General features: G+C 51.4%; 1 protein-coding gene across 1 annotated transcript; it reads left to right on the forward strand.

Annotated features, from left to right (window-relative positions):
- The first annotated feature begins 10,141 nt into the window (after positions 1–10,141).
- Positions 10,142–109,672, forward strand: LOC147095448 (matrix metalloproteinase-17-like). The gene is made up of 10 exons (XM_085974593.1): positions 10,142–11,168; positions 72,970–73,102; positions 80,822–80,960; positions 86,428–86,714; positions 89,650–89,826; positions 93,994–94,081; positions 95,012–95,094; positions 98,480–98,632; positions 99,421–99,678; positions 104,967–109,672. Exons 1-10 carry the CDS (start codon positions 11,082–11,084, stop codon positions 105,239–105,241), a joined length of 1,680 nt encoding a protein of 559 aa, XP_085830719.1. The 5' UTR covers positions 10,142–11,081; the 3' UTR covers positions 105,242–109,672.
- Positions 109,673–125,561: the final 15,889 nt, after the last annotated feature.

The raw sequence follows: 125,561 nt of genomic DNA on the forward strand, positions 1-125,561 counted from the left end.
CAAGGCAGGGGCCATTAATGTACACAGTGGATGTCGGGGAGAACATTGTGAGACGCCACGTCGATCAGATCTTAGCGTCACAGGAACGTGTCAACCCCATGTCTCGAGTACCTGGGGATGAACCCGACATACCGGTAGCATCTACTTCAGACCCAGTAGCAGTGGAACCTGATGAACTACCCGATGAAAAGGGGTCAGAATCGCCTCTGCACCAAGAACAAGAACCTCCGGAAAGGCGCTATCCCGAAAGGGTCAGGAAGCCGCCCCAAAGACTGAATCTATAAATGGACTTCTGTTGTTTAATGTACATGTTGAAATGTTAATTGTTATTTGAATATTAGGGGTACTACGAATCTAAAAGGGGAGGAATTGTAGTGTATGTGCCTTTCAGTCAGAACTACTTTTACAGCTCCTGTATACTGTAGTACCGGCAGTGACCACACCGGTATATAAGCTTTGCGCATGCCTCTGTACCCCCAGTCTTGAGACTACCCTCCTCCAGTAAAGATCTGTTTATTGTTAATGTACAGCATCCGTGTGATTATTTTATAACAGCATATCCTCTGAATCATGGATCCAACAATACTCACTGGAGTTTAGAAGATTGAGAGGGGATCTCATCGAAACCTATAAAATTCTGTCAGGCCTGGACAGACTAGATGCAGGAAGGATGTTCCCGATGGTCGGGGAGTCCAGAACCAGGGGTCATAGTCTAAGGATAAGGGGTAGGACATTTCGGACAGAAATAAGGAGGAATTTCTTCACCCAGAGAGTGGTGAACCTGTGGAACTCTCTGCCACAGAGGGCGGTGGAGGCCAGTTCATTAAATATATTCAAGAAAGAGTTGGATATATTTCTTAAGGTTAAAGGGATCAAGGGATATGGGGAGAAGGCAGGGACAGGGTACTGAATTTGAATGGTCAGCCATGATCTCATTGAATGGCGGAGCGGGCTCCAGGGGCCGAATGGCCGACTCCTGCTCCTATCTTCCAAGTTTCTATGTTTCTGTGTGCTGTCCCTCCGACAGTGCGGCGCTACCTCAGTACTGCCCCTCTGACAGTGCAGCGCTCCCTCAGTATTGCCCCTCTGACAGTGCAGCGATCCCTCAGTACTGCCCCTCTGACAGTGCAGCGCTCCCTCAGTACTGCCCCTCTGACAGTGCAGCGCTCCCTCAGTACTACCCCTCTGACAGTGCAGCGATCCCTCAGTACTGCCCCTCTGACAGTGCAGCGCTCCCTCAGTACTGCCCCTCTGACAGTGCAGCGATCCCTCAGTACTGCCCCTCTGACAGTGCAGCGCTCCCTCAGTACTGCCCCTCTGACAGTGCAGCGATCCCTCAGTACTGCCCCTCCGACAGTGCAGCGCTCCCTCAGTACTGCCCCTCTGACAGTGCAGCGATCCCTCAGTACTGCCGCTCCGACAGTGCAGTGCTCCCTCAGTACTGCCCCTCCGACAGTGCAGCGTTCCCTCAGTACTGCCCCTCCGACAGTCCGGCTCTATCTCTGTACTAACCCTCCGACAGTGCGGCGCTCCCTCAGTACTGCCCCTCCAACTGGGCATCACTCCCTCAGTACTGCCCCTCTGACAGTGCGGCGCTCGCTCAGTGCTGCCTCCCCGACAGTGTAGCGCTCCCTCAGTACTACCCCTCCGACAGTGCGGTGTTAACTCAGCACTGCCCCTCCGACAGTGCTGTGCTCCCTCAGTACTGCCCCTCTGGCAGTGCAGCACTCCCTCAGCACCACCAATCCGACAGTGCAGCACTCCCTCAGTACTGCCCCTCCGACAGTGCGGCGCTCTCTCAGTACTGCCCCTCCGACAGTGCAGCGTCCATCAGTATTGCCCCTCTGACAGTGCAGCGCTCCCTCAGTACTGACCTTCTGACAGTGCAGCACTCCCTCAGTACTGCCTCTCTGACAGTGCGGCACTCCCTCAGTACCACCCCTCTGACACTGCGGCACTCACTCAGTACCTCGCCTCCAACAGTGCAGTTGTCCCTCACTACTGCCCCTCCGACAGTTCAGTGCTTCCTCAGTACTGACCCTCTGACAGTGCAGTGCTCCCTCAGAACTGCCCCACCGACAGTGCGGCGTTCACTCAGCACTGACCTTCCGACAGTGCAGTGCTCCCTCAGTACTGCACCTCTGACAGTGCAGCACTCCCTCAGTACCACCAATCCGACAGTGCAGCACTCTCTCTGTACTGCCCCTCTGACAGTGCGGCGCTCCCTCAGTACTGCCCCTCCGACAGTGCAGCGTCCATCAGTAGTGACCCTCCGGCAGTGCAGTGCTCCCTCAATACTGCCCCTCCGACCATCCGGCGCTATCTCTGTACTGACGCTCTGACAGTGCAGCGCTCCCTCAGTGCTGCCCTTCTGACAGTGTGTCACTCCCTCAGTACTGCCTCTCCAACAGTGCAGTACTCCCTCAGTACTGCCCCTCTGACAGTGCGGCGCTCCCTCAGTACTGCCTCTCCAACAGTGTAGCGCCCCCTCAGCACTGCCCCTCCGACAGTGCGGAGTTCACTCAGCACTGCCCCTCCGACAGAGCAGTGCTCCCTCATTACTGCCCCTCTGACAGTGCAGCACTCCCTCAGTGCCACCAATCCAACAGTGCAGCACTCCCTCAGTACTGCCCCTCCAACAGTGCGGTGCTCCCTCAGTACTGCCCCTCCGACAGTGCAGCGTCCATCAGATCTGCCTCTCTGAGACTGCAGCACTCCCTCAGTACTGCCCCTCTGACAGTGCAGCGCTCCCTCAGCACTGACGCTCTGACAGTGCAGTGCTCCCTCAGTACTGCCCCTCTGACAGCGCGGCACACCCTCAGTAACGCCACTCTGACAGTGCGGCGCTCCCTCAGTATCTCGCCTCCGACAGTGCAGTGCTCCCTCAGTACTGCCCCTCAGTCAGTGCAGTGCTCCCTCAGTACTGACCCGCTGACAGTGCAGTGCTCCCTCATAACCGCCCCTCCGACAGTGCAGCGCTCCCTCAGTACTGACCCTCTGACAGTGCAGTGCTCCCTCATAACCGCCCCTCCGACACTGCAGCGCTCGCTCAGTACTGCCCCTCTGACAGTGCAGCGCTCCCTCAGTACTGCCCCTCCGACAGTGCGGCACTCCCTCAGTACTGACACTCCGACAGTCCGGCGCTACCTCATTACTGCCCTTTCGACAGTGCAATGATCCCTCAGTGCTGTCCCTCTGACAGTCCGGCGCTACCTCAGTACTGCCCCTCCGACACTGCAGCGCTCCCTCATTACTGCCCCTCCGGCAGTGCAGCGTTCCCCCAGCACTGCCGCTCCTAGAGTGCATTGCTCCCTCAGTACTGGCCCTCCATCTGTGCAGTGCTCACTCAGTACTGCCCCTCCGACCGTCCGGCGCTACCTCTCCACTGACCCTCTGACAGTGCAGCGCTCGTTCAGTATGGGCCCTCTGACAGTGCGGCACACCCTCAGTACTGACCCTCCGACTGTCTGGCGCTACCTCTGTACTGACCCTCCAACAGTGCAGCTTTACCTCAGTACTGCCCCTCTGACAGTGCGGCGCTCCCTCAGTACTGCCCCTCCGACAGTCCGGCACTACCTCTGTACTGACCCTCCGACAGTGCAGCGCTCCCTCAATACTGCCCCTCCGACAGCGCAGCGCTCCCTCAGTACTGCCCCTCCGACTGTGCGTCGCTCCCTCAGTACTGTCTCTCCGAAAATGCTGTGCTCCCTCAGTACTGCCCCTCTGACAGTGCAGCGCTCACTCAGTACTGCCACTCTGACAGTGCAGTGCTCCCTCAGTACTGCCCCTCTGACAGTGCAGCACTCCCTCAGTACCACCAATCCGTCAGTGCAGCACCCCCTCAGTACTGGGGCTCCCTCAGTACTGCCCCTCCGACAGTGCAGCTTCCATCAGTACTGCCCCTCTGAGAGTGCAGCACTCCCTCACTACTGCCCCTCTGACAGTGTCGCGCTCCCTCAGTACTGACCCTCTGACAGTGCGGCACTCCCTCAGTACCGCCCCTCTGACACTGCAGCGCTCACTCAGTACCTCGCCTCTGACAGTGCAGTTATCCCTCAGTACTGCCCCTCAGAGAGTTCAGTGCTCCCTCAGTACTGACCCTTTGACAGTGCAGTACTCCCTCAGAACCGCCCCTCCGACAGTGCGGCGTTCACTCAGCACTGCCCCTCCGACAGTTCAGTGCTCCCTCAGTAATGACCCTCTGACAGTGCAGTACTCCCTCAGTACCACCAATCCGACAGTGCAGCACTCTCTCTGTACTGCCCCTCCGACAGTGCGGTGCTCCCTCAGTACTGCCCCTCCAACAGTGCAGCGTCCATCAGTACTGCCCCTCCGGCAGTGCAGTGCTCCCTCAGTACTGCCCCTCCGACCGTCCGGCGCTACCTCTGTACAGCCTCTCCGAATTTGCAGTGCTCCCTCAGTACTGCCCCTCAGACAGTGCGGCGCTCACTCAGTACTGCCACTCTGACCGTGCAGTGCTCCCTCAGTACTGTCGCTCTGACAGTGCAGCACTCCCTCAGTACCACCAATCCGACAGTGCAGCACTCCCTCAGTACTGCCCCTCTGAGTGCGGCACTCCCTCAGTACCGCCCCTCTGACAGTGCCGCACTCGCTCAGTACCTCGCCTCCGAGAGGGCAGTGCTCCCTCAGTACTGCCCCTCAGACAGTGCAGTGCTCCCTCAGTACTGACCCTCTGACAGTGCAGCGCTCCCTCAGAAACGCCCCTCCAACAGTGCGGCGTTCACTCAGCAGTGCCCCTCTGACAGTGCGGCACTCCCTCAGTACCGCCCCTCTGACAGTGCGGCACTCCCTCAGTACCACCAAACGACAGTGCAGCACTCCCTCAGTACTGGCGCTCCCTCAGTACTGCCCCTCCGACAGTGCAGCACCCATCAGTACTGCCCCTCTGAGAGTGCAGCACTCCCTCACTACTGCCCCTCTGACAGTGCCGCGCTCCCTCAGTACTGACCCTCTGACAGTGCAGTTATCCCTCAGTACTGCCCCTCAGAGAGTTCAGTTCTCCCTCAGTACTGACCCTCTGACAGTGCAGTACTCCCTCAGAACCGCCCCTCCGAAAGTGCGGCATTCACTCAGCACTGCCCCTCCGACAGTGCAGTGCTCCCTCAGTACTGCCCCTCTGACAGTGCAGGACTCCCTCAGTACCACCAATCCGACAGTGCAGCACTCCCTCAGTACTGGCCCTCCGACAGTGCGACGCTCCCTCAGTACTGCCCCTCCGACAGTGCAGCGCTCCCTCAGTACTGACGCTCTGACAGTGCAGCGCTCCCTCAGTACTGCCCCTCTGACAGTGCGGAGTTCACTCAGTACTGCCCCTCCGACAGTGCAGTGCTCCCTCAGTACTGACCCTGTGACAGTGCAGCGCTCCCTCAGAAACGCCCCTCCGACAGTGCGGCGTTCACTCAGCAGTGCCCCTCTGACAGTGCGGCACTCCTTCAGTACCGCCCCTCTGACAGTGCGGCACTCGCTCAGTACCTCGACTCCGAGAGGGCAGTGCTCCCTCAGTACTGCCCCTCAGACAGTGCAGTGCTCCCTCAGTACTGACCCTCTGACATTGCAGTGCTCCCTCATAACCGCCCCTCCGACAGTGCGGCGTTCACTCAGCAGTGCCCCTCCAACAGTGCAGTGCTCCCTCAGTACTGGCCGTCTGACAGTGCAGCACTCCCTCAGTACTACCAAACGACAGTGCAGCACTCCCTCAGTACTAGCGCTCCCTCAGTACTGCCCCTCCAACAGTGCAGCACCCATCAGTACTGCCCCTCTGAGAGTGCAGCACTCCCTCACTACTGCCCCTCTGACAGTGCCGCGCTCCCTCAGTACTGACCCTCTGACAGTGCAGTTATCCCTCAGTACTGCCCCTCAGAGAGTTCAGTGCTCCCTCAGTACTGACCCTCTGACAGTGCAGTACTCCCTCAGAACCGCCCCTCCGAAAGTGCGGCATTCACTCAGCACTGCCCCTCCGACAGTGCAGTGCTCCCTCAGTACTGCCCCTCTGACAGTGCAGGACTCCCTCAGTACCACCAATCCGACAGTGCAGCACTCCCTCAGCACTGCCCCTCCAACAGTGCAGTGCTCCCTCAGTACTGCCCCTCTGACAGTGCAGGACTCCCTCAGTACCACCAATCCGACAGTGCAGCGCTCCCTCAGTACTGCCCCTCCGACAGTGCGGCGCTCCCTCAGTACTGCCCCTCCGGCAGTGCAGCGCTCCCTCAGTACTGACGCTCTGACAGTGCAGCGCTCCCTCAGTACTGCCCCTCTGACAGTGCGGAGTTCACTCAGCACTGCCCCTCCGACAGTGCAGTGCTCCCTCATTACTGCCCCTCCGACAGTGCGGCGCTCCCTCAGTACTGCCGCTCCGACAGTGCGGCGCTCCCTCAGTACTGCCCCTCCGACAGTGCAGCGCTCCCTCAGTACTGACGCTCTGACAGTGCAGCGCTCCCTCAGTACTGCCCCTCTGACAGCGCGGCACTCCCTCAGTACCGCCACACTGACAGTGCGGCGCTCCCTCAGTACCTCGCTTCCGACAGTGCAGTGCTCCCTCAGTAATGCCCCTCAGTCAGTGCAGCACTCCCTCAGTACTGACCCTCTGACAGTGCAGTGCACCCTCAGAACCGCCCCTCCGACAGTGCAGCGCTCCCTCAGTACTGCCCCACCGGCAGTGCGGCACTCCCTCAGTACTGACCTTCCGACAGTCCGGCGCTACATCATTACTGCCCTTTCAACAGTGCGAAGATTCCTCAGTGCTGTCCCTCTGACAGTCTGGCGATACCTCTGTTCTGACCCTCCGACAGTCCGGCGCTACCTCAGTACTGACCCTCTGACAGTGCAGCGCTCCCCCAGTACTGCCCCTCCTAGAGTGCAGTGCTCCCTCAGTACTGACCCTCCGACAGTCCGGCGCTACCTCAGTACTGCCCCTCCGACAGTGCAGCGCTCCCTCAGTACTGCCCCTCCGACAGTGCAGCATGCCGTCAGTGCTGTCCCTCCGACAGTCCGGCTCTATCTCTGTACTAACCCTCCGACAGTGCGGCGCTCCCTCAGTACTGCCCCTGCGACAGTGCAGTGCTCCCTCAGTGCTACCCCTCTGACTGGGCGTCGCTCCATCAGTACTGCCCCTCTGACAGTGCGGCGCTCGCTCAGTACTGCCTCACCAACAGTGTAGCGCTCCCTCAGTACTACCTCTCCGACAGTGCGGCGCTCCCTCAGTACTGCCCCTCCGAGAGTGCAGCGTCCATCAGTACTGCCCCTCTGAGAGTGCAGCACTCCATAGGAACTGCCCCTCTGACAGTGCAGCGCTCCCTCAGTACTGACCTTCTGACAGTGCAGCACTCCCTCAGTACTGCCCCTCTGACAGTGCGGCACTCCCTCAGTAGCGCCCCTCTGACAATGCGGCGCTCACTCAGAACCTCGCCTCCGACAGTGCGGCGCTCCCTCAGTACTGCCCCTCAGACAGTGCAGTGCTCCCTCAGTACTGCCCCTCAGACAGTGCAGTGCTCCCTCAGTACTGACCCTCTGACAGTGCAGCACTCCATCAGTACCACCAATCCGACAGTGCAGCACTCCCTCAGAACTGCCCCTCCGACAGTACGGCGTTCACTCAGCACTGCCCCTCTGACAGTGCTGTGCTCCCTCAGTACTGCCCCTCTGACCGTGCAGCGCTCCCTCAGTACTGCCCCTCTGACAGTGCAGCACTCCATCAGTACCACCAATCCGACAGTGCAGCACTCCCTCAGTACTGCCCCTCCGACAGTGCGGCTCTCCCTCAGTTCTGCCCTTCAAACAGTGCAGTGAACACTCTGAACTGCCCCTCCGACAGTGCGGCGCTCCCTCAGAACTGCCTCTCCGACAGTCCGGCGCTACCTCAGTACTGGCCCTCTGACAGTGCAGCACTCCCTCAGTACTGCCCCTCTGATAGTGCAGCGTTCCCTCTGTACTGCCCCTCTGACAGTTCAGCGTTCCCTCAGTACTGACCCTCCGGCAGTGCAGTGCTCCCTTATTACTGCCCCTCCGACAGTGCGGCGCTCCCTCAGTACTGCCCCTGCGACAGTGCGGCGCTCCCTCAGTACTGCCCGTCTGACATTGCAGCGCTCACTCAGTACTTCCCCTCCGACAGTGTGGCACTCCTTCAGTACTGCCCCTCCGGCAGTGTGGCCCTCCTTCAGTACTGCCCCTCCAACAGTGCAGCGCTCCCTCAGTACTGCCGCACAAACAGTGCAGCTCTCCCTCAGTACTGCCCCTCCGATGGTGCAGCCCTCCCTCAGTACTGCCCCTCCGACCATGCGGCGCTCCCTCAGTACTGCCCCTCCGACAGTGCGGCGCTCCCTCAGTACTGCCCCTGCGACAGTGCAGCGCTCCCTCAGTACTGACCCTCCGACAGTGCAGCGCTCACTCATTACTGCCCCTGCGACAGTGCAGTGCACCCTCAGTACTGATCCTCCGTCAGTGCAGTGCTCCCTCAGTACTGCCCCTCCGACCATCCAGCGCTACCTCTCCACTGACCCTCTGACAGTGCAGCGCTCCCTCAGTACGGCCCCTCTGACAGTGCGGCGGTCCCTCAGCAATGCCCCTGCGACAGTCTGGCGCAACCTCTGTAGTGACCCTCCGACAGTCTGGCGCTACCTCTGTACTGACCCTCCGACAGTGCGGCTCTCCCTCAGTACTGCCCCTCCGATAGTCCGGCGCTACCTCTGTACTGACTCTCCAACAGTGCGGCGCTCCCTCATTACTGCCTCTCCGAAAATGCAGTTCTCCCTCAGTACTGCCCCTCTGACATGCGGCGCACACTCAGTACTGCCACTCTGACAGTGCAGTGCTCCCTCAGTACTGCCCCTCCGACAGTGCAGCTCTCCCTCAGTACTGCCCCTCCGACAGTGCAGCGTCCATCAGTACTGCCCCTCTGACAGTGCGGCACTCCCTCAGTACCGCCCCTCTGACAGTGCGGCACTCGCTCAGTACCTCGCCTCCGACAGGGCAGTGCTCCCTCAGTACTGCCTCTCAGGCAGTACAGTGCTCCCTCAGTACTGACCCTCTGACAGTGCAGTGCTCCCTGAGAACCGCCCCTCCGACAGTGCGTTGTTCACTCAGCAGTGCCCCTCCGACAGTGCAGTGCTCCCTCAGTACTGACCCTCTGACAGTGCAGCGCTCGCTCAGTACTGCCCTCCAACAGTGCAGTGCTACCTCAGTACTGCCCCTCCGACAGTGCGGCGCTACCTCTGTACTGACCCTCCGACAGTCCGTCGCTACCTCAGTACTGATCCTCCAACAGTGCAGCGCTCCCTCAATTCTGCCCCTCCGATCGTGCAGCATTCCCTCAGTACTGACCCTCTGGCAGTGCAGTTTTCCCTCATTACTGCCCCTCCGACAGTGCGGCACTCCCTCAGTACTGCCCCTGCGACAGTGCAGCGCTCCCTTGGTACTGCCCCTGCGACAGTGCAGCGCACCCTCAGTACTGACCCTCCGGCAGTTCAGTGCTCCCTCAGTACTGCCCCTCCGACTGTCCGGCGCTCCCTCAGTACTGCCCCTCCAACAGTCCGGCGCTCCCTCAGTACTGCCCCTCTGACAGTCCAGCGCTACCTCTGTACTGACCCTCCGACAGTCTGGCGCTAACTCTGTACTGCTCCTCCGATAGTGCAGCGATCCCTCAATACTGCCCCTCCGACAGTGCAGCGCTCCCTCAGCACTGCCCCTCCGACAGTGCAGCGCCACCTCTGTACTGACCCTCCGACAGTGCAGCGCTCCCTCAGTACTGACCCTCTGACAGTCCGGCGCTCCCGCAGTACTGCCCCTCTGACAGTGCAGCGCTCCCTCAGTACTGCCCCTCCGACAATGCAGCGCTCCATCAGTACTGCCCCTCTGACAGTGCAGCGCTCCCTCAGTACTGCCCCTCCGACAGTGCAGTGCTCCATCAGTACTGCCCCTCCAACAGTGCAGCAGTCCCTCAGTACTGACCCTCCGACAGTCGAGGTTTTGGGCGTGCAGGATAGAAGGGCTGCGTTGAAGTTTGCTGCAAAATGTGGCGAAGGATTTTAAAGCTGGGGAGGACATTCGATGGAGGTGATTTGAGCATGTTATGATGGGGCGAGGGGTGGCGCCCGTTGTGGGAGAGGATGTCAAGCGTAGAGACAGGAAACAGAAATAACGGGTGCTTGAGCAATCTCAGTTTGAGGAACTAGTGATCCCCTGCGCTGCCCTTCGGGCAACTCTTTTCAGGCTGAAGAGAGAAGGGAGTGTGTGTGAGACCTGTTATACTTCAACCCAGCTTCACTTGCAAGTGTACCGTGCTGATAAACAGAAGGAGCTGGGGCTGTTCCCTGTGTGAGTGTTCATATAACATTACACTCTCCCCCGGGGGCTGCTCACATCTATCTCACTCAATCCATTAGCAGGGAGGTAGAGAGAGAGAGAGAGAGACTGAGAGAGAGACAGAGAGAGAGAGAGAGAGAGAGACAGAGAGAGAAAGACTGAGAGAGAGAGACAGATAGAGAGGAAAGGGAGAGACAGAGAGAGACAGAGAGAGAGAAAAAGACAGAGAGAGGAAGACAGAGAGAGAGAGAGAGCGAGAGAGGACAGGGAGATACAGAGAGACACAGAGAGAGAGAAAAAGACAGAGAGAGAACGACAGAGACAGAGAGAGACAGAGAGAGAGCGAGCGAGAGAGAGAGAGATACAGAGAGAGAGACAGAGAGGACAGGGAGAGTCAGAGAGAGACAGAGAGAGAGAAAAAGAGAGAGAAAGACAGAGACAGAGAGAGACAGAGAGAGAGCGAGAGAGAGAGAGAGAGAGAAACAGAGAGAGAGAGAGAGAAGGAGAGAGAGAGAGCGAATGAGAGATAGTCAAGATGCAAACAACAGGAGATAGATAAGAGCGATACAGAGAGACAGAAAAACAGAGAGAGCGAGAGCGAGAGAGAAACAGATGAAAAGAGTTGCATCAAGAAACAAAGAGACGGAGTCTGAGTGACGAGCAACGATACAGAGACTCGGGACTGGAGTGCAGCACAGAAGTCTTCCATCGCTTGGAAATAACCTGGATAGAACTTTCCCCGGAGAGGTCCCTTAGCTGCAGAGATGCTGCCTGCATTTTGGATCTTGCTAATCTTCAACGACTTCACGAACTGCCAGCAGCCAGAAGCGCGAGAGATCAGCAAAGGAGTGGTGAGAAATTGCAAAACACAAATGGCGCTTTGTTTTTATTTGAAGTGTTGCGCGGAGAGACTGGGGAAGCTGGGCTTGTTCTCCTTAGAGCAGAGACGGTTAAGGGGAGATTCAATAGAGGTGTTTAAAATTGCGAGGGCTTTTGATCGAGTAATGAAGGAGAAACTGTTTCCACCGGCGCGAGGGTCGGTAACCAGAGGGCGCAGATTTAAGATAATCGGTAAAAGAACCCGGGGTGGGTGGGGTAGAAGCGGAAACATTTTTTTACGCAGCGAGTTTTGTGATCTGTAACGAGCTGCCTGGAAGGGCGGTGGAAGCAAAATCAATCGCAACTTTCAAAAGGGAATTGGATAAATATTTGAAGGGGAAAATTTGCAGGGCTACGGGGAAAGAGCAGAAGGGAGTGGGACAAATTGGAGAGCTTTTTCACAGAGCCGGCACAGGCACGGCGGGCCGAGTGGCCTCTTTCTGTGCTGTGAGATTCTGTGCTTCCATTTGTAAGTGATCTTCGTGCCCCCTGGCTTTAGGCCTCATCACCTCCTCTGTTCTGAATGTTTTAAACTCCCGGAGAGAGTTCCCTCAGGGGTTGCGACAGGCTGGGGGACGGGGGAAGGTTAAGGGTGGCGGGTCCGGCCCCTCGGTCAGAGAACAGCGACGCCAAATCCTGGGCGCCAGACCGCGGGCGGGGAGGGCGGGGCCGGCGTCACCTTGGCAAGCGATAACCCGGCCCCCCAACCCCTCACCCGCCACCCGCCCTAGGCTAGGGCCCAGATCGGCTGCTGCTGGGCACAGAGATGGCTAGTAGGAGATTCAATTGAGTTTCTTGCTTTTAAAAAAAAATCAAATGACACAGGGTTGAGGGGTCAGTTATGAGGGTTTCCGATGATCACTGCCTGGGGTATTTGCAGCTTGGTGCAATTGTGTAAAACAGGAGCGAGTGAGTCTCACCCGGTTTACATCTCACCCGGTTTTTATTCCCATTGACTCCCGTCCATTGATGCAAACTTGGCTGCCGACACACTGTTAACCCCATTATAGCAGCGATCACAATCTACACCAGAGAGTGAGGAGAGAGGCTCGGAGAGATTATTTTACACTGAGGGTTGTAACGGTTTAATGGTTTACCACAGGAAATGGTTCAGGCAGAAAATATTGCCGCCTTAAAGCAGGTATATGTCAAACAGAGAAAGATTATGGGGAGAGCGCGGAGCAGTGGGATATGTTTATGATTGATAAAGGGCTCTGGGGAGAGAGCGGGGCAGTGGGATTAGTTTGGCGATTGAGACAGGGCTATGGGGAGAGGGCGGGGCAGTGGGATTAGTTAGGAGATTGGAACAGGGCTATGGGGAGAGAGTGGGGCAGTGGGATTAGTTTGGGATTGATACAGGGCTGTGGGGAGAGAGCGGGGCAGTGGGATTAGTTTGGGGATTGATACAGGACTATGGGGAGAGAGTGGGGCAGTGGGATTAGTTTGGGATTGATAAGAACATAAGAACATAAGAAATAGGAGCAGGAGTAGGCCAATCGGCCCCTCGAGCCTGCCCCACCATTCAATAAGATCATGGCTGATCTGATCCTAACCTCAAATCTTCTATCACTCTGCATCCACCCGAACCCATGTGATCTCCCGGGAGAGGCGAAAAACCAGATAAAGACCCAATGGCCAATTTGGGAGAAAAAAATCTGGGAAATTCCTCTCCGACCCATCTAGGCGATCGAAATTCTTCCAGGCGATCACTCTGTCCCTATATTTTCTACAGTACTTACCTTCTGTAAAGGCGATCTCCACCCCAGCCAGGAACAGGAATAAAACCATCTCCTGAAATCTAACAGAATTAGAACACAGTAGGAGCAGAACAAGGCTACACGGCCCCTGGGCCCACTCCACTACCCACAGGGCCATGACCATTCCGAACCTAGACTCATGTCCAATTTCCTGCCCGCTCCCCGTAACCCTTAATTCCCTTTACTTCTAGGAAACTATCTATTTCTGTTTTAAATTTATTTAATGATGTAGCTTCCACAGCTTTCTGGGGCAGCAAATTCCACAAACCTACCACCCTCTGAGTGAAGAAGTTTCTCCTCATCTCAGTTTTGAATGAGCAGCCCCTTATTTTAAGATTATGCCCCCTAGTTCTAGTTTCACCCATCATTGGGAACATCCTCACTGCATCCACCCGATCAAGCCCCTTCACAATCTTATATGTTTCAATAAGATCGCCTCTCATTCTTCTGAACTCCAATGAGTAGAGTCCCAATCTACTCAACCTCTCCTCATATGACCACCCCCTCATCCCCGGGATTAACCGAGTGGACCTTCTTTGTACTGCCTCGAGAGCAAGTATGTCTTTTCTTAAGTATGGACACCAAAACTGTATTCAGTATTCCAGGTGTGGTCTCACCAATACCTTGTACAACTGCAGCAATACCTCCCTGTTTTTATATTCCAACCCCCTAGCAATAAAAGCCAACATTCCATTGGCCTTCTTAATCACTTGCTGCACCTGCATACTAACTTTTTGAGTTTCGTGCACCAGGACCCCCAGATCCCTTTGTACTACAGTACTTTCCAGTTTCTTGCCATTAAGATAATAACTTGCTCTATGATTTTTCCTGCCAAAGTGCATAACCTCACACTTTCCAGTATTGTATTCCATCTGCCAAATCTCTGCCCACTTACTTAGCCTGTCTATGTCCCTTTGCAGGTTTTTTATGTCCTCCTCACTCACTACTTTCCGTCCCATCTTTGTATCATCTGCAAACTTTGATATGTTACACTCGGTCCCCTCCTCCAAATCGTTAATATAGATTGTAAAGAGTTGGGGACCCAGCACTGACCCCTGCGGAACACCACTAGTTACTGGTTGCCAATCTGAGAATGAGCCATTTATCCCAACTCTCTGCTTTCTGTTAGAGAGCCAATCCTCCACCCACGCCAGAATATTACCCCCAATCCCGTGATTTTTTATCTTGAGCAATAATCTTTTGTGTGGCACCTTGTCAAATGCCTTTTGGAAGTCTAAATACACTACGTCCACTGGTTCCCCTTTATCCACCCTGTATGTTACTTCCTCAAAAAACTCAAGCAAATTTGTTAAACATGACTTCCCCTCCATGAAACCATGCTGAGTTTGCCCTATTAAATTATGTTTATCCAAATGTCCCGTTACTGTCTCCTTAATAATGGACTCTAACATTTTACCAACCACAGATGTTAGGCTAACAGGTCTATAGTTTCCAGCCTTCTGCCTACTACCCTTTTTAAATAATGGTGTTACATTAGCAGTTTTCCAATCTGCCGGGACCTTTGCTGAGTCCAGTGAGTTTTGGTAAATTATTACCAATGCATCCACAATCCCTACCGCTACTTCCCTCAAGACCCTAGGATGCAAGCCATCAGGTCCAGGGGATTTATCCGCCTTGAGTCCCATTATTTTACCAAGTACCACTTCCTTAGTGATTTTAATTGTATTTAGTTCCTCCCCCCCTAGAGCCCCCTGTTTGTCCAGTGTTGGGATATTCTTAGTGTCCTCTACTGTAAAGACTGATACAAAATAATTGTTCAGTGTTTTTGCCATCTCCATGTTTCCCACCATTAATTTCCCGGTCTCATCCTCTAAGGGACCAACATTTACTTTAGCCACCCTTTTTCTTTTTATATAACTATAGAAACTTTTACTGTCTGTTTTTATATTTTTTGCTAATTTACTTTCATAATCTATCTTCCCTTTCTTAATCAATCTTTTTGTTATTTTTTGCTGTCTTTTAAAGACTTCCCAATCTTCCATCCTCCCACTAGATTTGGCTACCTTATATGCCCTTGTTTTTAGCCGGATACTATCCTTAATTACTTTACTTAGCCACGGATGGCTATCTTTTCTTTTACACCCTTTTTTCCTCAGTGGAATATATTTTTTTTGGAAGTTGTAAAATAACTCCTTAAATGTACACCACTGGTCATGTACCATCTTACCCTTTAATCTATTTTCCCAGTCCACTCTAATTAATTCCGCTCTCATACCTTCATAGTCTCCTTTATTCAAGCTCAGCACGCTTGTTTGAGATCCAACCTTCTCACCCTCTAATTGAAAATGGAACTCAACCATGTTATGGTCACTCATTCCAAGGGGATCCTTTACTAGGACATTTTTAATTAATCCTGTCTCATTACACAGGACCAAATCTAAGGTTGCTTGCCCCCTGGTCGGTTCAGTTACATACTGCTCAAGAAACCCATCCCTAATACACTCAATGAACTCTTCCTCAAGGCTGCTCTGCCCAAGTTGATTTGTCCAGTTAATATGATAATTAAAATCCCCCATAATTATAGCTGTTCCCTTATTACAAGCCCCACTGGTGGGGCAGTGGGATTGGTTTGGGATTGATACAGGACTATGAGGAGAGGGAGTGGCAATGGGATTCATTGTGGTTTGATGCAGGGCTATGGGGAGTGAGTGGGACAGTGTGAGTAGTTTGGGGATTGATACAGGGCTATGGGAAGAGAGTGGGGCAGTAGGATTAGTTTGGCAATTGAAACAGGGCCATGGGGATAAAGCGGGGCAGTGGGATTAGTTTGTGATTGACACAGGGCAATGGGGGAGAGCAGGGCAGTGGGAATAATTTGGGATTGATACTGGTCTACGGGGAGAGGGTGGGGCAGCGGGATTAGTTTGGGGATTGATACAGGGCTATGGGGAGAGAGTGGGGCAGTGGGATTAGTTTGGGATTGATAAAGGGATATGGGGAGAGAGCAAAGCAGTGGGATTAGTTTAGGGTTGAAACAGGGCAAAGGGGAGAGAGCAGGGCAGTGGGATTAGTTGGGGATTGATACAAGGAGATGGGGAGAGTGTTGGGCAGTGGGATTAGTTTGGGATTAATCCAGGGCTACGGGGAGCGAGCGTGGCAGTGGGATTAGTTTGGGGACTGATACAGGGCAATGGGGAGAAAGCAGGGCAGTGGGATTAGTTTGGAGTTGATAAATAGCTATGAGGAGAGAGCGGGGCAGTGGGAAAAGTTTGGGATTGATAAAGGGCTATGGGGAGAGGGCGGGGCAGTGGGATTAGTTTGGGGATTGATACTTAGCTATGGGGAGAGAGCGGGGCAGTGGGAAAAGTTTGGAGATTGATACAAGGCTATGGGGCGAGAGCGGGGCAGTGGGATTAGTTTAGGATTGAAACAGGGCTATGGGGAGAGAGCGGGACAGTGGGATTAGTTTGGGATTGATACTAGGAGATGGGGAGATGGTGGGGCAGTGGGATTGGTTTGGGATTGATACAGGACTATGAGGAGAGGGAGTGGCAATGGGATTCATTGTGGTTTGATGCAGGGCTATGGGGAGTGAGTGGGACAGTGTGAGTAGTTTGGGGATTGATACAGGGCTATGGGAAGAGAGTGGGGCAGTAGGGTTAGTTTGGCAATTGAAACAGGGCCATGGGGATAAAGCGGGGCAGTGGGATTAGTTTGTGATTGACACAGGGCAATGGGGGAGAGCAGGGCAGTGGGAATAATTTGGGATTGATACTGGTCTACGGGGAGAGGGTGGGGCAGCGGGATTAGTTTGGGATTGATACAGGGCTATGGGGAGAGAGCAGGGTAGTCGGATTAGTTTGGGGATTGATACAGGGCTATGGTGAGATAGCGGGGCAATGGGATTAGTTTGGGATTGATACAGGACTCTGGGGAGAGAGCGGGGCAGTGGGATTAGTTTGGGGATTGATACAGGGCTATCGAGAGAGAGCGGGGCAGTGGGATTAGTTTGGGATTGATACAGGGCTATGGGAAGAGAGTGGGAAAGTGGGATTAGTTTGGGATTATACAGGGCTATGGGGAGGGAACGGGGCAGAGGATTTTGTTTGAGGATTAATTCTGGGATTTGGGATCAAAGTGGGGCATTGGGATTAGTTTGGGATTCCTACAGGGCTATGGGGATAGAGCGGGGCAGTGGGATTTGTTTCTGATTGACACAGGGCAATGGGGAGAGAGCAGGGCAGTGGGAATAATTTGGGATTGATACAGGGCTATGGGAAGAGGGCGGGGCAGTGGGATTAGGTGGGGATTGGTACTGGTCTACGGGGAGAGGGTGGGGCAGTGGGATTAGTTTGGGATTGATACAGTGCTATGAGGAGAGAGTGGGGCAGTGGGATTGTTTTTGATTGATACAGGGCGATGGGGAGTGAGTGGGGAAGTGGGATTAGTTTGGGATTGATATAGGGCTATGGGAAGAGGGCGGGGCAGTGGGATTATTTGGGATTGATACATTGCTATGGAGAGAGATTGGGGCATTGGAATTAGTTCGGGTTTGATACAGGACTATGAGGAGAGAGCAGGGCCGTGGGATTAGTTTGGGGATTCATACAGGGCTATGGGGAGAAGGCGGGGCAGTGAGATTAGTTGGGGATTGATACAGAGCTATGAGGAGAGCGCGGGGCAGTGGGATTAGTTTGGGATTGATACAGGGCTATCAGGAGGGGGCAGGGCAAAGGGATTTGTTTGGGATTCATACAGGACGATGGGGAGAGATAGGGCAGTGGGATTAATTTGGGGTTGGATACAGGGCTATGTGAAGAGAGTGGGGCAGTGGGATTAGTTGGGGATTGATACAGGGCTATGGGAAGAGAGCAGGGTAGTAGGATTAGTTTAGGGATTGATACAAATCTACGGGGAGAGGGCGGGGCAGTGGGAATAGTTTCGGATTGATACAGGGCTACGCTGAGAGAGCTGGGTAGTAGCATTGGTTTGGGGATTGATACAGGGCTATGGGGAGAGAGCGGGGCAGTGGGATTAGTTTGGGATTGATACAGGGCTCTGGGGAGAGACCGGGGCAGTGGGATTCATTTGGGATTGGTACAGAGCTATGAGGAGAGACCGGGGCCGTGGGATTACTTTGGGATTGATACAGAGCTATGAGGAGAGAGTGGGGCAGTGGGATTGTTTTCAATTGATACAGGGCGATGGGGAGTGAGTGGGGAAGTGGGATTAGTTTGGGATTGATATAGGGCTATGGGAAGAGGGCGGGGCAGTGGGATTGTTTGGGATTGATACAGTGCTATGGGGAGGGATTGGGGCATTGGGATTAGTTCGGGTTTGATACAGGACTATGAGGAGAGAGCAGAGCCGTGGGATTCCTTTGGGGATTCATACAGGGCTATGGGGAGAAGGCGGGGCAGTGAGATTAGTTGGGGATTGATACAGAGCTATGGGAAGAGAGCGGGGCAGTGGGATTAGTTTGGGATTGAAACAGGTCTGTGGGGAGAGAGTGGGGAAGTGGGATTAGTTTGCAATTGATACAAGGCTATGGGGAGTGAGCGGGTCAGCTGGATTAGTTCAGGATTGATACAGGGCTATGGGGAGAGAGCAGGGCAGTGGGATTAATTTGGGATTAATACAGGGCTATGAGGACAGAGAGGGCAGTGGGATTAATTTGCTGTTTGATACAGGTCTGTGGGGAGAGCGTGGGGAAGTGGGATTAGTTTGCGATTGATACAAGGCTATGGGGAGTGAGCGGGTCAGCTGGATTAGTTCAGGATTGATACAGGGCTATGGGGAGAGAGCAGGGCAGTGGGATTAGTTTGGGATCGATACAGAGTTATGAGGAGAGAGTGGGGCAGTGGGATTGTTTTCGATTGATACAGGGCGATGGGGAGTGAGTGGGGAAGTGGGATTAGTTTGGGATTGATATAGGGCTATGGGAAGAGGGCGGGGCAGTGGGATTGTTTGGGATTGATACAGTGCTATGGGGAGAGATTGGGGCATTGGGATTAGTTCGGGTTTGATACAGGACTATGAGGAGAGAGCAGGGCCGTGGGATTAGTTTGGGGACTGAGACAGGGCTATGGGGAGAGAGCAGGGCAGTGAGATTAGTTGGGGATTGATACAGAGCTATGGGAAGAGAGCGGGGCAGTGGGATTAGTTTGGGATTGGTACAGTGCCATGGGGAGAGAGCTGGGCAGTGGGATTCGTTTGGGATTGACACAGATCTATGAGGAGGGAGCAGGGCAGTGGGATTAGTTTGGGGATTGAAACAGGGCTATGGGGAGAGAGCGGGGCAGTGAGATTAGTTTGGGATTGATACAGGGCTATGGGAATAGAGCAGGGCAGTGGGGTTTGTTTCTGATTGACACAGGGCAATGGGGAGAGAGCAGGGCAGTGGGAATAATTTGGGATTGATACAGGGCTATGGGGATAGAGCGGGGCAGTGGGATTAGTTTGGGATTGATACAGGGTTCTGGGGAGAGACCGGGGCAGTGGGATTCCTTTGGGATTGATACAGAGCTATGAGGAGAGAGCGTGGCATTGGGATAGTTTTGGATTGATACAGGGCGATGGGGAGTGAGTGGGGCAGTGGGATTAGTTTGGGATTGATACAGGGCTATGGGAAGTAAGTGGGGAAGTGGGATTAGTTTGGGATTGATATAGGGCTATGGGGAGAGGGCGGGGCAGTGTGATTGTTTGGGATTGATACAGTGCTATGGGGAGAGAGCGGGGCATTGGGATTAGTTCGGGTTTGATACAGGACTATGGGGAGAGAGCAGGGCCGTGGGATTAGTTTGGGGATTGATACAGGGCTATGGGGAGAGGGCGGCGCAGTGAAATTAGTTGTGGATTGATACAGGGCAATGGGGAGAGAGCGGGGCATTGGGATTAGTTTGGAGATTGATACAGAGCTATGAGGAGAGAGCAGGGCTGTGGGATTAGTTTGGGATTGATACATGGGTATCAGGAGAGGGCTGGGCAATGGGATTAGTTTGGAATCGATACAGAACTATGGGGAGAGAGAGGGGCAGTGGGATTAGTTTGGGATTGATACAGGGCTCTGGGGAGAGACCGGGGCAGTGGGATTCATTTGGGATTGGTACAGAGCTATGAGGAGAGACCGGAACCGTGGGATTACTTTGGGATTTATACAGAGCTATGAGGAGAGAGTGGGGCAGTGGGATTGTTTTCGATTGATACAGGGCGATTGGGAGTGAGTGGGGAAGTGGGATTAGTTTTGGATTGATATAGGGCTATGGGAAGAGGGCAGGGCAGTGGGATTGTTTGGGATTGATACAGTGCTATGGGTAGAGATTGGGGCATTGAATTAGTTTGGGTTTGATACAGGACTATGAGGAGAGAGCAGGGCCGTGGGATTCGTTTGGGGATTCATATGGGGAGAAGGCGGGGCAGTGAGATTAGTTGGGGATTGATACAGAGCTATTGGAAGAGAGCGGGGCAGTGGGATTAGTTTGGGATTGATACAGGTCTGTGGGGAGAGGGTGGGGAAGTGGGACTAGTTTGCGATTGATACAAGGCTATGAGGAGTGAGCGGGTCAGCTGGATTAGTTCAGGATTGATACAGGGCTATGGGGAGAGAGCAGGGCAGTGGGATTAGATTGGGATTAATACAGGGCTATGAGGACAGAGAGGGCAGTGGGATTAATTTGCTGTTTGATACAGGTCTGTGGGGAGAGAGTGGGGAAGTGGGATTAGTTTGCGAGTGATACAAGGCTATGGGGAGTGAGCGGGTCAGCTGGATTAGTTCAGGGTTGATACAGGGCTATGGGGAGAGAGCAGGGCAGTGGGATTAGTTTCGGATTGATACAGAGCTATGAGGAGAGAGTGGGGCAGTGGGATTGTTTTCGATTGATACAGGGCGATGGGGAGTGAGTGGGGAAGTGGGATTAGTTTGGGATTGATATAGGGCTATGGGAAGAGGGCGGGGCAGTGGGATTGTTTGGGATTGATACAGTGCTATGGGGAGAGATTGGGGCATTGGGATTAGTTCGGGTTTGATACAGGACTATGAGGAGAGAGCAGGGCCGTGGGATTAGTTTGGGGAATGATACAGGGCTATGGGGAGAGAGCGGGGCAGTGAGATTAGTTGGGGATTGATACAGAGCTATGGGAAGAGAGCGGGGCAGTGGGATTAGTTTGGGATTGGTGCAGTGCCATGCGGAGAGAGAGGGCAGTGGGATTAATTTGGGGTTGGATACAGGGTTACGGGAAGAGAGTGGGGCAGTGGGATTAGTTTGGGGATTGATACAAGGCTATGGGGAGTGAGCAGTGCAGTTGGATTAGTTTGGGATTGATGCAGGGCTGTGGGGGGAGAGCAGGGCAGTGGGATTAGTTTGGGATTGATACAGGGCTATGGGAAGAGAGTGGGAAAGTGGGATTAGTTTGGGATTATACAGGGCTATGGGGAGGGAACGGGGCAGAGGATTTTGTTTGAGGATTAATTCTGGGATTTGGGATCAAAGTGGGGCATTGGGATTAGTTTGGGATTCCTACAGGGCTATGGGGATAGAGCGGGGCAGTGGGATTTGTTTCTGATTGACACAGGGCAATGGGGAGAGAGCAGGGCAGTGGGAATAATTTGGGATTGATACAGGGCTATGGGGATAGAGCGGGGCAGTGGGATTAGTTTGGGATTGATACAGGGTTCTGGGGAGAGACCGGGGCAGTGGGATTCCTTTGGGATTGATACAGAGCTATGAGGAGAGAGCGTGGCATTGGGATAGTTTTGGATTGATACAGGGCGATGGGGAGTGAGTGGGGCAGTGGGATTAGTTTGGGATTGATACAGGGCTATGGGAAGTAAGTGGGGAAGTGGGATTAGTTTGGGATTGATATAGGGCTATGGGGAGAGGGCGGGGCAGTGTGATTGTTTGGGATTGATACAGTGCTATGGGGAGAGAGCGGGGCATTGGGATTAGTTCGGGTTTGATACAGGACTATGAGGAGAGAGCAGGGCTGTGGGATTAGTTTGGGGATTGATACAGGGCTATGGGGAGAGAGCGGAGCATTGGGATTAGTTTGGAGATTGATACAGAGCTATGAGGAGAGAGCAGGGCTGTGGGATTAGTTTGGGATTGATACATGGCTATCAGGAGAGGGCTGGGCAATGGGATTAGTTTGGAATCGATACAGAACTATGGGGAGAGAGAGGGGCAGTGGGATTAGTTTGGGATTGATACAGGGCTCTGGGGAGAGACCGGGGCAGTGGGATTCATTTGGGATTGGTACAGAGCTATGAGGAGAGACCGGAACCGTGGGATTACTTTGGGATTTATACAGAGCTATGAGGAGAGAGTGGGGCAGTGGGATTGTTTTCGATTGATACAGGGCGATTGGGAGTGAGTGGGGAAGTGGGATTAGTTTGGGATTGATATAGGGCTATGGGAAGAGGGCGGGGCAGTGGGATTGTTTGGGATTGATACAGTGCTATGGGGAGAGATTGGGGCATTGGGATTAGTTCGGGTTTGATACAGGACTATGAGGAGAGAGCAGGGCCGTGGGATTAGTTTGGGGAATGATACAGGGCTATGGGGAGAGAGCGGGGCAGTGAGATTAGTTGGGGATTGATACAGAGCTATGGGAAGAGAGCGGGGCAGTGGGATTAGTTTGGGATTGGTGCAGTGCCATGGGGAGAGAGAGGGCAGTGGGATTAATTTGGGGTTGGATACAGGGTTACGGGAAGAGAGTGGGGCAGTGGGATTAGTTTGGGGATTGATACAAGGCTATGGGGAGTGAGCAGTGCAGTTGGATTAGTTTGGGATTGATGCAGGGCTGTGGGGGGAGAGCAGGGCAGTGGGATTAGTTTGGGATTGCAACAGGGCTATGAGCAGAGAGAGGGCAGTGGGATTAATTTGGGGTTTGATACAGGGCTATGGGAAGAGAGTGGGGCAGTGGGATTAGTTTGGGGATTGATACAGCGCTATGGGGAGAGAGCGGGGCAGTGGGAATAGTTTGGGATTGATACAGGGCTATGGGGAGAGAGCGGGGCAGTGGGATTAGTTTGGGATTGATACAGGGCTATGGGGAGAGTGCGGGGCAGTGGGATTAGTTGGGGATTGATACAGGGCGATGGGGAGAGAGTGGGGCCTTGGGATTAGTTCGGGTTTGATACAGGACTATGAGGAGAGAGCAGGGCCGTGGAATTCATTTGGGGATTCATACAGGGCTATGGGGAGAAGGCGGGGCAGTAAGATTAGTTGGGGTTTGATACAGAGCTATGGGAAGAGAGCGGGGCAGTGGGATTAGTTTGGGATTGATAAAGGTCTGTGGGGAGAGAGTGAGGAAGTGGGATTAGTTTGCGATTGATACAAGGCTATGGGGAGTGAGCGGGTCAGCTGGATGAGTTCAGGATTGATACACGGCTATGGGGAGAGAGCAGGGCATTGGGATTAATTTGGGATTAATACAGGGCTATGAGGACAGAGAGGGCCGTGGGATTAATTTGGTGTTTGATACAGGGCTATGGGGAAAGGGTGGGGCAGTTGGATTAGTTTGTGGATTGATATAGTGCTATGGGAGAGAGCAGGTCTGTGGGATTAGTTGGGGATTGATACAGGGCTATGGGGACAGAGCGGGGCAGTGGGATTAGTTGGGGATTGATACAGGGCTAAGGGGAGAGACCGAGTTAGTAGGATTAGTTTTGGGATTGATACTGGTCTACGGGGAGAGGGCAGAGCAGTGGAATTAGTTTGGGATTGATACAGGGCTATGGGGAGAGAGCGGGGTAGTAGGATTAGTTTGGGGATTGATACAGTGCTATGCGGAGAGCAGGGCAGTGGTATTTGTTTGGGATTGATACAGGGCTCTGGGGAGAGACCGGGGCAGTGGGATTCCTTTGGGATTGATACAGAGCTATGAGGAGAGAGCGGGACATTGGGATTAGTTTGTGGATTGATCCAAGGCTATGGGAGAGAGCAGGTCAGTGGGATTAGTTGGGGATTCATACAGGGCTATGGGGAGAGTGCGGGGCAGTGGGATTAGTTGGGGATTGATACAGTGCTATGCGGAGAGCAGGGCAGTGGGATTTGTATGGGATTGATACAGGGCTCTGGGGAGAGACCGGGGCAGTGGGATTCCTTTGGGATTGATACAGAGCTATGGGGAGAGACCGGGGCAGTGGGATTCATTTGGGATTGGTACAGAGCTATGAGGAGAGACAGGGGCCGTGGGATTACTTTGGGATTGATACAGAGCTATGAGGAGAGAGTGGGGCAGTGGGATTGTTTTCGATTGATACAGGGCGATGGGGAGTGAGTGGGGAAGTGGGATTAGTTTAGGATTGAAATAGGGCTATGGGAAGAGGGCGGGGCGGTGGGATTGTTTGGGATTGATACAGTGCTATGGGGAGAGATTGGGGCATTGGGATTTGTTCGGGTTTGATACATGGCTATGAGGAGAGAGCAGGGCTGTCGGATTAGTTTGGGGATTCATACAGGGCTATGGGGAGAAGGCGGGCAGTGAGATTAGTTGGGGATTGATACAGAGCTATGGGAAGAGAGCGGGGCAGTGGGATTAGTTTGGGGATTGATACAGGACTATGGGGAGAGAACGAGGCAGTGTGATTAGTTTGGAATTGATACAGGACTATGGGAAGAGAGCGGGACAGTGTGATTAGTTTGCGATTGATACAAGGCTATGGAGAGTGAGCGGGTCAGCTGGATTAGTTCAGGATTGATACAGGGCTATGGGGAGAGAGCAGGACAGTGGGATTAGTTTGGGATTAATACAGGGCTATGAGGACAGAGAGGGCAGTGGGATTAATTTGCTGTTTGATACAGGGCTATGGGGAAAGGGTGGGGCAGTTGGATTAGTTTGGGATTGATACAGGTTTATGGGGAGTGAGTGGGGATGTGGGATTAGTTTGGGATTGATATGGGGCTATGGGAAGAGGGCAGAGCAGTGGGATTGTTTGGGATTGATACAGTGCTATGGGGAGAGATCGGGGCATTGGGATTAGTTCGGGTTTGATACAGGACTATGAGGATAGAGCAGGGCCGTGGGATTAGTTTGGGGATTGTTGTGTATGTAACCTGTTCCACCTTAAGAGAGCTTAAGCCTGTTCCACCTTAAGAGATGTACTACTTTCTCAGGCTGCTGTAGACGTAATACCGGGGGTGAACACACCGGTATATAAGCACTGTGCAGTAATCTTGTATTCAGTGTAGTCCCTACCTCCAACCAGTAAAGACCTGTTTTATTGTTACTGATTAAGTCTGAGTATTAATTACTTGAACAACTCACAGACGTAACAGCGATAGATACAGGGCTATGGGGAGAGAGCGGGGCAGTGGGATTAGTTGGAGATTGATACAGGGCTAAGGGGAGAGACCGGGGTAGTAGGATTCATTTTGGGATTGATACTGGTCTACGGGGAGAGGGCGGAGCAGTGGAATTAGTTTGGGATTGATACAGGGCTATGGGGATAGTGCGGGGTAGTAGGATTAGTTTTGGGATTGATACAGTGCTATGCGGAGAGCAGGGCAGTGGGATTTGTTTGGGATTGTTACAGGGCTCTGAGTAGAGACCGGGGCAGTGGGATTCCTTTGGGATTGATACAGAGCTATGAGGAGAGAGCGGGACAGTGGGATTAGCTTGTGGATTGACACAAGGCTATGGGAGAGAGCAGGTCAGTGGGATTAGTTGGGTCTTCATACAGGGCTATGGGGAGAGTGCGAGGCAGTGGGATTAGTTGGGGATTGATACAGGGCTATGGGAAGAGAGCGGGGTAGTAGGATTAGTTTTGGGATTGATACTGGTCTACGGGGAGAGGGCGGGGCAGTGGGAATAGTTTGGGATTGATACAGAGCTATGAGGAGAGACCGGGGCCGTCGGATTACTTTGGGATTGATACAGAGCTATGAGGAGAGAGTGGGGCAGTGGGATTGTTTTCGATTGATACATGGCGATGGGGAGTGAGTGGGGAAGTGGGATTAGTTTGGGATTGATATAGGGCTATGGGAAGAGGGCGGGGCAGTGGGATTGTTTGGGATTGATACAGTGCTATGGGGAGAGATTGGGGCATTGGGATTAGTTCGGGTTTGATACAGGACTATGAGGGGAGAGCTGGGCCGTGGGATTCGTTTGGGGACTGATACAGGGCTCTAGGGAGAGAGCGGGGCAGTGAGATTAGTTGGGGATTGATACAGAGCTATTGGAAGAGAGCGGGGCAGTGGGATTAGTTTGGGATTGGTACAGTGCCATGGGGAGAGAGCAGGGCTGTGGGATTAATTTGGGGTTTGATACAGGGCTATGGGAAGAGAGTGGGGCAGTGGGATTAGTTTGGGGATTGATACAGGGCTATGGGTAGAGAGCAGGTCAGTGGGATTAGTTGGGGATTGATACAGCGCTATGGGGAGAGTGCGGGGCAGTGGGGTTAGTTGGGGATTGATACAGGGCGATGGGGAGAGAGTGGGGCAGTGGGATTAGTTTGGGATTGATACAGGGCTATGGGGAGTGAGTGGGGTCGTGGGATTAGTTTGGGATTGATATAGGGCTTTGGGAAGAGGGCAGGGTAGTGGGATTGTTTGGGATTGATACAGTGCTAATGGGAGAGATCGGGGCATTGGGATTAGTTCGGCTTTGATACAGGACTATGAGGAGAGAGCAGGGCCGTGGGTTTAGTTTGGGGATTTATACAGGGCTATGGGGAGAGGGCGGTGCATTGAGGTTAGTTTGGGGATTGATAAAGAGCTAGGAGGAGAGAGCGGGGCAGTGTGATTAGTTTGGGATTGATACAGGGCTATCAGGAGAGGGCAGAGCAATGGGATTAGTTTGGGATTGATACAGGACTATGGGGAGAGAGCGGGGCAGTGGGATTAGTTTGGGGTTGATACAGGGCTATGGAGAGAGAGCAGGGCAGTGAGGTTAGTTTGGGATTGATAAAGGGCTATGGGGAGACAGCGGGGCAGTGGAATTAGTTTGGGGATTGATATTGGGCTCTGGGGAGAGAGCAGGGCGGTGGGATTAGTTTGGGATTGATACAGGTCTGTGGGGAGAGAGTGGGGAAGTGGGATTAGTTTGGGATTGATATAGGGCTATGGGGAGAGGGCGGTGCAGTGGGATTAGTTTGGGATTGATACAGGGCTATGGGGAGAGTGCGGGGCAGTGGGATTAGTTGGGGATTGATACAGGGCAATGGGGAGAGAGCGGGGTAGTAGGATTCGATTTGGGATTGATACTGGTCTACGGGGAGAGGGCGAGGCAGTGGGATTAGTTTGGGGACTGCTACAGAGCTATGGTGAGAGAGCGGGGTAGTAGGACTTGTTTGGGGATTGATACAGGGCTCTGTGGAGAGACCGGGGCAGTGGGATTCCTTTGGGATTGATACAGATCTATGAGGAGAGAGCAGGGCCATGGGATTAGTTTGGGGATAGATACAGTGCTAAGGGGAGAGGGCGGGGCATTGAGATTAGTTGCCGATTGATACAGGGCTGTGAGGAGTGAGTGGGGCATTGGGATTAGTTTGGGGATTGATACAGATCTATTAGGAGAGAGCGGGGCAGTGTGATTAGTTTGGGATTGATACAGGGCTATCAGGAGAGGGCAGGGCAATGGGATTAGTTTGGGATTGATACAGGACTCTGGGGAGAGAGCGAGGCAGTGGGATTAGTTTGGGGCTGATACAGGGCTATGGATAGAGACGGGGACAGTGGGATTCCTTTGGGATTGATACAGAGCTATGAGGAGAGAGCGAGGCAGTGGGATTGTTTTGGATTGATACAGGGCGATGGGGAGAGAGTGGGGCAGTGGGATTAGTTTGGGATTGATACAGGATTATGGGGAGTGAGTGGGGATGTGGGATTAGTTTGGGATTGATATGGGGCTATGGGAAGAGGGCAGGGCAGTGGGATTGTTTGGGATTGATACAGTGCTATGGGGAGAGATCGGGGCATTGGGATTATTTCGGGTTTGAAACAGGACTATGAGGATAGAGCAGGGCCGTAGGATTAGTTTGGGGATAGTTACAGGGCTATGGGGAGAGGGCGGGGCAGTGAGATTAGTTGGAGATTGATACAGGCCTATGAGGAGTGAGCGGGGCATTGGGATTAGTTTGGGGATTGATACAGAGCTATGAGGAGAGAGCGGGGCAATGTGATTAGTTTGGGATTGATACAGGGCTATCAGGAGAGAGCAGGGCAATGGGATTAGTTTGGGATTGATACACGACTATGGGGAGAGAGCAGGGCAGTGGGATTAGTTTGAGGTTGATACAAGGCTATGGAGAGAGAGCAGGGTAGTAGGATTAGTTTGAGGATTGATACAGGGCTATGGGGAGAGAGCGCAGCAGTGGGAATAGTTTGGAGATTGATACAGAGCTATGGGGAGACAGCGGGGCTGTGGAATTAGTTTGGGAATTGATACTGGGCTCTGGGGAGAGAGCAGGGCGGTGGGATTAGTTTGGGATTGATACAGGTCTGTGGGGAGAGAGTGGGGAAGTGGGATTACTTTGGGATTGATATAGGGCTATGGGGAGAGAGCGGGGCCGTGGGATTAGTTTGGTGTTGATACAGGGCTATGGGGAGAGAGCAGGACTGTGGGATTAGTTTGGGATTGATATAGGGCTCTGGGGAGAGAGCAGGGCGGTGGGATTAGTTTGGGATTGATACAGGTCTGTGGGGAGAGAGTGGGGAAGTGGGATTACTTTGGGATTGATATAGGGCTATGGGGAGAGATCGGGGCTGTGGGATTAGTTTGGGATTAATGCTGGGCTTTGGGGAGAGAGCGGGGCAGTGGGATTAGTTCGGGGAATGATACAGGGCTATGGGATGAGAGTGGGGCAGTGGGATTAATTTGGGGATTGATACAGGGCTATGGGAAGAGAGCGGGGCACTGGGATTAGTTTGTGGATTGATATAGTGCTATGGGACAGAGAAGGTCAGTGGGATTAGTTTGGGATTGATACAGGGCTATGGGGAGAGAGCGGGGCAGTGGGATTAGTTTAGAATTGATACAGGGCTATGGGGAGAGAGTGGGGCAGTGGGATTTGTTTGGGGATTGATACAGGGCGATGGGGAGAAAGTGGGGCAGTGGGATTAATTTGGGATTGGTACAGGGCTATGGGGAGAGAGCAGGGCAGTGGGATTAGTTTAGAATTGATACAGGGCTATGGGGAGAGAGTGAATCAGTGGGATTAGTTTGGGGATTGATACAGGGCGATGGGGTGAGAGTGGGGCCGTGGGATTCGTTTGGGATTGATACAGGGCTATGGGGAGAAAGTGAGGAAGTGGGATTAGTTTGGGATTGATATAGGGCTATGGGGAGAGAGCTGGGCAGTGGGATTAGTTTGAGATTGATACAGGGCTATGGGGAGGGAGCGGGGCAGTGGGATTAGTTTGGACTTGATAACAGGGCTATGGGGAGAGTGCAGGGCAGTGGAATTACTTGGGGATTGAGACAGGGCAATGGGGATAGAGCGGGACAATGGATTAGTTGGGATTGATATAGGGCTACGAGGAGGGGGCGGGGCAGTGGGATTAGTTTGTGATTGATACAGGGCTATGGGGAGAGAGCGGGGCAGTATGATTAGTTTGAGATTGATTCAGGGCTATGGGGAGAGAGCAGGGCAGTGGGATTTGTTTGTGATTGATACAGGGCTATCAGGAGCGGGCTGGGCAGTGGGATTAGTTAGGGGTTTGATAAAGGGCTATGGGGAGAGAGCGGGGCAGCGGGATTAGTTGGAGATTGATACAGGGCTATGGGGAGAGTGCGGGTCGGTGGAATTAGTGTGTGGATTGATATTGGGCTATAGGGAGAGAGCAGGGCAGTGGGATAGTTTTGGATTGGTACAGGGCGATGGGGAGAGAGTGGGGCAGTGGGATTAGTTTGGGATTGATACAGGGCTATGGGAAGAGGGCAGGGCAGTGGGATTGTTTGGGATTAATACAGTGCTATGGGGAGAGATCCGGGCATTGGGAATAGTTCGGGTTTGATACAGGACTATGAGGAGAGAGCAGGGCCGTGGGATTAGTTTGGGGATTGATACAGGGCTATGGGGAGAGGGCGGGGCAGTGAGATTAGTTGGGGATTAATACAGGGCTATGAGGAGAGAGCGTGGCATTGGGATTAGTTTGGGGATTGATACAGAGCTATGAGAAGAGAGCGGGGCAGTGTGATTAGTTCGGGATTGATACAGGGGTATCAGGAGAGGGCAGGGCAATGGGAATAGTTTGGGATTGATGCAGGACTATGGGGAGTGAGCGGGGCAGTGGGATTTGTTTGGGGTTGATACAGAGCTATGGGGAGAGAGCAGGGCTGTGGGATTAGTTTGGGATTGATATAGGGCTCTGGGGAGAGAGCGGGGCAGTGGGATTCATTTGGGATTGATACAGGGCTATCGGGAGCAGAGTGGGGCAGTGGGATTCGTTCGGTTTTGATACAGGACTATGAAGAGAGGGCGGGGCAATGGGATTACTTGGGGATTGATACCGGGCTATGGGGAGAGAGCTGCGCAGGGGAGTTGTTTGGTGATTGATACAGGGCTATGGGGAGAGAGCGGGGTAGTAGGATTAGTTTGGAGATTGAGACAGGGCTATGGGGTGAGAGCGGGGCAGTGGGATTAGTTTGGGTTTCATACAGGGCTATGGGGAGAGAGCGCGGCAGTGGGATTAGTTTGGGAATTGATACAGTGCCATTGGGAGACAGCGGGGCAGTGGAATTACTTTGGGGATTGATACTGGGCTCTGGGGAGAGAGCTTGGTGGTGGGATTAGTTTGGGATTGATATAGGGCTATGGGGAGGGGGCGGGGCAGTGGGATTAGTTTGGATATTGATACAGTGCTATGGGGAGAGAGCGGGACAGTGGGATTAGTTTGGGGATTGACAGAAGGGCTATGGGGAGAGAGCAGGGCAATGGGATTAGTTTGCGTTTGATACAAGGCTATGGGGAGTGAGCGGGGCAGTTGGATTAGTTGGGGATTGATACAGGCTATGGGGAAAGAGTGGGGCAGTGGGATTAGTTTAGAATTGATGCAGGGCTATGGGGAGAGAGTGAATCAGTGGGATTAGTTTGGGGATTGATACAGGGCGATGGGGAGAGAGCTGGGCAGTGGGTTTTGTTTGTTGATTGATACAGGGCTATGGGGAGAGAGCGGGGTAGTAGGATTAGTTTGGAGATTGATACAGGGCTATGGGGTGAGAGCGGGGCAGTGGGATTTGCTTGGGGATTGATACAGGGCTAAGGGGAAAGTACAGGGCAGTGGTATTAGTTTGAGATTGATACCGGGCAATGGGGAGAGAGTGGGGCAGTGGGATTAGTTGGGGATTGATACAGGGCAATGGAGAGAGTGTGGGGCAGTGGGATTAGTTTGAGAATAGATATAGGGCAATGGGGAGAGAGCGGGGCAGTGGGATTAGTTTGGAATTGATACAGGGCTATGGGGAGAGAGCAGGGCAGTGGGATTAGTTGGAGATTGATACAGGGCTATGGGGAGAGAGCGGGGCAGTGGGATTAGTTTGTGGCTTGATATTGGGCTATGGGGAGAGAGCAGGGCAGTGGGATTATTTGGAGATTGATACAGGGCTATGGGGAGTGTGCGGGGCAGTGGGATTAGTTGGAGATTGAGACAGGGCTATGGGGAAAGAGCGGGGCAGTGGGATTAGTTTGGGATTGATACAGGGCTACGGGGAGAGAGCGGGACAGTGGATTTGTTGGGATTGATATAGGGCTACGAGGAGCGGGCGGGGCAGTGGGATTAGTTAGCGATTGATACAGGGCTATGGGGAGAGAGCAGGGCTGTGGGATTAGTTTGGGGTTAATATAGGGCTATGGGGAGAGAGCTGGGCAGTGGGATTATTTGGAGATTGATACAGGGCTATGGGGAGTGTGCGGGGCAGTGGGATTAGTTGGAGATTGATACAGGGCTATGGGGAGAGAGCGGGGCCGTGGGATTAGTTTGGTGTTGATACAGGGCTATGGGGAGAGAGCAGGACTGTGGGATTAGTTTGGGATTGATATAGGTCTCTGGGGAGAGAGCGGGGCAGTGGGATTCATTTGGGATTGATGCAGGGCTATTGGGAGCAGAGTGGGGCAGTGGGATTAGTTTGGTTTTGATACAGGACTATGAAGAGAGGCCGGGGCAATGGGATTACTTGGGGATTGATACCGGGCTATGGGGAGAGAGCTGGGCAGTGGGATTTGTTTGTTGATTGATACAGGGCTATGGGGACAGAGCGGGGTAGTAGGATTAGTTTGGAGATTGATACAGGGCTATGGGGTGAGAGCGGGGCAGTGGGATTAGTTTGGGTTTCTTACAGGGCTATGGGGAGAGAGCGCGGCAGTGGGATTAGTTTGGGAATTGATACAATGCTATTGGGAGACAGCGGGGCAGTGGAATTACTTTGGGGATTGATACTGGGCTCTGGGGAGAGAGCATGGTGGTGGGATTAGTTTGGGATTGATATAGGGCTATGGGGAGAGGGCAGGGCAGTGGGATTAGTTTGGATATTGATACACTGCTATGGGGAGAGAGCGGGACAGTGGGATTAGTTTGGGGATTGATAGAAGGGCTATGGGGAGAGAGCAGGGCAATGGGATTAGTTTGCGATTGATACAAGGCTATGGGGTGTGAGCGGGGCAGTTGGATTAGTTGGGGATTGATACAGGGCTATGGGGAAAGAGTGGGGCAGTGGGATTAGTTTAGAATTGATGCAGGGCTATGGGGAGAGAGTGAATCAGTGGGATTAGTTTGGGATTGATACAAGGCTATCGGGAGAGAGCGGGGCAGTGGGATTTGTTCGGGTTTGATACAGGACTGTGAAGGGAGGCCGGACAATGAGATTACTTGGGGATTGATACCAGGCTATGGGGAGAGAGCTGGGCAGTGGGATTTGTTTGGGGATTGATACAGGACTAAGCGGAAAGTGCGGGGCAGTGGTATTAGTTTGAGATTGATACCGGGCAATGGGGAGAGAGTGGGGCAGTGGGATTAGTTGGGGATTGATACAGGGCAATGGAGAGAGTGTGGGGCAGTGGGATTAGTTTGAGAATAGACACAGGTCAATGGGGAGAGAGCGGGGCAGTGGGATTAGTTTGCAATTGATACAGGGCTATGGGGAGAGAGCAGGGCAGTGGGATTAGTTGGAGATTGATACAGGGCTATGGGGAGAGAGCGGGGCAGTGGGATTAGATGGTGATTGATACAGGGCTATGGGGAGAGAGCGGGGCAGTGGGATTACTTTGTGGCTTGATATTGGGCTATGGGGAGAGAGCAGGGCAGTGGGATTATTTGGAGATTGATACAGGGCTATGGGGAGTGTGCGGGGCAGTGGGATTAGTTGGAGATTGATACAGGGCTATGGGGAGAGAGCGGGGCCGTGGGATTAGTTTGGGATTAATACAGGGCTATGGGGAGAGAACGGGGCAATGGGATTAGTTTGTGGATTGATACAGGGCTACGGGGAGAGAGCGGGGCAGTGGGATTGGTTTGGGGTTTGATACAGGTCTATGGGGAGCGAGCGGGGCAGTGGGATTAGTTTGGGATTGATACACGACTATGGGGAGAGAGCGGGGCAGTGGGATTAATATGGGGTTGATACAAGGCTATGGAGAGAGAGCAGGGTAGTTGGATTAGTTTGAGGATTGATACAGGGCTATGGGGAGAGAGCGCAGCAGTGGGATTAGTTTGGAGAGTGATACAGAGCTATGGGGAGACAGCGGAGCTGTGGAATTAGTTTGGGGATTGATACAGGGCTCTGGGGAGCGAGCAGGGCGGTGGGATTAGTTTGGGATTGATACAGGTCTGTGGGGAGAGACTGGGGAAGTGGGATTACTTTGGGATTGATATTGGGCTATGGGGAGAGGGCAGGGCAGTGGGATTAGTTTAGAATTGATACAGGGCTATGGGGAGAGAGCGGGGCAGTGGGATTTGTTTGGGGTTTGATACAGGGCGATGGGGAGAAAGTGGGGCAGTGGGATTAGTTTGGGATTGATACAGGGCTATCGGGAGAGAGTGATGCAGTGGGATTTGTTCGGGTTTGATACAGGACTGTAAAGGGAGGCGGGTCAATGGGATTACTTGGGGTTTGATACCAGGCTATGGGGAGAGAGCTGGGCAGTGGGATTTGTTTGGGGATTGATACAGGGCTATGGCGAAAGAACGGGGCAGTGGGATTCGTTTGGGATTGATACAGGGCTATCGGGAGAGAGCGGGGCAGTGGTATTTCTTCGGGTTTGATACAGGAATATGAAGGGAGGCGGGACAATGAGATTACTTGGGGATTGATACCAGGCTATGGGGAGAGAGTGGGGCAGTGGGATTAGTTGGGGATTGATACAGGGCTATGGGGAGAGAGCGGGGCAGTGGGATTAGTTTGGAATTGATACAGGGCTATGGGAGAGAGCAGGGCATTGGGATTAGTTGGAGATTGATACAGGGCTATGGGGAGAGAGCGGTGCAGTGGGATTAGTTTGGAGATTGAGACAGGGCTATGGGGAGAGAGCGGGGCAGTGGGATTAGTTGGAGATTGATACAGGGCTATGGGGAGAGAGCGGGGCAGTGGGATTAGTTGGAGATTGATACAGGGCTATGGGGAGAGAGCGGGGTAGTGGGATTAGTTTGGGATTGGTACAGGGCTATGGGGAGAGAACGGGGCAATGGGATTAGTGTGGGGATTGATAAAAGGTTGTGGGGTGAGAACGGGACAGTGGGATTACTTTATGGATTGATACAGGGCTACAGGGAGAGAGCGGGGCAGTGGGATTGGTTTGGGCATTGATACAGGGCTAAGGGGAAAAAACGGGGCAGTGGTATTAGTTTGAGATTGATACAGGGCTATGGAGAGAGAGTGGAGCAGTGGGATTAGTTTGGGGATTGATACAGGGCTATGGGGAGAGCGTGGGGAAGTAGGATTAGTTTGGGATTGATACAGGGCTATGGGGAAAGAACGGGGCAGTGGGATTAGTTTGAGATTGATACAGGGCTATGGAGAGAGAGTGGAGCAGTGGGATTAGTTTGGGGATTGATACAGGGCTATGGGGAGAGTGTGGGGAAGTGGGATTAGTTTGGGATTGATATATACGGCTCTGGGGAGAGAGCGGGGCAGTGGGATTCGTTTGGGATTGATACAGGGCTATCGGGAGAGAGCGGGGCAGTGGGATTAGTTCGGGTTTGATACAGGACTATGAAGTGAGGGCAGGGCAATGGGATTACTTGGGGATTGATCCGGGCTATGGGGAGGGAGCTGGGAAGTGGGATTTGTTTGGTGATTGATACAGGGCTATGGGGAGAGAGCAGGGTAGTAGGATTAGTTTGGGGATTGATACAGGGCTATGGGGAGAGAGCGGGTTTGTAGTATTAGATTGGGGATTGATACAGGTCTATGGGGTGAGAGCGGTGCAGTGGGATTAGTTTGGGTTTCATATAGGGCTATGGGGAGAGAGCGCTGCAGTGGGATTCATTTGGGGATTGATACAGTGCTATGGGGAAACAGCGGAGCAGTGGAATTAGTTTGGGGATTGATACTGGGCTCTGGGGAGGGAGCATGGTGGTGGGAATAGTTTGGGATTGATACAGGTCTGTGTGGAGAGAGTGGGGAAGTGGGATTAGTTTGGAATTGATACAGTGCTATGGGGAGAGATCGGGGCAGTGGGATTAGTTTGGGATTAATGCAGGGCTATTGGGAGAGAGCGGGGCAGTGGGACTAGTTTGGGGATTGATACAGGGCTATGGGAAGAGAGTGGGGCAGTGGGATTAGTGTTGGGATTGATAAAAGGTTGTGGGGTGAGAACAGGGCAGTGGGATTAGTTTGTGGATTGATACAGGGCTATGGGGAGAGAGTGAATCGATGGGATTAGTTTGGGGATTGATACAGGGCGATGGGGAGAGACTGGGGCAGTGGGATTAGTTTGGGGATTGATACAGGACGATGGGGAGAAAGTGGGGCAGTGGGATTAGTTTGGGATTGATACAGGGCTATGTGGAGAGAGTGTGGAATTGGGACTAGTTTGGGATTGATATAGGGCTCTGGGGAGAGAGCGGGCAGTGGGATTCGTTTGGGATTGATACAGGGCTATGTGGAGAGAGCGGAGCAGTGGGATTAGTTTGGGGATTGATACAGGGCACTGGGGAGAGATTGGGGAAGTGGGATTAGTTTGGGATTGATACATGTTGTGTATGTAATATGTGTGCTACTTTGAACCTATGGACAGGACTGCACTACTTGTAGGGCGTAGTGATACGCAGTACCACTCCTGGCCATAGGGGTATAAATAGTACTGTGGGTACTGATCTCCCCTCAGTTCCCACCTGTGGGCATGAAGTAAAGACCTACGTATAGTCCCTACCTCCAACCAGTAAAGACCTGTTTGAGTTATACGTTTAAGTCTTTGTGTTAATTGTTCAATACAATACACATACTTAACACTGGCGACGAGTCAGGTTCTTACCCTGCGGCAGTTGAAGAGAGGTTTCAAACATCACCACCCCACTAGAAGCGACAGGCTTTAGGACTCTGAAGCCTCCATCAGCGACTGAGCACTGGAGTGCAGCAGCCATCCTGACAGCTTCCAGCGACTGACAGAAGTCTTTCTGCAGTTTCCTTGTTCAACCTAGGTGGTGGGATAAGCCGTGCAGCATTGGCTGCAAAGACAGGGCTGGGGAAGTTGGAGAAGATAAGGGCGATCGCAATCCCTGATAAGAGCCGCGGTGAAACGCGCGAGCGGGTAAGCCAGAGCCCGGGAGGGAGCGAGCAAGAGCCGCGCGAGCGGGTGAGCCAGAGGCCAGGAGCCGCTTCAAGTGCGAGGCGCAGCGCGGGCCAGCGATCGGGACCAAAGATAAGGGCCGCACTCGGATTGAAAGGCGCGGCGGCTGCAGAAGCTCAAGGTGCGAGAGCCGCGGTGCACAGCGCGGGCTATCGATCGCGGCGAAGATAAGGGCCGCACTCGGGGGCTGAAGGGAGACGGCGTCGGGGGACGGGTGAAGACTGCCAAGCGCGGGAAAACCGCCATTTTGTGGGCGGAGGACGACGGCAAGAGCGGGAAGCCGCCATCTTTGATAACAAGTAAACAAAATAAAATCTGAGAAATTGCAAATCTACAATGCCTAAACACGGGAATATTAGCACCTTTGATAGTGACCTCGAAGATTGGGCCATATATGTTGAAAGAGTAAAAAATTATTGTAAGGCCAATAAAATTCGTGACCAAGATAAAGCTCTAACATTATTAAATTTAATGGGTGCGAAGACATACGGGCAATTGAAACACCTGTTATCACCAGATGAACCGGCGGATAAGACGTTCGATGAGATTGTTACTGTCCTGAAAGATCATCTAAACCCCACGCCACTGATGCTAGCGGAACGATTTAAATTTTACGACAGAAGGCAGCTACAGCATGAAAGCAATGCTGAATATTTGCTGGAATTGCGTAAATTAACGAAATATTGCCAGTTTGGAACGGGACTGACAGATGCACTACGAGACAAATTTGTGTGTGGTTTATTTAAACAGGATACACAAAAGCGACTGCTCGAGGAGAATGAGCTGACGCTTGAGAAGGCGGTCACTATGGCAGCAGCACACGAAGCCGCAGCGAGAGGCACGGCAGTAATGCAGCTACGGTCACCGGAGCTCAGTGCACACAAATTGGGTGTGAGTTCTGGCAAATGTTATCGTTGTGGAAAGACAACGCATGATCAGAACCAGTGTTGGTTTAAAAACCAAGAATGTAGAACTTGTGGTAGGCTTGGACATATAGCTAGAGTATGCAGGTCAGGGAAGAAGACCAGCAACAAGAAGTCACCGCAAGGAAAATACGCAAAGGTACACAAGGTGACCGAACAGGAGTCCGATTCAGACGCTAGCAGTAATGAACTGGCTAGCTTAAGCTGTAATGAACTGGCTAGCTTAAGAGTACTCAACGCTGGTAAGGGTGCAGACCTCCAGACAATTTGGGTCACTCTTCAGATAGAAGGAGTCCAAGTAAAACTGGAATTGGACACTGGATCGGCATTGACGGTCATAAATAAGAAAGATTACGGAAAGTTATTCCAACATATTCCCCTGCAGGATACGGGGATTATATTGAAAACATACACGGGGCAAAGAGTGTACCCCATCGGGAAAATAGAGGTTGCAGTGGTCCACAAGGGCGAAGACAGTCAAATAATGGACTTATATGTGATATCTGAAGGAGGTTCTCCACTACTAGGACGGGAGTGGATTAGGAAAATGAATATGGACTGGCATTTCCTACAAACAATAACGAGTGAGAACTCGGTGAAGATAGTCGGCCCAGACTCTGGAACGGATGATGGTAAGCCCAACTCAGGTGCAAAAGACAAAGTTTCAGCACAGAATTCCACTGAGCAACAACAACATAGTTTAACTGTGGATTCTGAGTCTGGCAAGTCTACTGATGTGCCCATTTCTGAGGGGCACCGGGCTCGAACTCAACTCCATTTCAAACTACAACAGCAATTACAACAAATGCTTCGCCGTTTTGAGCAAGAGTTGAATGCAACGAAAGAGTTCTTTGATATAGAGTTGGAGAATCTGGAAAAACAACAGAAGCAGCTGATGGAGAAAATGGAGCAGGAGCACACAAAACGTCTGATGTCAGAGGAGTTAACGGTCAGCCAACTCCTGCATATGCTGAAGGACAGGACTCTGAAATGGGAAAAACTTGAACACGAACTTCAATATTCAAACGAAAGGGGTTCGGAGCTCTCAAAGGTTATTGGAAGAGCTGAGGTGGCAACACAGACTGAGATGACTGCAACAGAGCAGCCCTTGGATGCCAAAAGTACGCTGACTCACGTCAACGTAGAACAACAGACCGCTGAAACAGCTGCTCTGGTAGAGGGATTGAATAGTCCGATCAATCAATCTCCAAAAGAAGTTGAAGTAGTAAAATCTCAAATGAGGTCATTAGTAAACGACTTGCTGAAAGCCCAGAAAAAGCTGGATGAAGAGGTACGCATGAAGAAGTCTCTTCAGGAAAGATGTCTGGACTTGGAACAAAAGCTGGCTAACGCCCAGCTGGGTATGGAGGAAATAGAAGACCCTCTCGCTGGCCTAGATCAGGACGACACCGAATATTAGTATGTCCTGTCCTGCCCAACTTGTAACTTCGACTCCCACCATACAGAAATCATGGAGGAGCACCGAAAGTCTACGGAACATCGGGAGAAGGTGGCTCAACTATGGAAAAAGGAGGAAGAGAAGGAGGAACTGCGCATGCAGCTGGCAGCTGACAGTGGAGCCCAGAGAGTCTCCAAGAAGCAGAAAAGGAAAAGTCGAAACAGAAGATGACCCATCTGAACCATTATTACCTCGACCAGATCACACACGTGGTCCCTCCGAATGGAGCCAATTCAGTTCGGAAGTTCAAACTGTTAAATCCATGGAAGGACTATTGAATGAGACACTCCAGCAACGTGAACCGACTACACCACAGAGATTGAATCTGTGAACTGTTTTCCGCAGAGACTGAATCTGTGATCTGTTTTGACATGAAGTTATCTATGTATCTATGTTATTCTGTTATGTAAACCTGAAGTTATATATGTATATATGTTATTACGTTATGTTAAATGGGGAGATGACTGTAAAGCTAGGAAGGGAGGAATGTTGTGTATGTAATATGTGTGCTACTTTGAACCTATGGACAGGACTGCACTACTTGTAGGGCGTAGTGATACGCAGTACCACTCCTGGCCATAGGGGTATAAATAGTACTGTGGGTACTGATCTCCCCTCAGTTCCCGCCTGTGGGCATGAAGTAAAGACCTACGTATAGTCCCTACCTCCAACCAGTAAAGACCTGTTTGAGTTATACGTTTAAGTCTTTGTGTTAATTGTTCAATACAATACACATACTTAACAATACACGGCTGTCAGGAGAGAGCAGGGCAGTTGGATTAGTTGGGGCTTGATACAGGACTATGAAGAGAGGGCGGGGCAATGGGATTAGTTTGAGATTGATACAGGGCTATGGGGAGAGAGCGGTGCAGTGGGATTAGTTGGGGATTGATACAGGGCTATCAGGAGAGGACAGGGCAGTGGGATTGGTTTGGGATTAATGCAGGGCTATGAGGACAGAGAGGGCAGTGGGATTAATTTGGGATTTGAAACAGGGCATTGAAAGAGAGTGGGGCAGTGGGAGTAGTTTGGGGATTGATACAGAGCTATGGGAAGAGAGTGAATCAGTGGGTTTAGTTTGGGGATTGATACAGGGCAATGGGGAGAGAGTGGGACAGTGGGATTAGTTTCGGTATTGATACAGGGCGATGGGGAGAAAGTGGGGCTGTGGGATTAGTTTGAGATTGATACAGGGCTATGTGGAGAGAGTGGGGAAGTGGGATTAGTTTGGGATTGATATAGGGCTCTGGGGAGAGAGCGGGGCAGTGGGATTCGTTTGGGATTGATACAGTGCTATCGGGAGAGAGCGGGGCAGTGGGATTTGTTCGGGTTTGATACAGGACTGTGAAGGGAGGCGGGGCAATGGGATTATTTGGGGTTTGATACCAGGCTATGGGGAGAGAGCTGGGCAGTGGAATTTGTTTGGGGATTGATTCAGGGCTATGGGGAAAGAACGCGGCAGTGGGATTCGTTTGGGATTGATACAGGGCTATCGGGAGAGAGCAGGGCAGTGGTATTTGTTCGGGTTTGATACAGGACTATGAAGGGAGGCGGGACAATGAGATTACTTGCGGATTGATACCAGGCTATGGGTAGAGAGCTGGGCAGTGGGATTTGTTTGGGGATTGATACAGAGCTAAGGGGAGAGAGCGGGGCAGTGGGGTTTGTTTGGGGATTGATACAGGGCTAAGGGGAAAGAACGGGGCAGTGGTATTAGTTTGAGATTGATACCGGGCAATGAGGAGAGAGTGGGGCAGTGGGATTAGTTGGGGATTGATACAGGGCAATGGAGAGAGAGTGGGGCAGTGTGATTAGTTTGGGGATTGATAGAGGGCTATGGGGAGAGTGTGGGGAAGTGGGATTAGTTTGGGATTGATATATACGGCTCTGGGGAGAGAGCGGGGCAATGGGATTCGTTTGGGATTGATACAGGGCTATAAGGAGAGAGCGGGGCAGTGGGATTAGTTCGGGTTTGATACAGGACTATGAAGTGAGGGCAGGGCAATGGGATTACTTGGGGATTGATCCGGGCTATGGGGAGGGAGCTGGGAAGTGGGATTTGTTTGGTGATTGATACAGGGCTATGGGGAGAGAGCGGGGTAGTAGGATTAGTTTGCGGATTGATACAGGGCTATGGGGAGAGAGCGGGTTAGTAGTATTAGTTTGGGGATTGATACAGGGCTATGGGGTGAGAGCAGGGCAGTGGGATTAGTTTGGGTTTCATATAGGGCTATGGGGAGAGAGCGCTGCAGTGGGATTCATTTCGGGATTGATACAGTGCTATGGGGAAACAGCGGGGCAGTGGAATTAGTTTGGGGATTGATACTGGGCTCTGGGGAGGGAGCATGGTGGTGGGAATAGTTTGGGATTGATACAGGTCTGTGGGGAGGGAGTGGGGAAGTGGGATTAGTTTGGGATTGATATAGGGCTATGGGGAGAGGGCGGGGCAGTGGGGTTAGTTTGGATATTGATACAGTGCTATGGGGAGAGATCGGGGCAGTGGGATTAGTTTGGGATTAATGCAGGGCTATGGGGAGAGAGCTGGGCAGTGGGATTAGTTTGGGGATTGATACAGGGCTATGGGAAGAGAGTGGGGCAGTGGGATTAGTGTGGGGATTGATAAAAGGTTGTGGAGTGAGAACAGGGCAGTGGGATTAGTTTGGGGATTGATACAGAGCTATGGGAAGAGAGTGAATCAGTGGGTTTAGTTTGGGGATTGATACAGGGCAATGGGGAGAGAGTGGGGCAGTGGGATTGGTTTTGGGATTGATACAGGGCGATGGGGAGAAAGTGGGGCTGTGGGACTTGTTTGAGATTGATACAGGGCTATGTGGAGAGAGTGGGGAAGTGGGATTAGTTTGGGATTGATATAGGGCTCTGGGGAGAGAGCGGGGCAGTGGGATTCGTTTGGGGTTGATACAGGGCTATCAGGAGAGAGCGGGGCAGTGGGATTTGTTCGGGTTTGATACAGGACTGTGAAGGGAGGCGGGGTAATGGGATTATTTGGGGTTTGATACCAGGCTATGGGGAGAGAGCTGGGCAGTGAAATTTGTTTGGGGATTGATACAGGGCTATGGGGAAAGAACGCGGCAGTGAGATTAGTTTGGGATTGATACAGGGCTATCGGGAGAGAGCAGGGCAGTGGTATTTGTTCGGGTTTGATACAGGACTATGAAGGGAGGCGGGACAATGAGATTACTTGGGGATTGATACCAGGCTATGGGGAGAAATCTGGGCAGTGGGATTTGTTTGGGGATTGATACAGGGCTAAGGTTAAAGAACGGGGCAGTGGTATTAGTTTGAGATTGATACCGGGCAATGGGGAGAGAGTGGGGCAGTGGGATTAGTTGGGGATTGATACAGGGCAATGGAGAGAGAGTGGGGCAGTGGGATTAGTTTGAGAATAGATACAGGGCAATGGGGTGAGAGCGGGTCAGTGGGATTAGTTTGGAATTGATACAGGGCTATTGGGAGAGAGCAGGGCAGTGGGATTAGTTGGAGATTGATACAGGGCTATGGGGAGAGAGCGGGGCAGTGGGAATAGTTTGGGATTGATACAGGGCTATGGGGCAAGAGTACGGGGCAATGGGATTAGTGTGGGGATTGATAAAAGGTTGTGGTGTGAGAACGGGGCAGTGGGATTACTTTGTGGATTTCTACAGGGCTACGGGGAGAGAGCGGGTCAGTGGGATTGGTTTGGGGATTGATACAGGGCTATGGGGAGAGAGCGGGGCAGAGGGATTAGTTTTGGGATTGATACAGGGCTATGGGGAGAGCGTGGGGAAGTGGGATTAGATTGGGATTGATATATACAGCTCTGGGGAGAGAGCGGGGCAGTGGGATTCGTTTGGGGTTGATACAGGGCTATCGGGAGAGAGCGGGGCAGTGGGATTAGTTCGGGTTTGATACAGGAATATGAAGTGAGGTCAGGGCAATGGGATTACTTGGGGATTGATCCGGGCTATGGGGAGGGAGCGGGGTAGTAGCATTAGTTTGGGGATTGATACAGGGCTATGGGGAGAGAGCGGGTTAGAAGTATTAGTTTGGGGATTGATACAGGGCTATGGGGTGAGAGCGGGGCAGTAGGATTAGTTTGGGTTTCATATAGGGCTATGGGGAGAGAGCGCTGCAGTGAGACTCATTTGGGGATTGAGACAGTGCTATGCGGAAACAGCGGGGCAGTGGAATTAGTTTGGGGATTGATACTGGGCTCTGAGGAGGGAGCATGGTGGTGGGAATAGTTTGGGATTGATACAGGTCTGTGGGGAGAGAGTGGGGAAGTGGGATTAGTTTGGGATTGATAAAGGTCTATGGGAAGAGGGCGGGGCAGTGGGGTTAGTTTGGATATTGATACAGTGCTATGGGAAGAGAGTGGAGCAGTGGGATTAGTGTGGGGATTGATAAAAGGTTGTGGGGTGAGAACAGGGCTGTGGGATTAGTTTGTGGATTGATGCAGGGCTATGGGGAGAGAGTGAATCGATGGGATTAGTTTGGGGATTGATACAGGGCGATGGGGAGAGAGTGGAGAAGTGGGATTAGTTTGGGGATTGATACAGGGCGATGGGGAGACTGTGGGGCAGTGGGATTAGTTTGGGATTGATACAGGGCTATGTGGAGAGAGTGTGGAAGTGGGATTCGTTTGGGATTGATACAGGGCGATGGGGAGAGAGTGGTGCAGTGGGATTAGTTGGGGATTGATACAGGGCGATGGGGAGAGAGTGGGGCAGTGGGATTAGTTTGGGATTGATACAGGGCTATGGGGAAAGTGGGGCAGTGGGATTAGTTTAGAATTGATACAGGACTATGGGAAGGGAGCGCAGCAGTGGGATTAGTTCGGGATTGATACAGGGCTATGGGAAGAGAGTGGGGCAGTGGGATTAGTTTGGGGTTGATGCAGGGCTATGGGGAGAGAGTGAATCAGTGGGATTAGTTTGGGGATTGATACAGGACTATGGGAAGGGAGCGGAGCAGTGGGATTAGTTGGGGATTGATACAAGGCGATGGGGAGAGAGTGGGGCAGTGGGATTAGTTTGGGATTGATACAGGTCTATGGGGAAAGAGTGGGGCAGTGGGATTAGTTTATAATCGATACAGTGCTATGGGGAGAGAGTGAATCTGTGGGTTTAGTTTGGGGATTGATACAGGGCGATGGGGAGAGCGTGGTGCAGTGGGATTAGTTTGGGGATTGATACAGGGCGATGGGGAGAAAGTGGGGCAGTGGGATTAGTTTGGGGATTGATACAGGGCTATGGGAAGGGAGCGGAGCAGTGGGATTAGTTGGGGATTGACACAGGGCTATGGGAAGAGAGTGGGGCAGTGGGATTAGTTTGGGGTTGATGCAGGGCTATGGGGAGAGAGTGAATCAGTGGGATTAGTTTGGGGATTGATACAGGGCAATGGGGAGAGAGTGGGGCAGTGGGATTAGTTTGGGATTGATACAGGGCTATGGGGAAAGAGTGGGGCAGTGGGATTAGTTTAGAATTGATATAGGGCTCTGGGGAGAGAGCGGGGCAGTGGGATTCGTTTGGGATTGATACAGGGCTATCGGCAGAGAGCGATGCAGTGGGATTTGTTCGGGTTTGATACAAGACTGTAAAGGGAGGCGGGGCAATGGGATTACTTGGGGATTGATACCAGGCTATGGGGAGAGAGCTGGGCAGTGGGATTTGTTTGGGGATTGATACAGGGCTATCGGGAGAGAGCGGGGCAGTGGTATTTGTTCGGGTTTGATACAGGACTATGAAGGGAGGCGGGACAATGAGATTACTTGGGGATTGATACCAGGCTATGGGGAGAAAGCTGGGCAGTGGGATTTGTTTGGGGATTGATACAGGGCTATGGGGAGAGAGCGGGGCAGTGGGATTCGTTTGGAATTGATACAGGGCTATCGGGAGAGAGCGGGGCAGTGGTATTTGTTCGAGTTTGATACAGGACTATGAAGGGAGGCGGGACAGTGAGATTACTTGGGGATTGATACCAGGCTATGGGGAGAGAGCTGGGCAGTGGGATTTGTTTGGGGATTGATACAGGGCTAAGGGGAAAGAATGGGGCAGTGGTATTAGTTTGAGATTGATACCTGGCAATGGGGAGAGAGTGGTGCAGTGGGATTAGTTGGGGATTGATACAGGGCAATGGAGAGAGAGTGGGGCAGTGGGATTAGTTTGAGAATAGATACAGGGCAATGGGGAGAGAGCGGGGCAGTGGGATTAGTTTGGAATTGATACAGGGCTATGGGGAGAGAGCAGGGCAGTGGGATTAGTTTGGAATTGATACAGGGCTATGGGGAGAGAGCAGGGCTGTGGGATTAGTTGGAGATTGATACAGGGCTATGGGGTGAGAGCGGGGCAGTGGGATTAGTTGGAGATTGATACAGGGCTATGGGTTGAGAGCGGGGCAGTGGGATTAGTTTGGAATTGATACAGGGCTATGGGGTGAGAGCGGGGCAGTGGGATTAGTTGGAGATTGATACAGGGCTATGGGTTGAGAGCGGGGCAGTGGGATTAGTTTGGGATTGATACAGGGCTAAGGGGAGAGAACACGGCAATGGGATTAGTGTGGGGATTGATAAAAGGTTGTGGGGAGAGAACGGGGCAGTGGGATTACTTTATGGATTGATACAGGGCTACAGGGAGAGAGCGGGGCAGTGGGATTGGTTTGGGGATTGATACAGGGCTATGGGGAGAGAGCGGGGCAGTGGGATTGGTTTGGGGATTGATACAGGGCTACAGGGAGAGAGCGGGGCAGTGGGATTTGTTTGGGGATTGATACAGGGCTAAGGGGAAAGAACGGGGCAGTGGTATTAGTTTGAGATTGATACCTGGCAATGGGGAGAGAGTGAGGCAGTGTGATTAGTTGGGGATTGATACAGGGCAATGGAGAGAGAGTGGGGCAGTGGGATTAGTTTGGGGATTGATACAGGGCTATGGGGAGAGCGTGGGGAGGAAGGATTAGTTTGGGATTGATACAGGGCTATGGGGAAAGAACGGGGCAGTGGTATTAGTTTGAGATTGATACCTGGCAATGGGGAGAGAGTGGGGCAGTGGGATTGGTTTGGGGATTGATACAGGGCTATGGGGAGATAGCGGCGAGTGGGATTAGTTTGGGGATTGATACAGGGCTATGGGGAGAGCGTGGGGAAGTGGGATTAGTTTGGGATTGATATATACGGCTCTGGGGAGATAGCGGGGCAGTGGGATTCATTTGGGATTGACACAGGGCTATCGGGAGAGAGCGGGGCAGTGGGATTAGTTCGGGTTTGATACAGGACTATGAAGTGAGGGCAGGGCAATGGGATTACTTGGGGATTGATCAGGGCTATGGGGAGGGAGCTGGGAAGTGGGATTTGTTTGGTGATTGATACAGGGCTATGGGGTGAGAGCTGGGTAGTAGGATTAGTTTGGGGATTGATACAGGGCTATGGGGTGAGAGTGGGACAGTGGGATAAGTTTGGGTTTCATATAGGGCTATGGGGAGAGAGCGCTGCAGTGGGATTCATTTGGGGATTGATACAGTGCTATGGGGAAACAGCGGGGCAGTGGAATTAGTTTGGGGATTGATACTGGTCTCTGGGGAGGGAGCATGGTGGTGGGAATAGTTTGGGATCGATACAGGTCTGTGGGGAGAGAGTGGGGAAGTGGGATTAGTTTGGGATTGATATAGGGCTATGGGGAGCGGGCGGGGCAGTGGGGTTTGTTTGGATATTGATACAGTGCTATGGGGAGAGATCGGGGCAGTGGGATTAGTTTGGGATTAATGCAGGGCTATGGGGAGAGAGCGGGGCAGTGGGATTAGTTTGGGGATTGATACAGGGCTATGGGAAGAGAGTGGGGCAGTGGGATTAGTGTGGGGATTGATTAAAGTTTGTGGGGTGAGAACAGGGCAGTGGGATTAGTTTGTGGATTGATACAGGGCTATGGGGAGAGAGTGAATTGATGGGATTAGTTTTGGGATTGATACAGGGCGATGGGGAGAAACTGGAGCAGTGGGATTAGTTTGGGGATTGATACAGGACGATGGGGAGAAAGTGGGGCAGTGGGATTAGTTTGGGATTGATACAGGGCTATGTGGAGAGTGTGGAAGTGGGACTAGTTTGGGATTGATATAGGGCTCTGGGGAGAGAGCGGGCAGTGGGATTCGTTTGGGATTGATACAGGGCTATGGGGAGAGAGCGGAGCAGTGGGATTAGTTTGGGGATTGATACAGGGCTCTGGGGAGAGAGTGGGAAAGTGGGATTAGTTTGGGATTGATATAGGGCTCTGGGGAGGGAGCGGGGCTCTGGGATTGGTTTGGGATTGATACAGGGCTGTCAGGAGAGAGCGGGGCAGTTGGATTAGTTCGGGTTAGATACAGGACTATGAAGAGAGGGCGGGGCAATGGGATTAGTTTGAGATTGATACAGGGCTATGGGGAGAGAGTGGTGCAGTGGGATTAGTTGGGGATTGATACAGGGCTATCAGGCGAGGACAGGGCAGTGGGATTGGTTTGGGATTAATGCAGGGCTATGAGGACAGAGAGGGCAGTGGGATTAATTTGGGATTTGAAACAGAGCTATGGGAAGAGAGTGGGGCAGTGGGATTAGTTTGGGGATTGATACAGAGCTATGGGAAGAGAGTGAATCAGTGGGTTTAGTTTGGGGATTGATACAGGGCGATGGGGAGAGAGTGGGGCAGTGGGATTAGTTTTGGGATTGATACAGGGCGATGTGCAGAAAGTGGGGCTGTGGCATTAGTTTGAGATTGATACAGGACTATGTGGAGAGAGTGGGGAAGTGGGATTAGTTTGGGATTGATATAGGGCTCTGGGGAGAGAGCGGGGCAGTGGGATATGTTTGGGATTGATACAGGGCTATCGGGAGAGAGCGGGGCAGTGGGATTAGTTTGGGATTGATACAAGGCTATGGGGAGAGAATGGGGCAATGGGATTAGTGTGGGGATTGATAAAAGGTTGTGGTGTGAGAACGGGGCAGTGGGATTACTTTGTGGATTGATACAGGGCTACGGGGAGAGAGCGGGGCAGTGGGATTGGTTTGGGGATTGATACAGGGCTATGTGGAGAGAGCGGGGCAGTGGGATTAGTTTGGGGATTGATACAGGGCTATGGGGAGAGCGTGGGGAAGTGGGATTAGTTTGGGATTGATACATACGGCTCTGGGGAGAGAGCGGGGCAGTGGTATTCGTTTGGGATTGATAGAGGGCTATCGGGAGAGAGCGGGGCAGTGGGATTAGTTTGGGTTTGATACAGGACTATGAAGTGAGGGCAGGGCAATGGGATTACTTGGGGGATTGATCCGGGCTATGGGGAGGGAGCTGGGAAGTGGGATTTGTTTGGTGATTGATACAGGGCTATGGGGAGAGAGCGGGGCAGTGGGATTAGTTTGGGTTTCATATAGGGCTATGGGGAGAGGGCGGGGCAGTGGGGTTAGTTTGGACATTGATACAGTGCTATGGGGAGAGAGCGGGGCAGTGGTATTAGTTTGGGGATTGATACAGGGCTATGGGGAGAGAGTGGAGCAGTGCGATTAGTGTGGGGATTGATACAGGGCTATGGGGAGAGAGTGGGGCAGTGCGATTAGTGTGGGGATTGATAAAAGGTTGTGTGGTGAGAACACGGCAGTGGGATTAGTTTGTGGATTGATACAGGGCTATGGGGAGAGAGTGGAGCAGTGCGATTAGTGTGGGGATTGATAAAAGGTTGTGGGGTGAGAACACGGCAGTGGGATTAGTTTGTGGATTGATACAGGGCTATGGGGAGAGAGTGAATCGATGGGATTAGTTTGGGGATTGATACAGGGCTATGGGAAGAGAGTGGAGCAGTGCGATTAGTGTGGGGATTGATAAAAGGTTGTGGGGTGAGAACACGGCAGTGGGATTAGTTTGTGGATTGATACAGGGCTATGGGGAGAGAGTGAATCGATGGGATTAGTTTGGGGATTGATACAGGGCGATGGGGAGAGAGTGGGGCAGTGGGATTAGTTTGGGGATTGATACAGGGCGATGGAGAGAAACTGGGGCAGTGGGGTTAGTTTGGGATTGATACAGGGCTATGTGGAGAGAGTGTGGAAGTGGGATTAGTTTGGGGTTGATATAGGGCTCTCGGGAGAGAGCGGGCAGTGGGATTCGTTTGGGATTCATACAGGGCTATGGGGAGAGAGCGGAGCAGTGGGATTAGTTTGGGGATTGATACAGGGCTCTGGGGAGAGAGTGGGGAAGTGGGATTAGTTTGGGATTGATATAGGGCTCTGGGGAGGGAGCGGGGCTGTGGGATTCGTTTGGGATTGATACAGGGCTATCAGGAGAGAGCGGGGCAGTTGGATTAGTTCGGGTTTGATACAGGACTATGAAGAGAGGGCGGGGCAATGGGATTAATTTGGGATTTGAAACAGGGCTATGGGAAGAGAGTGGGGCAGTGGGATTAGTTTGGGGATTGATACAGAGCTATGGGAAGAGAGCGGAGCAGTGGGATTAGTTGGGGATTGATACAGAGCTATGGGGAGAGAGCGGGGTAGTAAGATTAGTTTGGGGATTAATACAGGGCTATGGGGAGAGAGCAGGGCAGTGGGATTAGTTTGGGAATTGATACAGGGCTATGGGGAGAGGGCGATGTTAAGTCTGTGTGTTATCGTGAGAATTACTACACAGACCACAAGAGTAAATTCAACAGGTCTTTACTGGTTGGAGGTCGGACTATACTGAATACAATATTATTACACTGTGCTTATATACCGGTGTGGTCACCACCGGTATTACGTATACAGCAGCCAAAGAAAGTAGTACCATTCTTAAGGTGGACCAGGCTTAAGTTCTCTTAAGGTGGAACAGGTTACATACACCACAATCCTCCCTTTTTAGCTTAACAGTCATATCCCCAAATAAACATAACATATGTACCTATATAACTTCAGGTATAACAGTTCAAAGGTTCAGTCTCTCAGGGGGCTTTCTGATTCGGCTTGGATAACGCCTTTCAGTGGTCTCTGATTCTTGTTGTTGAGGTGCCTCCTCTAGTTGGTTGCCAATGTATTGGGTGTCATCATCATCAAATACATTCTCGGCCGAGGTAGATGCTTCAGGTTCATGAACGTCTTCCACAGCTGTCTCTGTCACAACCATGGGTTCGACCCTTGCTCTCGACTCTACCAGTTGATCCGCATGACGCCTTATCACATTATGACCAATATCTACGGTGTACATCAGAGGTCCTTGTCTGGCCCGGATTGTTCCGGACTGCCATTTGTCGTTTCCATAGCCCCTTGCCATCACTGGTTGTCCTACGTCGAAAGTTCGAGTGGTCTTGCTGTTAATATGCCGAAACTGTTTGTTTTCCACTTCCCTCCGCACATTTGGTTTTAACAAGTCCAACTTGGACCGCAACCTCCTGTTATAAAACATCATAGCAGGACTTTGGTTAGTCACGGCATGATTGGCGTTTCTATATGACATCAGGAACTTATCGACCTTGTGTTGCAGCGGAATCTGATCATCATTCATGGCCTTAATAGCCTTTTTGAATGTCTGGACAAATCTTTCAGCCAACCCGTTTGTCGCTGGATGATATGGGGCAGAGGTATAATGTTTTACTCCATTCTTCTTTAAGAATTGTTGGAATTCTTCCGATACAAACTGTGGTCCGTTGTCCGAACAGATCTGTTCTGGCAATCCGTTCCTTGCGAATATTGTTCTTAACACCACAATTGTCTTTTCTGAAGTAGTGGTATTCATCTTGATGACTTCTGCCCATTTGGAATGTGCGTCCACCGCGATTAGGAACATGGAGTCCATGAATGGACCAGCAAAGTCAATGTGTACGCGTTGCCATGGGGCTGAAGGCTATTCTCATGGGTGTAGCGGTGCTATCGGAGGTGCATTTTGCACTTTTTGACACCCAGCGCAGCTTTTCGTAAACTCCTCAATCTGTTGGTCAATACCCGGCCACCATACGTAAGCCCTAGCAATACTTTTCATTTTAACTCCCCCCAGATGACCTTCATGTAGTTCTTTTAAAACTCTTTCCCTTAACTTGGGAGGAATAATCACTCTTGTGCCGTACATCAAAGTACCATGGCAGACGGACAGCTGGTCTCGCCTTGCCGAGAATGCCAGTAACAGAGGATCACCCCGTGTTGGCCATCCTTTCACTGTCACCTCGTAGACTCTGGACAGTGTCGGGTCGTTCCTGGTTTCTCTTTCAATACTTGCGTTGGTGACAGGTAAACACTCGATAATGGTCGAATGAAATAACTCAACAGGGTCAACTTCCGTCGTGTCTTCATCTTCAGGTAGTGGCAGGCGCGACAGGCCATCAGCATTGCCATGCTGTTTCGTACCTTTGAATTCTATCTGATATTGATGTGCCCCTAAGAAAAGAGACCATCTCTGGAGACGCTGTGCTGTCATCACCGAAACACCCTTCTTAGGGTTAAAAATGGACACCAACGGTTGATGGTCCGTCAGAAGTGTGAATTTTTGGCCCTGTAGGTAATGATTAAACTTCTTCACTCCCCATACAAGGCTAAGGGCCTCCCTATCGATCTGCGCATAGTTACACTCAGCGGAGGTCAATGATCTGGATGCAAACGCGACTGGCCTTTCCGTGCCATTTGGCAATTTATGTGAGAGTACTGCCTCAATACCATATGGAGAAGCATCACAAGCCAACCGAATAGGCAGTGTCGGGTTGAAGTGAGCCAACACTTCCTCTGAGGTGATCAATTCTTTGCTTTTGCGAAATGCCTTCTTACAGTTTTCGCCCCAGTCCCATGGTACCCCTTTCTGTAAAAGAGCGTTCAACGGATGCAGCACCGTGGATAGATTTGGCAGAAATTTATGGTAATAGTTAATTAATCCTAGAAACGACCTCAACTGAGAGACATTCTCCAGAGAGGGAGCCTTTACAACTGCCGCTATCTTGTCAGGAGACTTATGAAGCCCCCCCCGGTCAATGACATGACCACAGTACGAGATCCGCTTCTGGAAGAACTCACATTTCTGCCGATTTACTCTAAGTCCATACTCTTTCAGTCTGTTGAGCACCAGTTCCAAGTTGGCAAGATGCTGTTCATCACCATCACCTGTGATCAGAATGTCGTCCAGGTAACATTGTGTGCCTGGAATTCCCTGTAATACCTGCTCCATGGCCCTCTGCCAAATTGCTGGAGCCGATGCCACACCAAAAACCAGCCTATTGTACCGGTACAACCCTCGATGCGTGTTGATCGTGAGGTATTGGCGTGACTCTTCTTCAACCTCCATCTGCAAGTACGCCTGCGCCAGGTCTATCTTGGTGAAGTGTTTCCCGCCAGACAGTGAAGCGAAAATATCCTCAATCCGTGGAAGCGGATACTGCACCGTGTGAAGCACCGAATAAACGGTGATCTTGAAATCTCCACAGATGCGAACCTTCCCTGGATCTCCTGGCTTATTGTTCGCAGGACGTTTCATAACGGGAACAATGGGCGTAGCCCACTCACTCCAATCTACTTTAGACAGTACCCCTGAACGTTCTATCGCTTCCAGTTCCGCTTCTACAGTAGGTCGTATTGCATAGGGTACCGGTCTGGCTTTAAAAAATTTTGGTTGTGCATGTTCATCAATCTTGATGTTTGCCATAATTCCTCTCAGTGTTCCCAGTCCCGGCTGGAACACCTCTTTAGCCTCATCCAATATTCTGGACAATCGTTTAGGTTTGACAGCTGTTTCCCCGGAATCTACCGTTAGTGCTTTCAAGGAGTGCCAGTCCATATTCATTTTCCTAATCCACTCCCGTCCTAGTAGTGGTGGACCTCCTTCAGGTAGCACATATAAGTCCATTACTTGGCTTCCTTCACCCTTGTGGACCACTTCTACCTCTTTTTCCGATGGGGTACACTCTTTGCCCCGTGTACGTTTTCAATATAATCTCCGTATCCTGTAAGGGAATATGTTGGAATAACCTTCTGTAATCTTTCTTATTCATGACCGTCAATGCCGATCCAGTGTCCAATTCCATTTTTACTTGGACTCCTGCTATCTTAAGAGTGACCCAAATTGTCTGGAGGTCTGTATCCTTACCAACGTTGTGTATTCTTAAGCTATCCAGTTCATTACTGCTAGCGTCTGAATCTGACTTCTGTTCAGTCAAACTGTTCTTTGTCACCTTGTGTACCTTTGCATATTTTCCTTGCGGTGACTTTTTATTGCTGGTCTTCTTTCCTGACTGGCATACTTTAGCTATGTGGCCAAACCTGCCACACATTCTGCATTCTTGGTTTTTAAACCAACACTGGTTCTGATCGTGCGTTGTCTTTCCACAACGATAACATTTGACAGAACTCAAACCCAATTTGTTTGTACCGAGTTCCGGTGGCCGTAGCTGCATTACTGCCGTGCCTCTCGCTGCGGCCTCGTGTGCTGCTGCCATAGTGACCGCCTTCTCGAGAGACAGCTCATTCTCCTTGAGCAGTCGCCTTTGTGTATCCTGTTTCAATAAACCACACACAAATCTATCTCGAAGTGCCTCTGTCAGTCCCATTCCAAACTGACAATATTTTGCTAGCTTACGTAATTCCATCAAATATTCAGCATTGCTTTCATTTTGCTGCTGTCTTCTATCGTAAAATTTAAATCATTCCGCTAGCATCAGCGGCGTGAGGCTAAGATGATTTTTTAGGACAGTAACAATCTGTTCGAACGTCTTATCCGCCAGTTCACCTGGTGATAACAGGTGTTTCAATTGCCCGTATGCCTTCGCACCCATTAAGTTTAGTAATGTTAGTGCTTTATCTGTCTCAGGAATTTTATTTGCCTTACAATAGTTTTGTATACGTTCTACATACATAGCCCAGTCTTCTATATCACTGTCGAAGGCATTAATGTTCCCATGTTTAGGCATCGTAGCAATTTATCGTATTTTTAATGTTATCTAAGATGGCGGCTTCCCGCTCTTGCCGTCGTCCTCCGCCTGCAAAATGGCGGTATTCCCGCGCTTGGCGGTCTTCACCCGTCCCCCGACGCTGTCTCCGCTTCACCGCGGCTCTCGCGCCTTCAGTTTCCCCAGACGCTGCGCCTTTAGCCCGAATGCGAACCTTATCTCCGGTCGCGATCGATGTCCCGCGCTGCGCCTCTCGCTCGAAAGCGGCCCGGCCCTTATCTCTGGTCGCGATCGACCTCACCGCCCTTATTCCTCCGTCTTCCCAGCCCCGTCTGTACAGCCAACGCGGTTGACTTTCTGTCGCGTCGCTGCCCGGCTTACCCACCACGAGGTAGTAGAAGAAGCTGACAGTCGCTGATGGAGGCTTCGAGGTCAGGATGTCTTCTGCACTCCGGTTGCTCGATGCCTGCCGCTCGACGTGTCTTCCCGTAGGTGATGAGGGTGGAAACCTCTCTTCGACGTCCTGTCTGTGGACGAAGTCGCCGTGGAAATTACTGCAGCAGGGTAAGAATCGGACTCGTCGCCACTGTTAAGTCTGTGTGTTATAGTGAGAATTACTACACAGACCACAAGAGTAAATTCAACAGGTCTTTACTGGTTGGAGGTCGGACTATACTGAATACAATATTATTACACTGTGCTTATATACCGGTGTGGTCACCACCGGTATTACGTATACAGCAGCCAAAGAAAGTAGTACCTTTCTTAAGGTGGACCAGGCTTAAGTTCTCTTAAGGTGGAACAGGTTACATACACCACAGGCGAGGCAGTGGGATTAGTTGGGGATTGATACAGGGCTATGGGGAGTGTGGGGCAGTGTGATTAGTTTGCGGATTGATACAGGGCTATCGGGGGAGAGAGGGGTAGTGGGATCAGTTTGGGGATTGATACAGGGCTATGGGGAGAGGGCGGGGCAATGGGATTAGTTGGGGATTGATTCAGGGCTATGGGCAGAGAGTGGGGCAGTGGGATTAGTTTGGGGATTGATACAGGGCTATGGGGGGAGAGGGGGGCAGTGGGATTAGTTTGGGGATTGATACAGGGCTATGGGGAGAGAGCGGGGCAGTGGGATTAGTTTAGAATTGATACAGGGCTATGGGGAGACAATGAATCAGTGGGATTAGTTTGGGGATTGATACAGGGCGATGGGCAGAGTGTGGGGCAGTGGGATTAGTTTGGGGATTGATACAGGGCGATGAGTAGAGAGTGGGTCAGTGGGATTAGTTTGCGATTGATACAGGGCTATGGGGAGAGAGTGGGGAAGTGGGATTAGTTTGGGATTGATACAGGGCTATGGGGAGAGAGCAGGGCATTGGGATTTGTTTGGGATTGATACAGGGCTATCAGGAGTGGGCAGGGCAGTGGGATTAGTTTGTGGATTGATACAGGGCTATGGGGAGAGAGCGGGGCAGTGGCATTAGTTGGAGATTGATACAGGGCTATGGTGAGAGTACGGGTCGGTGGGATTAGTTTGTGGATTGATATTGGGCTATAGGGAGAGAGCAGGGCAGTGGGATTAGTTGGAGATTGATACAGGGCTATGGGGAGAGAGCGGGGCAGTGGGATTAGTTTGGGGATTGATACAGGGCTATGGGGAGAGAGCGGGGCTGTGGGATTAGTTGGGGATTAATACAGGGCTATGGGGAAGGAGCCGTGCAGTGCGATTAGTTTAGAATTGATACAGGGCTATGGGCAGAAAGCGGGGCAGTGGGATTAGTTTGGGATTGGTACAGTGCCATGGGGAGAGAGTGGGGCAGTGGGATTAGTTTGGGGATTGATACAGGGCTATGGGGAGAGAACGGGGCAATGGGATTAGTGTGGGGATTGATACAGGGCTATGGGGAGAGAGCGGGGCAGTGGGATTAGTTGGAGATTGATACAGGGCTATGGGGAGAGTGTGGGTCGGTGGCATTGGTTTGTGGATTGATAATTGGGCTATAGGGAGAGAGCAGGGCAGTGGGATTAGTTGGAGATTGATACAGGGCTATGGGGAGAGAGCGGGGCAGTGGGATTAGTTTGGGGATTGATACAGGGCTATGGGGAGAGAGCAGGGCAGTGGGATTAGTTGGAGATTGATACAGGGCTATGGGGAGAGAGCGGGGCAGTGGGATTAGTTTGGGGATTGATACAGGGCTATGGGGAGAGATCGGGGCAATGGGATTAGTTGGGGATTGATACAGGGCTATGGGGAGAGAGCGGGGCAGTGGGATTAGTTTAGAATTGATACAGGGCTATGGGCAGAGAGCGGGGCAGTGGGATTAGTTTGGGATTGGTACAGTGCCATGGGGAGAGAGTGGGACAGCGGGATTAGTTTGGGATTGATACAGGGCTATGGGGAGAGAACGGGGCAATGGAATTAGTGTGGGGATTGATAAAAGGTTGTGGAGTGAGAACGGGGCAGTGGGATTCGTTTGTGGGTTGACACAGGGCTATGGGGAGTGAGCGCGGCAGTGGAATTTGTTTAAGGATTGATACAGGGCTATGGGGAGTGAGTGAGGCAGTGGGTTTATTTTGGCGTTGATACAGGGCTATGAGGAGAGAGCTGGGCAGTGGGATTAGTTTGTGGATTGATACACAGCTGTGGGGAGAGAGCGGAGCAGCCAGATTCGTTTGGGATTGATACAAGGCTATAGGGAGAGCGCGGGGCAGTAGGATTAATTTGGGATTGATACAAAGCTATGGGGACAGAGCGGGCAGTGGGATTAATTTTGGATTGATACAAGGCTATGGGGAGAGACCGGGGCAGTGGGATTAATTTGGGATTGATACAGGGCAATGGGGAGAGAGAGGGGTAGTGGGATTAGTTTGGGGATTGATAGAGGGCTTTGGTGAGAGCGGGGCAGTGGGATTAGTTTGGGATTGATACAGGGCTATGGGGAAAGAGTGGTGCAGTGGAATTATTTTGGGATTGATATACGGCTATGGGGAGAGAGCGGGGCAGTGGGATTAGTTTGGGGATTGATTCAGGGCTATGGGGAGACAGCGGGTCAGTGGGATTAGTTTGTGGATTGATACAGGTCAATGGGCAGAGAATGGGGCAGTGGGAATAGTTTGAGGATTGATACAGGGCTATGGGGAGAGAGCGGGGCAGTGGGATTAGTTGGAGACTGATACAGGGCTATGGGGAGAGTGCGGGTCGGTGGGATTAGTTTGTGGATTGGTATAGGGCTATAGGGAGAGAGCAGGGCAGTGGGATTAGGTGGAGATTGATACAGGGCTATGGGGAGAGAGCGGGGCAGTGGGATTAGTTTGGGGATTGATACAGGGCTATGGGCAGAGAGCGGGGCAGTGGGATTAGTTTGGGATTGGTATAGTGCCATGGGGAGAGAGTGGGGCTGTGGGATTAGTTTCGGATTGATACAGGGCTATGGGGAGAGAGCGGGGCAATGGGATTAGTTTGGGGATTGATACAGGGCTATGGGGAGAGAGCGGGGCAGTGGGATTAGTTTGGGGATTGATACAGGACTATTGGGGAGAGAGAGGGGCAGTTGGATAAGTTTGGGACTGATACAGGGCAATGGGGAGTGAGCGCGGCAGTGGGATTAGTTTGGGGATTGATACAGGGCTATGGGCAGAGAGCGGGGCATTGGAATTAGTTTATGGATTGATACAGGGCTATGGGGAGTGAGTGGGACAGTGGGATTATTTTGGCGTTGAGACAGGGCTATGGGGAGAGAGCAGGGCAGTGGGATTAGTTTAGGGTTTGATACATGGCTACGGGGAGAGCGCGGGGCTGTGGGATTCGTTTGGGATTGATACAGGGCTATCGGGAGAGAGTGGGGCAATGGGATTAGTTTTTGGATTGATACAGGGCTATCGGGAGAGCGCGGGGCAGTGGGATTAGTTTGCGATGAATACAGCGCGATGGGGAGAGGACGTGTCAGTGGGATTAGTTTGTCGATTGATACACGGCTATGGGGAGAGAGCAGATCAGCCCGATTCGTTTGGGATTGATACAAGGCTATGGGGAGAGCGCGGGGCAGTAGGATTAATTTGGGATTGATACAAGGCTATGGGAGAGAGCGGGACAGTGGGATTAATTTGGGATTGATACAAGGCTATGGGGAGCGAGCGGGGCAGTGGGATTAATTTGGGATTGATACAGGGCAATGGGGAGAGAGCAAGGCAGTGGGATTATTTGGGGATTAATCCAAGGCTCTGGGGAGAGAGCGGGGCAGTGGGATTAGTTTGGGGATTGATACAGGGCTTTGGCCGAGCGGGGCAGTGAGATTAGTTTGGGATTGATACAGGGCTATGGGGAAAGAGTGGGGCAGTGGGATTATTTTGGGATTGGTATAGGGCTATGGGGAGAGAGCGGGGCAGTGGGATTAGTTTGGTTTTGATCCAGGGCTATGGGGAGAGAGCGGGTCAGTGGGATTAGTTTGTGGATTGATACAGGTCAATCGGCAGAGAATGGGGCAGTGGGAATAGTTTGGGGATTGATACAGGGCTATGGGGAGAGAGTGGGCAGTGGGATTAGTTCGGGGATTGATACAGGGCTATGGGGAGAGATCGGGGCATTGGGATTAGTCTTGAGGTTGATACAGGGCTGGGGCAGAAAGTGGGGCAGTGGGATTTGTTTGTGGATTGATACAGGGCTGAGGCCAAAAGTGGGGCAGTGGGATTTGTTTGGGGATTGATACAGGGCTATGGGTAATACGCGGGGCACTAGGATTAGTTTGTGATTGATACAGGGCTATGGGGAGAGAGCGGGGCAGGAATTTGTTTGGGGATTGATACAGGGCTATGGGGAGAGAGTGGGGCCGTGGGATTAGTTTGGGATTTATGCAGGGCTATGGGGATAGTGCAGGGCAATGGGATTAGTTTGGCGATTGATACAGGTCTATGGGGAGACAGCAGGGCAGTGGGAATAGTTTGGGGATTGATACAGGGCTATGGGGAGAGTGGGGCAGTGGGATTAGTTTTGGGATTGATACAGGGCTATCAGGGGAGAGAGGGGCAGTGGGATTAGTTTGGGGATTGATACAGGGCTATGGGGAGAGGGCGGGGCAGTGGGATTAGTTGAGGATTGATACAGGGCTATGGGGAGAGAGTGGGGCAGTGGAATTAGTTTGGGGATTGATACAGGGCTATGGGGGAGAGAGTGACAGTGGGATTCATTTGGGGATTGATACAGGGCTATGGGGAGAGGGCGGGGCAATGGGATTAGTTGGGGATTGATACAGGGCTATTGGCAGAGAGGGGCAGTAGAATTAGTTTGAGGATTGATACAGGGCTATGGGGGGAGAGAGAGGCAGTGGGATTAGTTTGGGGATTGATACAGGGCTTTGGCCGAGCGGGGCAGTGAGATTAGTTTGGGATTGATACAGGGCTATGGGGAAAGAGTGGGGCAGTGGGATTATTTTGGGATTGGTATAGGGCTATGGGCAGTGGGATTAGTTTGGTTTTGATCCAGGGCTATGGGGAGAGAGCGGGTCAGTGGGATTAGTTTGTGGATTGATACAGGTCAATCGGCAGAGAATGGGGCAGTGGGAATAGTTTGGGGATTGATACAGGGCTATGGGGAGAGAGTGGGCAGTGGGATTAGTTCGGGGATTGATACAGGGCTATGGGGAGAGATCGGGGCATTGGGATTAGTCTTGAGGTTGATACAGGGCTGGGGCAGAAAGTGGGGCAGTGGGATTTGTTTGTGGATTGATACAGGGCTGAGGCCAAAAGTGGGGCAGTGGGATTTGTTTGGGGATTGATACAGGGCTATGGGTAATACGCGCGGCACTAGGATTAGTTTGTGATTGATACAGGGCTATGGGGAGAGAGCGGGGCAGGAATTTGTTTGGGGATTGATACAGGGCTATGGGGAGAGAGTGGGGCCGTGGGATTAGTTTGGGATTTATGCAGTGCTATGGGGATAGTGCAGGGCAATGGGATTAGTTTGGCGATTGATACAGGTCTATGGGGAGACAGCAGGGCAGTGGGAATAGTTTGGGGATTGATACAGGGCTATGGGGAGAGTGGGGCAGTGGGATTAGTTTTGGGATTGATACAGGGCTATCAGGGGAGAGAGGGGCAGTGGGATTAGTTTGGGGATTGATACAGGGCTATGGGGAGAGGGCGGGGCAGTGGGATTAGTTGAGGATTGATACAGGGCTATGGGGAGAGAGTGGGGCAGTGGAATTAGTTTGGGGATTGATACAGGGCTATGGGGGAGAGAGGGACAGTGGGATTCATTTGGGGATTGATACAGGGCTATGGGGAGAGGGCGGGGCAATGGGATTAGTTGGGGATTGATACAGGGCTATTGGCAGAGAGGGGCAGTAGAATTAGTTTGAGGATTGATACAGGGCTATGGGGGGAGAGAGAGGCAGTGGGATTAGTTGGGGATTGATACAGGGCTTTGGGGAGAGAACGGGGCAGTGGGATTAGTTTGGGATTGATACAGGGCTATGGGGAAAGAGTGGGTATAGTAAACTGGGATGTCATGATTTAGGTTATCCACCAGGTGGTGCTGTAGCCAATGCTGCTGCTAAGGTCAGGGGTTGCTTCCTGTTAAGGTCAGGGTTTAGCTTCCTGCTAAGTTCAGCAATGGTGCAATGCCTGGAAGCAGGCCTGCCTGGTTGTCTCACAGTCATTCAATAAATCACTTGTATTAATCCTCATACCTCACCTCTTCGAGTTCCTTGTCTCACTACATGGATTTATCACATTTGGCGACGAGGTAAAACAGGACCCTGAATAAGAGAAATCTGCCAGGACGTTTAAACAACAAAATCACGCGCTGCAGTTAGCTACCAGTTGGAAGAGAGCCTGGCTGCCACGGTAGGAACGGTCTCCGCTTTTGATATTCAAGCACAAACTTGGGAGGAATACTGTGAAGTGTTGGGTTATTTTTTCGAAGCAAATGAAATAAATGATGCCGGAAAAAGGAAAGCCATTCTGCTTAGTTCAGTGGAGAAGCCAAACCTACAGTTTGATGAGGAATCCGCTCAATCCTGAAAAGCCTGGAGACAAATCATTTGTTGAATTAGTGGCCGTGCTAAAAGAACATTTCAAACCTAAGCCTAGTGAGATTGTACAGCGGTTCAAGTTTAATTCAAGGAACAGGAAAGAGGAAGAGAGTGTAATGGACTATGTAGCGGTGTTGCGTAAATTGGCACAAGATTGTAATTATGTGTGTAAGGGTTTGGGGCTTCTTTAAACTGGTTTAAAGTAATTTTCCTGGTCTTGCAGCCTTTGCCTGCACTCAGACCAATTTTAAAATAAAACCAATTTACAAACAGCGGTTTCGAATCGCTCCCCCACCTTCCAGTTCTGACTGCAGGGCTTATAATTATTGATATTAAAACAGACACGTAGTTTGGATGAGAGAAAAAAATCAAGTTTTATTAACTAAAAGAAACTATAATCAAAATATCAAACTATCCCACACGCACACAGTAATTACAGTAAAATTGCTTAAAATGGGGTAAGGCAGACGGCAAAAACGAGGGGTAAGTGATTACAATGTTGGTTAAACAATCTTAGTAATATCCCCTTAAATCACCATCCCCCAAACTCCTTAACTTGGTTGCTTTGTTGAGGAGTCAGAACACTCCGCTCACCTGTGGTCCAGCGAAGTAAGAGAGCGAGATAGCTTCTCAGCCGCTATCTTTATATCTGGTGAGTCCCCTGCCATTCTGCCTTGCAAGGGCTGTGTGCAAAATTCCCCACCCAAAGAGTCCAATACACAAGAGAAAGCTGTGATTGGCTAACTCAAAGTGGTTAGACTGGATTCATGTGATTTTCGGAGCTCCCTGGGCTGAAACAAAAGGGAGATGCAACTGCTCTATTGTCCAGTACTGGGTGATTTAAAATCCATTCAAATCTTAAACGTTTCCCATTCAAGGTGCAAAAGTCTCTTCTGCAGTTTAGGTGTATCCACTCGATATACAAACAAATGCTAATAGCATTCAATTGCTTTGTAAACAAAGCATTGTCCTTTGTCTTCGGCCATGTGGTGACAGCCATTTTTATCCCTGGAAATTTAAAAGCACATCGCCAGGGATTCTTTAATCAAAAAAATGAATCTTCAGAACTGTAAATTATTGCGAATTCTTACATGTGAACAACCTGAAGGTAATGCTGAGAGATAGGCTAGTTTGCGGAATAATGGATGACCGAATGCAGCGCAGATTATTATCCGAGACTGGGCTGACTTATGAAAAAGCATTGGAACTTGCTCAAGCCATAGAGACAGCGAACCAAGCTGTAAAAGAAATACAGGATTCAGACAGGGCTAATGCTACGCAAGTTGCAGGTCAGTTTGTTGTGCACAAGTTGAACATGTGTCAGAAACCACAACGTGAGCATGGGAAGGCATGTTATAGATGCAAGGGCGATCACCTGGCGAGTGAATGCCGGTTTCTGGAGGAAAAGTGCTACAAGTGTGGGAAACAAGGACACATAAAATGAGCTTGCAGGGCGAAATCACCTGTGGAGGAATCCAAACCAAAAGGGGGAGGACAGCAAAACCAAGGGAGAGAAGTGAAAAAACATGGAGCACACCACATCAGTGGGGAAGCTGAGGAAGAAGAGGACATGTTCATAATGTATGGCATGTTAGAGAACATTCCAAAAGTGGCTCCTATCACATTGCAACTGACAGTAATTGACTCTAAGGTGAACTTTGAAGTGGTTACAGGGTGTGGCGTGACCATAATGAACAAGGCAGAGTACTCAAAATTGTGGAACCGTGCAAAAGTTCCACAGTTAAAGCCTTGCTCCCTGCATCTTAAAACATATACAGGTGAACGAGTAGCGACATTAGGTACAGCTAAGGTAACTGTGCAACACAGGGACACAGTGGAACAGCTACCTGTAGTTATAGTATCGGGTACCGGACCAAACCTGTTAGGTCGGGGCTGGATAAAAGAACTTAAATTAGACTGGGGAGCAGTACATCAAATAGATGCGGGCAAACAGTTGACTTTGCAAGAAGTGTTGAGTGAACATGAGAATGTGTTCAAGGAGGAACTTGGCACATTTAATGGCTCCCCAGCTAAGATTTATGTAGACAAGGAGGCACCGCCAAGGTTTTTTAAACAACGACCTGTGCCTTAAGCCATGAAGCCAAAGGTAGAGGCTGAGTTTGACCGTCTATTGAGAGAGAACATACTGGAGCCAGTGAAATGTTCGGAATGGGCAGCTCCCATAGTACCAGTTTTAAAACTGGACAATTCGGTAAGACTCTGTGGAGACTATAACTAGAGCAGTATCCTATTCCCAAAACAGAGGATCTCTTTGTAAACCTGGCTGGAGGAAAGAAATTCACAAAGTTGGATATGAGTCATGCCCACTTGCAGATTACACTGGATGACGAATCAAAGAAGTATGTCACCATAAATACACACAAGGGCTTGTTTACATATAACCGCTTACCGTTTGGTGTCTCATCTAGTCCAGCTATCTTCCAGAGGACAATCGAAGGTGTACTGCAAGGGATTCCACATGTTTCCATCTATCTGGATGACATTCTGGTGATGGGAAGAACCGACCAGGAGCATCTGAGCACTCTGAGAGAGGTACTACAGAGATTGGAGAGGGCAAGGTTCCAGCTCAAGAGGAGTAAGTGCACTTTCCTGGGGAATGAAGCAGTGTTCCTGGGACACAGAGTGGATGCCACCGGGCTCCATCCACTCAAGGAGAAGGTACAAGCACTGCAGGACGCCCCTGCTCCTACAAATGTGGCTGAGTTAAAAGCTTACCTGGGACTGCTGAACTATTATAACAGGTTTTTACCAAACTTGTCAACTGTGTTAGCACCTCTTCACAAACTACTGTGCAAGGAGACACCGTGGCAGTGGGGAGAGGAGCAGGGGGTTTCATTTGAACAGTCCAAGAAACTGATGCTGTCGTCGGATGTGCTGGTTCACTACAATGCAGGGAAAGACATCATTCTCTCTTGTGACGCTTCACCTTACGGGGTGGGGGCAGTTCTTTCACACTGCATGGAAGATGGAACTGAAAGACCAATAGGGTTTATGTCTCGAACTCTAACACCAGCGGAAAAAAACTATTCCCAGTTAGACAAAGAGGGGTTAGCAGTAATGTTTGGGTTACAGAGGTTCCACAAGTACATATATGGCCGAAAGTTCACCATATGCACCGATCATAAACCTTTTATCTCTCTTTTCAATGAAATGAAAGCAGTTCCACAGATGGTGTCACCCCGGATCCAGAGGTGGGCCATGACGTTGAGGGCATATGAGTATGGCATCGTCTACAAGGCGGGCAAGTACCATGGGAATGCAGATGCCTTGAGCCGTCTTCCACTGCCAGGCACACCTATCCGTGCAGCTCCAGAGAACAGAGTTTTGATGTTGGAGGACACGGACATGGCAATTGTGACTGTAGAGCAAGTAAGAACATGGACAGGTAAAGATCCAGTACTGTCTAGAGTTCGAGAATATGTGGTGAGGGGATGGCCACAGCATCCGGAAGGGGCTGACTTCACACCCTACATTGTCAGGAAAACAGAGCTGAGTGTGCAGGATGGTTGCGTGTTGTGGGGAGCACGAGTGATTATTCCACAGCCAGCAGGACAGCCTATCCTAGAGCAACTACATCAGTGTCATCCTGGGGTCTCGTGTATGAAAGCCTTGGCTAGGAGTTACTTGTGGTGGCCAAAGCTAGATGAGGAGATAGAAAATCTAGTCAAGACATGCAGCACTTGTCAGGAACACCGGAAGGCACCAGCAGCGGCTCCTCTCCACCCCTGGGAGTGGCCGGATAAACCATGGAGAAGATTGCACTTAGATTATGCGGGTCCATTCATGGGGAAGATGTTCCTCATAATCATTGATGCACATTCCAAATGGATGGATGTTTATCCTGTAAATTATGCTTCCGCCACTACTGCTATAGATTGCCTGCGTCGGAGCTTCAGTAATCAAGGGCTACCGGAGATCGTGGTGAGTGACAATGCCACTTGTTTTGTGAGTACAGAGACAAAAGAGTTCTTGAGAAAAAATGGCATAGAGCAGGTGACCTCGGCCCCATATCATCCATCCTCAAATGGACTTGCGGAGAGAGCCGTACAAGCATTTAAAGAGATGATGAAAAAAAGTGCAGAAGGGAGTTTAGCAGCCAAAGTGTCACGGGTTCTGTTCAGCTACAGAATAACACCTCAATCCACCACAGGACTCTCTCCTGCTGAGATGTTATTAGGTCGTAGACTACGCTCCACTCTTGACCTTGTCCACCCAGACCTAAAAAGGAAAATGGAAAACAGACAAAACAAACAAAAAGAGAACCATGACAAAAGAACAAAGAGCCGAAGTTTTGGAGAAAGAGATGCGATCCTTACCAGGAATTTCAGTTATGGACCCAAGTGGACTCCTGGCTTCATAGACTCAATGACCGGTCCAGTATCATACAAGGTCATGTTGGGTGATGGTAGGGTAGTACGCAGACATGTAGATCAGATACTTACCAGACAAGGGGAAATTGAAATGAAGGTTCCAGATGCAATGGCTGAGGACAGGTTTGTCCCCAGTTATCCAAGTGCATCTGTGGTGCCACCACCAGGGACAGAGACCATTCCACAGGAACCCATTCGTCAAGAGGAAACCATCATTGCAGAGTCTGCTACTCCGAGCACTGCTCAGGAGCAGCTGGTGGTTTCACCACAAACAAGCAGGGACTTTACTGTCAGACGTTCACAAAGGCCTCGCAAGCCACCAGAGAGATTGATACTGACCTGTTAGATTCATCAAGTATGGAACATGGTGAATGGAGACTTCTTATGTGACCCTTAGGAATGGTTGTTTATTAAGAAATTCATACTGAAATCTTAAGTGGGGAGGGATATAGTAAACTGGGATGTCATGATTAAGGTTATCCACCAGGTGGTGCTGTAGCCAATGCTGCTGCTAAGGTCAGGGGTTGCTTCCTGTTAAGGTCAGGGGTTAGCTTCCTGCTAAGGTCAGCAAAGGTGCAATGCCTGGAAGCAGGCCTGCCTGGTTGTCTCGCAGTCATTCAATAAAGTACTCGTATTAATCCTCATACCTCGCCTCTTCGAGTTCCTTGTCTCACTACATGGATTTATCACAGTGGGGTAGTGGGATTAATTTTTCAGGATTGAAACGAGCATCTTAGCGTCTCTGAATTCGTAGACCCACAACTACATCCGGACGAACAGAGTTGTACTGGCTGGGAGTGTGATCGCGGTAAACTAACCCTCCTCGTCCGTCTTGACTTTTCTGCAGCCGTTGACATGGTTGACCACTCCATCCTTCTCCAACGCCTCTCCACCGTCGCTCAGCTAGGCGGGACTACACTCGCCTGGTTCCATCCTTATCCATCAAACCATAGCCAGAGAATCACCTGCAATGTCTTCCCTTCCCACCCCTGCATCATTACCTCTGGTGTCCCCCCAAGGATCTATCCTTGCCCCCTCCTATTTATCATCTCCATGTTGCCTCTCGGCGACATCATCAGAAGACACAATTTCAGGTTCCACGTATCCCAGAGATCTCGGAGGCTTGTAGGACTGGAGAGATTTAGGGAGGGAATTCTCAAAACACAGCGTCAGTTTCCACGTGTACGCTGACAACACCCAGCTCTACCTCACCACCTCTTCTCTCGACCCCTCCACTGTCTCTACATTGTCAGACTGCTTGTCCGACATCCAGTCCTGGATGAGCAGAAATTTTCTCCAACTAAATATTGGGAAGACGAAAGCCATTTTTTCGGTCCCCACCACAGACTCCGTTCCCTAGCCACTGACTCCATCCCTCTCCCTAACATCTGTCTGAGGCTGAACCTCACTGTTCGCAACCTTGGTGTCATATTTGACCCTGAGATGAGCTTCCGACCACATATCCGCAGCATCACTAAGACCGCCTATTTCCACCTCCGTAACATCGCCCGTCTCCGCCCTTGCCTCAGCTCATCCGCTGCTGAAACCCTCATCCATGCCTTTGTTACCTCTAGACTTGACTATTATAACGCACTCCTGGCCGGTCTCCCATGTTCTACCCTACGTAAACTTGAGCTCATTCAAAACTCGGCTGCCTGTGTCCTAACTCGCACCAAGTCCCGTTCACCCATCACCCCCTGTGCTCGCTGACCTACATTGGCTCCCGGTTAAGCAATGCCTCGATTTCAAAATGTTTTCAAATCCCTCCATGGCCATTGCCCCCTCCCTATCTCTGTAATCTCCTCCAGCCTTACAACCCACCCCCCACCCCACCCCACCCCACCCCCCCGCTGAGATATCTGCGCTGCTCCAATTCTGGCCTCTTGCACATCTTCGATCTTCATTGCTCCACCATTGGCGGCCATGCTTTCAGCTGCCTTCTGCTCCCTCCCTAAACCGATCCCCTTCTTAACTTCTCTCTTTCCTCCTTTAAGGCGCTCCTTCAAACCTACCTGTTTGACCAAGCTTTTGGTCACCTGTCCTCATATCTCCCAAAATGGCACAGAATCAAATTTTGTTTGTTAATCGCTCCTGAGAAGCGCCTTGGGACATTTTAATACGTTAAAGGCGCTGTATCAATTAAATATGTTGTTGTTATACAAGTCACAGTAACATTTGTTGGAAGTGTGACTGACACTGGGTTTTATCGGTCAGTGAGACACTGGTTGGGAGTGTGACTGACACTGGGTTCTATCGGTCAATGAGACACTGGTTGGGAGTGTGATTGACACTGGGTTCTACCGGTCAGTGAGACATTGGTTGGAAGTGTGACTGACACTGGGTTTTACCGGTCAGTGAGACACTGGCTGGGAGTGTGACTGACACTGGGATTTGCCGGTCAGTGAGACACTGGTTGGGAGTGTGACTGACACTGGGTTCTTCTGGTCAGTGAGACACTGGTTGGGAGTGTGACTGACACTGGGTTTTACCGGTCAGTGAGACACTGGTTGGGAGTGTGACTGAAACTGGTTTTACCGGTCAGTGAGACACTGGTTGGGAGTGTGACTGACACTGGGTTTTACTGGTCAGTGAGACACTGGTTGGGAGTGTGACTGACACTGGGTTCTATCGGTCAGTGAGACACTGGTTGGGAGTGTGACTGACACTGGGTTCTACCGGTCAGTGAGACACTGGGTGGGAGTCTGACTGACACTGGGTTCTATCGGTCAGTGAGACACTGGTTGGGAGTGTGACTGACACTGGGTTCTATCGGTCAGTGAGACACTGGTTGGGAGTGTGACTGACACTGGGTTCTATCGGTCAGTCAGACACTGGTTGGGAGTGTGACTGACACTGGGTTTTACCGGTCAGTGAGACACTGGTTGGGAGTGTGACTGACACTGGGTTCTATCGGTCAGTGAGACACTGGTTGGGAGTGTGACTGACACTGGGTTCTATCGGTCAGTGAGACACTGGTTGGGAGTGTGACTGACACTGGGTTCTATCGGTCAGTGAGACACTGGTTGGGAGTGTGACTGACACTGGGTTCTATCGGTCAGTGAGACACTGGTTGGAAGTGTGACTGACACTGGGTTCAATCGGTCAGTGAGACACTGGTTGGGAGTGTGACTGACACTGGGTTCTATCGGTCAGTGAGACACTGGTTGGGAGTGTGACTGACACTGGGTTCTATCGGTCAGTGAGACACTGGTTGGGAGTGTGACTGACACTGGGTTCTATCGGTCAGTGAGACACTGGCTGGGAGTGTGACTGACACTGGGTTTACCGGTCAGTGAGACACTGGTTGGGAGTGTGACTGACACTGGGTTCTATCGGTCAGTGAGACACTGGTTGGGAGTGTGACTGACACTGGGTTTTACCGGTCAGTGAGACACTGGTTGGGAGTGTGACTGACACTGGGATCTATCGGTCAGTGAGACACTGGTTGGGAGTGTGACTGACACTGGGTTTTACCGGTCAGTGAGACACTGGTTGGGAGTGTGACTGACACTGGGTTCTATCGGTCAGTGAGACACTGGTTGGGAGTGTGACTGACACTGGGCTCTACCGATCAGTGAGACACTGGTTGGGAGTGTGACTGACACTGGGTTCTATCGGTCAGTGAGACACTGGTTGGGAGTGTGACTGACACTGGGTTTTACCGGTCAGTGAGACACTGGTTGGGAGTGTGACTGAGACTGGGTTCTATCGGTCAGTGAGACACTGGTTGGGAGTGTGACTGACACTGGGTTTTACCGGTCAGTGAGACACTGGTTGGAAGTGTGACTGACACTGGGTTCTACCGGTCAGTGAGACACTGGTTGGAAGTGTGACTGACACTGGGTTTTACCGGTCAGTGAGACACTGGTTGGGAGTGTGACTGACATTGGGTTTTACCGGTCAGTGAGACACTGGTTGGGAGTGTGACTGACACTGGGTTTTGCTGGTCAGTGAGACACTGGTTGGAAGTGTGACTGACACTGGGTTCTATCGGTCAGTGAGACACTGGTTGGGAGTGTGACTGACACTGGGTTTTACCGGTCAGTGAGACACTGGTTGGGAGTGTGACTGACACTGGGTTTTACTGGTCAGTGAGACACTGGTTGGGAGTGTGACTGACACTGGGTTCTACTGGTCAGTGAGACACTGGTTGGGAGTGTGACTGACACTGGGTTTTACTGGTCAGTGAGACACTGTTTGGAAGTGTGATTGACACTGGGTTCTACTGGTCAGTGAGACACTGGTTGGGAGTGTGACTGACACTGGGTTCTATCGGTCAGTGAGACACTGGTTGGGAGTGTGACTGACACTGGGTTTTACCGGTCACTGAGACACTGGTTGGGAGTGTGACTGACACTGGGTTTTACCGGTCAGTGAGGCACTGGTTGGGAGTGTGACTGACACTGGGTTCTACTGGTCAGTGAGACACTGGTTGGGAGTGTGCCTGACACTGGGTTCTATCGGTCAGTAAGACACTGGTTGGGAGTGTGACTGACACCGGGTTTACCGGTCAGTGAGACACTGGTTGGGAGTGTGACTGACACTGGGTTCTATCGGTCAGTGAGACACTGGTTGGGAGTGTGACTGACACTGGGTTCTATCAGTCAGTGAGACACTGGTTGGGAGTGTGACTGACACTGGGTTTTACCGGTCAGTGAGACACTGGTTGGGAGTGTGACTGACACTGGGTTCTACCGGTCAGTGAGACATTGGTTGGGAGTGTGACTGACACTGGGTTTTACCGGTCAGTGAGACACTGGTTGGGAGTGTGACTGACACTGGGTTCTATCGGTCAGTGAGACACTGGTTGGGAGTATGACTGACACTGGGTTCTATCGGTCAGTGAGACACTGGTTGGGAGTGTGACTGACACTGGGTTTTACCGGTCAGTGAGACACTGGTTGGGAGTGTGACTGACACTGGGTTCTATCGGTCAGTGAGACACTGGTTGGGAGTGTGACTGACACTGGGTTCTATCGGTCAGTGAGACACTGGTTGGGAGTGTGACTGACACTGGGTTCTATCGGTCAGTGAGACACTGGTTGGGAGTGTGACTGACACTGGGTTCTACCGGTCAGTGAGACACTGGTTGGGAGTGTGACTGACACTGGGTTCTATCGGTCAGTGAGACACTGGTTGGGAGTGTGACTGACACTGGGTTCTACTGGTCAGTGAGACACTGGTTGGGAGTGTGACTGACACTGGGTTCTACTGGTCAGTGAGACACTGGTTGGGAGTGTGACTGACACTGGGTTTTACTGGTCAGTGAGTCACTGGTTGGGAGTGTGACTGACACTGGGTTTTACCGGTCAGTGAGACACTGGTTGGGAGTGTGACTGACACTGGGTTCTATCGGTCAGTGAGACACTGGTTGGGACTGTGACTGACACTGGGTTTTACTGGTCAGTGAGACACTGGTTGGGAGTGTGACTGACACTGGGTTCTACCGGTCAGTGAGACACTGGTTGGGAGTGTAACTGACACTGGGTTTTACTGGTCAGTGAGACACTGGTTGGGAGTGTGACTGACACTGGGTTCTATCGGTCAGTGAGGCCCTGTTTGGGAGTGTGACTGACACTGTGTTCTATCGGTCAGTGAGACACTGGTTGGGACTGTGACTGACACTGGGTTTTACCGGTCAGTGAGACACTGGTTGGGAGTGTGACTGACACTGGGTTCTATCGGTCAGTGAGACACTGGTTGGGACTGTGACTGACACTGGGTTTTACCGGTCAGTGAGACACTGGTTGGGAGTGTGACTGACACTGGGTTCTATCGGTCAGTGAGACACTGGTTGGGAGTGTGACTGACACTGCGTTTTACCGGTCAGTGAGACACTGGTTGGAAGTGTGACTGACACTGGTTTTTACCGGTCAGTGAGACACTGGTTGGGAGTGTGACTGACACTGGATTTTACCGGTCAGTGAGATACTGGTTGGGAGTGTGACTGACACTGGGTTCTACCGGTCAGTGAGACACTGGTTGGGAGTGTGACTGACACTGGGTTTTACCGGTCAGTGAGACACTGGTTGGGAGTGTGACTGACACTGGGTTTTACCGGTCAGTGAGACACTGGTTGGGAGTGTGACTGACACTGGGTTCTACCGGTCAGTGAGACACTGGTTGGGAGTGTGACTGACACTGGGTTCTATCGGTCAGTGAGACACTGGTTGGGAGTGTGACTGACACTGGGTTTTACCAGTCAGTGAGACACTGGTTGGGAGTGTGACTGACACTGGGTTCTATCGGTCAGTGAGACACTGGTTGGGAGTGTGACTGACACTGGGTTCTATCGGTCAGTGAGACACTGGTTGGGAGTGTGACTGACACTGGGTTTTACTGGTCAGTGAGACACTGGTTGGGAGTGTGACTGACACTGGGTTATTTCGGTCAGTGAGACACTGGTTGGGAGTGTGACTGACACTGGGTTTTACCGGTCAGTGAGACACTGGTTGGGAGTGTGACTGACACTGGGTTTTACCAGTCAGTGAGACACTGGTTGGGAGTGTGACTGACACTGGGTTCTATCGGTCAGTGAGACACTGGTTGGGAGTGTGACTGACACTGGGTTTTACCGGTCATTGAGACACTGGTTGGGAGTGTGACTGACACTGGGTTCTCCTGGTCAGTGAGACACTGGTTGGGAGTGTGACTGACACTGGGTTCTATCGGTGAGTGAGACACTGGTTGGGAGTGTGACTGACACTGGGTTTTACCGGTCAGTGAGACACTGGTTGGGAGTGTGACTGACACTGGGTTCTATCGGTCAGTGAGACATTGGTTGGGAGTGTGACTGACACTGGGTTTTACCGGTCAGTGAGACACTGGTTGGGAGTGTGACTGACACTGGGTTTTACCGGTCAGTGAGACGCTGGTTGGGAGTGTGACTGACACTGGGTTCTATCGGTCAGTGAGACACTGGTTGGGAGTGTGACTGACTCTGGGTTTTACCGGTCAGTGAGACACTGGTTGGGAGTATGACTGACACTGGGTTCTATCGGTCAGTGAGACACTGGTTGGGAGTGTGACTGACACTGGGTTCTATCGGTCAGTGAGACACTGGTTGGGAGTGTGACTGACACTGGGTTCTATCGGTCAGTGAGACACTGGTTGGGAGTGTGACTGACACTGGGTTCTACTGGTCAGTGGGACACTGGTTGGGAGTGTGACTGACACTGGGTTCTATTGGTCAGTGAGACACTGGTTGGGAGTGTGACTGACACTGGGTTCTGCTGGTCAGTGAGACACTGGTTGGGAGTGTGACTGACACTGGGTTCTATCGGTCAGTGAGACACTGGTTGGGAGTGTGACTGACACTGGGTTCTACTGGTCAGTGAGACACTGGTTGGGAGTGTGACTGTCACTGGGTTCTACTGGTCAGTGAGACACTGGTTGGGAGTGTGACTGACACTGAGTTATACCGGTCACTGTGAGACACTGGTTGGGAGTGTGACTGACACTGAGTTATACCGGTCACTGTGAGACATTGGTTTGGGAGTGTGACTGACACTGGGTTATTTCGGTCAGTGAGACACTGGTTGGGAGTGTGACTGAAACTGGGTTCTATCGGTCAGTGAGACACTGGTTGGGAGTGTGACTGACACTGGGTTCTATCGGTCAGTGAGACACTGGTTGGGAGTGTGACTGACACTGAGTTATACCGGTGACAGCTGACTGTTGCTCTCTTACAGGATTGGCTGAGCCGGTACGGTTACCTGCCGCCCCCAGACCCGCTGACGGGCCAGCTGCAGACCCTGCAGGGCCTGACCGATGCCATCAAATCCATGCAGCGGTTTGCCGGCATTCAGGAGACGGGAAATCTCGGTAAGAGGCCGGAAGAGGCGAAGCTTGCCGCGGAGATTAGGGGCGAAAGGGCAGAGGGCACAGGATGACAGGGGGAGAGTGAGGTGGGGGAAGGAAGGGCATTGATGTCCCAAAGTGGAGGAGGAGAGTGCACACGGGAGTTGAGGATGCGGAGGATTGATGGAATGGGAAAAGCGGAAGTGAGGAGATAGCCCGGGAGAAGAGTTGCTAATTTTAAGTGCAGCGACAGTAGTTATAGCAGGCAGCCAAATTGCACATAGTGAGATCCCACCAACAGCAACCGAGCTCAATGTCCCAGTTAATCTGGTTTTTGGTGATGTTGGTTGAGGGTGGAATGTTGGCCGCTGGACACCGGGGAAAACTCACCAGCTCTTTTGCCAATAGTGGGAACATCTACAACAGATGGGGAGCTCAGTTTAACGTCTCATCCAAAAGAGGGCAACGCGACAGTGCGGCGCTCCCTCAGTACTGCCCCTCCGACAGTGCAGCGCTCAATCAGTATTGCCCCTCCGACAGTGCAGCGCTCCCTCAGTACAGAATCTCCGATAGTGCAGCGCTCGCTCAGTACTGACCCTCCGACAGTGCAGCGCTCCCTCAGTACAGAATCTCCGATAATGCAGCGCTCGCTCAGTACTGACCCTCCGACAGTGCGGCGCTCCCTCAGTACAGAATCTCCGACAGTGCGGCGCTCCCTCAGTACTGCCCCTCCGACAGTGCAGCGCTCGCTCAGTACAGAATCTCCGATAATGCAGCGCTCGCTCAGTACTGACCCTCCGACAGTGCGGCGCTCCCTCAGTACTGCCCCTCCGACAGTGCAGCGCTCCCTCAGTACAGAATCTCCGATAATGCAGCGCTCACTCAGTACTGACCCTCCGACAGTGCGGCGCTCCCTCAGTACTGCACCTCCGACAGTGCGGCGCTCCCTCAGTACTGCCCCTCCGACAGTGCAGCGCTCCCTCAGTACAGAATCTCCGATAATGCAGCGCTCGCTCAGTACTGCCCCTCCGACAGTCTGGCGCTCCCTCAGTACTGACCCTCCGACAGTGCAGCACTCCCTCAGTACTGACCCTCCGACAGTGCAGCGCTCCCTCAGTACTGACCCTCCGACAGTGCGGCGCACCCTCAGTACTGCCCCTCCGACAGTGCGGCGCTCCCTCAGTACTGACCCTCCGACAGTGCAGCGCTCAATCAGTACTGCCCCTCCGACAGTGCGGCACTCCCTCAGTACTGCCCCTCCGACAGTGTGGTGCTCCCTCAGTACTGCCCCTCCGACAGTGCAGCGCTCCCTCAGTACAGAATCTCCGATAATGCAGCGCTCGCTCAGTACTGACCCTCCGACAGTGCGGCGCACCCTCAGTACTGCCCCTCCGACAGTGCGGCGCTCCCTCAGTACTGACCCTCCGACAGTGCAGCGCTCAATCAGTACTGCCCCTCCGACAGTGTGGTGCTCCCTCAGTACTGCCCCTCCGACAGTGCAGCGCTCCCTCAGTACTGAATCTCCGATAGTGCAGCGCTCCCTCAGTACTGCCCCTCCGACAGTGCGGCGCTCACTCAGTACTGCCCCTCCGACAGTGCAGCGCTAACTCAGTACTGCCTCTCCGACAGTGCGGTGCTCACTCAGTACTGCCCCTCCGACAGTGTGGTGCTCCCTCAGTACTGCCACTCCGACAGTGCAGCACTCCCTCAGTACTGCCCCTCCGACAGTGCGGCGCTCACTCAGTACTGCCCCTCCGACAGTGCGGTGCTCACTCAGTACTGCCCCTCCGACAGTGTGGTGCTCCCTCAGTACTGCCACTCCGACAGTGCAGCACTCCCTCAGTACAGCCCCTCCGACAGTGCGGCGCTCCGTCAGTAAAGCCCCACCGACAATGCGGCGCACCCTCAGTACTGCCCCTCCAAAAGTGCAGCGCTCCCTCAGTACTGCCCCTCCGACAGTGTGGCGCTCCCTCAGTACTGACCCTCCGACAGTGCAGCACTCCCTCAGTACTGACCCTCCGACAGTGCAGCGCTCCCTCAGTACTGACCCTCCGACAGTGCGGCGCACCCTCAGTACTGCCCCTCCGACAGTGCGGCGCTCCCTCAGTACTGACCCTCCGACAGTGCAGCGCTCAATCAGTACTGCCCCTCCGACAGTGCGGCACTCCCTCAGTACTGCCCCTCCGACAGTGTGGTGCTCCCTCAGTACTGCCCCTCCGACAGTGCAGCGCTCCCTCAGTACAGAATCTCCGATAATGCAGCGCTCGCTCAGTACTGACCCTCCGACAGTGCGGCGCACCCTCAGTACTGCCCCTCCGACAGTGCGGCGCTCCCTCAGTACTGACCCTCCGACAGTGCAGCGCTCAATCAGTACTGCCCCTCCGACAGTGTGGTGCTCCCTCAGTACTGCCCCTCCGACAGTGCAGCGCTCCCTCAGTACTGAATCTCCAATAGTGCAGCGCTCCCTCAGTACTGCCCCTCCGACAGTGCGGCGCTCACTCAGTACTGCCCCTCCGACAGTGCAGCGCTAACTCAGTACTGCCCCTCCGACAGTGCGGTGCTCACTCAGTACTGCCCCTCCGACAGTGTGGTGCTCCCTCAGTACTGCCACTCCGACAGTGCAGCACTCCCTCAGTACTGCCCCTCCGACAGTGCGGCGCTCACTCAGTACTGCCCCTCCGACAGTGCGGTGCTCACTCAGTACTGCCCCTCCGACAGTGTGGTGCTCCCTCAGTACTGCCACTCCGACAGTGCAGCACTCCCTCAGTACAGCCCCTCCGACAGTGCGGCGCTCCGTCAGTAAAGCCCCACCGACAATGCGGCGCACCCTCAGTACTGCCCCTCCAAAAGTGCAGCGCTCCCTCAGTACTGCCCCTCCGACAGTGCGGCGCTCCCTCAGTACTGAATCTCCGATAGTGCAGCGCTCCCTCAGTACTGCCCCTCCGACAGTGCGGCGCTCACTCAGTACTGCCCCTCCGACAGTGCAGTGCTAACTCAGTACTGCCCCTCCGACAGTGCAGTGCTCACTCAGTACTGCCCCTCCGACAGTGTGGTGCTCCCTCAGTACTGCCACTCCGACAGTGCAGCACTCCCTCAGTACTGCCCCTCCGACAGTGCGGCGCTCACTCAGTACTGCCCCTCCGACAGTGCGGTGCTCACTCAGTACTGCCCCTCCGACAGTGTGGTGCTCCCTCAGTACTGCCACTCCGACAGTGCGGCACTCCGTCAGTAAAGCCCCACCGACAATGCGGCGCACCCTCAGTACTGCCCCTCCAAAAGTGCAGCGCTCCCTCAGTACTGCCCCTCCGACAGTGCGGCGCTCCCTCAGTACTGCCCCTCCGACAGTGCAGCGCTCCCTCAGTACTGCCCCTCCGACAGTGCGGCGCTCCCTCAGTACTGCCCCTCCGACAGTGCAGCGCTCCCTCAGTACTGCCGCTCCGACAGTGCGGCGCTCCCTCAGTACTTCCCCGCCGACAGTGTGGCGCTCAATCAGTACTGCCCCTCCGACAGTGCAGCTCACCCTCAGTACTGCTCCTCCGAAAGTGTGGCGCTCCCTCAGTACTGCCACTCCGACAGTGCGGTGCTCCCTCAGTACTGCCCCTCCGACAGTGCAGTGCTCCCTCAGTACTGAATCTCCGATAGTGCAGCGCTCCCTCAGTAGTGCCCCTCCGACAGTGCGGCGCTCACTCAGTACTGCCCCTCCGACAGTGCAGCGCTGACTCAGTACTGCCCCTCCGACAGTGCGGTGCTCACTCAGTACTGCCCCTCCGACAGTGTGGTGCTCCCTCAGTACAGCCACTCCGACAGTGCAGCACTCCCTCAGTACTGCCCCTCCGACAGTGCGGCGCTCACTCAGTACTGCCCCTCCGACAGTGCAGCAATCTCTCAGTACTGCCCCTCCAACAGTGCGGCACTCCCTCAGTACAGCCCCTCTGACAGTGCGGCGCTCCGTCAGTAAAGCCCCACCGACAATGCGGCGCACCCTCAGTACTGCCCCTCCAAAAGTGCGGCGCTCCCTCAGTACTGCCCCTCCGACAGTGCAGCGCTCCCTCAGTACTGCCGCTCCGACAGTGCGGCGCTCCCACAGTGCTGCCCCTCCGACAGTGCGGCGCTCCCTCAGTACTGCCCCACCAAAAGTGCAGCTCTCCCTCAGTATTGCCCCTCTGACAGTGCAGCGCTCCCTCAGTCCTGCCCCTCTGACAGTGCAGCGCTCCCTCAGTACTGCCCCTCGGACTGTGCAGCGCTCCATCAGTACTGCCCCTCCGACAGTGCGGCGCTCCCTCAGTACTGCCCCACCGAAAGTGCAGCTCTCCCTCAGTATTGCCCCTCCGACAGTGCGGCGCCCCCTCACTACTGCCCCTCCGACAGTGCAGCGCTCCCTCAGTACTACCCCACCGACAGTGCAGCGCTCCCTCAGTACTGCCACTCCGACAGAGCAGCGCTCCCTCAGTACTGCCCCTCCAACAGTGCAGCGCTCCCTCAGTACTACCCCACTGACAGTGCGGCGCTCCCTCAGTACTACCCCTTCGACAGTGCGGCGCTCCCTCAGTACTGCCCCTCTGACAGTGCAGCGCTCCCTCAGTACTGACACTCAGACGGTGCAGCGCTCCCTCAGTACTGTCTCTCCAACTGTGCGGCACTCCCTTAGTACTGCCCCTCCGACAGTGCAGCGCTCCCTCAGTACTGCCCCTGCAACAGTGCTGCGCTCCCTCAGTACTGCCCCTCTGATAGTGCAGTGCCTCCTCAGTACTGCCCTTCCGACAGTACGGCGCTCCCTCATTACTGCCACTCTAACAGTGAGACGCTCCCTCAGTACTGCCCCTCCGACAGTGCGGCGCTCCCTCAGTACTGCGCCTCCGACAGTGCCCCGCTCCCTCAGTACTGCCCCTCCGACAGCGCAGCGCTCCCTCAGTAATGCCCCTCCGACAGCACGGCGCTCCCTCAGTACTGCCCCTCCGACAGTGCAGCGCTCCCTCAGTACTGTCCCTCCGACAGTGCGGCGCTCCCTCAGTACTGCCCCTACGACAGAGCGGCGCTCCCTCAGTACTGCCCCTCCGACAGTGCAGCGCTCCCTCAGTACTGCCCCTCCAACAGTGCTGCGCTCCCTCAGTACTGCCCCTCTGGCAGTGCAGCGCCTCCTCAGTACTGCCCGTCCGACAGTACGGCACTCTCTCAGTACTGCCCCTCCAACAGTGAGACGCTCCCTCAGTACTGCCCCTCCAACAGCGAGACGCTCCCTCAGTACTGCCCCTCCAACAGTGAGACGCTCCCTCAGTACTGCCCCTCCAACAGCGAGACGCTCCCTCAGTACTGCCCCTCCAACAGCGCAGCGCTCCCTCAGTAATGCCCCTCCGACAGCGCGGCGCTCCCTCAGTACTGCCCCTCCAACAGTGCGGCGCTCCCTCAGTACAGTCCCTCCAACAGTGCAGCACTCCCTCAGTACTGCCCCTCCGACAGTGCAGTGCTCCCTCAGTACTACCCCACCCACAGTGCGGCGCTCCCTCAGTCCATCCGACAGTGCGGCGCTCCCTCAGTACTGCCCCTCTGACAGTGCAGCGCTCCCTCAGTACTGGCCCTCCAACAGTGCAGCGCTCCCTCAGTACTGCCCCTCCGACAGTGCAGTGCTCCCTCAGTACTGCCCCTCCGACAGTGCAGCGCTCTCTCAGTACTGCCGCTCTGCCAGTGCAGCGCTCCCTCAGTACTGCCTCACCGACAGTGCGGCGTTCCCTCAGTACTGCCCCTCCGACAGTGCAGCGCTCCCTCAGCACTGCCCCTCCAAAAGTGCAGCGCTCCCTCAGTACTGCCCCTCCGACAGTGCAGCGCTCCCTCAGTATTGCCCCTCCAACAGTGCAGCGCTCCCTCAGTACTACCCCACTGACAGTGCGGCGCTCCCTCAGTACTGCCCCTTCGACAGTGCAGCACTCCCTCAGTACTGCCCTCTGACAGTGCAGCGCTCCCTCAGTACTGATACTCGGACAGTGCAGCGCTCCCTCAGTACTGCCCCTCCAACAGTGCAGCACTCCCTCAGTACTGTCTCTTAAACTGAGCGGCGCTCCCTTCGTACTGCCCTTCCGACAGTACGGCGCTCCCTCATTACTGCCACTCTAACAGTGAGACGCTCCCTCAGTACTGCCCCTCCGACAGTGCGGCGCTCCCTCGGTACTGCCCCACCGACAGTGCCGCGCTCCCTCAGTACTGCCCCTCCGACAGCGCAGCGCTTCCTCAGTAATGCCCCTCCGACACCGCGGCGCTCCCTCAGTACTGCCCCTCCGACAGTGCGGCGCTCCCTCTGTACTGTCCCTCCGACAGTGCGGCGCTCCCTCAGTACTGCCCCTCCGACAGTGCAGCACTCCCTCAGTACTGTCTCTCCAACTGTGCGGCGCTCCCTTAGTACTGCCCTTCCGACAGTACGGCGCTCCCTCAGTACTGCCCCTCCAACAGTGAGACGCTCCCTCAGTACTGCCCCTCCAACAGCGAGGCACTCCCTCAGTACTGCCCCTCCGACAGTGTGGCGATCCCTCAGTACTGCCCCTCCGACAGTGCTGCGCTCCCTCAGTACTGCCCCTCCAACAGTGCAGCGCTCCCTCAGTAATGCCCCTCCGACAGCGCGGCGCTCCCTCAGTACTGCCCCTCCAACAGTGCGGCGCTCCCTCAGTACTGTCCCTCCGACAGTGCAGCACTCCCTCAGTACTGCCCCTCCGACAGTGCGGCTCTCGCTCAGTACTGTCCCTCCAACAGTGCAGCGCTCCCTCAGTACTGCCCCTCCGACAGTGCAGCGCTCCCTCAGTACTGCCCCTCCGACAGTGCAGCATTCCCTCAGTACTGCCCCTCCGACAGTGCAGCGCACCGTCAGTACTGCCCCTCCGACAGTGCAGCGCTCCCTCAGTACTGCCCCTCCGACAGTGCAGCGTTCCCTCAGTACTGGCAGCCGGGGAGTGTTGGCCTGGGTAATGGTTTCATGTCTCTGGAATGTGGTGGGGTGGCTGAATCCCACGACCTTCTGACCCAGAGGTGCGAGAGATACCCACTGAACTGAGTTGAATGTGCACACACGATCTGTCTCTCTCTCTCTGTCGCTCTCTTTCTGTCTCTCTCTCCCTCTCTCTCTGTCTCTCTGTTGCTCTCTGTCTACCTCTCTCTCTCTGTCTCTCTCTCTCTCTCCCTATCTATCTCTCTCTGTCTCTCTCCCTCTCTCTCTCTGTTGCTCTGTCTACCTCTCTCTCTCTATCTCTCTCTCTGTCTCTCTCTCTCTCTCTGTCTGTCGCTCTCTCTGTCGCTCTCTCTCTCTCTCTGTCTCTGTGTCTTTCTGTCTCTGTCACTCTTTCTCTCTCTGTCGCTCTCTCTTTCTCTCTCTGTTGCTCTCTCTTTCTCTCTCTGTCACTCTCCCTGTCTCTCTCTCTTTCTCTCTCTGTCGCTCTCTCTCTGTCTCTCTCTCTGTCTCTCTCTCTGTTGCTCCCTCTCTCTCTCTGTCACTTGCTCTCTGTCTCTCTCTCTGCCTCTCTCTCTCTGTCTCTCTCTGTCTGTCGCTCTCTGTTGCTCCCTCTCTCTCTCTGTCGCTCTCTGTCTCTCTCTGTCTCTCTCTCTCTGTCTCTGTCTCTCTGTCTCTGTCTCTCTCTCTGTCACTCTCTGTCTCTCTCTGTCTCTCTCTCTCTCTCTCTCTGTAGCTCTCTCTCTCTTTTCGTCTCTTTTTCATTCTGTCTCTCTCTCTCACCCTCTGAATACGTGCCCGACTCTCTCCGACAGATGAGAAGACCCTGCAGATGATGAAGAGGCCACGATGCTCCTTGCCCGATATCATCGGGACCTCGGAGATCATGAGGAAGAGAAGGAAGCGATACGCGCTGGCCGGCAGTAGCTGGAAGAAGACGACTCTCACCTGGAGGTAGGCCTGAAAGCATCTGAGTGAGGTCTACACCAAGCAGGAAAGGCCCAGGCTCGATGCCTGGCCTGTGCTGAATTATTTGACTTCACCCGGTGTGGGACAGAGCTCGGCTGCCCGCGTCCTCCTTCCCCCTCCGTATCATCGCCCGTCCCCGCCCTTGCCTCAGCTCATCTGCTGCTGAAACCCTCATCCATGCCTTTGTTACCTCCAGACTTGACTATTCCAACGCACTCCTGGCTGGCCTCCCACATTCCACCCTCCGTAAACTTGAGGTCATCCAAAACTCGGCTGCCCGTGTCCTAACTCGCACCGAGTCCCGTTCACCCACCACCCCCTGTGCTCGCTGACCTACATTGGCTCCCGGTTAAGCAACGCCTCGATTTCAAAATTCTCATCCTTGTTTTCAAATCCCTCCATGGCCTTGCTATTTCTGTAATCTCCTCCAGCCCCACAACCCCCCGAGATATCTGCGCTCCTCTAATTCTGCCCTCTTGAGCATCCCTGATTATAATCGCTCCACCATCGGTGGTCGTGCCTTCTGTTGCCTAGGCCCGAAGCTCTGGAATTCCCTGCCTAAACCTCTCCGCCTCTCTACCTCTCTTACCTCCTTTAAGACGCTCCTTAAAACCTACCTCACCTGCCCTAATTTATCCATATGTGGCTCGGTGTCAAATTTCAGTTTGTAACGCTCCTGTGAAGCACCTTGGGACGTTTTACTACGTTAAAGGCACTATATAAATACAAGTAGTTGTTGAAAGGCCCAGGCTCCATCCCTGGTCTGTGATGATTTAATTGATCTCACCCGATGTGGGACTGAGCACCCCCCCCTCCCCCACCACCCCCACCCCTCCACACAGTGCAGATAGGGCCCAGGCTCCATCTCGGGCCTGCACTCAATTAATGCTCCCGCAGTACAGTTCAATATACTGTAGTTTACATTAACGATTTAGACTTTGGAATCAAAAACACAATTTCTAAATTTGCGGATGACACCAAATTGGGGGGTGGATAGTCAATACTGAGGAGGACTGCAATAAATTACAGGAGGGCATTAATAAACTTGCAGAATGGGCAAATAATTGGCAAATGAAGTTCAACACAGACAAATGTGAGATAGTACATTTTGGTACGAAGAACAGGGAGGTCACTTATCACTTGAAGGGTGCGAATCTAGGTGGGGTAGAGGAGCAGAGGGATCTCGGAGTACAAATACACAAATCACTAAAAGTTGCGCCACAGGTTAACAAGGCCATTAAAAAAGCAAACCAAGCACTAGGGTTTATTCCTAGAGGGATAGAATTGAAAAGTAGGGAAGTTATGCTAAACCTGTATCGAACCTTGGTTGGACCTCACTTGGAGTACTGCTTACAGTTCTGGTCGCCATATTATAGAAAGGATATAGAGGCACTGGAGAGGGTGCAGAGATTTACAAGGATGATGCCAGAAGTGCAAGGATATACATATCAGGAAAGGATGAACAGGCTGGGTCTCTTTTCTCTTGAAAAGAGAAGGCTGAGGGGTGACCTAATAGAGGTCTATAAAATTATGACAGGTTTTGATAGAGTGGATACAGAGAGAGCGTTTCCACTTGTGGGGAAGAACATAACTAGAGGCCGTCAATATAAGATAGTCACCAAGAAATCCAATAGGGAATTCAGAAGAAACTTTACCCAGAGAGTGGTGAGAATGTGGAACTCACTACCACAGGGAGTAGTTGAAGCGAATAGTGTAGATACATTTCAGGGGAGGCTGGATAAGCATATGAGGGAGTAGGGAATAGAGGGTTACGCTGATAGAGTTGGATGAGGAAAGACGGGAGGAGGCTCGAGTGGAGCATAAACACCGACATGGACTGGTTGGGCCGAATGGCCTGTTTTTGTGCCGTATATCCGATGTAAGTGACAACAGGTGGTGGTAGTGCAGGGTCTGAACCAATGAGGGCCAACATTTCCCCGTGGTCAGCTCGATCTGCTGGTGGAGATGTGGTGCTGCAATTGGGGGCATCTTGAAGATTGATGGCAAACAAGGCTTGGGACACTGATCTCCTCTGTCCGCACTGTAAGGGGATAGGGCTCTGCTCTGCCCAATTGCAGGGGTCTTTAGTGCCTGTTGATGTATTGGGCCTCGGTCTCCTTTATACCCTTGCAGCTTATGTTAGCCTGCAGGTCGGGTGTCACTAAACACCCTCTAAGGAGATAGAGAACAACAGCTTATAGAGGAGGACTAAAATACGGTGGCGACCCGCACAGTTTATACCTAATCTGCGGGGTGCTCCTGAGCCCAAGGGCTCCTGGAGTCCTCTCTCTTTTCCCTAGTCTGCTGTTCCCTTGTTTGGCGGGTTCGAAGCGCCCTAATGCCCCTATCTGGTTCTAACTCCAGAATTTGGGTGGAGAACGATGCACTTTAAATAGACACTCGGAGACAAGTAGTCCTTGGAAAAAACAGGTGACAACCAATTTTATTTGCCAAGGTAAGTTCTACCACAAACGTAATAAACACACACACACATTTATAATGATAATAAATAAAATATGAGAGAGAACGGACACAACGAGAATGTTTACACAGTTTTATCTTTACCAAGTCCAATCCCACCAACCCACTTCCCTACCTAAACTAGACTGACAGTTGCAGGCCCTTGGATTATACTCACAGCCTCCTCCCTTGACAGATGGAATTTTGAGTGCGGTTGTTGGGTTGTTGTTGTTGCTGTCGTCGTCGGAATTCGACCTGTGCCTCAGGGTTCGCCGTACCCCGAACCTCGGAGAGGACCTTACTGCGTCTGGTCGGGTTTTCTCGAAGTTTGGTTTTGTTGATTGCGCTTTCGGTCGGTTGTCGTTGGTTGGTTTGTGCTTGATGGAAAAGGTTCCCGAAATGACTGGAGTGAATGCCGTCTTCCACAGCCACTTCGGCCTTTGGTGTCTTCTTGTCGAGGTCCCCGGAACGGGAGTCGGTATACGGTACGGCTTCTTGCGGCGATGTTGCGCCATCTGGTAGCGGAGTAATACCGATTGAGACTGGGGCCTGATGGTGGATCTTCTCCTCAGCACGGTTGGAGTTCTTTAGATGTTAGTTCGCCCCAGCTCGTCCCTCCCGGGCTCGTCTTTTCCCTCAGTGTCTTAACTCGTTCTCCTGTTCGTTCTTCTGGTAATAGTTCTCTCTCAGCATTGGTCCTTCTTGTGTTCCATATTTATACAGGTAGGTGTGAGGACAGGGGTATTGTTTTGAGTGAACATCGGCTCCTCCAAGTCTGCTGCCCCATTGTGTCAGTCCTGGGACTTGATTAGTTTGGGCCACCTCTTAACTGTAGTGATCCCAAGACTATTGTCCCTAGTCCGAGTTGATTAAGGTGATGATGGCTTGTATTCATAGCCCGATTAGGGGTGAGTCATATATTCAAACCCGGACCGGGTTGTCCCCATTGGCCAGGGGTTTCCTCGCTTCAGGTCTGACTCAGTCCCCTGATTGGCCTTTGAGAATGCACTCTGCTTCGATTGGCCGACATCTATGGCTCGCCTCTGAACCACAGTCCCCTGTATTCGGATGTCCCAGGCATATCCCAGCCTGCTTGTCGGGACCTCTGCCTTGGCCGAAAATGTTGGTTTTAAACTGTATAGGGCAATCCAATTTTTGGTAAAACGTGGTTGTGGATTTTCGAACCCTACAGCACCCTCCCTGAATCGTTGCTCGTGGAATCATACACCACAGAAGCAAGCCACCGTGCCCGTGCGGGCTCTTTGAAAGCGCTGTCCCAATGAATCCCACTCCCCCCTGCTCTTTCCCCATGACCCTGCAAGTTGTTCTCCTTCAAGTAGTTATCCAATTTCCTTTTGAAAATTACTATTGAATCTGCTTCCATCTTGGAAGTGTCAGCCATGGCTCAGTGGGCAGCGCACTCAGCCTCTGAGTCAGAAGGTTGTGGGTTCAAGTCCCACTCCAGGGACTTGAGCACATAAAGCTAGGCTGACACTCCCAGTGCAGTGCTGAGGGAGTGCTGCACTGTCGGAGGTGCCGTCTTTCTGATGAGACGTCAAACCGAGGCACCGTCTGCTCTCTCAGGTGGATGAAAAAAATACTATGGCACTATTTCGAAAAAGAGCAGGGGAGTTATCCCCGGTGTCCTCGGGCCAATGTTTATCCCTCAACCAACATAACAAAAACCAGATTATCTGGTCATTATCACATTGCTGTTTGTGGGAGCTTGTTGTGTGCAACCTGGCTGCCGCGTTTCCCACATTACAACAGTGACTACACTTCAAAAGTACTTCATTGGCTGTGAAGCGCTTTGAGACATCTGGTGGTCGTGAAAGGCGCTAAATAAATGCAAGTCTTTTCTCAAGTAGTGAGAACAACAACTCGCTGTGGAAAATTTTTTCCTCATGTCACCTCTGGTTCTTTTGCCAATCACCTTAAATCTGTGTCCTCTGGTTACCGACCCATCTGCCAATGGGAACAGTTTCTCCTTATTTACTCGATCAAAACGCTTCATGTTTTTGAAGATCTCTTCCACTATGCTTCTCCAGTCCCTCCACATAACTGAAGTCCCTCATCCCTGGAACCATTCTGGTCAATCTCCCCTTAACCTTCTCTGCTCTAAGGAGAACAATCCCAGCTTCTCCAGTCTCTCCACATAACTGAAGTCCCTCATCCCTGGAACCATTCTGGTCAATCTCCCCTTAACCTTCTCTGCTCTAAGGAGAACAATCCCAGCTTCTCCACATAACTGAAGTCCCACACCCCTGGTACCATTCTGGTCAATCTCCCCTTAACCTTCTCTGCTCTAAGGAGAACAACCCCAGCTTCTCCAGTCTCTCCACATAACTGAAGTCCCTCATCCCTGGTACCATTCTGGTCAATCTCCCCTTAACCTTCTCTGCTCTAAGGAGAACAACCCCAGCTTCTCCAGTCTCTCCACATAACTGAAGTCCCACACCCCTGGTACCATTCTGGTCAATCTCCCCTTAACCTTCTCTGCTCTAAGTAGATCAATCCCAGCTTCTCCAGTCTCTCCACATAACTGATGTCCCTCATCCCTGGTACCATTCTGGTCAATCTCCCCTTAACCTTCTCTGCCCTAAGGAGAACAAGCCCGGCCTCTCCAGTTTCTCCCCATAACTGAAGTCCCTCATCCCTGGTCCCATTCTGGTCAATCTCATCTGTGCCCTCTCCAAGGCCTTAACAACCTTCCTAAAGTGCGGTGGCCAGAACTGGACACAATACTCCAGCTGGGGCCTAACCAGGGTTTATAAAGTTTCAGTATAACATCCCTGCATTTGAACTCTACAGCCCTGTTTATAAAGCCAAGGATCTTGTATGCTTCTTTTTAACAGCCTTCTCAACTTGTCCTGCTACCTTCTAAGAGTTGTCTACGTACACCCCAGGTCACTCAGATCCTTGAAAATTGTACCATACAGTCAATCCTGGCTCCCCTCATTCTTCCTTCTCTCTCTCTCTCTCGCTCCATCAGGGTCAACACGTATCCGAGGCATATGAACCTGGAGCAGAAATTGATTCGCAAGCTACTATACTATGCCTTCAAAGTCTGGAGTAAGGTCTCACCCTTGGAGTTCAAGGAGGCCTCAGCAGGCGTGGACGTGGACATTGTCATCGAATTCGGCAGCTCCCACCACGGTGACGGGTACCCATTTGACGGCCCTGGGGGCACTCTGGCACACGCCTTCTTCCCCGGAGAGCATCCCATCGCCGGTGATACTCACTTCGATGAGGACGAAATGTGGACCTACAACACTCAGAGTGCGTACTCGCCCTGCAAACATGTCCAGGGCAGGAAGAGCTCGGGTTAGATACAGAGTAAAGCTCCCTCTACACTCTCCCTTCAAACATGTCCAGGGCAGGTACAGCACGGGTTAGATACAGAGTAAAGCTCCCTCTACACTGTCCCATCAAACACTCCCAGGGCAGGTACAGCACGGGTTAGATACAGAGTAAAGCTCCCCATACACTGTCTCATCAAACACTCCCAGAGCAAATACAGCACGGGTTAGATACAGAGGAAAGCTCCCTCTACACTGCCCCATCAAACACTCACAGGGCAGGTACAGCACGGGTTAGATACAGAGTAAAGCTCCCTCTACACTGTCCCATCAAACACTCCCAGGGCAGGTACAGCACGGGTTAGATACAGAGTAAAGCTCCCTCTACACTGTCCCATAAAACACTCCCAGAGCAGGTACAGCATGAGTTAGATACAGAGTAAAGCTCCATCTAGACTGTACCATCAGACACTCCCAGGACAGGTACAGCACGGGTTAGATACAGAGTAAAGCTCCATCTAGACTGTACCATCAAACACTCCCAGGGCCGGTACAGCACGGGTTAAATACTGAGTAAAGCTCCCTCTGCACTGTCCCATCAAACACTCCCAGGACAGGTACAGCACGGGTTAGATACAGAGTAAAGCTTCCTCTACACTGTCCAATCAAACACTCCTGGGTCAGGTACAGCACGGTTTAGATACAGAGTAAAGCTCCCTCTACACTGTCTCATCAAACACTCCCAGAGCAGGTACAGCACGAGTTAGATACTGAGTAAAGCTCCCTCTACACCGTCCCCATCAAGCGCTCCAAAGGCAGGTACAGCACGGGTTAGATACAGAGTAAAGCTCCCGCTAAATTGTCCCATCAAACACTCCCAGGGCAGGTACAACACGGGTTAGATACAGAGTAAAGCTCCCTCTACACTGTCCCATCAAACACTCCCAGGGCCGGTACAGCACGGGTTAAATACTGAGTAAACCTCCATCTACACTGTCCAATCAAACACTCCCGGGTCAGGTACAGCACGGGTTAGATACAGAGTAAAGCTCCCTCTACACTGTCCCATCAAACACTCCCAGGGCAGGTATATCACCGTTAGATACAGAGTAAAGCTCCCTCTACACTGTCCCTTCAAACTCTCCCAGGGCAGGTACATCACGGTTAGATACAGAGTAAAGCTCCTACTACACTGTCCCATCAAACACTCTTGGACAGGTACATCACGGTTAGATACAGAGTAAAGCTCACTCTGCACTGCCCATCAAACATTCCCTGGGCAGGTACATCATGGTTAGATACAGAGTACAGCTCCCTCAACACTGTCCCATCAAACACTCACAGGGCAGGTACAGCACGGGTTAGTTAATGAGTAAAGCTCATGCTAAACTGTCCCATCAAACACTCCCAGGGCAGGTACAGCATGGGTTAGATACAGAGTAAAGCTCCCTCTAGACTGTACCATCAAACATTCCCAGTGCCGGTACAGCACGGGTTAGATACTGAGTAAAGCTCCATCTACACTGTCCCATCAAACACTCCCGGGTCAGGTACAGCATGGGTTAGTTACAGAGTAAAGCTCCCATCACACTGTCCCATCAAACACTCCCGAGTCAGGTACAGCATGGGTTAGTTACAGAGTAAAGCTCCCATCACACTGTCCCATCAAACACTCCCGAATCAGGTACAGCATGGGTTAGTTACAGAGTAAAGCTCCCATCACACTGTCCCATCAAACACCCCCAGAGCAGGTACAGCATGGGTTAGATACAGAGTAAAGCTCCCTCTACACTGTCCCACCATCACTCCCAGGGCAGGTACAGCACGGGTTAAATACAGAGTTAAGCTCCCTCTACACTGTCCCATCAAAAACTCCCAGGGCAGGTACAGCACGTGTTAGATACAGAGTAAAGCTCCCTCTACACTATCCTATCAAACACTCCCAGGGCAGGTACAGCACGGGCTAGAGGCAGAGTAAAGCCCCCTCGACACTGTCCCATCAAACACTCCCAGGGCAGGTACAGCACAGGTTAGATACAGAGTTAAGCTCCCTCTACGTTGTCACATCAAACCCTCCCAGGGCAGGTAGAGCACGGGGTTAGATACAGAGTAAAGCTCCCTCTGCACTGTCCCATCAAACACTCCCAGAGCAGCTACAGTACGGGTTACATACAGAGTAAAGCTCCCTCTACAGTGTCCCATCAAACACTCCCAGGGCAGATACAGCACAGGTTAGATACATCGTAAAGCACACTCTACACTGTCCCATCAAACACTCCCAGGGCAGGTACAGCACGGGTTCGATACAGAGTTAAGCTCCCTCTACACTGTCCCATCAAACACTCCCAGGACAGGTACAGCACGGGTCAGATACAGGGTAAAGCTCCCTCTACACTGTCCCATCAAAAACTCCCAGGGAAGGTACAGCACGTGTTAGATACAGAGTAAAGCTCCCTCTACACTGTCCCATCAAACACTCCCAGGGAAGGTACAGCACGTGTTAGATACAGAGTAAAGCTCCCTCTGCACTATCGTATCAAACACTCCCAGGGCAGGTACAGCACGGGTTCGATACAGAGTAAAGCTCCCTCTACACTGTCCCATCAAACACTCCCAGGGCAGGTACAGCACGGGTTCGATACAGAGTAAAGCTCCCTCTACACTGTCCCCATCAAACACTCCCGGGGCAGGTACAGCACGGGTTCGATACAGAGTAAAGCTCCCTCTACACTGTCCCCATCAAACACTCCCAGGGAGGTACAGCACAGGTTAGATACAGAGTAAAGCTCCCTCTACACTGTCCCATCAAACACTCCCAGGGCAGGTACAGCACGGGTTCGATACAGAGTAAAGCTCCTGTTGATATTTCCCTGTGTATCTCCTTGCGGTGACTGTTGTGTCCTCTTTTTTCCCAGGGAATGATGGAACGGATCTCTTTATCGTGGCTGTCCATGAGTTCGGACATGCCATTGGTTTGGCACATTCCTCTGCTGGGAATTCGATAATGCGGCCTTATTATGAAGGACCGGTCAAAAACATCTATGACTATCAACTCCCTCAGGACGATATCTATGGAATTGAACAACTGTATGGTCAGTATCCTCCTGGTGATGCTGGTTATACTACTCGCCCTTTCCAAATGCTCAGAGTCTCCCTCCCTCCATCTCCAATCCCTCAGTCTCTCTCTCTCTCCATCTTCAACCCTCAGTCTTTATCCCTGCATCTATAATCCCGTGTCTTTCTCTCCCTCCATCTTCAACCCTCAGTCTCTCTCTCCCTCTATCTCCAGCCCTCAGTCTCTTTCTCTCCCTCCATCTTCAACCCTCACTCTCTCTCTCCCTCTATCTCCAATCCCTCAATCTCTCTCTCTCTCTCTATCTCCAATCCCTCAGTCTCTCTCTCCCTCTATCTCCAATCCCTCAGTCTCTCTCTCCCTCTATCTCCAATCCCTCAATCTCTCTCTCTCTATCTCCAATCCCTCAGTCTCTCTCTCCCTCTATCTCCAATCCCTCAGTCTCTCTCTCCCTCTATCTCCAATCCCTCAGTCTCTCTCTCCCTCTATCTCCAATCCCTCACTCTCTCTCTCTCTCTATCTCCAATCCCTCAGTCTCTCTCTCCCTCTATCTCCAATCCCTCAGTCTCTCTCTCCCTCTATCTCCAATCCCTCACTCTCTCTCTCCCTCTATCTCCAATCCCTCAGTCTCTCTCTCTCTATCTCCAATCCCTCATTCTCTCTCTCCCTCTATCTCCAATCCCTCACTCTCTCTCTCTCTATCTCCAATCCCTCATTCTCTCTCTCTCTCTATCTCCAATCCCTCACTCTCTCTCTCCCTCTATCTCCAATCCCTCAGTCTCTCTCTCTCTCTATCTCCAATCCCTCACTCTCTCTCTCTCTCTATCTCCAATCCATCACTCTCTCTCTCCCTCTATCTCCAATCCCTCAGTCTCTCTCTCTCTCTATCTCCAATCCCTCACTCTCTCTCTCTCTCTATCTCCAATCCCTCACTCTCTCTCTCCCTCTATCTCCAATCCCTCAGTCTCTCTCTCTCTCTATCTCCAATCCCTCAGTCTCTCTCTCTCTATCTCCAATCCCGCACTCTCTCTCTCTCTCTATCTCCAATCCCTCACTCTCTCTCTCTCTCTATCTCCAATCCCTCAGTCTCTCTCTCTCTATCTCCAATCCCTCACTCTCTCTCTCTCTCTATCTCCAATCCCTCACTCTCTCTCTCTCTCTATCTCCAATCCCTCAGTCTCTCTCTCCCTCTATCTCCAATCCCTCACTCTCTCTCTCTCTATCTCCAATCCCTCACTCTCTCTCTCTCTCTATCTCCAATCCCTCACTCTCTCTCTCCCTCTATCTCCAATCCCTCACTCTCTCTCTCTCTCTATCTCCAATCCCTCACTCTCTCTCTCTCTCTATCTCCAATCCCTCAGTCTCTCTCTCCCTCTATCTCCAATCCCTCAGTCTCTCTCTCTCTCTATCTCCAACCCCTCACTCTCTCTCTCTCTATCTCCAATCCCTCACTCTCTCTCTCCCTTTATCTCCAATCCCTCAGTCTCTCTCTCCCTCTATCTCCAATCCCTCAGTCTCTCTCTCCCTCTATCTCCAATCCCTCACTCTCTCTCTCTCTCTATCTCCAATCCCTCAGTCTCTCTCTCTCTCTATATCCAATCCCTCAGTCTCTCTCTCCCTCTATCTCCAATCCCTCACTCTCTCTCTCCCTCTATCTCCAATCCCTCACCCTCTCTCCCTCTATCTCCAATCCCTCACTCTCTCTCTCTCTCTATCTCCAATCCCTCAGTCTCTCTCTCTCTCTATCTCCAATCCCTCAGTCTCTCTCTCCCTCTATCTCCAATCCCTCAGTCTCTCTCTCCCTCTATCTCCAATCCCTCAGTCTCTCTCTCCCTCTATCTCCAATCCCTCACTCTCTCTCTCTCTATCTCCAATCCCTCACTCTCTCTCCCTCGATCTCCAATCCCTCAGTCTCTCTCTCCCTCCATCTCCAATCCCTCAATCTCTCTCTCTCTCTATCTCCAATCCATCAGTCTCTCTCTCCCTCTATCTCCAATCCCTCAGTCTCTCTCTCCCTCTATCTCCAATCCCTCACCCTCTCTCCCTCTATCTCCAATCCCTCACTCTCTCTCTCTCTCTATCTCCAATCCCTCACTCTCTCTCTCCCTCTATCTCCAATCCCTCACCCTCTCTCCCTCTATCTCCAATCCCTCACTCTCTCTCTCTCTCTATCTCCAATCCCTCACTCTCTCTCTCCCTCTATCTCCAATCCCTCACCCTCTCTCCCTCTATCTCCAATCCCTCACTCTCTCTCTCTCTCTATCTCCAATCCCTCAGTCTCTCTCTCTCTCTATCTCCAATCCCTCAGTCTCTCTCTCCCTCTATCTCCAATCCCTCAGTCTCTCTCTCCCTCTATCTCCAATCCCTCAGTCTCTCTCTCCCTCTATCTCCAATCCCTCACTCTCTCTCTCTCTATCTCCAATCCCTCACTCTCTCTCCCTCGATCTCCAATCCCTCAGTCTCTCTCTCCCTCCATCTCCAATCCCTCAATCTCTCTCTCTCTCTATCTCCAATCCCTCAGTCTCTCTCTCCCTCTATCTCCAATCCCTCAGTCTCTCTCTCCCTCTATCTCCAATCCCTCACTCTCTCTCTCCCTCTATCTCCAATCCCTCAGTCTCTCTCTCTCTATCTCCAATCCCTCATTCTCTCTCTCCCTCTATCTCCAATCCCTCACTCTCTCTCTCTCTATCTCCAATCCCTCATTCTCTCTCTCTCTCTATCTCCAATCCCTCACTCTCTCTCTCCCTCTATCTCCAATCCCTCAGTCTCTCTCTCCCTCTCTCTCCAATCCCTCACTCTCTCTCTCTCTCTATCTCCAATCCCTCAGTCTCTCTCTCTCTATCTCCAATCCCGCACTCTCTCTCTCTCTCTATTTCCAATCCCTCACTCTCTCTCTCTCTCTATCTCCAATCCCTCACTCTCTCTCTCCCTCTATCTCCAATCCCTCACTCTCTCTCTCTCTCTATCTCCAATCCCTCAGTCTCTCTCTCCCTCTATCTCCAATCCCTCACTCTCTCTCTCTCTATCTCCAATCCCTCACTCTCTCTCTCTCTCTATCTCCAATCCCTCACTCTCTCTCTCCCTCTATCTCCAATCCCTCACTCTCTCTCTCTCTCTATCTCCAATCCCTCACTCTCTCTCTCTCTCTATCTCCAATCCCTCAGTCTCTCTCTCCCTCTATCTCCAATCCCTCAGTCTCTCTCTCTCTCTATCTCCAATCCTCACTCTCTCTCTCTCTCTATCTCCAATCCCTCAGTCTCTCTCTCCCTTTATCTCCAATCCCTCAGTCTCTCTCTCCCTCTATCTCCAATCCCTCAGTCTCTCTCTCCCTCTATCTCCAATCCCTCACTCTCTCTCTCCCTCTATCTCCAATCCCTCACTCTCTCTCCCTCTATCTCCAATCCCTCAGTCTCTCTCTCCCTCTATCTCCAATCCCTCACTCCCTCTCTCTCTCTATCTCCAATCCCTCACTCTCTCTCTCCCTCTATCTCCAATCCCTCAGTCTCTCTCTCCCTCTATCTCCAATCCCTCACTCTCTCTCTCTCTCTATCTCCAATCCCTCACTCTCTCTCTCTCTATCTCCAATCCCTCACTCTCTCTCTCCCTCTATCTCCAATCCCTCACTCTCTCTCTCCCTCTATCTCCAATCCCTCAGTCTCTCTCTCCCTCCATCGCCAAACCCTCAGTCTCTCTCTCCCTCTACCTCCAATCCCTCACTCTCTCTCTCCCTCTATCTCCAATCACTCAGTCTCTCTCTCCCTCCATCTCCAATCCCTCAATGTCTCTCTCCCTTCATTTTCAATCCCTCAGTGTGTCTCTCCCTCCATCTCCGATCCTTCAGCGTCTCACTCCTTTTCCTTGTTCTAGTAGACACTAGCACCTACACACAGGCACACTCTCACGTTCACCGACTCACAGACCTACATATACACTCGTACTCACACTCACACACACTCACGCACAATCAAAAATGCACGCATTCAAGTACGTACAGACACAAGTTTAGACCTAGATGCAAATGCAGACAGGCACACACCCAGATGCACACACACACAAACTCGACAGACACACACTCAGACATAAGCTCGCATTCAGACACAAGCACACACTCAGACACAAAGACTCAGACAGACGGAGAAGCAGACACAATCCACATCATGCCTCGATATTTCTCATCCATTGACAGGGAGAAGGAGCCAGCCGACGAAAGAAAGCCCAAAAGACGACCCAGACCTCAACCCCCAAATTCCCGATGGCCCCCACCCTACCTACGAGTGAGTAACAAGCTCCCCCTCACAGCACTCCTCACACACGTCAGGGTAGGGAGATAAGATCAGGGACATGAGAGGCAGAGATGGAATCAGGAATAAGGGAGAGGAGATGTGGGATGGAATCAGCAAGAGGAGAAGATGGGGTCACAGGTTAGGGGGCAGAGGTTAACATTGAATGGTATTGTGAGAAGGTGGGATTGAAGGGTATGGGGAAAAGGTGGTTAGGGGAGATTGGGGAAAATGGGGAGAGGGTGGGGAGGTGGGGTTGAGGGATATGGGGAGAAGGTGGGTCAGAGGGGTTGAGGGATATGGGGAGAAGGTGGGTAGGTGGGATTGAGGGATATGGGGAGAAGGTGGGTAGGTGGGATTGAGGGATATGGGGAGAAGGTGGGTGAGTGGGATTGGGGATATGGGGAGACGGTGGGTGAGTGGGATTGGGGATATGGGGAGACGGTGGGTGAGTGGGATTGGGGATATGGGGAGAAGGTGGGTAGGTGGGATTTAGGGAGAAGAAGGGGTTGAGGAATACTGGTAGAAGGTGGGTAGGTGGGATTGAGGGATATGGGGAGAAGGTGGGTAGGTGGGGTTGGGGATATGGGGAGAAGGTGGGTGAGTGGGATTGGGGATATGGGGAGACGGTGGGTGAGTGGGATTGGGGATATGGGGAGAAGGTGGGTAGGTGGGGTTGGGGATATGGGGAGAAGGTGGGTAGGTGGGATTGAAGGATAGGGGGAGAAGGTGGGGTTGAGGAATTTGGGGAGGAGGTGGGGTTGAGGGATATGGGAAGACTGTAGGGTTGAGGGATTTAGGGAGAATGTGGGGTTGAGGGAACAGGGGAGGTGGAGTTGAGGGATATGGGGAGACGGTGAGTGAGACACTGTTCCCATAGCCACAGCCTGTTATTAGCACTCTTTGAATTGTGTCCTTTGCTAGGCCCAGGCCTGATTCTCCTGACCGCTGCACCACGAATTTCGATGCAGTTGCCAATATCCGTGGCGAGGCGTTCTTCTTTAAAGGTAAGAGCTTGTAGGGTGTGGAGGGAGGGCGGAAGGAGATTCAACCATCGATCCAGTCTCAGTGGACCTGGAGAGAAGAAATCCAAAGGTCCCAGCTTCAGCACAGATGGTCCAAAGGGCAAAACCCGATGAACAGGTCAAAGTGGTCGATCCAAGCATGGGCTTCAGAGGGCAGAGGTCAAGAGAGACAGAGTGGCGACAGTATGGGGATCATCACTCTGCATCAAACTGAGGGTTTCCAATCCCTCACTCTCTCATGTGACATTTGATCACGTGATGCCCAATTGTACCGCTGCACTATAGAGAGCATCCTGACAAACTGGATCACAGTATGGTATGGCAGCTGTAGCTACTATGACCAGAAAGCCCTGCAGCGGGTAGTCAAAACTGCCCAACGCATTACCGGCACCCGGCTACCGACCATAGAGCACATATACCAGAAACGCTGTTTACGGAGGTCACGGTCCATCATCAAAGGCCCTACCCACCCCAGCCACAGTCTGTTTGCCCTCCTGCCATCTGGGAGACGCTACAGATGCATTCGCACCCGTACGACCAGATTTAGGAACAGCTTCTTTCCCAGGGCTGTCATCCTACTGAACTCCACAAATAAACTCTAAAGCCTGCATATCTGCCAATGCACTTTATTATGGTTATGTTTACGTTAATATACTACAAGCCAAATGAATGTTGAATGTTTAAATGTCTTAATCCAAATGTACACTCTCGGGAGCCGCAAGCCTACATTTCGTTGTACTGCACTTGTGCACTATCAATGACAATAAAGTTGATTTGATTTGATTTGATTTGTGTGACACCCAATTTGCCCTGGGAGTGTTTGATGGGACAGTGTAGAGGGAGCTTTACTCTGTATCTAACCCATGCTGCACCTGCCCTGGGAGTGTTTGATGGGACAGTGTAGAGGCAGCTTTACTCTGTATCTAACCCGTGCTGTACCTGCCCTGGGAGTGTTTGATGGGAGAGTGTAGAGGGAGCTTTACTCTGTATCGAACCCGTGCTGTACCTGCCCTGGGGGTGTTTGATGGGGCAGTGTAGAGGTAGCTTTGCTGTGTAGCTAACCTGTGCTGTACCTGCCCCGGGAGTGTTTTATGGGGCAGTGTAGAGGGAGCTTTACTCTGTATCTAACCCATAGTGTACCTGCCCTGGAAGTGTTTGATGGGACAGTGTAGAGGGAGCTTTACTCTGTATCTAACCGGTGCTGTACCTGCCCTGGGAGTGTTTGATGGGACAGTGTAGAGGGAGCTTTACTCTGTATCTAACCCGTGCTGTACCTGCCCCGGGAGTGTTTGATGGGGCAGTGTAGAGGGAGCTTTACTCTGTATCTAACCCGTGCTGTACCTGCCCTGGGAGTGTTTGATGGGGACAGTGTAGAGGGAGCTTTACTCTGTATCTAACCCGTGCTGTACCTGCCCTGGGAGTGTTTGATGGGACAGTGTAGAGGGAGCTTTACTCTGTATCTAACCCGTGCTGTACCTGCCCTGGGAGTGTTTGATGGGGACAGTGTAGAGGGAGCTTTACTCTGTATCTAACCCGTGCTGTACCTGCCCTGGGAGTGTTTGATGGGACAGTGTAGAGGGAGCTTTACTCTGTACCTAACCCGTGCTGTACCTGCCCTGGGAGTGTTTGATGGGACAGTGTAGAGGGAGCTTTACTCTGTATCTAACCCGTGCTGTACCTGCCCTGGGAGTGTTTGATGGGACAGTGTAGATGTAGCTTTACTCTGTATCTAACCCGTGCTGTACCTGCCCTGGGAGTGTTTGATGGGACAGTGTAGAGGGAGCTTTACTCTGTATCTAACCCGTGCTGTACCTGCCCTGGGAGTGTTTGATGGGGACAGTGTAGAGGGAGCTTTACTCTGTATCTAACCCGTGCTGTACCTGCCCTGGGAGTGTTTGATGGGACAGTGTAGAGGGAGCTTTACTCTGTACCTAACCCGTGCTGTACCTGCCCTGGGAGTGTTTGATGGGACAGTGTAGAGGGAGCTTTACTCTGTATCTAACCCATGCTGCACCTGCCCTGGGAGTGTTTGATGGGACAGTGTAGAGGCAGCTTTACTCTGTATCTAACCCGTGCTGTACCTGCCCTGGGAGTGTTTGATGGGAGAGTGTAGAGGGAGCGTTACTCTCTATCAAACCCGTGCTGCACCTGCCCTGGGAGTGTTTGATGGGACAGTGTAGAGGAAGCTTTACTCTGTATCGAACCCGTGCTGTACCTGCCCTGGGGGTGTTTGATGGGGCAGTGTAGAGGTAGCTTTGCTGTGTAGCTAACCTGTGCTGTACCTGCCCCGGGAGTGTTTTATGGGGCAGTGTAGAGGGAGCTTTACTCTGTATCTAACCCATAGTGTACCTGCCCTGGGAGTGTTTGATGGGACAGTGTAGAGGGAGCTTTACTCTGTATCTAACCCGTGCTGTACCTGCCCTCGGAGTGTTTGATGGGGCGGTTTAGAGGAAGCTTTACTCTGTATCTAACCCGTGCTGTACCTGCCCTGGGGGTGTTTGATGGGGCAGTGTAGAGGTAGCTTTGCTGTGTATCTAACCTGTGCTATACCTGCCCCGGGAGTGTTTTATGGGGCAGTGTAGAGGGAGCTTTACTCTGTATCTAACCGGTGCTGTACCTGCCCTGGGAGTGTTTGATGGGACAGTGTAGAGGGAGCTTTACTCTGTATCTAACCCGTGCTGTACCTGCCCCGGGAGTGTTTGATGGGGCAGTGTAGAGGGAGCTTTACTCTGTATCTAACCCGTGCTGTACCTGCCCTGGGAGTGTTTGATGGGGACAGTGTAGAGGGAGCTTTACTCTGTATCTAACCCGTGCTGTACCTGCCCTGGGAGTGTTTGATGGGACAGTGTAGAGGGAGCTTTACTCTGTATCTAACCCGTGCTGTACCTGCCCTGGGAGTGTTTGATGGGGACAGTGTAGAGGGAGCTTTACTCTGTATCTAACCCGTGCTGTACCTGCCCTGGGAGTGTTTGATGGGACAGTGTAGAGGGAGCTTTACTCTGTACCTAACCCGTGCTGTACCTGCCCTGGGAGTGTTTGATGGGACAGTGTAGAGGGAGCTTTACTCTGTATCTAACCCGTGCTGTACCTGCCCTGGGAGTGTTTGATGGGACAGTGTAGATGTAGCTTTACTCTGTATCTAACCCGTGCTGTACCTGCCCTGGGAGTGTTTGATGGGACAGTGTAGAGGGAGCTTTACTCTGTATCTAACCTGTGCTGTACCTGCCCCGGGAGTGTTTGATGGGGCAGTGTAGAGGGAGCTTTACTCTGTATCTAACCCTTGCTGTACCTGCCCTGGGAGTGTTTGATGGGGCAGTGTAGAGGCAGCTTTACTCTGTATCTAACCCGTGGTGTTATTCGTCAACAGACCATTTCTTCTGGCGAATGCAGCGTGGGAGGAATCTCGTTTCCTTGAACGCTGCGCAGATCAAGAATTTCTGGCATGGTTTACCCACAGATCTGAAGAATATCGACAGTGTTTATGAGCGATTGACTGACAACAAAATTGTCTTCTTCATAGGTGAGGAGTTTGACCAGAGCGCAGACTACTCCACTGATCCACTCACACACACACACACACACACACACACTGTGCAGGAAAGGCCCAGTCTCCATTCTCGGCCTAGTGCTGAGTTAGCCTGATCTAACCCAGTGTGGGACTGAACCCCCTCCAGCCCCTCACACACACACAGATGCGCACACAGAGCACCAGGCTACATCCCCAGCCTTGAGACAGGTCGTGAGGCCCCCTGCCCACCCAATTGTCCCGCTTGGCGATGAGGTGTAGAATCCGTGCCATCTCTACCCTTTCCTAAGGGGTGTGGGAGCCTGTACCAAAGTGGGAGACAGGTCAGGGTCAGAGCTTCCTTCCCAAAGGCTGATTCCCCAACGTACGAGTGGTGCAGGCAATGAAGAGCTAACTGTGGCTATCCCGAGAGCCGTTGATGCACAGAGGGTGTGGGACTGAGCCCCACACAGAGCAGGAAAGGCCCAGGCTTCATCCCCGGCCTGTGCTGAGTTAACCTGATCTCACACCCGGTGTGGGACTGAGCCCCACACACACACACACACACACACAGAGAGAGCAGGAAAGGCCATCCCCGGCCTTGAGACAGGCCGCTCGGCCCCCTGCCCACCCAATTGGCCCACTTGGCGATGAGGATTAGATGGGCCGAAGGCACTTGGTCCCATGGCCTGGTGCTTGCCCAGAGCGAGCCAGGAGAGATAGGCCCCTGACCCTCAGTTGGTACGTCCCCCCCCCTCAACCTGCTCGTCACTGACTATATTGCGTGTCCTCCCCCCCCACAGGGAGCAAATACTGGGTTTTCACGAACACGAGAGTGGAGCCGGGCTACCCGCGGCCCATCAGAGACTTCGGCCTGCTCGTGCCCAGCATTGACGCAGCCTTCGTCTGGGCCCACAACGGGAAGACCTACTTCTTCAAAGGGGACGAGTTCTGGCGATACGATGAGCAGCAGAGCAAGATGGACACCGGCTACCCCAAGAAAGTCAGCCTGTGGAAGGGCGTGCCCCCTGACCTGGATGATATCACGGGCTGGATTGACGGTAAGTGTGTGTGCGAGTGTGTGTGTGTTAGTGAGTGCGTGTGTGTTTGTGTGAGATTGAATGTTTGTGTGTTAGTGCATGTGTGTGTGTGAGAATGTGTTTGTGTGTGAGTGAGTGTGTTAGTAAGTGTGTGTGTTAGTGAGTGTGTTAGTGAGTGTGTGTGTGTGTGTGTTTGTGTGAGCTTGCATGTTTGTGTGTTAGTGAGTGTGTGTGTGAGAATGTGTTTGTGTGTGAGTGAGTGTGTTAGTAAGTGTGTGTGTTAGTGAGTGTGTTAGTGAGTGTGTGTGTGTGTGTGTTTGTGTGAGCTTGCATGTTTGTGTGTTAGTGAGTGTGTGTGTGAGAATGTGTTTGTGTGTGAGTGTGTTAGTGAGTGTGTGTGAGAATGTGTTTGTGTGTGAGTGTGTTAGTGAGTGTGTGTGTGAGAATGTGTTTGTGTGTGAGTGTGTTAGTGAGTGTGTTAGTGAGTGTGTTAGTGAGTGTGTGTGTGAGAATGTGTTTGTGTGTGAGTGTGTTAGTGAGTGTGTGTGAGAATGTGTTTGTGTGTGAGTGTGTTAGTGAGTGTGTTAGTGAGTGTGTGTGTGAGAATGTGTTTCTGTGTGAGTGTGTTAGTGAGTGTGTGTGTGAGAATGTGTTTGTGTGAGATTGAATGTTTGTGTGTTAGTGAGTGTGTGTGTGAGAATGTGTTTGTGTGTGAGTGTGTTAGTGAGTGTGTGTGTGAGAATGTGTTTGTGTGTGAGTGTGTGTGTTAGTGAGTGTGTTAGTGAGTGTGTTAGTGAGTGTGTGTGTGAGAATGTGTTTGTGTGTGAGTGTGTGTGTTAGTGAGTGAATGAGTGTGTGTGTTAGTGAGTGTGTGTGTGAGTGTGTGTGTGAGAATGTGTTAGTGAGTGTGTGTGTGAGAATGTGTTTGTGTGTGAGTGTGTGTGTTAGTGAGTGAGTGAGTGTGTGTGTTAGTGAGTGTGTGTGTGAGTGTGTTTGCGTGAGATTGAATGTTTGTGTGTTTGTGTGTTAGTGAGTGTGTTAGTGAGTGTGTTAGTGAGTGTGTTAGTGAGTGTGTGTGTGAGAATGTGTTAGTGAGTGTGTGTGTGAGAATGTGTTTGTGTGTGAGTGTGTTAGTGAGTGTGTTAGTGAGTGTGTGTGTGAGTGTGTGTGTGAGAATGTGTTTGTGTGTGAGTGTGTTAGTGAGTGTGTGTGTGAGAATGTGTTTGTGTGTGAGTGTGTTAGTGAGTGTGTTAGTGAGTGTGTTAGTGAGTGTGTGTGTGAGAATGTGTTAGTGAGTGTGTGTGTGAGAATGTGTTTGTGTGTGAGTGTGTTAGTGAGTGTGTTAGTGAGTGTGTGTGTGAGAATGTGTTTGTGTGTGAGTGTGTGTGTTAGTGAGTGTGTGTGTGAGTGTGTTTGCGTGAGATTGAATGTTTGTGTGTTTGTGTGTTAGTGAGTGTGTTAGTGAGTGTGTTAGTGAGTGTGTTAGTGAGTGTGTGTGTGAGAATGTGTTAGTGAGTGTGTGTGTGAGAATGTGTTTGTGTGTGAGTGTGTTAGTGAGTGTGTTAGTGAGTGTGTGTGTGAGTGTGTGTGTGAGAATGTGTTTGTGTGTGAGTGTGTTAGTGAGTGTGTTAGTGAGTGTGTTAGTGAGTGTGTGTGTGAGAATGTGTTTGTGTGTGAGTGTGTTAGTGAGTGTGTTAGTGAGTGTGTTAGTGAGTGTGTTAGTGAGTGTGTTAGTGAGTGTGTGTGTGAGAATGTGTTAGTGAGTGTGTGTGTGAGAATGTGTTTGTGTGTGAGTGTGTTAGTGAGTGTGTTAGTGAGTGTGTGTGTGAGTGTGTGTGTGAGAATGTGTTTGTGTGTGAGTGTGTTAGTGAGTGTGTGTGTGAGAATGTGTTTGTGTGTGAGTGTGTTAGTGAGTGTGTTAGTGAGTGTGTGTGTGAGAATGTGTTTGTGTGTGAGTGTGTGTGTTAGTGAGTGTGTTAGTGTGTGTGTTAGTGAGTGTGTGTGTGAGAATGTGTTTGTGTGTGAGTGTGTGTGTTAGTGAGTGTGTTAGTGAGTGTGTTAGTGAGTGTGTGTGTGAGAATGTGTTTGTGTGTGAGTGTGTGTGTTAGTGAGTGAGTGAGTGTGTGTGTTAGTGAGTGTGTGTGTGAGTGTGTTTGCGTGAGATTGAATGTTTGTGTGTTAGTGAGTGTGTGTGAGAATGTGTTTGTGTGTTAGTGAGTGTGTTAGTGAGTGTGTTAGTGAGTGTGTGTGTGAGAATGTGTTAGTGAGTGTGTGTGTGAGAATGTGTTTGTGTGTGAGTGTGTTAGTGAGTGTGTTAGTGAGTGTGTTAGTGAGTGTGTTAGTGAGTGTGTTAGTGAGTGTGTGTGTGAGAATGTGTTAGTGAGTGTGTGTGTGAGAATGTGTTTGTGTGTGAGTGTGTTAGTGAGTGTGTTAGTGAGTGTGTGTGTGAGAATGTGTTTGTGTATGAGTGTGTTAGTGAGTGTGTTAGTGAGTGTGTGTGAGAATGTGTTTGTGAGTGTGTGTGTATTCGTGTGTTAGTGAGTGTGTGTGTGAGTGTGTTTGTGTGAGCTTGCATGTTTGTGTTAGTGAGTGTGTGTGTGAGAATGTGTTTGTGTGTGAGTGTGTGTGTTAGTGAGTGAGTGAGTGTGTGTGTTAGTGAGTGTGTGTGTGAGAATGTGTTTGTGTGTGAGTGTGTGTGTTAGTGAGTGAGTGAGTGTGTGTGTTAGTGAGTGTGTGTGTGAGTGTGTTTGCGTGAGATTGAATGTTTGTGTGTTAGTGAGTGTGTGTGAGAATGTGTTTGTGTGTTAGTGAGTGTGTTAGTGAGTGTGTTAGTGAGTGTGTGTGTGAGAATGTGTTAGTGAGTGTGTGTGTGAGAATGTGTTTGTGTGTGAGTGTGTTAGTGAGTGTGTTAGTGAGTGTGTTAGTGAGTGTGTGTGTGAGAATGTGTTAGTGAGTGTGTGTGTGAGAATGTGTTTGTGTGTGAGTGTGTTAGTGAGTGTGTTAGTGAGTGTGTTAGTGTGTGAGTGTGTTAGTGAGTGTGTTAGTGAGTGTGTTAGTGAGTGTGTGTGTGAGTGTGTGTGTGAGAATGTGTTTGTGTATGAGTGTGTTAGTGAGTGTGTTAGTGAGTGTGTGTGAGAATGTGTTTGTGAGTGTGTGTGTATTCGTGTGTTAGTGAGTGTGTGTGTGAGTGTGTTTGTGTGAGCTTGCATGTTTGTGTTAGTGAGTGTGTGTGTGAGAATGTGTTTATGAGTGTGTGTGTGTTCGTGTGTTAGTGAGTGTGTTTGTGTGAGTGTCTGTGAGTATGTGTGTGTGAGTGTGTGTCACTGAGTGTTATGAGTGTGTGAGTGTGTATGTGTTAGTGAGTGCGTGTGTGAGTGTGTGTTTGTGTGAGATTGAATGTTTGTGTGTTAGTGAGTGTGAGAATGTGTTTGTGTGTGAGTGTTTGTGTGTTAATGAGTGTGTGTGTGTGTTAGTGAGTGTGTGTGTGTTAGTGTATGTGTGTGTGAGAATGTGTTTATGTGAGAGTGTGTTTGTGTGTTACTGAGTGTTATCTGAGAGTGTGTGTGAGTGTGTTTGTGTTAGTGTGTGTGTGTGTGTGTGAGAATGTATGTGTATGTGTGTGTGTTTGTGTGTTACTGAGTGTTTTAATAAATTTAATAAATTAAACAAGGTTTATCTAGATTAAAAACCTGGTGCCAGGGTTAAGGACATCTTCTCGGGCTGGAGAGGAACTTGGAGTGGGAGGGGGAGGATCCAGTTGTCGTGGTCCACGTAGGTACCAATGACATAGGTAAGACTAAGAAAGAGGTTCTGCTGAGGGAGTGTGGGCAGCTAGGGTCTAAATTAAAAAGCAGAACCACAAAGGTAATAATCTCTGGATTACTACCTGAGCCACGAGCAAATTGGCAGAGGGTCAATAAGATCAGAGAGTTGAATGCGTGGCTCAAGGATTGGTGTGGGAGAAATGGGTTTCGATCCTTGGGGCACTGGCACCAGTGCTGGGGAAAAAGGGAGCTGTTCCGTTGGGACGGGCTTCACTTGAACCATGCTGGGACCAGTGTTCTGGCGAATCGAATAACTAGGGCTGTAGATAGGGCTTTAAACTAAATAGTGGGAGGCTGGGGGGAGGGTTCAAGCGAGGGGATATTTAGAAAGTTAAAGAGAAAGGACAGGGCAATAGTGCAGGGTGGCAATATGGGCAATGAAAACCAGAGTGTGACAGGAAGGGACAGAACGTACAAGCATAAGAGTGTACCAGCAAATAAGGTCAGAGTCGGGAAAAATGATAAAAAGACAAAATTAAAGGCTCTTTATCTGAATGCACGCAGCATTCATAACAAGATAGATGAGTTGACAGCACAAATCGAAATAAATGGGTATGATCTAATAGCCATCACAGAGACGTGGTTGCAAGGTGACCAAGGCTGGGAACTGAATATTCAGGGGTGTTTGACATTTCGGAAGGATAGACAGAAGGGAAAAGGTGGTGGGGTAGCTCTGTAAATAAAGGATGAGATCAGTGCAGTAGTGAGAAATGATCTTGGCTCGGAAGATCAAGATGTAGAATCAGTTTGGGTGGAGGTAAGAAATAGTAAGGGCAAGAAGTCACTGGTGGGAGTAGCCTACAGAACCCCTAACAGTAGCTACACTGTGGGGCAGAATATAAATCGAGAAATAATGGGGTCTTGTAAGAAAGGTACTGCAATAATCGTGGGCGATTTTAATCTTCATATAGATTGGACAAATCAAATTGGCAAAAGCAGCCTTGAGGACGAGTTCATAGAGTGTATTGAGGGAGGGGCCGAAGCCATGGAGGGATTTGAAAACAAGGATGAGAATTTTGAAATCGAGGCGTTGCTTAACCGGGAGCCAGTGTAGGTCAGCGAGCACAGGGATGATGGGTGAACGGGACTCGGTGCGAGTTAGGACACAGGCAGCCGAATTTTGGATGACCTCAAGTTTACGGAGGGTGGAATGTGGGAGGCCAGCCAGGAGCGCGTTGGAATAGTCAAGTCTAGAGGTGACAAAGGCATGGATGAGGATTTCAGCAGCGGATGAGCTGAGGCAGGGGCGGAGACCGGCGATGTTACGGAGGTGGAAATGGGCGGTCCCTAGTGATGGAGCGGATATGTGGTCGGAAGCTCAACTTGTGATCAAATATGACACCAAGGTTGTGAACACACTTGGTCAGCTTCAGACAGTTGTGCGACATGATGTGTGCGGTGTGTCTCTCGGCGTGTGACATCCGCAGTGTTGGAATGCGTTGAACTAAAAGCCGACTCCTCCCTCTCTCTCCCTCCCTCCCGCAGATGCCACCTACTTCTTCAAGGGGCGGGAGTACTGGAAGATGAACGGAGGGGAGATCGAGGTCGAGTCTACGAGGCCCAACTCCACCCACCGTGACTGGATGCGCTGCGACGTCCCGACAGGAGGGCCCCGCGACCCAGGAGCCAGAGACCCCAACGGGGGGAGCTGCAGCTGCCCACTGGGCCGGAACGGGGGCGGGGTCGTGACCTCCAGCCTGCCCCACCTGGCGGCCGCTCTTCTGGTCTGCGTGTGCGGCCGCTTATTTCTCGCGGACTAAAGCTTCAGGCTCAGTCCGCACTGTAACCTGCCCCCACCACCCCCTCTCAAAGGACAAGGGGAGTGGGCGGCCCGTGGGCCAACTTCAAACGATTTCTGTCGCTGTGGAAACGGCCTTGCACTTTTAATCAGGGGCCTGCGGGAAATCAGATCCTCTGGGGGAGGTTAATGATATGGTCATTCACACAACACAGCGGGTCTGACTCTCTCTCTGTCTCTCTTTCTCTCACTCTCTGTCTCTCTCAAACACTCTGTTTCTCTCTCTCTGCCTTACTCTCATTCTCTCCATCTCTCTGTCACTCTCTCTTCCTCCTCTTTCTCTGTATCTCCCTTTCTTCCCCCCTCTTTCTTTCCCTCATTCCCTCTCACTTTCCCTCTCTCTCTCAGCTCCCCCTCCCTTTCTCTCTCTGAGTCTGTCACCCCTTCTCTCTCCCTTTATCTGTCTGTCTCTCTCTCACTCTCTCTCTGCCTCTCCATCTTTGTCTCTCTCTCTCTGCCTCTCCCTGTTTCTGCCTCTCTCTCGCTTTCTCTCTGTATGTCTCTCTCTCTCTCTCTCTGTTTCTCTCTCTGTCTTTCCTTCTCTCCCTCTCTCAATTCCTCCCAATCCCCACCCTCCTCTCTCAGGAACATATTGCCATATCAGTATTGCCTTGCAAAAGAAAATGTAAATCGCTGTGCTCTTTTAAATGCTGGGCTCTAAGTGGATGAAGAAAATTAAAGGGACAGTGTTCACCAGGGATCCTGTAAAACCAGCTGAGTTTAGGGAGGGAGGGGGAGGGCAAAGAGGAAAGGGGTTCTGTTTCTCTAATGGTTCCTAACCTGGGCTGTTGAAAGACGCTGCTTGCACGGGAGGGGAGACCGGGGCCTTCGTGAGTAGAGGACTATAGCTGCAGTTCCCCTTTAAGAAGGGTCCAGACTTGCTGGGCGGTTGGGTGCAGGATCACATCATGACCAGCCGAGGGCGGCAGTGCTCCCTGTGAAAAGTGCCGGCGATCGCTGACACTACAATGGCGACCCCATCGGGTTATCTGTGGTACTGCAGGCAGGCTGGGAGGGCAGTGGGCATTGATACAGGGCTATGGGGAGAGAGCAGGGCAGTGGGATTAGTTGGGGATTGATACAGGGCTATGGGTGGAGAGCGGGGCAGTGGGATTAGTTTGGGAATTGATACAGGGCTATGGGTGGAGAGCGGGGCAGTGGGATTAGTTTGGGGATTGATACAGGGCTATGGAGAGAGAGCGGGGCAGTGGGATTAGTTTGGGGATTGATACAGGGCTATGGGGAGAGAGCGGGGCAGTGGGATTAGTTTGGGGATTGATACAGGGCTCTGGGGAGAGAGCGGGGCAGTGGGATTAGTTTGGGGATTGATACAGGGCTATGGAGAGAGAGCGGGGCAGTGGGATTAGTTTGGGATTGATACAGGGCTATGGGGAGAGAGTGGGGCAGCAGGATTAGTTTGGGGATTGATACAGGGCGATGGGGAGAGAGCGGGGCAGTGGGATTAGTTTGGGGTATTGATACAGGGCTATGGGGAGAGAGCGGGGCAGTGGGATTAGTTTGGGATTGATACAGGGCGATGGGGAGAGAGCGGGGCAGCGGGATTAGTTTGGGGATTGATACAGGGCGATGGGGAGAGAGCGGGGCAGTGGGATTAGTTTGGGGTATTGATACAGGGCTATGGGGAGAGAGCGGGGCAGTGGGATTAGTTTGGGATTGATACTGGGCTCTGGGGAGAGAGCGGGGCAGTGGGATTAGTTTGGGGATTGATACAGGGCTATGGGGAGAGAGCGGGGCAGTGGGATTAGTTTGCGGTATTGATACAGGGCTATGGGGAGAGAGCGGGACACTGGGATTAGTTTGGGATTGATACAGGGCTATGGGGAGAGAGTGGGGCAGTGGGATTAGTTTGGTGATTGACACAGGGCTATGGGGAGAGAGCGGGGCAGTGAGATTAGTTTGGGGATTGATACAGGGCTATGGGGAGAGAGTGGGGCAGTGGGATTAGTTTGAGGATTGATACAGGGCTATGGGGAGAGACCGGGGCAGCAGGATTAGTTTGGGGATTGATACAGGGCAATGGGGAGAGCACGGGCAATGGGATTAGCTTGGGGATTGATACAGGGCTATGGGGAGAGAGCAGGGCAGTGGGATTAGTTTGGGGATTGATACAGGGCATTGGGGAGAGAGCAGGGCAGTCGGATTAGTTTGGGATTGATACAGGGCTATGCGGAGAGAGTGGGGCAATGGGATTAGTTTGGGGATTGATACAGGGCTATGGGGAGAGAGCAGGGCAGTGGGATTAGTTTGGGGATTGAATCAGGGCAATGTGGAGTGAGGGGGCAGTAGGATTAGTTTGGGATTGATACAGGGCTATAGGGAGAGAGCGGGGCAGTGGGATTAGTTTGGGATTGATACAGAGCTATGGGAAGAGGGCAGGGCAGTGGGATTAGTTCAGGGATTGATACAGGGCTATGGGGAGAGAGAGGTGCAGTGGGATTAGTTTGGGATTGATACAGGGCTATGGGGAGAGAGCGGGGCAGTGGGATTAGTTCGGGGATTGATACAGGGCTATGGGGAGAGAGTGGGGCAGTGGGATTAGTTTGTGGATTGATACAGCACGATGGGGAGAGAGCGGGGCAGTGGGATTAGTTTGGGGATTGATACAGGGCTATGGGGAGAGAGCGGGGCAGTGGGATTAGTTTGGGGATTGATACAGGGCTATGGGGAGAGAGCAGGGCAGTGGGGTTAGTTTGTGGATTGATATTGGGCTATGGGGAGAGAGTTGGGCAGTGGGCTTAGTTTGGGGATTGATACAGGGCTATGGGGAGAGAGTGGGGCATTGGGATTAGTTTGTGGATTGATATTGGGCTATGGGGAGAGAGCGGGGCAGTGGGATTAGTTTGGGGATTGATACAGGGCTATGGGGAGAGAGTGGGGCAGTAGGATTAGTTTGGGGAATGAAACTGGGCTATGGGGAGAGAGTGGAGCATTGGGATTAGTTTGTGGATTGATACAGGGCTCTGGGGAGAGAGTTGGGCAGTGGGATTAGTTTGGGGATTGATACAGGGCTATGGGGAGAGAGTGGGGCAGTGGGATTCGTTTGTGGATTGATACAGGGCTATGGGGAGAGAGTGGGGCAGTGGGATTAGTTTGTGGATTGATATTGGGCTATGGGGAGAGAGTGGGGCAGTGGGATTAGTTTGTGGATTGATACAGGGCTATGGGGAGAGAGTGGGGCAGTGGGATTAGTTTGTGGATTGATATTGGCCTATGGGGAGAGAGTGGGGCAGTGGGATTAGTTTGGGGATTGATACAGGGCTATGAGGAGAGAGTGGGGCAGTGGGATTAGTTTGGGGATTGATACAGGGCTATGGGGAGAGAGTGGGGCAGTGGGATTAGTTTGGGGATTGATACAGGGCTATGGGGAGATAGCGGGGCAGTGGGATTAGTTTGGGGATTGATACAGGGCTATGGGGAGAGAATGGGGCAGTGGGATTAGTTTGGGGATTGATACAGGGCTATGGGGAGAGAGCGGGGCAGTGGGATTAGTTTGGGGATTCATACACGGCTATGGGGAGAGAGTTGAGCAGTGGGATTAGTTTGCGGATTGATACAGGGCTATGGGGAGAGAGTTGGGCAGTGGGATTAGTTTGGGGATTGATACAGGGCTATGGGGAGAGAGTGGGGCAGTGGGATTAGTTTGGGGATTGATACGGGGCTATGGGGAGAGAGCGGGGCAGTGGGATTAGTTTGGGGATTGATACGGGGCTATGGGGAGAGAGCGGGGCAGTGGGATTAGTTTGGGGATTGATACAGGGCTATGGGGAGCGAGCGGGGCAGTGGGATTAGTTTGGGGATTGATACAGGGCTATGGGGAGAGAGCGGGGCAGTGGGATTAGTTTGGGGATTGATACAGGGCTATGGGGAGAGAGTGGGGCAGTGGGATTAGTTTGTGGATTGATACAGGACCATGGGGAGAGAGCGGGGCAGTGGGATTAGTTTGGGGATTGATACAGGGCTATGGGGAGCGAGCGGGGCAGTGGGATTAGTTTGGGGATTGATACAGGGCTATGCAGCTGGGCAGATCCTCGCGAAGGTGTTTGGAGGGAAGGTGGGAGAGTGGCTTTATTGATCAGCGGGAGTGTATGAAACGAGATTGAGAAAGAAAACCGAGATTCTCAGCGAAGGAACGAAGGAGTTGGAGAAGTTTGTATGGATCGGAATCAGGACCCGGACCACAAACCCCTGGCTGTTGAAAAAATGCTGAAGCCTTCGAGAGGCCAGGAGGCCGAAGACACATCGAACAGGACCGAGTTTTTAAATCGGGCATCTGAAGAGAGAAGCCAGGAGGAACCATGATTGGTCGCGACGCCCTTGAGAGAACTTTGGAGCAAAAGTTTATGTGACACTTGATTAAAGATTAATTTCAGCTCGCCGTCTCCGTGTCTCTGTCCTGCGGAGTCTTTCCTTAATTCAGTCTTGGGATGTGGGTGTCGCTGGCAAGGCCGGCAATTATAGCCCATCCCTCATCACCCTGTGAGTGTCTGTGTGTCTGTGTGCATGTGTGTGTGTGTCTGGGACTGTGTGTTTCTATGTGTGTGTATCTGTCAATGTGTCTGTGTGTCTGGGGTTGTGTGTCTGTGTGTGTATCTGTGTGTGTGTCTGTCAATGTGTCTGTGTGTCTGGGGTTGTGTGTCTGTGTGTGTATCTGTGTGTGTGTCTGTCAATGTGTCTGTGTGTCTGGGGTTGTGTGTCTGTGTGTGTATCTGTGTGTGTGTCTGTCAATGTGTGTGTATCTGTGTGTGTGTGTGTGTCAATATGTGTGTGTCTGGGGTTGTGTGTCTGTGAGTGTGTCTGTGTGTATCTGTGTGTGTGCCTGTCAATGTGTGTGTGTCTGTGTATCTGTCTGTCATTGTGTGTGTGTCTGGGGTTGTGTGTCTGTGTGTGTGTCTGTCAATGTCTGTGTGTCTGGGGTTGTGTGTGTGTATCTGTCAATGTATGTGTGTCTGTGTCTGGGGTTGTGTGCCTGTGTGTGTATCTGTCAATGACTGTGTCTGGGGCTGTGTGTTACTATGTGTGTCTGTCAATGTGTGTCTGTGTGCCTGGGGTTGTGTGTCTGTGTGTGTGTATCTGTGTGTGTGTCTGTCAATGTGTGTGTGCCTGTGTGTCTGGGGCTGTGTGTGCCTGTGTGTGTGTGTCTGTCAATGTGTGTGTGTGTCTGTCAATGTGTGTCTGTCAATGTGTGTGTGTGTCAATGTGTGTGTATCTGGGGCTGTGTGTGTGTCTGTCAATGTGTGTGTGTCTGTGTATCAATGTGTGTGTGTATCAATGTGTCTGGGGCTGGGTGTGTTTGTGTGTGTCTGTCTATGTGTGTGTGTGTGTGTCTGGGGCTGTGTGTGTCTGTGTGTGTCTGTCAATGTGTGTGTGTCTGGGGCTGTGTGTGTCTGTCAATGTGTGTGTGTCTGGGGCTGTGTGTGTCTGTCAATGTGTGTGTGTCTGGGGCTGTGTGTGTCTGGGGCTGTGTGTGTCTGTCAATGTGTGTGTGTCTGGGGCTGTGTGTGTCTGGGGCTGTGTGTGTCTGTCAATGTGTGTTTGTGTCTGGGGCTGTGTGTGTCTGTCAGTGTGTGTGTGTTTGTGTCTGGGGCTGCGTGTATCTGTGTGTGTGTGTGTGGATATGTCTGTCTATATGTGTGTGTGTGTGTGTGTACTTGGAGCTGTGTGCGTGTGCCTGTGTGTGTGTCTATGCGCGTGTGTCTCTCTGTGTGGGCCGATATTTATCCCACGACCAACATCACCAAATGAAAACACGTTTGTTGTTCGTGGGATCTTGCTGTGTGCAAGATGGCTGCTGCGGTAGCCGAAAAGCAAGACCTCGCATTTCTACAGCGCCTTTCACGACCTCAGGAGGTCCGGAACTGCACAACAGCCAATGAAGGTGCTGTTTTTGAAGTTTGGTGTCGGAAACGCAGCAGCCAATTTGCGCACAGCAAGCTCCCACAAACAGCAATGAGACAATGACCAGATAATCTGTTCCTTAGTGATGTTGGTTGAGGGATAAATATTGTGTCCCAGGACCACGGGGAGAACTCCCCCCTACTCTTCTTCCAATAGTGTTGTGCGGTTTTACGATGACCTGAGAGGGCAGACGAGGCACTCGGGTTTGACATTTCATCGAAAAGATGGCAGCTCTGACAGTGCGGCGCTCCCTCAGTACTGCCCCTCCGACAGTGCAGCGCTCCCTCAGTACTGCCCCTCCGACAGTGCAGCTCTCCCTCGGTACTGCCCCTCCGACAGTGCAGCGCTCCCTCAGTGCTGCCCCTCCGACAGTGCAGCGCTCCCTCAGTACTGCCCCTCCGACAGTGCAGCTCTCCCTCAGTGCTGCCCCTCCGACAGTGCGGCGCTCCCTCAGTACTGCCCCTCCGACAGTGCAGCGCTCCCTCAGTGCTGCCCCTCCGACAGTGCGGCGCTCCCTCAGTACTGCCCCTCCGACAGTGTGGCGCTCCCTCAGTACTGCCCCTCCGACAGTGTGGTGCTCCCTCAGTACTGCCCCTCCGACAGTGTGACGCTCCCTCAGTATTGCCCCTACGACAGTGTGGCGCTCCCTCAGTCATGACCCACTGACAGTGCAGCGCTCCCTCAGTACTGCCCCTCCGACAGTGCAGCGCTCCCTCAGTACTGCTGCTCCGTCAGTGCAGCGCTCCCTCAGTACTGCCCCTCCGACAGTGCAGTGCTCCCTCAGTACTGCCCCTCCAACAGTGCAGTGCTCCCTCAGTACTGGCCCCCTGACAGTGGTGGAGGGAGTGGATGTTTAAGGTGGTGGATGGGGTGCCAATCAAATGGGCTGCTTTATCCTGAATGGTGTCGAGCTTCTTGAGTGTTGTTGGAGCTGCACTCATCCAGGCAAGTGGAGAGTATTCCATCACACTCCTGACTTGTGCCTTGTAGGTGGTGGAGAGGCTTTGGGGAGTCAGGAGGTGCGAGCAGGATGGAGTAACCAGTGCTCCGCCATGCCCCACAAGGAAAGCCGAGGCCTCCCATTGCTGTGGATTTGCCCCCCTCTCCGTATCTCAATACCCCCTTGCATGGGACAGATCGGTACCAATCTCTCCACCTTGGCCTTTGGGCCTGGGCAATTTTAGGAACACAGGAACAGGAGGCGGCTGTAAAGTCTGTAGGTTGTGCAGTAAATAACTTCAGAGACTTTAGAAGTACAAACAAAACAGGTCTTTACTATTCAGAGGTCTGGGCGATTTCTGCCCTAGTTAACGTATTCCAACCCTTATATACTGGTGTGGTCACTATCGGTATTACAGTATACATGAGCCAATAAATAGTGCCACCCTAAAGTAGTGCTCTTAAAGGCGAACGGTTACATTCTATAGTTCCCTTAAAGGTAAACGGTTACATACACAACACTCCTCCCTTTCTAGCTTATTACTTACAGAATCCCGTTAAACATACAATCTTCAACTTATATCGACAGTTTGCAGATATACTCTCGATGGAGTCAACGTCATATAACTTCATGTTTAACATAACATAATAACATATATAACTTCATGTCAAAACAGATCACAGATTCAGTCTCCGTAGGAACAGTTGCAACATACTCTTAGTGGAAACAGTTTACAGGTTCAGTCTCTGTGGAGGTTTCCGGATTCTGTCCGGATAACGCTGCAGTGGTGTCGTCATTCCCAGCGGTCCAGTAGGTGTCTCTGGTAAAGTCGATTCAGCTGGAACAACAGTGTCAGGTTTATCTGATTCTAGTATTACTAGATCAGAAGTAGGTGTTCTGGGTACTTCAGTTTCAACATTACTCGGGTAAGGTGGTGAAGTCGGCTGCTCATTTGTGGCGGACCCTATGATCTGGTCAACATGGCGCCTTATTACCTTGTCCCCAATGTCCACCGTGTACATCAACGGTCCTAGCCTTTTTTTAATAGTTCCAGGCTGCCATTTCTCCGTACGGTAGTCCCGGGCCAAAACTTGTTGCCCCATCTGGAAAGATCTGGTGGCCCTTTCATTCATGCCCTGGAATTGCCGGTTCTCTACGTCCCTTCTTACGTTTGGTTTGAGCAAATCCAGCCGGCATCTTAGGCGTCTATTGCAAAACATCATTGCGGGAGTTTGATTCATGACCGCATGTGTTGCATTTCGATAGGCCAACAAAAAGCTATCCACCTTATGCTGTAAACTTATGTCTTCATTACTCATGGCCTTTATGGCCTTCTTGAAGGTCTGGACAAATCTTTCAGCCAGTCCATTGGAGGCGGGATGGTATGGGGCTGATGTGTAATGTTTAACCCCATTGCTTTTTAGAAATTTCTTAAATTCCTCAGACACAAATTGCGGCCCATTATCGGAATAGACCTGTTCTGGCAGACCATTCCGCGCAAACATTGTCCTTAGCACCGTAATGGTTTTTTCCGTCGTGGTGGTGGTCATCTTAATTACTTCCGGCCACTTGGAGTGGGCATCTATCGCTATTAAGAACATCGAGTCCATGAAAGGGCCCGCAAAGTCGATGTGTACTCTTTGCCAGGGAGATGAGGGCCACTCCCATGGGTGCAGAGGAGCCTGTGGTGGCGCGTTCTGAACCCTCTGACATCCTAGGCAATTCTTCGTTATCTCCTCTATGTCCCCATCGATGCCTGGCCACCACACAAACGCCCTAGCTAGGTTCTTCATCTTTACGCCCCCCAGGTGTCCTTCGTGCAGCTCCTTGAGTATTTTCTTTTGGAGTTTGGGTGGAATCACCACTCTAGACCCACACATCAGGGTTCCTCGACACACCGACAGTTGTTCTTTCCTCTGTGCGAATGCTTGCAGTGTTGGTTCGCACTGCGCTGGCCATCCCTCCACCATTAAGTCATAGACTCGTGAAAGAGTCGGGTCATTCCTTGTCTCATTTTCGATCATTGAGTTCGTGATCGGCAAACACTCCACTATTGATGAGTGGAACAACTCTACTGGGTCTACTGTCCTCGCTTCTTCTACCATTGGCAATGGCAAGCGTGATAGCCCATCAGCGTTTCCATGTTGCTTGGACCGTTTGTATTCAATATCATACTGGTGTGCCCCAAGTAAGACTGACCATCTTTGTAGCCTTTGTGCTGTCATGTTGGACACGGCCTTGTTCGGGTTAAATATGGACACCAACGGCTGGTGGTCTGTCAGCAATGTGAACCTCTTACATTGCAAGTAATGGTTGAATTTCTTCACGCCCCACACAAGACTGAGGGCCTCCCTGTCTATCTGGGCATAATTTCGCTCCGCGGGTGTCAAAGATCGGGACGCAAAAGCCACTGGCCTTTCCGAGCCATTTGGTAGCCTGTGCGAAAGTACTGCTCCAATTCCGTACGGTGAAGCATCACACGCCAGCCGAAGGGGTAATGCTGGGTTGAAATGAGCCAACACTTCTTCAGAGGTAATCAACTCCTTGCTTCTGCGAAAAGCCTTTTTGCACTCCTCACTCCACTTCCATGATGTATCCTTTCGCAACAGCTCATTCAGTGGATGCAGCACCGTGGACAAATTTGGTAGGAACTTGTGGTAGTAATTGATTAACCCCAAGAATGATCTTAACTGTGACACGTTCCCTGGAGCGGGAGCCTTCACGACTGCTTCTATCTTCTCCGGTGATTTATGTAGTCCCTCGCGGTCAATGATATGACCGCAGTATGAGATTCGTTTTTGGAAAAACTCACACTTATTGCGGTTAACCCTAAGGCCATACTCCTTTAACCTGGTGAGTACCAGTTTCAAATTCGTGAGGTGTTCCTCTTCATCCATTCCCGTGATTAGGATATCATCCAAATAGCACTGTGTGCTTGGAATTCCTTGTAACACCTGTTCCATGGCCCTCTGCCAAATTGCTGGTGCCGAAGCCACTCCAAAGACCAGTCTGTTATAACGGTACAACCCTCTGTGGGTATTGATAGTTAGGTATTGGCGTGACTCTTCCTCAACCTCCATCTGTAAATATGCCTGAGCTAGGTCTATCTTCGTGAAGTGTTTTCCTCCAGCCAACGAAGCGAAAATATCTTCAATCCTTGGCAGCGGGTATTGTACCGACTGAAGCACCGGGTTCACTGTGATCTTGAAATCCCCGCAGATACGGACCTTCCCCGGTCCCCCTGGCTTACTACTTGGTGAGGATTTCATGATGGGTACAATGGCCGTGGCCCACTCACTGTGGTCTACTTTTGACAGAACCCCTGATCGTTCAAGTTCTTCTAGTTCTGCCTCCACTGCTGGTCGTATTGCATACGGTACCGACCTGGCCTTACAAAACTTTGGGCTTGCATGTTCTGCAATCTTGACCTTTGCTTTAATACCTCGTAGCTTTCCCAGTCCTTGCTGGAATACCTCTTTAGCTTCGTCTAATATTCTGGCCAACCGTTCAGGTTTGACGTCCTCTTTTTCGGGCTCCACCGTCATGGTGTTTAGTGCATGCCAATCCATCTTTATTTTCCGGATCCACTCCCGTCCCAGAAGTGGTGGGCCTCCCTCAGACAACACATACAGCTCCAACCGGTGGTGAACTTTATCTTTGTATTTCACCTTGACCTCTATCTTCCCGATGGGGAATACTTTTTGTCCCGTGTATGTCTTCAGTATCAGATCCGCATCCCGTAGTGGAATATGCTTGAAAAACTTTTGATAGTCATGCTTATTCATGACCGTCAACGCCGATCCGGTGTCCACTTCCATTTTTACTGGGACCTTTTCAATCGGTAGCGTTATCCAAATAGTTTGATGGTCGGCTTCATTGCTCACGTTGTGAATTCTTAGACCGTCCAGTCCTCTGCCTTTGGCGTGTGTGTCCGACTTCTGTTCCTCCAGACTCTTCCTATTTGCGTCATGTACCTTTCTGTCCCATTTTTGTGAGGACTCAATATTGTTGCACGTCGTTCCTGACCGGCACACTTTAGCTATGTGCCCGATCTTGCCACATTTCCAGCATTCCTGGTTTTTACCCCAGCATTGCTTTTGGTCGTGTGTTGACTTCCCACAACGATAGCATTTGGTGATATTACCTCGTTTAGGCATCTTCTTCTCTTCTCGAGAACAAAAGTATTTCTTTACTTATTATTAATTTTTGAAAATTCTTAATAATTTCCAAGATGGCGGTTTCCCGCTTCCGTCTTCTTCTTCTTCAGCGGTTTCCCCGCGAAAATGGCGGCTTTCCCGCGCTTCTCGCTCTCCCCGCCCACTTCAATGGCAGTTTTCCCGCGCTTGGCGGTCTTCACCCGGTCCCCCGACGCCGTCTGTCAGCCCGAGTGCGGCCCTTATCTATAATGCGATCGCTGGATCGCGAAGCGGCTGCCGGCCCTTATCTGTAGATGCGATCGCTCTCGTGGCTCTCGGCCCTTATCTGGAGATGCGATCGCTGGCTTGCAACGCCTCCCGCTCGGCTCTGGCTCCCCCGCTCGCGCGGCTCTCGGCTCTGACACTCCCGCGCCTACTCGCAGGCTCAGCGCTTCGTGGCAGCGGTTGCTGCACGGCTTCTCACACTGCCCGCAGTCCGGCTGTCACCCGACGCCGTTGGACCCGAATGCTTTGCCCTTCTCCTCCAAACACTTCTACCCCGTTTTTTTAATTTATTTGTTTTAATTTTTTTTCCTACTCACAGTCTCTTCGGCCGCCTTGTTTTAGGCTGATTGGCTCGCTCAAGATGTGGTAGCAGGGTAATCTGTGCCTGTTGCTGCCACAGCTTTGCTGTTAATCTTCCAGCTTCCAGTAAGTACTATACTTTTAGTAGACGGAGCCTCGTGTTTTCTTTTTGAAGCTCTCTGCTACTGGTTAGTCTTGCCGCAGGGTACGATCGGACTCGTCGCCACTGTAAAGTCTGTAGGTTGTGCAGTAAATAACTTCAGAGACTTTAGAAGTACAAACAAAACAGGTCTTTACTATTCAGAGGTCTGGGCGATTTCTGCCCTAGTTAACGTATTCCAACCCTTATATACTGGTGTGGTCACTATCGGTATTACAGTATACATGAGCCAATAAATAGTGCCACCCTAAAGTAGTGCTCTTAAAGGCGAACGGTTACATTCTATAGTTCCCTTAAAGGTAAACGGTTACATACACAACAGCGTCCATTCAGCCCCTCGAACCTGTTCTGCCATTCAATGAGATCCTGGCTGATCTGCGACCAAACTCCATATACCTGCCTTTGGCCCATATCCCTTAATACCTTTGGTTAACTAAAAGCTCTCAATCTCCGATTTAAAATTAACAATTGACCCAGCATCAATTGCCGTTTGCGGAAGAGAGTTCCAAACTTCTACCACCCTTTGTGTGTAGAAGTGTTTCCTAATTTCACTCCTGAAAGGTCTGGCTCTAATTTTTAGACTCTGCCCCCTAGTCCTAGAATCCCCAACCAGCAGAAATAGTTTCTCTCTCTCTACCCTCTCTGTTCCCCTTAATATCCTGAAAACTTCGATCAGGACGGTCCGTCTCCCATTTCTGGTTAATAATGTGGCCTCTCACTCTCTCTCTCTCTCTCTCTTAGCCCACAGTTTACAAATCATCCTATCACTCTTCAACTCAGCCCCATTTCGCTTCACACTGTCCCTGTTTGTCCGTGTTATTAGTCTGAAGCCTGTGAGTAGGCCTCAAAGCCTAGTACCTGCTTGTTTGTGTTATTACTCGGGAGCCTGTGAGTAGGCCTCCAGGCCGAGCCGGCCTGGCATGGCCTAGTTGGAAGTGAGGAGAGATGCCAAGGGATACGCTGAAAAGAAAGCATTTATACAGCACATTTCACGACCTCAGGGCGTCCCAAAGCGCTTTAAAGCCAATGAAGTACTTTTTGAAGTGTGGTGACTGTTGTAATGTGGGGAAATGCTGTAGCCAAATGTGCACAGCAAGCTCCCACAAACAGCAATGTGATCATGACCAGAAGATCTATTTTTGTTATGTTGATTGAAGGATAAATATTGGCCTCAGGAGACCGGGGATAACTCCCCTACTCTTCTTCGAAATAGGGCAGCGGGCTCTTTTACATCCACCTGAGAGAGCAAACGGGGCCTTGTTTTAACGTCTCATCTGAAAGACGGCACCTCCCTCAGTGTCAGCCTGGATTTTTGTGCTCAGGCCTCTGGGGTGCGACTCGAACCCACAACATGCTGACAGAGGCTGAGAGTGCTACCCACCCAGCCATAGTGAGACCAAGTAGAGATACAGTCAGTGACACAGGGCGCTGGGGGAGAGGGGTTACTGAGTGACAGTGTGAGGGAGCAGGATTAACATCAGTAGAGATACAGTCAATAACACAGGGCGCTGGGGGAGAGAGGTTACTGAGTGACAGTGTGAGGGAGCTGGATTAACATCAGTAGAGATACAGTCAATAACACAGGGCGCTGGGGGAGAGGGGTTGCTGAGTGACAGTGTGAGGGAGCTGGATTAACATCAGTAGAGATACAGTCAATAACACAGGGCGCTGGGGGAGAGGGGTTACTGAGTGACAGTGTGAGGGAGCTGGATTAACATCAGTAGAGATACAGTCAATAACACAGGGCGCTGGGGGAGAGGGGATACTGAGTGACAGTGTGAGGGAGCTGGATTAACATCAGTGGAGATACAGTCAATAACACAGGGCGCTGGGGGAGAGGGGTGAGGGAGCTGGATTAACGTCAGTAGAGATACAGTCAATCAAAGGGCGCTGGGGGAGAGGGGTTACTGAGTGACAGTATGAGGGAGCTGGATTAACATCAGTAGAGACAGTCAGTAACACAGGGTGCTGGGGAGAGGGGTTACTGAGTGACAGTATGAGGGAGCTGGATTAACATCAGTAGAGATACAGTCAGTGACACAGGGCGCTGGGGGAGGGAGGGGTTACTGAGTGACAGTGTGAGGGAGCTGGATTAACATCAGTAGAGATACAGTCAGTAACACAGGGCGCTGGGGGAGAGGGGCTATTGAGTGACAGTATGAGGGAGCTGGATTAACATCAGTAGAGATACAGTCAGTAACACAGGGTGCTGAGGGAGAGGGATTACTGAGTGACAGTGTGAGGGAGCTGGGTTAATATCAGTAGAGACACGGTCAGTAACACAGGGCGCTGGGGGAGAGGGGCTATTGAGTGACAGTGTGAGGGAGCTGGATTAACATCAGTAGAGATACAGTCAGTAACACAGGGCGTTGGGGGAGAGGGGCTACTGAGTGACAGTGTGAGGGAGCTGGATTAACATCAGCAGAGACACGGTCAGTAACACAGGGCGCTGGGGGAGAGGGGCTATTGAGTGACAGTGTGAGGGAGCTGGATTAACATCAGTAGAGATACAGTCAGTTGTATTGATTTGTATGTGGGTTCAATGACGACACATTCATGAAAGAGAATGACTTTTTATCTGAAGTATGTTCAACTCAGTTAACAGCATTACAGGAGACACCATGTTAGAGATCCATCTAAAACAAAACTAAAACTAAACTGCTTGTCTCTCACATGCCCTCTGCTGGTCAGGCATAAATAATCAATCAGGCAAATATGCTGGTAAGGCATAAATAATCAAACAGGCAAATACCATCACTATTTGCTGATATCATTACATCTCCCTTTCTTAAAACAAAGGATTTTACTTTTATCTAACAACATGTTTTCTTTGTATTACTCTGCATTTTAACTGTAACAATTAATGAACTTACATTATCATTATCAAGGTTTTTTAACCTTGTTTTGTGTGTTCACATGAAATATGTAAATACACCAGAACTTGAAGAAAGAATAAGATAACATTACTTCCTTCTATAACAAGAGTCCTTAAATTTGCTCAATGAGTCTCTCAGGAGGCTTCATGCGTCTTGAGGATTTTCTGATTGATTGTCCTTGAATCTGAGTTGTTGCCTCCGATGATGATTTCTCAGCTGTGTGATCAGGTTGTTCAACAGTATCAATCTTTTGACCTGCTGTGTGATCAGGTTGTTCAACAGTATCAGTCTTTTGACCTGCTGTGGCTGGTCCCATGAGAAGATCCCGACAATTTCTTCGCAGAACAGCACCCTCATCTGTCTGAATGGTGCATGATCTTGGTTGTACTTCACCCAGGACAGTTCCCTTCTGAGTCCATATGTTTGTTTTGTCTTTGAACCTTACTTGGTCACCAGTGTGGAGTTCAGGTAGGTTTTGTGTTCCTCTGTCATAGTAGTACTTTTGCTTTTCTTTCTGTTGTTCTTTAAACTTCCTCACTTTCTCCCCCTCTTTTGTTTTCAGGAGGTTCTCCGGGATGGGTAGGTTTGACCTTAGCAGACGTCCCATAAGGAGTTGGGCTGGTGACATACCACACTCGAGCGGCGTTGTGCGGTATACAAGTATGCTCTGGTAGAAGTCAGTTCCACTGTCTTTTGCCTTGTACATCAGTCTTTTCAGTGTCTGGACCGATTTTTCCACTAGTCCATTGGACTGTGGAAAGTGAGGACTTGACGTTGTGTGGACAAAGTCCCACTCTTTGGCAAAGTGTCAGAAACTTGCATTGTAAAACTGGGGTCCGTTGTCTGTGAAGACCTCGCTTGCCACGCCATGTCTGGAGAATATGGCTTTCATACATGTTATCACAGCATCTGCAGTGGTGGTGTACAGTCTACAAACCTCTGGATACAGGGAGTAATAGTCTATGACTACAAGACAGGCCTTCCCTTGACACACGAATAGGTCAGCGCCTACCTTCTGGTAAGGTCTGTCTGGCGCTGGGTGTGGCTTTAGTGGTTCTACCGGATTGCTTGCTCGATATTTCAGGCAGAGTGTGCAGTTTGACACCTCATTTGTCACATCTTGGTTGATTCGTGGCCAGTACATCATCTCTCGTGCTCTTTTCTTACACTTTTCAATTCCCAGATGTCCTCCATGGATCCTTTTTAGCATCTCTTTTCTCAGACTCTTTGGGATAACTATTTTACTTCCTTTGTAGATGATGTCTTCGACCAGTGATAGTTCCGCCCTGCAGTTCCAGTACTCTGCCATGTCAGGTGAGCAGTCTTGCTTCATGTTGGGCCATCCATCCAAGTTGCTTTTCCTCAGTCGTCTCAGTGTTTCATCTTTATTTGTCTCAGTCTTTATGAGCTCCATTTTTGCATCTGCTATGGGCAGTGCACTTGTGATCATGTCCACGTAGGCGTTCACTTTTTCATCCATTGTGGTGTTTGCGGGCTCACTTGGGTCAACAGCTCTGGACAACGTGTCTGCTGTATACATCAGCTTACCCGGTGTGTACGCAACATTCAGTGTATAGCGTTGCAGCCTGATCATCATTCTTTGTATTCTAAGCGGACAGCTATTTAGTGGCTTTTGGAACAATGCAATCAAGGGCTTATGGTCAGTCTCTACACTGATTGCTTGTCCTGCCACAAACTGGTGAAATCTTTCACAGGCGTATGTGATGCTGAGCAGCTCCTTTTCTATTTGAGCATATCGCGTCTCTGCGTCTGTCATTGAGCGCGATGCATATGCAATAGATTGCCAGTAGTCATATTTTTGCAGAAGAACGGCACCGAGCCCACTCTGTGATGCATCTGATGATATCTTGATGGGTCTCGCTGGGTCATAAAACCTCAGAACTGGTTCCTCTGTGAGCAGTTTCTTTAGATCGCTCCATGACTTCTCATGCTCATGATTCCATTCCCATTCTGTGTTCTTTTCAGTTAGTCTTCTCAGTGGCGCCATCTTTTCTGAGAGGTTGGATATGAATTTACCCATGTAGTTGATCATTCCATTAAACCTCTGCACGTCTTTTTTGCATTGTGGCTTTGGCATATTCTCAATGGCGGACACCTTTCTGGGATCTGGTCTGATGCCCTCACCGCTAAGGATATCTCCCACGAATGTCAGTTCTGTCACCCCGAGCTGGCATTTCTCTCTATTCAGCTTCAGGTTTGTTTTCCTTGTTGCTTCCAGCACTTTTTTCAGTCTCTCGTCATGCTCAGTTCTCGTGGTACCCCATACTATGATGTCATCCATTGATGTATCAACTCCCTCCAGGTGCTCATAGATCATATGGATAGTTTTGTGATACACTTCAGGAGCTGAGGCAATGCCAAATGGTAACCTTAGGAATCTGTATCTGCCAAATGGACTGTTGAACGTGCACAGTCTTGAACTTGCCTCGTCCAATTTCATCTGCCAAAATCCTGATGATGCATCTAACTTGCTGAAATACTTTGCATTTGCAAACTGTGACATGATTTCCTCACGTGTAGGAAGCTTGAAGTGCTCTCTCTTTATTGCTCTGTTTAGATCTCTTGAATCCAGGCAAATTCTGAGCTTTCCATTCTTTTTGTCCACAACAACGAGGGAACTCACCCACTCTGTTGGCTCATCTATCTTCTGAATCACGTTCAGGCTTTCCATCCTGTCCATCTCTGCCTTCAGTTGCTTTTGAAGAGCAAACGGAACTTTTCTGCATAGATGTATGACCGTTGGCATACTTTTATCTACTCTGATCGTGTGTTCTCCTGGAAGGCAGCCTAGACCCTGAAATAGGTCGTTGTACTCTTTCATGAGTTCATCATAGACTGCCTCTCCTTCGCTTTCCACTACGAGGACTCTCTTTACCAGGTTCAGTCTCTCACAGGCTATTAAACCTAGTATGGCTTGCACATCCTTTGGCACCATGATTAATGCTAGCGTGTGCTCTCTGTCCTTGTGTGTCACTTTGACAATGCATCTTCCTTTCACTGGTATATTAGTACCCGAGTATCCTGTCACTTTCACTTTTATTCCATGTATCTTTGGTCTGGGTCTAATTTTCTTAAAATCAGTCTCTGATATCACATTAACTTGTGCTCCAGTATCCAATTTAAATGGAATGTGTATGTCATTCACTTTTAGTGTCAACATCCAGTCTCTTTTTCCTTTTTTGTTTTCAGACACAACATCTACATAGAACTCCTCTATCTCGCTTTCATCTACTGCATGGACCTTGCTTTGTTGCGCTAGGTTCTTGCAGCAACGGGCATAATGGTTGTTTTTGTTGCAACTATTGCATTTTTTACCATATGCTGGACACTTTTTTGGTGTATGCTTTGTACCGCATCGACTGCATGACTTTCGATTGCCCCTTTCATTTTTGTTCGCTGGCCACGCCTCCTTTTTCACATTGGCGCTCTTTTTGTTAAACGGTTTGTGTCCGTTCTTTCTCACTGCATCCACGTTGCAGCTATTGTCCCTGAACAGCTCCTTTGCCTGCGACTTCACAGTCTCTGTAGCCCTACACAGTGCTATGGCTTTTCCCAGGTCTAGATCTTGCTCTCTTAGCAGTCTTTCCCTTAGACCATTATTTGGAATACCACACACCAGTCTGTCTTTTATCAGCAAGTCTGTCAGTCCCCCAAATTCACACGTTTTGCTTCTGTTTCTCAGTTCAGTCACATACTGATCAATAGTCTCTCCCGTTTTCTGTACACGTGAAAAATCTGTGCCTCTCAAATGTCACGTTACGTTTAGGTATGCAGTAGGCCTCAAACTGTTCCATTATTTTATCCAGCTTCATTTTGTCTCCATCAGCAGCGAATGTGAAGTTATTATACACCTCCAGCGCTTCATCACCCACGACATGCAAGAACACTGACGCTTTCATTTTATCACTTTTCTCGTCAGCTCCGATTGCTGATAAATACAACTCCAAACGTTGTTTGAATCTCCTCCAATTTTCAGCCACATTACCTGTCAACTGAAGCTTTGCCGGTGGGTGTAAACCTTCCATTTTTCACTTCGTTAGCTATTCTCCAATGGTAAGTAACGATGTACTCGTTTGGCTTGCTAATATGTGGAGAGCGGATTTAACTTCAGATTTTTCCTCTTCATCTCTTTCAATCACTTCTGACACCATGTATTGATTTGTATGTGGGTTCAATGACGACACATTCATGAAAAAGAATGACTTTTTATCTAAAGTATGTTCAACTCAGTTAACAGCATTACAGGAGACACCATGTTAGAGATCCATCTAAAATGAAACTAAAACTAAACTGCTTCTCTCTCACATGCCCTCTGCTGGTCAGGCATAAATAATCAATCAGGCAAATATGCTGGTAAGGCATAAATAATCAAACAGGCAAATACCATCACTATTTGCTGATATCTTTACATCAGTGACACAGGGCACTGGGGGAGAGGGGTTACTGTGTGACAGTGTGAGGGAGCTGGATTAACATCAGTAGAGATACAGTCAGTAACACAGGGCACTGGGCGAGAGGGGTTACTGAGTGACAGTGAGAGGGAGCTGGATTAACATCAGTAGAGATACAGTCAGTGACACAGTGCTGGGGGAGAGGGGTGACTGAGTGACAGTGTGAGGGAGCTGGATTAACATCAGTAGAGATACAGTCAGTAACACAGGGTGCTGGGGGAGGGGTTACTGAGTGGCAGTGTGAGGGAGCTGGATTAACATCAGTAGAGATACAGTCAGTAACACAGGGAGCTGGGGGAGATGGGTTACTGAGTGACAGTGTGAGGGAGCTGGATTAACATCAGTAGAGATACAGTCAGTAACACAGGGTGCTGGGGGAGGGGTTACTTAGTGACAGTGTGAGGGAGCTGGATTAACATCAGTAGAGATACAGTCAGTGACACAGGGAGCTGTGGGAGAGGGGTTACTGAGTGACAGTGTGAGGGAGCTGGATTAACATCAGTAGAGATACAGTCAGTAACACAGGGCGCTGGGGGAGGGGTTACTGAGTGACAGTGTGAGGGAGCTGGATTAACATCAGTAGAGATACAGTCAGTAACACAGGGCGCTGGGGGAGGGGGGTTACTGAGTGACAGTGTGAGGGAGCTGGATTAACATCAGTAGAGATACAGTCAGTAACACAGTGCGCTGGGGGAGAGGGGTTACTGAGTGATAGTGTGAGGGAGCTGGTTTAACATCAGTAGAGATACAGTCAGTAACACAGGGTGCTGGAGGAGGGGTTACTGAGTGACAGTGTGAGGGAGCTGGATTAACATCAGTAGAGATACAGTCAGTGACACAGGGCACCGGGGGAGGGGTTACTGAGTGACAGTGTGAGGGAGCTGGATTAACATCAGTAGAGATACAGACAGTAACACGGCGCTGGGGGAGGGGTTACTGAGTGACAGTGCGAGGGAGCTGGATTAACATCAGTAGAGATACAGTCAGTAACACAGGGCGCTGGGGGAGGGGTTACTGAGTGACAGTGTGAGGGAGCTGGATTAACATCAGTAGAGATACAGTCAGTGACACAGGGCGCTGGGGGAGAGGGGTTACTGAGTGACACAAGTGGATAGGTATCGATTGGGGTCCATCTTTATTTGACCAGTTTGTTCTTCTGACCATTTGACCTATGGCCACTGTTGGCTACAAATCCTG

The sequence above is a fragment of the Somniosus microcephalus genome, unplaced genomic scaffold (assembly GCF_052327205.1).
Source record: "Somniosus microcephalus isolate GS21.2 unplaced genomic scaffold, FLI_Smic_1.0 unresolved_chr1, whole genome shotgun sequence".
Lineage (NCBI taxonomy): Eukaryota > Metazoa > Chordata > Chondrichthyes > Squaliformes > Somniosidae > Somniosus > Somniosus microcephalus.

Excerpts from the sequence above, each read along its gene's own strand:
- LOC147095448 (XM_085974593.1), top strand. The coding sequence starts at position 11,082 with ATGCTGCCTGCATTTTGGATCTTGCTAATCTTCAACGACTTCACGAAC. Across the intron at positions 73,103-80,821 it reads TCAGGAGACGGGAAATCTCG|ATGAGAAGACCCTGCAGATG; the intron begins GTAAGAGGCCGG and ends TCTCTCCGACAG. Across the intron at positions 86,715-89,649 it reads GTGGACCTACAACACTCAGA|GGAATGATGGAACGGATCTC; the intron begins GTGCGTACTCGC and ends CTTTTTTCCCAG.